This window comes from Peromyscus californicus, unplaced genomic scaffold, assembly GCF_007827085.1.
Source record: "Peromyscus californicus insignis strain IS unplaced genomic scaffold, ASM782708v3 Scaffold_2__1_contigs__length_46816999, whole genome shotgun sequence".
Classification (NCBI taxonomy): Eukaryota; Metazoa; Chordata; class Mammalia; order Rodentia; family Cricetidae; genus Peromyscus; species Peromyscus californicus.
In genome coordinates this window covers 46,137,967-46,259,862 of record NW_026294540.1, presented here as the reverse complement: position 1 = coordinate 46,259,862, position 121,896 = coordinate 46,137,967, and the positions used below count along the sequence as shown (strand labels likewise).

The 121,896-nt window shown below is 50.4% G+C and overlaps 8 protein-coding genes across 18 annotated transcripts; 3 read left to right on the top strand and 5 right to left on the bottom strand.

Moving 5' to 3' along the window:
- The first annotated feature begins 3,693 nt into the window (after positions 1 to 3,693).
- On the top strand, positions 3,694 to 20,756 carry Timm44 (translocase of inner mitochondrial membrane 44). 2 transcript variants are annotated; one of them, XM_052754690.1, is made up of 13 exons: positions 3,694 to 3,827; positions 5,384 to 5,479; positions 9,296 to 9,466; positions 11,211 to 11,291; positions 11,714 to 11,863; positions 11,951 to 12,090; positions 12,385 to 12,470; positions 13,078 to 13,170; positions 13,260 to 13,384; positions 14,647 to 14,697; positions 17,694 to 17,783; positions 19,826 to 19,936; positions 20,235 to 20,756. In XM_052754690.1, exons 1-13 carry the CDS (start codon positions 3,783 to 3,785, stop codon positions 20,352 to 20,354), a joined length of 1,359 nt encoding a protein of 452 aa, XP_052610650.1. In that variant the 5' UTR covers positions 3,694 to 3,782; the 3' UTR covers positions 20,355 to 20,756. The 2 variants fall into 2 exon arrangements, with proteins under 2 accessions (XP_052610650.1, XP_052610651.1); XM_052754691.1 differs by lacking the exon at positions 9,296 to 9,466.
- Positions 20,757 to 21,321: 565 nt separating this feature from the next.
- On the top strand, positions 21,322 to 22,874 carry Ctxn1 (cortexin 1). Its single transcript, XM_052754707.1, has 2 exons — positions 21,322 to 21,473; positions 21,876 to 22,874. The coding sequence occupies exon 2, from the start codon at positions 21,896 to 21,898 to the stop codon at positions 22,142 to 22,144; it is 249 nt and encodes an 82-aa protein (XP_052610667.1). The 5' UTR covers positions 21,322 to 21,473; positions 21,876 to 21,895; the 3' UTR covers positions 22,145 to 22,874.
- Positions 22,875 to 24,342: 1,468 nt separating this feature from the next.
- Positions 24,343 to 27,553, bottom strand: Snapc2 (small nuclear RNA activating complex polypeptide 2). The gene is made up of 5 exons (XM_052754692.1): positions 27,325 to 27,553; positions 26,151 to 26,261; positions 25,931 to 25,999; positions 25,163 to 25,535; positions 24,343 to 25,074 (listed from the first exon to the last, which is right to left on the bottom strand). The coding sequence occupies exons 1-5, from the start codon at positions 27,505 to 27,507 to the stop codon at positions 24,749 to 24,751; spliced, it is 1,062 nt and encodes a 353-aa protein (XP_052610652.1). The 5' UTR covers positions 27,508 to 27,553; the 3' UTR covers positions 24,343 to 24,748.
- Positions 27,554 to 28,611: 1,058 nt separating this feature from the next.
- Tgfbr3l (transforming growth factor beta receptor 3 like) lies at positions 28,612 to 32,231 on the bottom strand. Its single transcript, XM_052754708.1, is given in 5 exon segments — positions 28,612 to 29,576; positions 29,662 to 29,776; positions 30,271 to 30,405; positions 30,408 to 30,805; positions 31,923 to 32,231. Coding segments are annotated over 5 exon segments (1,311 nt in total). The 5' UTR covers positions 32,146 to 32,231; the 3' UTR covers positions 28,612 to 29,136.
- A 104-nt stretch (positions 32,232 to 32,335) lies between these two features.
- Map2k7 (mitogen-activated protein kinase kinase 7) lies at positions 32,336 to 41,626 on the bottom strand. Of its 4 annotated transcripts, XM_052754685.1 has the most exons (13): positions 41,399 to 41,626; positions 39,652 to 39,699; positions 36,768 to 36,909; positions 36,595 to 36,661; positions 36,365 to 36,478; positions 36,151 to 36,270; positions 35,911 to 36,018; positions 35,640 to 35,819; positions 35,471 to 35,551; positions 35,243 to 35,385; positions 34,683 to 34,728; positions 34,447 to 34,577; positions 32,336 to 32,587 (listed from the first exon to the last, which is right to left on the bottom strand). In XM_052754685.1, the coding sequence occupies exons 1-13, from the start codon at positions 41,520 to 41,522 to the stop codon at positions 32,479 to 32,481; spliced, it is 1,413 nt and encodes a 470-aa protein (XP_052610645.1). In that variant the 5' UTR covers positions 41,523 to 41,626; the 3' UTR covers positions 32,336 to 32,478. The 4 variants fall into 4 exon arrangements, with proteins under 4 accessions (XP_052610645.1, XP_052610646.1, XP_052610647.1 ...); XM_052754686.1 differs by lacking the exon at positions 39,652 to 39,699 and having other exon boundaries at positions 41,399 to 41,621; XM_052754687.1 differs by having other exon boundaries at positions 32,405 to 34,577; positions 41,399 to 41,621.
- A 3,138-nt stretch (positions 41,627 to 44,764) lies between these two features.
- Positions 44,765 to 49,757, bottom strand: Lrrc8e (leucine rich repeat containing 8 VRAC subunit E). Its single transcript, XM_052755498.1, has 2 exons — positions 49,620 to 49,757; positions 44,765 to 47,014 (listed from the first exon to the last, which is right to left on the bottom strand). The coding sequence occupies exons 1-2, from the start codon at positions 49,755 to 49,757 to the stop codon at positions 44,765 to 44,767; spliced, it is 2,388 nt and encodes a 795-aa protein (XP_052611458.1).
- A 14,783-nt stretch (positions 49,758 to 64,540) lies between these two features.
- Prr36 (proline rich 36) lies at positions 64,541 to 71,287 on the top strand. 2 transcript variants are annotated; one of them, XM_052754674.1, is made up of 7 exons: positions 64,541 to 64,806; positions 64,949 to 65,017; positions 65,356 to 65,633; positions 65,743 to 65,845; positions 66,504 to 66,616; positions 66,704 to 68,761; positions 69,789 to 71,287. In XM_052754674.1, the coding sequence occupies exons 3-7, from the start codon at positions 65,363 to 65,365 to the stop codon at positions 70,310 to 70,312; spliced, it is 3,069 nt and encodes a 1,022-aa protein (XP_052610634.1). In that variant the 5' UTR covers positions 64,541 to 64,806; positions 64,949 to 65,017; positions 65,356 to 65,362; the 3' UTR covers positions 70,313 to 71,287. The 2 variants fall into 2 exon arrangements, with proteins under 2 accessions (XP_052610634.1, XP_052610635.1); XM_052754675.1 differs by having other exon boundaries at positions 64,949 to 65,071.
- Evi5l (ecotropic viral integration site 5 like) lies at positions 70,172 to 113,681 on the bottom strand. Of its 6 annotated transcripts, none has more exons than XM_052754681.1 (20): positions 113,484 to 113,679; positions 96,654 to 96,838; positions 93,817 to 94,006; positions 92,626 to 92,850; positions 92,443 to 92,517; positions 91,713 to 91,838; positions 89,481 to 89,624; positions 89,189 to 89,278; positions 87,760 to 87,857; positions 87,610 to 87,670; positions 81,014 to 81,067; positions 79,886 to 79,918; positions 78,766 to 78,906; positions 77,678 to 77,806; positions 75,773 to 75,913; positions 75,492 to 75,647; positions 75,242 to 75,388; positions 75,049 to 75,144; positions 74,872 to 74,967; positions 70,172 to 70,283 (listed from the first exon to the last, which is right to left on the bottom strand). In XM_052754681.1, exons 2-20 carry the CDS (start codon positions 96,803 to 96,805, stop codon positions 70,236 to 70,238), a joined length of 2,202 nt encoding a protein of 733 aa, XP_052610641.1. In that variant the 5' UTR covers positions 96,806 to 96,838; positions 113,484 to 113,679; the 3' UTR covers positions 70,172 to 70,235. The 6 variants fall into 6 exon arrangements, with proteins under 6 accessions (XP_052610641.1, XP_052610639.1, XP_052610636.1 ...); XM_052754679.1 differs by lacking the exon at positions 70,172 to 70,283 and adding an exon at positions 72,942 to 74,694 and having other exon boundaries at positions 91,713 to 91,793; XM_052754676.1 differs by lacking the exon at positions 70,172 to 70,283 and adding an exon at positions 72,942 to 74,694 and having other exon boundaries at positions 113,484 to 113,678.
- Between the last annotated feature and the right edge of the window lie 8,215 nt (positions 113,682 to 121,896).

The following is a 121,896-nucleotide window of genomic DNA, read 5'->3' as shown; positions in this document are numbered from 1 at the left end:
TGATGATATGCACCATAGAAGGTCATGAGTCCTACACAGCTAGTTTATTAAAATAGAATACAAAGGAATGGGAGAGTCTTAACACTCACTGATTAGTTGCCCTGTTCATGTAACAAGTAGTTATAGCTTCACACAACACAAATTCTGGCTGCCAAGATGTCTCAGTGGGTAAAAGCACTTGCCACCAAGCATGACAACTTGAGTTGGAGTCCTAGATTCCACATGGTAGAAGAGAGTCAGCTCCACAAGGCTGTCCACTGATCTCCATGCAATTACAATGCAGCACTCAAAAGGCTAAGACAGTTTTTGAGTGGTCATTAAACTGTTCTTGCAGCTTTGAAATTCTACAGAGCCAATGTGGGCCTCACACCTGTAATTGCAATACTTGGGAGGCTGAGACAGAAGGATTAGCTTCAAGTTTAAGCCCAACCTGGAGTAATAACAAGTTCTCTGAGTCTCTAGCTTAACAATTAAAAATAGATAAATAAAATTTTAATGCCAGAAGGTAGTGTTTCCACGCCTTTAATCCCAGCACTCGGGAGGCAGAGGCAGGTAGATCTCTTGTGAGTTAAAGGCCAGCCTAGTCTACAGAGTGAGTTCCAGGACAGCCAGCGCTGTTACACAGAGAAACTGTCTCAAAAAACCAAAAACATAAATTTAAATAAAATAAAATTTTAAGGGATGGGGCCAGTGAAATGGCTCAAAGGACGAAAGGCACAAACAAGCCAAGCTTGACCACCTGGGTTGTCCTCTGACCTCGACAGGTGCACTGAGGAACGTGTACCTTTGACACATGGAGGTGAAGAAGGCTAAATAAATGTAATCAAAATTGTAAATAGGAGATAGGATTTGGGGATGGAGCTCAGTCAGTAGCATGTTCATAGGGCATACATGAAGTCCTGGATTCCGTTAGTCTTAGTGGTGTATACCTATAATCCCAATACTGAAAAGGTAGAGGCAGCAGGATCAAGTTAAAGGTCATCCTCAGTTATATGTTGAGTCCAAGGCCAATCTGGGCTATCTGAGACAGAGACAGAAACAAAAATAAATTGCGGGGGAAATGCTGGGCATGGTGGAGCATACCTTTAACCTCTGCACTAAGGAGTTTATAGACAGCCTGGTCTACAAAGTAAGTTCCAAGCCATTCAGGGCTAACTGCTACACCATAAGACATTGTTTATAAAACAAAAATGTTGATGAAAAAGGTATGCTACCCACCCACTCCTGTTTCCCCAGCTGTCATCATCATCCTCTAAAGGGTCTGTATTTACCTTCCCTCTTCCCAAGCTTTGCTGTTCTGATTAACATAACACCAGAGGAGAAGCCTTTCCCCTTACTTTCTCCTGGAAGTGGGATTCCTCAGAGACAAGTCTGTCTAGTCACAAAGGCAGGGAATGCATGTCTCTAGTGTCAACCTGCCCCTTTTTGTTTGCTTTTCAATAAAAGTAAGTTCACTAATTTAATAGAGCTGGCAAGATGCTTGGTGGGAAAAGATGCTGCCCATCAAGCATGACGATATTAGTTAGATCTGGGATGCACATGTTGGAAGAGACCCAACTCTCAGAAGCTGCCCTACACAACACACACACACACACACACACACACACACACACACACACACACACGAGAGAGAGAGAGAGAGACAGACAGACAGACAGACAGAAACAGACAGAGACAGAGACAGAGAATGGATAGATAGATAAATGTAAGAAAAAATGGGAAAAATATCATCAGGAGCTGGAGTGATAGCTTGGCTGCTCTTCCAAAGAACCCAAGGTGCATTCCAGCACCCACATTGAGGTTCACAATGGTATGTAACTTCAATTGCAGGAGATCGTTGTCCTTTTCTTGCCTCTACAGGCATTGTATGCATATGGTGCATATACATACAAGCAGGCAAAACACCTATACACATTAAATAAAAGGTTTTTTGTTTTGTTTTGTTTTAAGAATTCAATCTTTGCTAATTCACATTTAGGAATACTACACAACTGGGTGTGGTGGTGCAAGCCAGTAATACCAGCACTTGCCAGACTAAAGTATAAGGACAGTAAGTTGGAGAATTATGTGCCTGGGCTATATAAGAGCCTATCTGTGGTGAGGGGAAGGTATAGGTGCTTCTGTGAGACAGGTTAACCAATGAAACCGAATTATCATGTCCTACAAAACACTGCGTTTGTATGTATGTATTATGGCACTAAGAATGGGCCCAAGGCCTCTACTCTCCAGCCAATCCCTTGTGTAACCACGCTACTGCTGTGCTGTGTCCTCAACATGTTTTTTGTCTGTTTTGTTTTCAGATATGTCTCTTAGCTTCTTTAAGAAGAATAATCAGATACATAAGACTACTGCTGTCCCAAATGTTTAAAGCTTAGCATCTTAGGGACCGACCACCTTCTGGGGATATCATCTCATAGTAAGATAGCCACTGGTCCTGTCCCCAATTTTCTGCAGTGAAGGCTGCCTTCTTCAAAGGATGAAGTCCCATGAGACCATGTTTTATTACAGCTTCCATAGCTCATGTCTACAACCACAGATAGCACGGCCACTTTACAGTGTCTTTGCTTGATGGCAGTATTCTCAAAATCTAAAATAGCATGGAAGTATCAAAATAGCAAAGACCTGAGCTACTTTAGAGCAAGATGTGCCCATTTACATTGAACTGATGGAAGACTAGACCCCAGTTAGCCAGGTCTCAATTTTTCTTTCCTTTTCTGTGCCAGAACTAACAAGTATCTTCCTACATCATTTATAAAGAAGAGGTTTGAAGTTCTTTCTCTTAGAGCAACTTGCTTGCTGACATGTCTGGCACTGTCAGTGGTTAGTCATTGTCAAGTACAGCCAGAATTGTAGTTCACCCACCTACAAGCCTGCCTCTAACGTTGTTGTCTCAGCGTTGGAGATGTCATTCATTTGGTTGGCTGCTTGCCTAGCATGCACGAAGCACACCTTTAATCAGTAACACTTGGGAGGTGGAGGCAGGAGGATCAGAAGTTCAAGGTCATTTTCAACTACATATTGAGTTGGAGGCCAGCTTACCTGAGTCTCTCAAAACACACACGCAAAAAAAATAAGACTAGCCATTGAACTGGTTCTTGGGCAATCCGTGCTCAGACAGAATCCTCCCCTGAAGGTTTTGCCCTTTCTTAGTGGTTTTTTGTTGTTGTTGTTGTTGTTATTGTTAATGAATTTCTATGTGTATGAGTCTTTTACTTACTGTGCTACATGAGACCCTCAAAAAACAAACAACCCATCATAGAGATGTCTCTTGGGCTATCCCAACTCTGTACGGAATCTTTGACGTTTTGTAGTCTCCTTAATTTTATGTATGTAGGTAGGTGTTTTGCCGGCATATATGTCTATCTGCCACATGTCTGCCTGGTGCCCTTGGAGCCCCAGGAACTGGGGTTACAGGTGGTTGTGAGCCACCATGTGGGTGCTGAGAATTGAACCCAAATCCTGTCCTTTCGTAGTCGTACCCAACCACAGACGGTCTCACAAAAGTGCCTTCCTCCCTGAGCCTCTACCAGAGGCTTACCTAGCTTAAACTCGGCCCCCTCGCAGGCTGGACCACAGAGTTCGTGGGCAGGAGACTTGGACCTGTCCTAAGCACGTCCCTTTTCAGGCCCCACCTCATCTCCAAAGACCAATCAAAAGCTTCTTCCTTCTATATCCCCACCCCTCTTCCCGCATGATTTTCCCAGGCTGGTGCTTCTTTAGGCCGTCGCAGCTGATGACGCAATCGAGGCGCGACGCAGGAAGGTCACACGGGCTCTTCCAACATGGCGGCGGCAGCTCTGCGGGGCGGCTGGTGCCGCTGTCCGCGGGTGAGCAGACGCGTGGGGCTAGTAGGGCAGAATTTAGGGGTTTAGACACTCAGCTTTCGAGACCTCCTTCTCTTCAGTCCCTGATCTCTCTTGGCTTTCCCTGTGGGTTCCACGGCTGGGTTGGGGTTGGGTCATTGGGTCAGCCGATGCTTGGGCAGGGAGCAGGGAACGAGGCCTGAGGGCGGGAACCGATTTCCGACCCCTTCCCCGGCAACAAGCGGCAATGCGCTGACCTGCCCGGGAACTTGTCACCTCTTACTCTTCGGTGGATCTCATCCCACGTGCACGAAGAGTCCCTGGTGGTTGGGGAGGTGGTTCCCCGTGAAGAAAACATAGCCAGATGAAAGTTGTTTTCTTTAAAGTGTGTCAGTCACTGTTCGCGTTTGAATGTCCAATTCTCTGCGGAGAGTGTTTCCAAACGCTCAGCGTGTAATTCATGCCCTGGATAAGACTCTTGGCTTAGGTCAATGGCCTTTCATACACACTTACAATTTAGTTTTTTATACTGCTGTTGCTTGGCTCTGTTTCATTAGGGTAAGAAATCTGAAACTCAGAAAGGTTAAGCAACCTGCTCATAGCCCCATAGCTAGTCTAAAGCCCAAATCAGTATGATTCTATCGCTGACTGTTAAGAGGAAGGAAAATGTAAAACAAGTTATTTACACTCCCAAGAGCTCTACCTTCAGTAACTATAGGCATACTGGCACTTGTACACGTTTGGACCTTGAGAGCTTATTTGGAGGACCTACCTGGAGAGCACAGCAACGAGTATATGCTTGAGCAAAGAAAGGTCATCTGCTTTGACTAAGTGTGCAGTTTCAGGAAGAACACACATGGAGCTGTAAGTGAGGAAGGGGGGAAAAAGAGACTAGCTAGCACATCATATGAATGAACCCTGACAGATAGTGGGGTGACAAATGATAGAGCCCGATCTCCTTCACTTCTGCACCTGTATAAGTTTGAGGTGTTAGATCACACAGCTAGGAAGAAATGGAGAAGAGGAATCCATAAAATGAAAAGTGGTTCTGGTAGGTCATTTAGTTTTAGTGCACCCATGCTGGACTCAGCTGCACACAGCTACAAGTTCATCCTTTGGTAGAAGAAAGGGACTTTCTCATGATGTTACCTCGTTCTTTGCCCAGGTGGACTCTGCATTTAGAACCTTTGACCAGGACCTTACAAGTTTATTCCATAGTTTTCCCTGGGCCAAGAACTTATTGGTTTGTCTCTGAAAGTTCATGTCTGTAAGTTTTCGGAGATCAGCAAAAGTGAAGTGGGCTTAACTAAAGATTGTTGTACGCTACATTTATACTACTCTCGTTGTTTCCTGGTACCTATCTATCTATGTTCTCCCAAGTTTCAGAGGTGGGAATAGGTCCTGGAGGTGCAGATGCAACATATTCTCTTTCTGCCTAATTCCAATGGCTTCTCAGATTTTACAAAGGTTGCATATTAGCTAAAAGCAGGCATGAAGTCAAGGTCAGCAAATGACTCACAGGTGACCTTCAGAGTCACCCATTTTTCTGAATGAATCTTTCTCTTTTCTTAACCAATTAGAGGTGCCTAGGCAGCGGAGTACAATTTCTCTCCAGCCACAATCTACCCCATGGTTCAAGCTACCAGATAAGCCGGCCACGAGGAGAGCTGACACTGGTGAGTGACCCAGGATGCCAACAAGCAGACTGAACAGAGGTCTGGAAAAAGAAAATCATGCCAACACAGTCACTTCAGGAAGAGTTCTGTGTTCTGGGCCTTCAGAGGTACAAAGAGCAGTAGACCTTGTTTCTACGTGTCCTCGGATATGCTTGGTCAGCCTCCTATTTTATTTTTCCAGCAACAAGGCACTCTTACTTCATAGAGTAATACATCCAGTTAGCTCTGATGGCTAGAAAAAGCATCGTGTATCGACTTACCTTCTCCCTCTCTGTCTATTGGTTCCTTACCAAGCTTGGTTATTTTAAGTATTGGAAAAGAGTCACTCCATCATTCCTTGGGTCTCATTGTGTCCTGGTCACTACTTCTCTTAGTGTGTCATGACTGAGTGAGGCAGGTAGCCTCAAATATGCATGCTGGCAAGAGCCTCTCCTCAGCTTCTTCCGGATCCTGTCCTGCAGCTATTCTAGGTGTGGAACAGGTCCCAGTAACTACTTCCCCACTACTGTTCTCCCTTGGGGTTGACAAGAGCCAGGAAGGCAGGCGGCCTTTGACCCTGGGGCAAGCCTAACATGCATCAACCACACATGGCCACTCCTGTTGACTTTTTCTTCATTGTTCCTTAAACTGTTTCGTTTTAAAGATAGGAGTCATGTAGCTCAGGCTATCTTCTGTGTAACTGAGAATCGCCTTGAACTCCTTGATCCTCTTGCTTCCCTCTCCTAAGTGCTGCAGTTACAGGTCTGCACCACAGTGGCCTTGTTTTGTATCTTACTTTTGACAGACTTTATCTTTTAGAACAGTTTCAGCTTTACAGAAAAATGAAACAGGCTGGGAGTGTGGCTCAGTTGCTAGAATGCTTTCCTAACATGAACAGAGCCCTAGGTTCTGTCCCCAGCACAGCACACACTAGACATAGAGGTGCACAGTTGTCATCCCAGCACTCTGGAGGTAGAAGGACCAGGAGTTCATGGTCATCCTTAGCTACTTAGCAAGTTAGAGGCCAGTCTAGGCTACATGAGATCCTGTAAATAATAAATAGATTAGACCAGGCTTCATGGTACATGCTTTTAATCCTAGCACTCAGGAGGCAGAGGCAGTCAGATCTCTGTAAGTTACTCCACATAGAGAGTTCCAGCCTAGCCAGTGCTACATATGAGACTATCTCAACAACCCCCTACCCCCACAACAAACAAGCAAAATTGACTCATAAAATTTAACAAAAAGTACAGAGGGTTCTCCCTAGCCACTTTCTCCCCTTTCCTGCTCACAGGTCCTTGTTAGTCATGTTTCCCATTGTGGGTGACATTGTTACAATCGATGAACCAGAGTGAATATATTGTTAAAATCTGAAATCTGGTTACATCAGGTTCATTTCTGTGTTATGCATTTCTGTGAGGTTATAACAAGTAGATAAGGATTTGTCTCTCATTATAGAGAGAATCCAGAACAGTTTCACTAACCAGGCATGGTGGTGTACATCTGTAATCCCTAGCCCTTGAGAGGTGGAGCCAAGAACATCAGAAGTTCAGCTACATAACAAGTTCAAGACCAGCTCCCAGACCCTATCTCAGAACAAGCCCTCTGCATAAACAGTAAGAACAGGGGCTCGTGAGATGACTCAGTGGGTAAAAGCCTCAGGACTTGATTGAGTTCGGTCCCTGTAACCCCCTTACAAGTTTTCCTCTAATTTCCTCCACGCAGAAGCCTTGGTCTTTGTCATCAAACAGCGTCACTGTCCCAAATGATGCTCTGGGCTGTACTTGTTCGTTCTTCGATCCCTTAGACCCTTTGACAACCATTAGTATTTGTACTGTCTCCATAGTTTTGCCCTTTTCAGAATGTCATTCTGTTGACTCACAAGGTTTGTGGCCTCTTCATACAGCTATATATCAGGTGGTTAGTTGTACTTAACAATATTACCTCCAACCAGGGAATGCACTTACAGCCCAGGAAATACAGAAGAAACCATATTCACTGGCTCACTTAGACTAATGCTTAGCCAGGACTCCCTCCCTGCCCAGGGAATGGCACCATCCACTGTGGGCTGAGCCATCCTACCTTAATTATCAATCAAGGCACCCCCCTCCCCCAACAGGCCAATCTGATCCAGACAACCCCTTAGTTGAGATTCCTTTTTCTGGTTACAGTGACAAGTAACTGGTAGCATCTGACACAGTGTCGGTAGTTGCTACACTGTAATTTTAGGGACTAATTAAAGGAAAACAAATTTCTATGTGTTCAGGGTTTTTTGTTGTTTTGTTTTGTTTTTTTGTTTGGAGACAAGGTCTTACTATGTAGCCTTGGGTAGCCTGGAACTGGAACTTGTGATTTAGACCAAGCTGGCCTCAAACTCAAAGATCCAAGCCTGCTTTAACCTCAAAATCTTCCTACATCAGCCTCTGTTGTTGTGTTAAATTTATTTATTTATTTTTTTTACATTTGAAGAATAGTATGTGCCGTGGCATGTGTGTAGAGGTCAGAGGACAACTTAGGGGAATCTGTTCACACCTTCCACTGTGTAGGTCTCAGGAATAGAACTTAGGCATCAGTCTTTTTTTTTTTAAGATTTATTTATTTATTATGTATATAGAAGAGGGTGCCAGATCTCATTACAGATGATTGTGAGCCACCACGTGGGTCCTGGGAATTGAACTCAGGACCTCTGGAAGAGCAGTCGGTGCTCTTAACTTCTGAGCCATCTTTCCAGCCCTGCATCAGTCTTTGGAGTGCTAGGATTACAGGATGTGCAACTACACCTGGTGGCTCGGAAGCTTTGTTTGTTTTTAACTATACAATTGTATAAGCCCATTTTTGTGCAAGTGTGTAACTGATTTTTAGCATGGTCTTCCCCCCAATATCCTTCCTTTTCTTTCTTTTTTTTTTTTTTTAATTACGTATACAGTGTTCTGTCTGCATGTATGCCTGCAGGCCAGAAGAGGGCACCAGATCTCATCATGGATGGTTGTGAACCACCATGTAGTTGCTGGGAATTGAACTCAGGACCTCTGGAAGAGCAGCCAGTGCTCTTAACCGCTGAGCCATCTCCCCAGCCCATCCTTCCTTTTCTTGAGCCTCCCACTAGTCCCTTTTGTTCCTCAGCTTTGATTGTACTTCTGTATCATCTGTATACATACAACTTGATGTATCTATAAAATCTCACACCCACAACTGAGCAAGTGCACAAGTATTTGTCTGAGTGTAACTTAAATTCACTTAATATGATTATCTCCAATTTTCCAAAAGACCACATAACTTTATTTATTTATTTATTTATTTTTGGTTTTTTGAGACAGCGTTTCTCTGTGTAACTCTGGGTGTCCTGAAACTTACTTTGTAGACCAGGCTGGCCTTGAACTCAGAGATCCGCCTTCCTCTGCCTCCCAATGCTGAGATTAAAGGCATGCACCACCACACCCAACCATGACTTTATTCTTTATGTCTGGAAAAAAAAACAAAACCAAACTAAAAAAATCTCCATCTTCCTTGTGCATTTCCCTATTGTTGGACACCCAGTTTGGTTCCATATCTTACCTACTGTGACTAGTGTGGTAATGAACATTGGTATATGAGTGTTTATTTTTGACTTGTTGATAACATCAATAGATATGAACCTGTGGACATGTAGGGCTTACTGTGGCTTTTCATGGGTATTTCTGTAACTCAAATTTTGTTTAATGAAAGGAACATCTATTCACTGCTAAATACCGCTGTTACAGAAGGGAGGAAATCGGGCACCCAGTGGTAACAGATGTTACCGTGTGTGCCTTTCCAGCTTCTAAACTTTCCCTCTTTTCAATTTTACATTCTTTCTAGACCAAATCCTATTCTTCTGGGAACAGAAAAGGTTTTTTGTCAGGCTTGGTAGATAACATCAAGCAAGAATTAGCCAAAAACAAAGAGATGAAAGAAAGTATAAAAAAGTTCCGAGATGAGGCAAAGAAGTTAGAAGAGTCAGATGCCCTCCAGGAAGCCAGAAGAAAATACGTGAGTACCTCAGTCCTGTCTTTATTCCCTGGACCAGGACTGCTGGGGAAGGTGGCGATGTCACAACACTGATTCAAAGGTGCCAGGACAGGAACAGGCTGCCTAGGCTACCTGGCCTTGCAGAGTGGCACAGTGTGGCACTGTGATTAGCCAGTGCAGGAATGGTCATAGAGTTTGCCAAGCCTGTGTGTTAGCATGTTAAGAGATACTGGATCATATGTGGCACTGTAGATAGATAGCACAGCGTGGTCATAAAAGTTATCACTTTGGGGAGATATCCAGTACATGCCAGATTGACTTGTGCATCTTGTGACTCATGACAGCTTGGAGCTATAATGCTAATAAGAAGTGGGTCATAGCCGGGCGGTGGTGGCGCACGCCTTTAATCCCAGCACTCGGGAGGCAGAGCCAGGCGGATCTCTGTGAGTTCGAGGCCAGCCTGGTCTCCAAAGCGAGTTCCAGGAAAGGCGCAAAGCTACACAGAGAAACCCTGTCTCGAAAAACCAAAAAAAAAAAAAAAAAAAAAAAAAAAAAAGAAGTGGGTCATAGTGCTGGTGTGATCTACTGTTTGCTGCTATCTCTTCTTTTGTGTGTATGGTATGTGTTCATGTTGTATGTGTGCATGTGCACATTTATCCATGTGAAGGCCAGAGGACAGCGGCAGGTTGATTGGTAACTACCTTATCTTTTGAGATAGGGTCTTTCACTAAACCTGTAGCTCATTGATTTGGCTAGGCTAGCTGGCCAACATTGAGCATTAGGGATCCACCTGTCTCCGATGCCTGACACCATTCCTCCCCTCTCCAACACGGGACAAATGAGCACATGCCTGCCTCAGCTTTTTGATTTTTACATATGTTCTGGAGATGAAAGGTTTTCATGCTGTTTAGCAGGCACTGTATGCACTGAGCCACCTCTTAGCCTGGTTACTCCCTGATGTCTCTCTTTTTTTTTTTTTTTAAGATTTATTTATTTATTATGTATATAGTATTCTGTCTGCATATATACCTGCAGGCCAGAAGAGGGCACCAGATCTCATTACAGATGGTTGTGAGCCACCATGTGGTTGCTGGGATTGAACTCAGGACCTCTGGAAGAACAGTCAGTGCTCTTAACTGCTGAGCCATCTCTCCAGCCCCCCGATGTCTCTTGAACAGCCATCAAACTCTGGCCACTGGGCCTGGTCTTAGCATTTTTGTATCATGCAAGTGCTCTGTGGGGAGGCACAGTGCCCCTGTCTACCAATGAACAGCTGAGCCTCAGAGTGCCATGCCCATGGCCTGGGTCCCTCTGCATTCTGTTCTGTTGATCCCCACCAGTCCCCAGCAAGGCCTTTTCCTTCTGTGTATTCCCAAGCTATTTATTTGGATGACACTCCTGTGTGGCTTCAGCCTGGTGGAAGGTGGCCTTGTCCCATCAGTAAAGGGTGAGTTATCTGGGAACAGAGCAGTCCAGGGACCCAAGATTGAGCTATAGAAGTCAAATGGCATTTCTGAGTAGTGGTTGGCAGGAACATCTCTTTCCAGTCAGAGAAAGACCCAGGGCTTGGGGATTCCGTGCTCTGGAGGTGGCTGCCAGGTGGGTTGAGGCTGCTGTGCAATAAGAGCCCCTCGGGATGGGTGTGCATGGGGTTGGAGCCCTTCACAGAGTTTCAGCAGCCAGGAAAATGATCCTGGAGACCTTTGGTTGGATGATTAAGTTCACTGTTGGATCCAAATAAAAAGAGGCAATTCTTTGACCCTAGAAAACCATCGAGTCAGAAACTGTGCGTACGAGTGAAGCAATAAAGAAGAAGCTTGGGGAGTTGACAGGGACAGTGAAGGAGGTAAGGCCCAAGGCTGACCTGACAACTGGGGATAAGGGAGGGGCTTCAAGAGTTTAGGGCCCTGAATCCCACTGGCACTCACAAGATGTAAGTGTTTAAGTTAGCCTGGGACGAGAATAGAAGGTAAAGTGGGGATTTCTGTTCTTCAGGCTGAAAATAGAAGGGAGGGCACTCCAACCCAGGTGAGGGTCGGGGGAGGGGGTGTACAGGCCCCTCCTAGAGCGGCAGCATTCTGTACTGGCTTAGGCAGCCTCTTCTCACTTTGGCTAATTGTTTCCTTGGAATTCCTTGGCTAGGAAGTCCCATTCCATCCCTACTCATTCCAGGGAGAATCCTGACCTGCAGGGGTGAAATGCAGTATTACTCTCGAGACTGTGTTACAGACCTGTGCGACATCTTCCCCTCTGTCTCTGTCTCAGTAGAGTCTTGACGAGGTCAGTAAGAGTGACCTTGGCCGGAAGATCAAGGAGGGGGTAGAAGAAGCTGCCAGGACAGCCAAGCAGTCGGCAGAGTCAGTGTCCAAGGGTGGGGAGAAGCTGGGCAAGACGGCAGCCTTCAAAGCCATCTCGCAGGTGAGTGAGCCTGGCCCAGGCCAGGCATGGGCAGGGACCCCCTAGGCTGGTGGCCCTCAGTGACCATGGGCCTGCTCTCCCCTGCAGGGTGTAGAGTCCGTGAAGAAAGAGATTGATGAGAGCGTACTAGGACAGACGGGGCCCTACCGCCGGCCTGAGCGGCTCCGGAAAAGGACGGAGTTTGCTGGAGCAAAGTTCAAAGAAAGCAAAGTGTTCGAGGCTAATGAGTAGGTCCCAGACAGGTCCCTCAGTGGTCCTGTTTCCAGGGTCCTCTGGGAGGTGCCTGTCCAAGTCTGTTTCTCCTCTCGGGGTTCCTGACTCCCTCCAGAGAACTGGGGAATGGGAGAGGGGCGGGGCAGGAGGAGGAAGGAATGGTGGAGCTGAAGCTCCTGGGTGTGAAGCCATCCTCTGCCGCCCTTCCTTCCTCTACTGCCCGTCCTCTGCTGCCCTTCCAGTGGTCACAGGACCTTGCAGGGCCCGGGGCTCTGCAGTTCACTCTAGCCACCTGCCTTCTCCCCCAGGGAAGCGTTAGGGGTTGTGCTACACAAGGACTCCAAGTGGTACCAGCAGTGGAAGGACTTCAAAGACAACAATGTGGTGTTCAACCGTGAGTGCGGCCAGCCTGCTGGGGACTGGGCAGTACCGGGGTAGCAGATACTAGCCAGGCTCTACACAGAGCTCCGCTTTACAGAAGGAGAGATGGGTGGGATCACCTAAGGATGCACACCTCCTTAGGGCCCCCAGCCCATCTAGCTGTACATTCTGCCACTAAGACACTAGGTGATCACCCCTCAGAGAAGAGTGGGTGTCAGGAGCCCTGGGATTGACAGAGGTGGTGGGACTGGTCTTCACTTTTCAGCCAGGCACAAGATTTCTCCAGCAGCTGAGCAGGAGAGCCACTGGCTACATACCTTGGTTCCTTCCCCTGTGAGGACTACTAGAGGCCTGTGTTTCCTCTGTAGTGGAGGCAGCAGCCAGCAGGGGTGGCATCCCAAATTTTGCACAGCTCCTTTGGGGCTGTAGCTGAGTTTCTGCATTTTTGCAGGTAGGTGGATAGCTAATCCACATGCTAAGATGAGGAAGGTTGAGGCCCATAGTTGGCTTGCCTAGATCTGACCCATGTCAAGAAGGGGAGTCTTGCAGGGAGTTCCCAGAAACTGGAGTCAGGGCACATTACCAGGAAGGGCCTCCTAAGTCCTGTGCATCCTCCGTAGGCTTCTTTGAGATGAAGATGAAGTATGATGAGAGTGACAATGTTCTTATCCGGGCATCCCGGGCCTTAACCGACAAAGTCACTGACGTGCTGGGTGAGTGTGGCTTCAGGACCATCCTGTCTGCCGTGGCTGCAGCCAGGGGTGGAAGGTAGGCCCTAACCCGAGGGCTCATCTCCCTGCAGGTGGCCTTTTCTCCAAGACAGAAATGTCAGAGGTGCTCACGGAGATCCTGAGAGTGGACCCAACCTTTGACAAGGACCGCTTTCTTCGACAGTGTGAGAGTGACATCATCCCCAACATCCTAGAGGTGCGAGCCATGCTGCAGCTGTGGTGGGGCCCTGGCCCGCTGGACACTTCTCCCCATTTCGGGTGGTACCCTAGGACTGAGTCTAGATTACCTCAGGGGAACCGAGTTGCTCAGGCTGTTTTCTTAACAGATGCTTTGCTCCTAGGCTGCTTACCTGACTGCTGCTGCACCCTAGGTTATGTCTCTTAACTTTCCCCACCTACAGAGGTCTGCGCCCTACCTATGACAGGGCTCTCAAAAGCGGACACTAGCCCTCAATCTGTGCTCTGTACTGGCTCCAGTGATGGTCACTGTGGGGCAGAATAGCTCCAGGATGGGTTTCTCTCTGTCTTCGTGGTCTGACAGTCATGTCTCTTGTCCCTGAAGCTCTGCACTGTGCCTTCTGATACAGTTTTCCTGGAGCCATCTGGGGACAGCTCAAGGGCCCTGGCTTTTTGGGCATCAGGAAGAAGCAGACAGCCACTGCATTTGTGTTCAAACCCGGGGTGCCCTGGCCAGACCAGAGCTGAGGTCTGGAGCCACTATCTCTGACAGTCCTGACATTCATACTCAATTGCTCTTGCCTCTTTGGTTTGTAAGCCAGGAGATCATGCCTTGTTCAAGTCACAATGCATTGGCTGTCTGTCTTTACCTCTCGGAAGCACCCAGAATATGGCAGGATCTGGGGCAGCCCTACAGGAAAGCCCACCAACCCCAGGCCTTACTCTTCCCACTCACCTCCAGGTGCTTCATCCTGTCCTCTCTGCAACTTCTCAGCTCCTTTTCACTCTGGGCAGAACTGGGAGGAGGTGGGAAGGGAGCGAGCGAGCACCAAGAACAGCGTGCCCCAGCTGATTGTTGCTTTCTCTCTGGGCACCTCCCTCCCCTCCTCAGCAGAACCAGCCCTGGTTTCTGTGGCTATGTTGTCTGCTCCCCTCTGCAGCCTGCCTCATTTCTAGCTGCCCAGAGCCTGGTCCTCAGGGAGGTAGAGTTGGAAGACAGCTCCTCCACTGTGAAAGCTCCCTTGCTCTCCCTGCATTTCCTCATCCTGCACCCAGAAGACCAGAGCTGTGAACATTAATGCAGGGACTTGCCCCCTCCCATCCGGGACATCCACAGCTGCCTGCCACCTGACCCAGCCTCCCTCTCTTCCCCAGGCCTAAGCGAATGGACAGGAGTCCAGGGGTCTCCAGGAAAGGCTGCTGCCAGAGACTGTTCCCAAGCATTCTGCTGCAAAAGCCCACTCACCTTCTCATGCTTGTTTTTCCCTTTTCCCTATTTAGGCCATGATTTCTGGGGAGCTTGACATTCTCAAAGACTGGTGCTACGAAGCTGTGAGTACTGCTTTTCTCATTTTAGCCAAATGGTAAAGCAAATAAAAAAAAAAAAAAAAAAAAGTCAGAAGGGCTGGGGATGCCTCAGGCCAGACATTTTCCTAGCATGTATGTTGTCTTGGGTTCCATCCCCAGCACTGCAAAGACAAATAAGTAGTGTAGACGTCTGCTTGGGTGGCTCTGACCTATGGGAGAGAGGGTCTCGTGTCTGATATACTTGGTTCCCACAGAGCCCAACAGCCCATCCATCTCTCCTTTCTTCTGTGTGTGATGCACAGGTACCCACAGGTCAGGCACTGAGTCTTCAGCTGGAAGTTAGAAATGTCAGAAATGATCCCTTCTCTGTTTGGTGCCTAATGCAAAGCCTGATCCACAGCTGCCAGTCTCCTGGCTCCCCTTTCTCTACCTGAACCTTCTGACCCCTCATCATAAACTAATTTTAGTTATAGTCTGTTTTTTATGTGGTTGGTGCTGAGGCGTCATGAGTACATGAAGCAAGGTTCTACTATTGAACTGTATCTTCAGCTTTGTGAATTGATAGGGGGGTGTCATGTGGCATATGTATCTGTGTATGGTGTGTGGGTGTGTATGCATGTTTATGTGGTATGTGTGTGTGCATGTGCGTGCACACACACGCAGGCACATGCATCTGGAGGCTTAAAGATTGATGAAGGTTGATGACAATCATTCACCATCTTGTGTGGATGCAGAGTCTTCCCTGAGTGCAGAGCTTGCTGTTTCAGCTGGCCTGGCTAGGCAGCTTGTCCAGGGGTTCCCTGTTTCCGCCTCTTGGGCTCTGGACTTAGAAAGCCTCCACCCCGTCCATGTGTTATGTGGGTTCTGGGATCCAGACTCCACTCCTCAGGCTTGCACAGAAAGTGCGTTACCAGCGGAGCCATCTCCCCAGCACCCATAAACTAGTTTTGATTAAAGAGAATTGCAAAAATGATTTATGCCATGGATTGATGTGAGATTTCCAGTGTGGCCTGTTGTCTCTTTTCTGTCCTGGTTCAAGTGGCTATGACCAGGACCCCATGTAAGATGGCCTGGAATGTGCAGGGGGCCTCAAGTTCAGAAAGAGGATAGAAGAGGTCACTTGAATGTTTGAAGTTCCCCTGGCTCTCCTGAGCCCCACATGGTGCCCCTCGTGGTGATTGTGGGAGTTAACTGTGAATACTGAAGTATAATGTGTCCCAGCATGTCCTCCCTCTAATAAGATAATGTAACACAGATCAAAACAGAAGTATGGTTAGACTTCCCGCCCGAGGACGGACACCATGTCCTGATGATGCCCCAGCTGCTTCCCGGAGTCAGGGCTCAGAATCCCAGGGTCACTGTCAGAGCAGGCTGTGGGGAGGCCAGCATCTTTCCCAGGAGCACATGCCGTCTGCTCACTCCTGGCAGCCTCCCTGTCCCCATGGAACTCCTGTTTTCGTCTGGTCTGGTCAGGCCACCTCACCTCACCCTGCTGGCTTCTGGCTGTCTCTCCAGGCAGGGTTGTGGGGTTTTTGTTTTGTTTTGTTTCCTCCAGCTTCTTTGTGTAAAGCAATCTAGGGCCCTTTTTTTGGCTCATCCAATTCTGCACCCAGCTCACAAACAGCTTAGGAAAAGCAGAGATTTGTCAGGTTTTCTTTTGAAATACTCCCCTGCACTGTGACTAAGCCAGCGGGCATTTATGAGAGGAGCTGGAGTCAGTCCGAGTCCTCCTCCCCCTCCTTGTCTCCCTCCTCCTTTGGAACCACAAAGTTGTGGCTGATCCTCTACCCAAGAATGGCCTAGTACCCCCTAGAACACAGCTGAAATTCTAGTTGCTTCCAATGAGGTGTTTTTAAAATGTTGTCTTAAAGAAGTCCATGGTTCTGCAGGGGTGTAGCTCTGTTTTTATAGTGCTGGCCTAACATGCCGGAAGCCCTGGGTTTGACACTCCATACTGCATATACTGGGTGATGGAGACATATGCTTACCATCCCACTACTGGGATGTTCAGAGTCATCTTTTGCTACATAGAATTCAAGGCTATCTTGGGCTATATGAAACTCATCTCTATAGCAACAAACAGCAGAACCCCACCAGCTGGGGTTGGCACTGTTTTTTTTTGTGTGTGTGTGTGTGTGTGTGTGTGTGTGTGTGTGTGATGTACATGTGTGCTTGTGCCATGATGCATTTGTAGAGGTCATAGAACAATCTCAAGCGTTGATCCTCATCTTCCATCTTGTGTGGGACAGGGTCTCTTGTTCACCACTGTGTGTATACCAGGCTAGCTGTCCCAAGAGCTTCCAGAGACTTCTCCTGTCCCCACCTCCTATCTCACTGCAGGAATGCTGGGATTACAGACAAGTGCTGCTGTGCCCAGCTTTACTTGGGTTACAGAGATTTGAACTCACACTTGTGTAGCAAGCGCTTAGTCTACTGAGCCACTTGCCCAGCCCAGCACTGCCGCTTGTCCCCCTGCCCCCTTTAAGCCAGTGCCTACAAAGCCTTTTTCTACCCTTGTTGCCTCTAAGCTCAGTGAAACTGCTCTCTAGCATGTGGCCAAATGTCCCTGAGGCTCTTGGGGCAGTGGAGAGTGGCGCCTCGGATGTTCTATGAGAGAGGCCACCCAAGCAGAAAGTTCCAGAGCAGCCCACAGATTGGGACCAATCCTAGAAAAGACATCTGATTCCAGGCCAGGATTCTAGGGGAGGTGAATCTGGGAGCAGTAGAGATCAGCCAAGAGTCCACCCGCTTACCCTGGGAGTGTCCTTTGGATGATGCTGTGGAATTACCTACTACACTGATTGATACTGCTCCCACTTTGGAATATGGCTCTTTCCATAATGAGAAGCAAGTGTTCAGTTCTGGCCAGCGAAGAGTGGCATCTTTCTGGGCTTGGACTTCTTTGTTCTCTTGGCTTCTGCCCCTCCAACTTGTGGGGCCTGTGAACATGGCACCACCTTTGGGTGTGTTCCAGCCTCCATCAGGGACTGACCACATGGGCCTGTTGCCTCTCATTGCAGACCTACAGCCAGCTGGCCCACCCTATCCAGCAAGCCAAAGCTCTGGGCTTCCAGTTCCACTCCCGAATCCTGGACATCAGCAACGTGGACGTAAGTTACCCAAGGAAAGGGGTGGTCAGCATGAAGCCCCAGCTGACATAACCAATTAAATGAGGCCAAGCCTACTGGTTCCCACTACTCAAGGCAGGAAGCTCTTGAGTTCAAGGCCTGCTTGGGTTACAGAGTGAGTTCCAGGCTAATCTGGGTAATAATGACACTATTTCAAAAGAAAAAGTAAAAAGAGGCCTAGGATATAGCTCAGTGGTAAGAGTTCTGGCCTAGCATATGTAAGACCCTGGGGTTGAATTCCTAGTACAACAACAAACAAAAATGTATGGCCTGCCTCATGAAGCTTTTCATGTTTCTGTGGTTGGAGTACAAGTGATCCCCAGCTAAATGATGTGTCTTAAATTAGTTGATGTTTGGTTGGTTTGCAGGGGGTGGACTGAGGAGGCTAGGGACCGAGTCAAGGGCCTTGCCTATAGTAGGAAGTGCTCTGTCAATGAGCTATACTTTGGCCCTTTCTCTGTCTCTGTCTGTCTCTGTCTCTCTCTCAAGACAGGGTAGCACTCTGTAGCACTAGCTGGCTTGGAACTTATTATATAGACCAGGCTGACCTCAAACTCACACTCATTGCTTCTGCCTCCTAAGTGCTTGGATTAAAGGCCTGGGCCACCATGCTAGAGATTTTGTTTGTTTGTTTTCTTTTGTTTTTAACTTCTTGATGGTGCAAAAGTGATTATTGCATAGTAGTGAATTTGGTTGAAACCATATTTCAAATTTTACTCAAAATTCTGTCAGGTCTGAGAAGATGGCTCCATGGGTAAGAGCACTTGCTGTAAAAGCAAGAGATGTTGAGTTTAAAAAGCCAGGCTTGGCTATTCATGCTTATAACCCCAAACATTTATGTGGAAACAAGCAGGTCCTGGGAGATTGCTGGCCAGCCAGCCTGGCCGAGATGTTGAATGTAAGGTTCAGTAAGAGACCCCATCTCAAAAACAAGGTGGAAAGCAGTAGAGGAAGATCCTGTTACCCTCCTCTGGTCTTTATTTGTGTGCACATATTAGCACACATACTATTCACATACAAATGACAAATAAAAAGGAAAATTCCATGCAGTGAGCCAGACATGGTGGCACACACCATAATTCCAGCACTCTGGAAGTTGAGGCAGGAGGATCCCAAAAGTTCAAGGACAATCTGGGTTAAATAATTAAACCGTATTTAAAAAAAAAAAAAAAAAGAATCCCATATAACAGCTTTATTATAAAATAGGTTTGTTGGTTGGATGTGATAGTTCTAGCATTTGAAGGCCGAGGCAGTGGAATTCAGGGCCATTTAGTGAGTTCGAGACCAGCCTGTGTTACTTGAGTCATGTCAAAATCTAAATGGGCTTTGTATTAGATAATTTTGTTCATGTAAAGTCCAACTTACTTGCTAGGGTGCATATTACATCTGGTATTTTAGTGAGTTTTTGATATTTTCTGTTTGCGGGGGGGCGTGGGGGGGGCGGGGATTGTAGACAGGGTTTCTCTGTGCAGCTCTGGCTGTCCTGGAACTCACTCTGTAGACCAGGCTGGCCTTGAACTCACAGAGATCTGCCTACCTCTTCCTCTCCAGTGCTGGGATTAAAGGCGTGCACCACCATCAAGCCTAGTCAATGATATTTTCAAGTGGGTTTATCAGGATGCTCCTCATCCTACATCCAGGAGCACCTGTGCTGTTGGCCCCCTGGTGAGCGTTGCCAAGGCCTCGGTGCCCTTGAGCCCCACTGCAGTGGCGTTTCTGCCTCTGTAGCATGGCCTAACGGGCAGTTGAGCTTCAGTCACAGACTTCTTCCCTGGTGACAGCTGCAGGCAAAGCAGAGCCAACTTCTTGCCCTCCCTCACCCCCAGTCCAGGAACAGGGAAGTCCCACAGTGAAGGCCTGGTGTTGTCTGTGAGAAGGAACCCAAAGTGGCGGAGGGGTACCATGCTTTTATCAGGGCAAGGTGTCAGGCCTCTTTCCTACAGGGTGCAGCTTTGGGGCTTTTCATCTCCAGGGTAGTGGGAGGGTATGCTATTCTGAGGCCCGTGCTTCTATATTGCCTGCAGCTGGCCATGGGCAAGATGATGGAGCAGGGCCCTGTGCTGATCGTCACCTTTCAGGCTCAGTTGGTGATGGTGATCAAGAACCCCAAAGACGAGGTGGTTGAGGGTGACCCGGTGAGTGGGGATTGAGGGAATGGAGGTTTGGGACAGCTTCTCACACAGAAAGCCCTACGCATACCTGCCCAGCATAGACTCCGGCTTGGAGCCAGGAGGGTTCTGGAATTGAAGAGAAACAACTAGGAGTTGGGACCTTTTTGAAGTTAGAGGATCCACCATCTTGTCTGAGCAGTGACCAGAGCCAACAGCCCCAGGCACCCCTCCCTGGCCCCTCCCAAAGTCTTCCTTGCCTCCCTCAGAAGCCTCCCCTGTACACCCACCAAGCCTGGCCCCTCACTCTGCCGGGTCTCCACAGGACAAGGTGCTACGCATGATGTACGTGTGGGCACTCTGCAGAGATCAGGAAGAGCTCAACCCTTATGCTGCCTGGCGCCTCCTGGACATCTCAGCTTCCAGCACAGAACAGATACTCTGAGGGCAGCGATGGAGTCTAGGCAGCTGAGGAGCTAGACCATCGTGGGACAGAGTCTCCCTGAGGCAGCTTGGCACAAGACTATGTATAGCCCCTGCGGCAAGTTCTTCAGGGCAGCTGTGAAACCAGCTGGACAACAAACGGGATGGAGGTGCCTCGCAGGGTTGGGATGTTCCCCAGAATGCTACAGGGGGGGGGCTGGTAGTGTCAAGAGGCCCCAGCCCAGGAACTCCTGTGGGCGGTGGGGTAAGGCCTGGCCTGCTGTTCTAAGTAGTCCACTGGCATTGCCTGCCAGGCCACTCACTTTAGGTCCTTATTTTTTTTTTCTTTTTAATCAATGCTCTTACTTCCTGTACATAAGCCTAAGATCTGGACATAATAAAACACCAAAGCGCAGAAGAGCCATTTGAACAGTCTGAAGTGTACGTCTCTGCTGGGAAGGCTGGGACCGAGGGCTTGTCATAGAGAGACCTTCAAGGTCAGGGGAGGATTGTAGCCAGATAGGGTGCCGCCTTCTCAGTCCAGGACCCTGCCCTCTTCTGGGGAGAATAACCACCCTAGCTATCTGGGGTCTCTGTTGAATTGGGGGTTCCCTGAGACTGAGCAGCTTAAACACTAATAGCCGGTGCCTGGGGGCATCAGGATCCTCCTAAAACAGGGATTGGGATGAGGGGTCAGCCAGGAAGAATAGAGATACAGACACAAAGGTCAGAGTGAGGCTTCCGTGGTGGGAGTTAGCAACTACCCACGCCCTGGTGAGGTTCTAGGTGCTCTGGGAGTTGGAGCTGGGGCTGTCTCTGCAGGGACTAGTGGTGGGTAGGTCCAGTCTCCCGGTAGGCAGGCCGGGGCGGGGTCACAAGCCCAGGCACTGCTCCCAGCACAGCTTCCACCCTCGCGGCCCCGCCCCCGTCGCCATGGGAACAGCCGCGGCGGCCCGGCTGGCGCGCGTCTCCTTCCTCCTTCGGTCTCCACCGCTCCAGGGGCGGGTGGGGTGGGCTGAGCCGGGGCCGCCACAGCCTCCGCCACTACCGCCGCCACCCCAGGAAGACCAGAGCAGAGCGGCGCACGAGTCCCGGGAGAGAGAGGGGCTGCGGGGCGGCCGGTCCCCGTCTAGGACCAAGGGTGAGGGGGGCGCGCTGTGGCTGGGGAGGCGGCGACGGGTGGGGGAGGGGGTCTTGGGCCGCGGAGAACAAAGGGAGCGGGATGGGGACCAGTTTAAACCGTGCAGCTCGGGTCCCTGGCCCAGCGCGTTCGCACCTGTTGTGCGCGGGCTGGGCGGATCTGAGTAGCCCTGTCCTGGCTCTCAGGGACCCCACCTGCGAGCACTGCTAGAGTTGGGTACCCTCGTGGCTGTGGCGGCGGAGCACACAGGCTGGGCATGGGCGTAGCCCAGAGACGGCAGCACGGACAGGGACGATGTTGAGGATACTGCAAAGGGGCGACTCCAGAAGGGGTGGATGGAGGTGCGGGGAGGGCGTAGCCTCATCCCGGCGGACCCCGGGGTGGGCACCCCTCTCTCCGCAGGGCGCGCGGCGATGTGAGCTATGAGTGCGGCGTGGACACTGTCACCGGAGCCGCTGCCGCCATCGACGGGGCCCCCGGTGGGCGCGGGCCTGGACGTCGAGCAACGCACGGTGTTCGCCTTCGTGCTCTGCCTGCTCGTGGTGTTGGTCCTGTTGATGGTGCGCTGTGTGCGCATACTGCTAGACCCCTATAGCCGCATGCCCGCCTCGTCCTGGACCGACCACAAGGAGGCGCTCGAACGAGGGCAGTTCGACTACGCGTTGGTGTGAGGGGGCACGGGGTCCCGGGCCGGTCCTCCGATCCCGAGAGGGCCGGCCCGGTGGAGGAATGCCACAAGCCTGGACTGCACTCAGTATTGTACCCCAGATGCCCTAGCCCGAAGTTGAAGGCGCTCGGAGAAATCCAGTCCTTACCCCCTTAGCCGCCCATCTCCCTTCCTGGCCGGGCCAGAACCCCACCTGGTGCCTTTATCTGCCCTGTCCCCGTCTCCCTGCCCACTCATCCTCACTGCTGTTCCCTGAACTCTGTTTCCCTAGTGGGCGAATCATCCCGCACCAACTTCAACCCTCCCCAGCTACCAGGCATGAGTGTTACATCCTTTCCTGGGAGTGCGGACTCCTCTATCCCCGTCTTCTTTCCCCTACTGTGATCATCACCAATTTCAAGGCGCTTCTTGAGTTCTGGCCCTGGCAGGCAGGCTCTCTTCAGTTCACTGTGGACGCTGCCTACCTACAATGCATGGTACAGCCTGCCCCAGAGACAGACCCGAAACCCCACCACGGCTGCTGCTGTGTAGAGAATGTCTGCACTCTATGCAGGAGGAGTACACGCAGGCCTATCCCCTTCCCAGCCCCAGCCCCAGCCCCAGCCCAGGTTAGAGTGCCTTTCCTCTTCTCCATGTCCCCACAGCCTTCCCTTGCCTTTTCACTCCTCCCTGCTTCTGAACGATGGAGATGATAATAAAAGCTAATATTGAGCGCTTACTGCATGCCAAGCAGAGTGCTGAGTTAGCCAGTCCTGTTCTTAGCCCGTTTGCTTCTGGGAATTTGTGAGAAAGCCAAGCCCCTGTTAGGATCCCCATTCTCCAGGCCAGGGGACTGAAGTCCAAGCTGCTAGAACGACTTGCCACAGGCCGTTGATCTGAAATTAGAAGCCAGATCTGCTGTTTTAACTGCTGCCTAGTCCTGCAAATACCCAATTTCATACACAACCTTTCAGTAGCTTTGGAGTGGGGGGGAGGCTAACAGTCATCTCCATCCCCCTAGCTCATGGCATAGTTGAGACACCCCCACACATACACTCTTTCCCCCTTGACCCAGGGAGTCACTGAGGACTATGGGGAGCTAGGATGGGGTACCTCCAGCTATCCTGGAGGTTGTTTTCCAAAAACCAAACTGCTGAGCCCGATCCCTCCTGTCCCCACCATCCAGTGTGCCTCAGAACCTGTGGGTTTGGCTTTGTGGGCCTGTGACCATGGAGTGGGCTGGCTAGGCTCCATAGTCTGCCTGGGAGATGTGTTGTGAGCCTGAGGGAGCCGTGTGCAATGTGTGTGGGGAGAATCGAGCCTTTCTATAAAAGGAAAGCCAGGCGAAGGCACAGCTCAGGGAACAGAAATTTTACTCACTCTCAGACAACTCGTTAGGCTTGGGGGAGGGTGCTATCATGGCAGGGTACCTAGTTCCCCAAAAAGAGCCTAGCTCCTCAGGCATGTCCTGTACTTCATACTCACAAGGCAGTTGGAGCTTATGGTGGGAAGCCCAACAGCAAAAGGCAAGTGTGGGGTCTTGGGGTTCAACTACGACTCCACCACTGCCCCAGCTCTAACCCACACCATCCTAAACCCCCTCCAGTTCTGCCTCCCTCCTCCCTTCATTTCCAAGGGTGGTTGAGGCTCCAAGGCCACTTGAAGGGGCTTTCCCGTCTTCCTCCACCTCTCTGCTCGTCCCCCCAGAGGAATCCACCTCTTACCTCCCTGGAACCAGGGCTTTGTTCCATCTGGCTGCCACACTGCCAGCTTCAAACATCTGTAGATCTATCACTGCTTTGCTCTGAAACTTTGTCCCTACTGTCCCACATGAGACCAGCCAGCCCAGCTTTCCTTTTGACAAAGAGCCACCTCCACAGAGTCACCAAGGAGCTCTTTATGGCCACACTAAGGTCACTCTAGATGACAGCTTTTTAAAATTGTATGTTTGTATGCATGATGTGGATGGATATACGTGCTATAGCATGTGCGTTCAGACAACTTTCAGAAATTGTTTTCTTCACCTTTATATGAGGAATTAATCAAGGAATTAATTGATTGCCAGGCTGCACACCAAGCATTTCACCCTTGGAGCTATCTCACTACCCCAGGCACCAGCGTTTGCTGGGACAGCACCCTCTCCCCTGGCGTCTTGCTCCAGCTCCCAGACTGTGTCATTTCAGAACCCCTACTCCTATTTTTGTCATGAGGAACGGAGCACAGTTAGCTGCTTCAATTACTTTATTGAAAGTTACAGGACACCCCAGAAAAGAGTGGAGAGAACTGTACAGTGGTCAGTTGAGCTAGGAGAATCTAAATGCAAGCGCAGATTCAGGAGGGCATATGCTTGAAACAGATGATGCTGTTATGGTACTCACAGCAGAGAACAAGGCACAACTGGGCTAGGGAAGCCAGCCCTGTCTGTGTGTCCAGGAATTCTGCCTATGTGCAGAGTTCTATATCTCCATTCATTACAACTATACTTCCCTTTCTGAGGCAGCATCTGAAGACTTAGCCTGTGGCTGGACACCATGTCAGGGACTTCCACAATCATCCTCCTGGTCACCCAGTAAGTGGTGTTGGACTGAAGTTCCAGGCAGAAGTCAGCATATCTGGTCTTCTGTATTCCTCACCTCGCAGGGGTGGGCACCTGGCCCAATAGCTCCAGGGGTACCAGGAATGGGTTCAATGGGCAGATCCCAACTTCTTGCCAGGCCGGCCTCTGTTCTATGGGCTCAGAAGCTTGAGGACTGGCTTGGCCAGGCTCCTCGGGCCCCTTGCAGCCAGTCCCTCCATCTTCATTCCCAGGCCTGGGGCTCTTCCCACTAGGGAGGGAGGTCTGGGGGGCCATCAGTTGAGCATATGTTTTGTTCATATGTTCCACCAGGGCTGTGCAAGGCAGGTGGGACAGTTCCTCTGGAAGTGACATGAGCAGGTCAAGGACCACAGCTGACTCTGACAGAAGGAAAGGGAAGAATGAGAGGACAAGGTTTGACTCTGCACCCCAACTCCCACAACCCCTCTCCTCCCCAGCTCCTCTTACCAGCTGCTGAGAGCTCAGGGCCATGGCCATTTCTAGAGGAGAAGGACAGATACTTGTAGATCTTCTCAAAGTCCACAACGAAGTCTTTCTCTGTGGAGGGGCCAGCCAGGGATTTGGTTGGGGCATCAGACACAGTAACCACAGAGGCAAGGCCAGAGGTCTCAGGGTTGTGATCAGAAGCCTCAGGGACAGGCACAGAGGCCTCGGGAGTGGAGTCAGCAGTCACAGGGCCAGGCCCAGAAGCTTCAAGGACAGGATTCTTCTGCTCTCCTTGGGTACTCAAGAACAGCAGTGGCTTTCCACGGGCCTTTGTGGGCTTTGCTGGCCTGGAGTGCAGGAGGCTGATGGGTTCTGCAGCAGCAATGGTGAGCACCTGACAGAGAGGAAGGGGGCGTCTTTCATTTTCCATTGCCCCGCTGGGCCTAGAATAAGACCTCCACCTCCACCCACTCACCAAATCCTCCTTGCCATTCTGAAGGTGACCCACACAATAGATGCCCTTAGACACCATGGCTCAAGTGTCGATGCTCCACTGGAGTCACTGGTTTGGCACAGGAAAGGGCCAGGATCCAGAGCTACATTTTTCTTTTCTTTTTGGGTAGGGGCAGGAGAGGCCTGGAACTCACTGGCAAGTCTCTTCTCCTTCAAATTTGGAGATTATATACAACACCGTTGCCTGACTAAAACCAGGGGCTTTCTACCACTGGGCCATACCCACTCATGTCCTGTAATAAATACCCTTGACGTGCCAAGGGTCAGTGGCTGTACCTGGGAGAAAGCTGTAGTCAGGGCTTCCTCCAGTGGGCCTGTTAGTTTCTCAGCAAGATCCATCCATACCTGGGTGAAGCCAGTAGGTCCATGGTTAGTCTAGGGCACAGACCTCAGGAGTCTCCCAAGTTTTGTCCTTCCTTGGATTCCTCTGACCAGGTTATCCTTCCTCCTTCAGGAGCCAGCCTAGGGCAGCCCTCACCTTACCCTCCTGCCTCACCTCTATAGGGGCTGGGAGCTGTGCTTCTTGACGCCTTGGACCTCCTGGGTGCACCTTCCCAATGGCCTCACGAACCACTCGACCTTTGAGCTGCTGGATAAATCGGCAGATCTGGGAAGGAGGACAAGCCTTCTATGAGCTCAGAAATACAGACAAGACCAAAGTCTACTGCCTTGCTTGTTTAAGGGACTGCTACTGCTCCCTATCCCGGTGCCCAGTGTTGCACATTCCCGAAACTGCCGGGACTCAAGCCAAGGACCCAGTGTGTGACCAGCTCCCTAATGAAAATGTAAATGCCAAGCCTGTTCTTGCTCCTTCCAGGGGCTATAGCTTGCTCTTATAATGAGAACTAACCTATTCACTTCCACCCCACCCTATCTTCCTGGATCTCACTTCATACTAACTTTGGCTCTGTCCAACTCCATCTTTTTTGTTTGGTTGATTTATATAGCACTGGCAATTCTCTCTAAAGAGTGCTGGCTGTCCTGGAACTATGTAGACTGGGCTAGCCTTGAACTCAGATGTCTACCAGTGCTGGGATCCTGAGTACTGGGATTAAGGGCATAGATGCCTCCACTACCAACTCCACCCAGCCTCACTTCCATTCACCTCCACTCTGCTCAATCAGCCCTTTGATTTCTCCGGCCCACACTCCTCTCCACAGTCTTACCCATAGACTCACTCCATCCCACTGCTCTCGCCCCACTCCCAAGTGTACCCACTCACATACTACCTCCTCTTCATGCTCCACTTTTTTTTTTTTTTTTTTTTTCAAGACAGGGTTTCTCTGAGTAGCTTTGGCTGTCCTGGAACTAGCTCTGTAGACCAGGCTCGAACTCGGAGATGCGCGTGCCTCCGCCTCCGGAGTGCCGGGATTAAAGGCGTGCACCGCCACCACCGCCCAGCAGCTCCTTTAGGTCTCACTTACAATCTAGTAGCGTGCCATCTCGCCCCGCCCCTAAGCTCCCCCCGTCCCAGCCTCACCAAGGCCTCACCCTAAACTTCATTGTCGCCCCGCCCGAAACAGGCCCCTTAGGTACACCTTGGTCGGCTCCAAAGCTCCAACATAACCCCGCCCTAAGCTCCACCTTGGTCCACGCCACAGCGCTCCACCCACTCCGCCCGCTCCGGCTCGGCAAGGCCCGCAGCCCCGAGCCCCCAGCCCGGACGCCACCTCGGCTTCACTGCGGCCCTGCAGCTCCGCGGCCAGCTCCGCGGCGTCTGGCTCCGGCTGTCCCCGCCGAGCCTGAAGAAGTCTCAGTAGATTCCGCATCTCGCGGGGGCTCCAAGCCGTGGGGCCGGTAGCCTCACCCACGTAGCGGGCCGGGACCTTCCGCCGTCGCTGCGGCGGCTTCATGCCGGAGCTCTTACGGTCTCTTCCCTGGCGGGCGGGACTACGGAGGCTCTGAAGGTCTGAAAAAGCACTACGCGGACGACTTAGCAGATGGGGGCGTGGCTCTGGAGGAGTTGCTGAGACTGAGGCGGGCGGAGGATCCCCGAGTTTTATCTGCGTTTTATGTCACTCATGAGCTGGAGCCAAAACTTTAGACCCTATATTCCTGAGCCAACTCATGAAACCCGTACCGTGTGCTTTCCTTTTCGCAGAGAAGGGGGCAGCTGCCCTAAAAATCCTGGGCTTGTCATTTGTGAGACAGGGTCTCTCTATGTAGACCTGGTGGCCTGGATCTCGATATGTAGACCAGGCTGGCCTCAAACTCACGGAGATCCTCCCGAATGGTGGATTTGAAGGCATACGCCTCTACACCTGGCTCACTTGCTGTTCTTGTAGATGACACGATGCCCTCTTCTGATCTCCCCAAGCACCAGGCATGCTATGGTGTACATACATACATGCAGGCAAAACACTCACATAAATCTAAACAAACAAATAAACCCTGGCTTGCCAGAAGTGGTGGCTACTAGTCCCAGCATTTCGGGGACTGAGACAGAAAGACCATGAGTTCAAGGTTAGCCTGGGCTACATAGTGAAAGCCTAGCTTGAGAGAAAAACAGGTCTGGATTATGGGGGTAGACAGCCCTGGGGAGTTTGGCGAAGGTGGTTTAGTATTGCTGAGCCTCGGTTTCCTCACTGGTAAACTAAACCTGGAAGTTGTATTATTGCTTAAGTGCAGAGGAGGGGGGAGTTTTGGTAGGAAGGATTCAAGAGACCTGAAAGAAGGCAGGTCTGGGGATGGGTGAGCTGCGGTGTTGGAGTGGAGAAAGAAAGCAGGACTTAATTTAAACTTAAGCTGGCCAGGGTGGGTGTAATTTTCTGTTCCAGGCAAATGGCCCCTGACTCTCCCTGGGTATATGTGTTCATGGGGGTTGGAGTCGAGCCCCTCCAATCTGTCTTTCCCAGCCACGAATCTTCCAAGTTCTGGTTCCCAGGCACAGCATGGAGCTCCCTTTCCTGCGCTCCCCGCCACCCCGTGCTTGGGAGCTCATTAACTCCACTAGAAGCTAGCAGGCAGGTAAGAAATTTATTTTGAACCAGGTGAGTACGGATAAGGTGAGAGGGAGGAGAGATGTGCATGAGTCCTTCCAGAGGGTTCTGAATCCATGGCTGGATGCATCACAGGACCTCACTGAATTGTGCCATCTCTAGAGAGGATGTGGCAGAGACTCACCAGGTCACATTTTCCCAGCAGGCATTGGCTTCCTCCATCAATCTATGCACCTGTGTGAGACTAGGAACTATGTCTAAATCCCTAACATTTACCTGGTGCCTGTTCAAATCTTAAGAACCCCATTTCTTCACTGCTGGTGACCCCATCCCCCAAATTCCATTTCCAGCTTTACCTTTGACAAGTCACTTAACCTCATAAAAGTGCCTCATTTTTTTAAATCTCTAATGGACATTATAAAAGTAGCCGCCTGAAGGTTGTTCAAAAAATTAATAAACATACAAGCTACTTGGAGCCCAATGGGTAAACTCTATGAAGGATCCTTACCACCACCTCCTTCGCACCTTGTACTTACCTGCCTACTAGGGCCTCTGGATCTGGGGGCCGCCGGGTGAAGCTCTAGGAGGCTGGCCGGGGGCTGGAGGTGCTGAAAGAAGCAGCTGCCTAGAATAAGGGTTGCCTGTGCACTGCGCCAGGGTAAGCGCGACCTCTGGTGGGAGCTGCTGCAGAGGGCCAGATCCAAGAAAGTTCAGCATGATGGGGCACATAGAGGGAGGGGGGCTGACGTGGGGGAGGTATGGAGGATAGGCTTTCTGGACCTGTGGAAATAGGTATTGAGTTCTGGCGGGACAGAAGTCGGTACCTGAGTGTGCGCAGACGAGACCGAGCCCAGCGGCCAGCGCAGCACCCAGCACGAATGCGGCCAACACCAAGGCCACCACTGGTGCGGGCTCCAGGGCTGCAGCGGCTGGAGCGGGCGGCTCTGGACGCACGGCCCTGCCGGAAAGGCTCTTAGACGGCCCTATGGGGATGTGTGCGAGGCTGAGACCAGGCCCTGGACCTAGTTGTGTTTTCCACCCGAGTTCCAGGGCCGCTTGTGAGCTTACTAGGGGGTGGACGAGGTACTGTGACCACGATGGGCTGCGTCAGAGTGTGCAGGTGGGGGCTGTCGGTACCAAGGCTCTCACCTCTGCCCGCGCATGCCTCATCTTGAGGCAGACGCTGGGTTGGGAGGGAAGAAACCAGACATCAGGTTCCCCAGAGCTCCTAAAATGGACTTAAACTTCCAGCTTTCCACTAGAGCTAAGAGTTCACAGGACTCCTGGACCCAACCCCTAAACAGAGAAGTGGTTTCAGCCCTAGAACACCCAATATGCCAGCCTCTAGGTCCCAAGTGAGACACCCAAATCAGTTTGGACGTGTCACAGTTTTCTGCATCCAGTCTTCCAGCCCTAAAAGAACTTTAGATTCCCACCCAAGGATCCCAGAGCCTAATGCTCTGCATTTCCTGTCTCCTGGAGAGTCCTTGTGCAGGTAGATCCATGAGGGGTAGCTCTGCACCCAGTACCCATCCTAAGAGGAACCCAGACCATAAAGCACTCTGCTTCCCAGGCCTCTAAACCTGGTAGAGTTCTTCCCTCCGCTGCCAGAGACGCTTGTGGCTAGCTACAGAGACTCTTCCGAGGGTACTCGGATTACTGCTTCTACAAGCGCACCTGCGACAGCGATGGTGGGGTAAGAGGCGTCGGTGTCTGGTGGAGAGCTCAGTGGCGGTGGCTGCGACGGCAGCGGCTTATCTGGCAGTGCAGGAACTGCACTGAGGCGTTGAATACCGGGCGCAAGCGGAAGGGAAGCTGAAGCGTGTGGGGCGAGCAGCATCCGGATGTGGAGGTGGTGAGAAGTTGGCAGAGGCGTCAGCAGGGCAGCCCCCACGTAGAAGCACCAGAGCAGGCCCCAGGGCCGGGCGTGAGGAAGGTGTTACTGAGCAGCGATGCAGGGCCAGGTCCCATCTCGGTGAAGGACAGGCCAAGGCTGCCTGAGGAACCAAGGCGCCATCAAGGTCGACCGGTCCCCATTTATTCCCACCCACCCTTGGTGTTTCAGGCGCCCGCACCTGCACAAACACATGGCTGTCGGCCGGAACCTCCAGTGGCCCAGTGCGGTAAGGGAATGAATCTTCTGTGTCTGAAAAATCCAGACTGAAAAGGGGTCTGCGCAGCCAGGGGCCAGGCGCCCCAGGGAATGGGGGTGCTGGAATGGAGCACAGAGTAAGGAGGACGCATTTCTTCTAGGGGAAGGCCTCCACCTCCAGCCCTTGCCTCTCTTGGAAAAGGGACACATTACAGATGGTCTTTTTACCCTTGCTCAGCTGTGTGCCAAACTCTCTCCAAGTTAATACTATGCACGCCTAATGACATCACTGCCTAGTAGTAAGAACGCCTAATGACATCACTGCCTAGTAGTCAAAACCTGCACAAAGCCGTGCTCCCTTTTCTGACCTCTTTTACCACCTGCAGACTAGGGAAAGGGATTTGGGGATACACTCGGTTGACCAGTGTTGGTGGAGTTCAGCTGGGCAAGATCAAGACAGGTCTGCCCCATCTAGGTTGCTCTAAGTCTTTTTTTTTTTTTTTAAAGTTTTATTTATTAATTATGTATACAGTGCTCTGTCTGCGTGTATCACTGCAGGCCATAAGAGGGCACCAGATCTCATTATAGATGGTTGTGAGCCACCATGTGGTTGCTGGGAATTGAACTCAGGACCTTTGGAAGAGCAGCCAGTGTTCTTAACCTCTGAGCCATCTCCCCAGCCCTGCTCTAAGTCTTAGAGCAAGAGTCTTAGTCTTAAAGTCTAAGAGACCCATTATGACCTACTGGCCACTAAGGGGAGGTAGGGTGCTAACATCTGTTGTGGTCAAGAGGGCGCCCTCCCTAGAAGGCAGAGCCGTGGTCCAGACAGGCGACTGGAATGGGAATTTCTGTTCAACAGAGATCCAAGGCCCCAAATAAAGGACAGTGCCAACAGGTGATGGCGGATGACCTCTTATTTTGTGCTCATCCAGGCTTGCGCTTATGTGCACTCACTAAAACGTCTATACAGGCAATGACTCCTGCCAAGTGGCAGTTTAGCGGGGGGTTTTCTCAGAACGACTGGATCTGCACACCTGCTCCCATCCACAGTCCTTGCCATCACTAGGTTGTTGAGAACTTTGAGGAAACCGGCAGAGGGGCTAGCTTGGGGAAAAGCATGAGGATGGCAACCCGGCGCCCCCCAACACATCCAGGTGCAAAACTAAGTTGAGAAGGAAGAGCAGGGAAGTGGAACATGGTGCCCCCGCCCCCTGTGCCAGCTACCACAGCTACATACCAAGTGGTTCATTGAGCACAGTGGCAGTCCCAGGGAGGAGGGCCAGGAGCAGGAGTTTAGTGCCCACCATGGTGGCCTGTCCAGGTTGGAATGCTCCAGGCCAGCAGCAGGCACCTGGCTGGGCTGTACTTAGCCCTGTAGGTATGGGTAGGCAGCCCTGGCCTTGGTGAGTCTGCCACCCTGGGAAACAGGGAGCGGGGGTGGAGGATACAGGGGCTAACATCAGAGCCCATGCTCAAGGCCTGCATGGGTAAGGGCTTTCTTGATGTGCTGAAATTTCGAGAGGAAGGGGGCCCCTCACAAAGCAGCTTGATACCCCAAGTCACTCCAAACACCTCCTGCCCAGCTCTCCCACCCTCCCCCCAGCCCCTTCCCCGATCTCTATAAACTCTACCAGGCTTAGGACAACACACTCAGAAGAAAAGGAAGGGTTTTATTCTCAAGCGTCTAAGGATTTACAAACAAGGATATTTTGTTTTAAAAAGGGAGGGGGCAACACTGGCGGCCTGAGGAGGAGTCCACAGGCCAGAGGGTAGGACCAGGCCACTCCAGGTCCCTACCTGCCCGACACCCACTCTGCCTGGGCCAGAGGGATGGCTGGTGACAAAGGGAAGGACTTGGGAGACGTGGGGAAGTGAGAGACTCCCCCAGGCTCCCACTTAACACTGGAGGGGGTTGGACACAGACAGACAGACAGACAGACAGAGACACACACAGAAAATAAAGTTAAATAAAAATAAAACCATGCGGCCCAGTCTTGGGCCTGTGCTGGCCCAGGGACCAGCCAAGAGACCTAACTACCCATGAAGGCTGCCCATGCTGGTGGCTAGCCTCAGAATGGTAAGGTTGGGGGGGGGGGGCAGGCTTGTTATTCTACCCCTACTTCACTCTACCTCCCCAACATGAGGGGTAAGGAGAGAGGGTGCCCTGCCCCAGGCAGAGAAGATGACTTCGACTTCTATTGCGATTGAAACATGCGGCATTGTGTAATATGCTGATGAATGAAGTCAATAGGATAGTTAGGAGCCACAGTGTCGCCTAAGCCTACAGTGGCATCAGCTACATCCAGCAAGGTTTCTCAGCTTTGGTGCTGGGTTTTGTTTGTGGTTTTAAAGTATTTTTTTGTTTTGTTCTGTTATATTGTTCTCTTGACCACTTGATTTGCATGCATCACCAACAAAAAGGAAACATACCCCACCCTGTCCTGGCCATTGCAGGACAATGGGACAGACACCTGGCCCAGTCCAGGCCACAAGCTGGGTTGGAGCTAGCCAGCTCTAGGTGAGCTAAGGGACGCTCAGGGGCACAATGGGAGTAAGTCACTTCACATACCAGAACCCTGACCTCCCTTGCACTCAAGCCTGTCCATCTTGTCCCTGACACACATGCTCAGACCTCCACATCTACTCCCTTAACCCTCAATCCCTGCCTTCTTTGGAACCCCTCTTTGCACCTCGGCCTCACTCCTGTCGCTGACTCCCTCCAGTTCCCTCCCTGCTACCTGCTTCTCCACCGCACCCCTCACACACTTTTCCTAAAGGCCATCTGTGTGGCTGAGGCCCCTGGTCTCCCTCTGTACCACCTGAGCTCTTCTACTCAACCCCAAGCTGTAACCAGTCCCCAGTCCCACGTGAGGATCCCCTAATTGAGCCTGGTCTCTCTAGGCCAGAACTAACAAAGAGCAGCAAGCAGTCCAACCCCCCAAATGCCTGAGGGCAATGGAGAGGAGGGGGCCCACCACCAGCAGCTGAACATTACTTTGGTAAAAGTTTCTGAAGGTACCAACACACCCTATGAGGACAAGCCCCCCACCCCACCCCACCAAGTACAATAAAATACAATAAACTCCAAAAAGGACCCCCTGAGATCAAAGAGAGAGAGAGACAGACAGACACGGAGACAGCAACCCATTTGGCCGCAGTCACAATGCCCACAAAGCTATCCTGGGACAAGGACTTGAGGAGGCCTGGGTGGACCTGGGGCTTCCACTGAGGGGTAGGAGTGGCTGGACCCAGGCTTAGGCTAGGAGAGAGGCAGAGGCTGGGAGGGAGACAGGAAACCAGAAAGGGACAGAGGTAGAGAGGGAGGGAAGGGAGGGAGAGATGGAGAAGAGCAAGCATGTGAGAAGGTAGAGGGACAGACACCTGGGAGTTTGGGGGAAAGGGACAGGAGCTTTCTCTCTGCCCCGAGGGGCCACCCCAGCACAGAGGTTATGATTGAATAAATAGCGAGTCTGCTCATGGCCTGCTGTCTTCCGTTCACAGTGTCTGTCGGGGTGGGGTGGGGTTCGCGTAGCTGGCTGACCCCAGAGTGGGAAAAATTAGGGACCAGCATGCCCGTCTGTCCACAGCTGGTGGGTAGGGAGTCAGAGGTGGATGGGTACCCCCTACTTTCTGTCCTCAGCCCTTGGCAGCTGTCCAGGTCCCAGGTCCCCTGATGGGCAGCTGGATTGGCCAGGTGGGAAAGGGGGGCCTGTGGCCATGCCCCTGGGCCCCTGTGGGGCTGGCCGCTGCCATGAGGCTACCTGAAGAAGGGCAGGTGGTGTTGGCTCAGGACTCCACTAGTCCTTGGAGACTCGGTCTTTGCCATGACGTCCTTGAACCAGGACGCCACATCCACCTCGAGTGTCTCATAGTGCTTGATGAAGCTGTGTTCCTGTAGGCCCAAGAGTTAGCTTAGGATGAGGAGTCAGCCCTCCTGGTCCTTCAACCAAGGCCGGAAGGACTCACATGTGGCGGGAATTGGGGGCTAGGTACTCACAAGTAGCTTATTATACTTTGGTCTCTTCCTGTGATCTTTAGTAAGGCTGGATGAAGAGCAGGGAGAGAAGAGAAATGAGAGTCAAGGAGGTGGACCCGATTGTGGCTGGATGCGCTTCTGTGCTCAGGCCCTCCCCAGTGAAAAAGGGGTCTTCCACATCAGCCAGAAGCAGCTGCTCACAGCCAGGCTCCACCAGGCTGGGGACCCACAAAGTCTCCTGGCCCAGGGTAGCATGGTGAAGACCCAGCTGGGGAGCTGGAACCAGAATGTGAGGTTCACACAAGAGAAAGTTAAGACTCAAGTGTGGTCTTCCTGGATAACCTCCATGGCAAAGGCCCAGGTCACCACACCAGACACCCACAGGACCAGCTGTCCCCTTAGGGCAGGTCCAAACCCAGAAAGTGATTCCAAAGGCTCCAGCATTAGCTCCTATCTACAGCCTCAAGCCACAGGCCTACCTGGAGCTATGCCCACCTCATCCCTTCCCCCTCCCCAGCCCTCCCCAGCACATCCCAGAGTAGAGGAGTAGGAGAAAGGACAGGCAGAGTGGGAGTGCTCACCAGTCTTTGACGAATGACTGGAAGTCCCCTGAGAAGCCCATGTGACCAGGCAGGAGTGGGGGCTCTTCCTGTAGGACTTTGGTGAGGACCTCAAAGTCCGTCTTGCAGTTCTTGTAGGGAAACTGTCCCGTTGCCAGCTCCACCTGGGAGGGTGACAGGCATTGCTGGAGCAGCAGGTGAAGGATCCCTGCTCTCCCACCAAGCCTCAGAACAGAAGCCCCAACACACCAATGATATGCCCAGGCTCCACACATCGGCTCGGATGTCGTAGTCAGGCTTGGTGGGGTCTGGAGGGTCAATGCGCTCAGGCTGCAAGGAGGGAGAGGAAGAGGATATACCCTGAAGGCCGGGCCGGCCCACCCAGTCCCTGTGTCAGGTCCAGCAGGGCCCCACTCACAGCCATGTAGGCAGCACAGCCAGCACTCCGTGTTTTGGCCTTAGAGTCAACAAGGCGGCCACTGATGCCAAAGTCACAGAGCTTGATCTGCCCCCGCTCGTCGAGCAGGATGTTGGAGGGTTTGACATCACGATGGATGACACCATGCTTCTCCTTTAGATAGTACAGCGCTTTCACAATCTGTAGGACAGACAGGTTCAAGGACCTGTCACGGGAGGACAGAATCCAGGGCACCCACCTAGCCCACACAAGACCAGATTTAGCCACTCACCGCCACAGTCATCTTGCCCAAGATCCGCTCTGGAATGGGGCCCTGCATCCGTTTCTTCAGCTTCTCTGCACACGTGCCCATGAGCTCCATGGCAATGAAGACGTCTGTCTGTAGAGGGAGGGCGGCACGCAGGGCTTGGGGCAGCCATGCTTCCCTCCCCACCCTAACCACACTCTGGTACCTGGGGACGTGTGGGACCCTACGGGGCAGAAGTCCTGGCCCCGCATGCGGGGTGCTCACATTGGTGATGAAGGTGCCAAAGCACTGAACAATGTAGGGGCAGTCGTGGCTCTTGAGCACCACATCCAGGTCCATCAGGATGCGCTTGTTCTCCTCCTTGTTCCCCGAGCGCCGCATTTGCTGCAAGGAGGGACAGCCAGGAGGGGAGCTTCAAGTGCTGCGCAGGCTGCAAGGGCACAGGGGACATCCTGGAACTGGGGTGTGGAAGGCTCACCTTGACAGCAATGATGTGGCCTGTCTTCCGGAAGCGCATCTTCCACACCTGACCACAGGTACCGCTGCCCATCTCTCCCAGGTTCTCCAAGTCATTGATTTCTGCCTGATATCGCTGGGTGGAGAGCAAGGCAGCTGGAGGGTCCCCAGAGCCTCTGCTCCTGTCACCCACCACCTCTAGCCTGCCTGGGTCCTGTCACAGCCCCCAGGGTGCCTATAGGGAGGTAGTACCTGGCCCCCGATGGTCAGGTACCCTGTCTGCTTCATGATCTCCTGCAGCTTCTGGTCAATCTCGATGCTGAAGGACAAAACAGGAGCTGACCACAAGGGTCCCACTGACATCCCCCACCTCCCTAGGACCAGCACAAGGAGGGCCCTGTGCTAGCCCTGCTCCACCAGCTTACCTCTCCATACTGCGGGGTGTGAACAAGGTTGATGGGAGCCCCAGCATGTGGCGGGGCCGGGTGGGGGGTGTAGGGTGCTGTGGGGAGCTCTCCGAGGATGGTGAGCGGCTGCCCCCATCGTTGGCCAGTGGGAGCTGCAGGGCTGGCGGGTTAAAAACCAGGGGCATGAAAGGAGTTAGCATCTAGCTGGTGACAAAAGGTTTAGAGTTCTCATCTCCTCTCGTATCCCTTCGGCCATGCTGGCACAGCCCCCTGCTCTGCTGGCTGGGGCCTCCTTCCCCACCCCCTGGGGCATCTTCAGAATGCTGTCTCTGCCCCTCCAATCTGAAAGGAGATTGGATGGGTTGGTGGGAGAGGGGTGGCCCCAGAGACTGAGGGTTTGTCCTCAAGTGCATACTGCAGAGAAATGGTGTATGTGTGGGGACTCTCTGCCAGGAACTTCCCCCACCAGTGCCAGGAAGCAGGCCCAGGGCCACAGTGCTCACATGGGAACCACATGAGGACAGAATGCCCACCAGGGCTGGCTTGGAACCTGGTCTGGCCAATATTGCACTGTGGACGAACAAGAGCCAACAGCTATGGAACTCTGGTTTCAGGCTGTCTTGCCCCAGATTCCACTCCTAGGTCAGGGGGTCCACCTTCTGGCCAGCTGGCTCATCTGTGCATCTCCCAGCCAGGCCTGCAGAGCTGGGACCAAGGGAGCAGGAACAGAACCCCAGGCCAAGCCTGAGCTCTTGGGAAGAGGGTGATGGGGATCTAGGTGGCAAAGCTCTTTCCAGGGGCTGGCTGGGTTGGGCAGGGGGGAAGACGCTGGGCCAGGGAGGGGAGTTTGGTACTTCCCAATGGCCTGCATGCGGATGGCTCGGGCATGCTACAGGCAGGCGGCGGGCAGGCAGCAGGCACCCCAGGATGGGCGGGCGGTGTTAAGATGTGGGGGGACAGGAGAAAGACAGAAAAAGAGCCAAGACTTGGGACCCAGGTGCCCAGAGGTGTTGCAGAGGCAGCCAGAGAGGATATGGTTTCTTAGAGAGCTAGGGGGTCTCTGGCCTAGTGAAAGGGGCCGTGAGCTCCCTTTGGCTTCTAGAAGTATCTGCCTTCCATGAACTTCTCAATTGTCAGGGCCCTAGTTCCCTGGAAGGATTACTAGCTCAGCTCAGGGCATCAGCAATAAGCATCCTTCAAACATCACTTCCCAGGTGGCCTGGAGCCTGCCACTTCCTTTCTTTTTTCTTTGGTTTTTCGAGACAGGGTTTTTTCTCTGTGTAACAGCTCTGGCTATCCTGGAACTCCCTCTGTAGACCAGGCTGGTCTCGAACTCATAGAGAGGCTGGCTCTGCCTCTCGAGTGCTGCATTAAAAGTCTGCTACTTTCTAACACACTTCTCTACATCCTTAACTTTACTACTTCTTTTTCCCACAATCAACCTAATGGCTTTTGGTGACTTGGGCCCAGAGATTAATTAGCAGAGACCAATGGGCTTTAACTGCTGATATCCAGGTCCTTTTCTAGCCTTGGTGGTTAGGACCCCAGCTGCATCCAGACTCTCTAGGAACTGTCCACAGCTCACCTCCACGGGTACCTGTGATCCTTCTTAATCTGGTACCTCAGCTCTCTGGGGTGAGGACCATACCTCTACCCTCTCCACACCCTACCAGCCCCTTTACCAACACAGACCGAGAGCCCTCTTGAGTTGCCTCAGACCCATGGAAAAGGCTGCTGGTCCCACTCTCTGAAGCATGGATTTGATGGGGGCTAGAGTGGAAAGGGGAGAGAAACATACACAGGCCCGAGAACAGAGGCTAGAGGGGTTTTAGAGCCACATGGCAGGCCTGGAGAGTACAGTGAGTATAGGACAGTGAGGAAGGAAGAAGTGAGGATGAATGAGTGACAGAAAGTAAGACAGACCATGGGGACACGTGCCCACTATTCAGGCGACCAGCCCAACATGCATACGCTCATGTGCATGTATACAACATGTACACACATGCACACCAAAATCATGGAATACACATAAACGTGTGCGGCGTGCACGCGCACACACACACACACACAAACACACACACATACACACACTGGGAATAGGGCCAGCCCTCCATCCTTCTACACACACATCCATGTACACACACAAGCTGGGGACACACTACCACCAACACTCAGCTTTCTTCATCTCTGCCAACAGAGGTGCTCTTTCTCTTACATACAAGACGCTGCACACCTAGGAACCAGCATAGCTGAACTGCCTAGCACAGGGTCCTTATGTGTGCATGGTGGTGGTGGGGGGCATCTTGCTTTCCCCAACTTTCTGGGACACTTTGTTCAAATCCAGTATCCTCCATAGGCTTTCCTTGAGTGACCCTGTGCGGAGTCCCTCAGCCTACTAGACTATTCTACAGGATCAGGAACGTGCTTAGTTTCCACCGATGGACCCCTTATTGCAACCTCAGCCCCACAGGACAGGAGCTTGGTCTGTTTTATTTACTGCTACATTCCTGGTCCTAAGAGCAGACACAGTACACAAGTAATGCCACTCACTCACTCCACAGTTGAGATAGACTGAATAGGAAAAGTGCACCTGCCTCTACCCACCCTGTGTGCCCACCTAGCAGACCCCCACTTATCAGGGGGGCCCATTCATCCTCTGGGGATTCCAAACTAAGCCAAAGAGGACATGAGAAGGCTAGAGGACACAGAGAAAGTACAGTCAGGCTCACACTGCCATGTGAAGGGAGAGACCATGAGAATGAAGAGACAGAACACACACACACACACACACACACACACACACACACACAGCATGGGGTAGGGATGGATGGCATTCTGCAGCAGGGGCAGCGGTTAGGTCAATGTGCAGATATGCAAGCAGCAATGATAAAAAGGCTGGTACCTGCTCGCTGGGACGGGGCAGGAGCAGGGCTTAGAGTGATCACAATAACTGGATGGGGAAAGGAAGAAAAAAAAACACCACGATAAATCACAACAGAAATAACTGATTTGTCCAACAGAAAAGAAATCAAATCATAATGAAGAGGAGGGGAGGCGCAAGGCACCAAACTGCAGAGATGGGTAGAAACTGACAGAGATGGGAGGGTGGGAGGAAGGCATGGAGCTGACAGACACAGACACCTGCGGGGGGCTCCTTGGGGCCTGCCAGCCACCAGCCTTACCAGGTCTCACTCTGTTCTAGGGACAGACACCTCTTAGGGTACCTAGGACCCCATGCCCAACCCTGACTCATCCACACTGGGGCTGGGAAAGACGGCTCTGCACAGTCCAGCAGGGGCCCTCCAAGGCTTGGCCCAGCATCTGGTCCCAGACAGAATCCAATGAAAAGAATCCCCACCTCTGGGTATCTCCAGGCCCTGGAAGAAACTCCCCAGGAAGGAAAACTGGCAGACTCAGACCAGAAGAGGGAAGGATGGAGGGAACCCTGAAGAGGGATTCAGGGGGGGAAGATCAGGCTGTGAAGGTTAGGCCAGGTGACCAGGGAGTGGACAGAATTCTCAGCTATGGGAGACTACCTTTCCCCTTTTACCAGGGTGACCCACAGACAACTATAATAATATACTCCAAAGATTATATCACAGAGAGTATAAAGAAGGCATTCTGCTGGATAAAGAGGGATACAGAAAGGGTTGGCAAGGCACTGATCACAGGGTTGGTGAGGAGGGAGCAAAGTCAAATTTCTTCCGGCAGAGAGGACTTGGGGACGGGGTATGTGGGGTACAACAAGGACGCTAACTGTGGTCATGATGGTGACAAGTCGGGTCTGTGTACAGGAAGAAAGGGGAACGGCTGTTGGCACAGGACATGTCAGGGAGGCAGGCCCAGAGATGGGAGAGTCAGGAAGGAGGTGTGTGTCTGCTGGGTAGGACGAGATACATTCACACTGGCCACAGGTGTCTGTAGGACCAGCACTCACTTCAGCCCAGGAGACAAAAGCTGCCAGGCTGTGTCTCCAGAGGGTCAGACACACTAAGACAGCAACATTGAAGTGAGCTGGTCACAGAGGTATGAGGTGTCCCTGTACGAAGGAGGCAGTCAGCTGAGCCCAATAACAGGCCCTTCCAGGCTTAGGAGAAGGGGGCATCAGATATGACCAGAGAAATCAAATGGAAGACTCCTCTATTCAAAACAGGATTAGGTGTAAATGAGGGCTAAGTAACCTAAGTGGGCAGATGGGTATGCATGTGTGTGCTTTCTGCTAGGGGAGGGGACCTCTTGACAGTCACAGAAACGGCAGGAGTGGAACCGCTGGGTCAAAAGAGATACAAGTGTTTGCAGTGTTAAAGACTCGGCTGTGGTCTCAGCAGCTTCGGGTCTGACAGCCTGCCTGGTGCAGGTGACAAGGCACTGGGGTCGCACCACAGGGTGAGGGGACCCAGCCGCTAAGCTCCCATGTCCCACTGATGTGAACCCTAGGATCGCGGTACGTGCGGGGAGGAAGTCGTCCTGGAGACTGCCCACCCGACTCCCAGGTCACCGTGACCCTCTCTCTGCAAGCTGACAGCGGTAGGGAGTAGAGGGGAGGAGAGCGGGCGCCCCGGAAGCGGGGGCGGGATCTGCCTGGTGGGCGGGGCCTCCCACCGCGCGCCCCGCCCCGCCCGCCCCCTCCCCCACGCCGCCGTGCTTACTGGGCCTGGGCCGCTGGGGGCTGATATCCAGGTTGAGGTCGATCCTCCTCCGGGCCTCGCGGTTCTCCTGCTTCAGCTTGGCTTCCAGGCGGGACAGCTTTTGCTCCAGGGAGGACGCCGCCATCTTCCCCGCCGCCGCTGCCGCCGCTCGCCGCCAGGCCGCCCGTCAGTCCGGGGCAGACAAACACCGCACTGCGCCTGCGCCTCAATGACCCCGCCGAGCCGCCGTCCTGCCCTGCCCAGCCCAACCCAGCGCGTGCCTGCCTTGCCTCGAGTGGTTAGCGCCGCGCGTGCGCACTGTATCCCAGTCGGGCACTGACGCCACCTAGAGCTCCAGGCTGGCAGTGTGCATTGTCATCGCCCACCGCTACCCCGCGCAGTGCGCATGCGTGAATGTCCCCAGCTTTTCTGGAGAGAGGCGCGGTTCAAAAACCACGATTTTCTCTCTTTTTTTTATAAAGCGGAAGGCGGGCAAGACGGCACGCATTCATGCAGAAGGGGAGACCGGCCGCGCGCGCAGCTTTTACTGCGCATGCTCGCGGCTATTCCCGGACTCTTCTTCGCACCGTGCCTCGGTTAACTTCCTGTGAGCTCTTCCCAGCCCTGGTCCTCCCTGGCATCCGCGTCTTCACAGAACCTTCCTCACTCATCCTGACTGGTTCTTCATTAGGACCTGTTATGCTTAATTGTGGCCTGACCTCCCGCTCTCACGGTGAAGTCGCCTCCTCACCATAATTAGGCACCCGTGGGAATCCCTTTCCTTTTCAGCCAGTATAGAGTAGATTAAGGCCTGATAGGAGGAGAGGGAATCCAGAGTCTGCAATTCCTGAGCTCGGTGTCAGAATCAAGGGTAAGGCCAGACTTCCTGGCCGTGCCTACCTGGGACCTTAAGATGCCCAATCCCCATCTCTTCGCCCTGAGAATCCGGGCTCAGCTCCTGTCCAAGGTATCTGAAGACAGGCCCTGGGATTAGATGCCTCTGCTGAGGGTGCTCCTGGCCAAGCTTAAATAGTTAAATCGTTTAAAGGGTGCTAGGATAACGTCCCTATCAGTAAATCTGGGTCGCTAAGGAGCAGCTTGCATTGTACAGGGACATTGAGCAAGTGACCAAACCCAGGAAGTCAGGCTGTGCCACAAGTCTGAAAGCAACAGTTGGACACTTTGGATGGACCTTTAAAAGCTTACTGGACCTCCTCTGATGGTGACCTACGGGTGGAGCAGACACAAGCCTGGAGTTAAAAGGATAAAAGATGAGGGGAGGAAATTGGATTATTTGTTCTGGTTTGGATTTTCGAGACAAGGGTTCGCTGTGTAATCCTGGCCTTCCTGGAACTCGCTCTGTAGACCAGGCTAGCCTCGAACTCAAGAGATTTGCCTGCCTCTGCCTCGGAGAGTCCTGGGATTAAAGGCGTGCACCACCACTACCACCCGGCTCCCCACCCCCTTTGGTGTGTGGGGGGGGGTTGGATTCTTTTTGTTTGTTTGTTTGTTTTGTTTTGTTTTTTCGGGATAGGGTTTCTCTATGTAGCTTTGCGCCTTTCCTGGAACTCGCTTTGGAGACCAGGCTGGCCTCGAACTCACAGAGATCCGCCTGGCTCTGCCTCCCCAGTGCTGGGATTAAAGGCGTGCACCACCACCACCTGGTAGGGATTCTTTAGGGGGGAAAAAAAAACTAGGCAGAAAACTCCACCTAATTTCTCTTGATTAGATGAGATCTCTACCTCACCCTTTTTTTTTTTTAAGTACCTTGGATGTCTTTCCTGCCAGGACAGACAGCCTGATTTAATAGATAGGTGTTATCATTTGGTCCTAGATATAGAAAGCTTAGACAACCATACTGTGTACAAAGAGGTCAGAATTACAATTCTCATTTATTAAGCACCCACTGGGATATGCATCTCTGCACAGGAAACATTTAAAAAGAAAATCCCAGCATGTACTAAGGAAAAAGGTAGCCAGTCTTAAAAAACCCATGAATAGTACATTCACTGGCTGGTTATTTGTCAACTTGACACAAGCTAGAGTCATCAGAGAGGAAGGCGCCTCACCTGAGAAAAATGTCTCTATAATATCCAGCTGTAAGGCACTTAATTAGTGATTGATGGGGGAGGGCCCAGCCCACTGTGGGTGGTTCCCTCCCTTGGCTGGTGGTCCTGGGTTCTAAAGAAATCAGGCGGAGCAAGCCTCTGTTTGAGTTTCTGTCCTGACTTCCTTCAGTGATGAACAGTGCTGTGGAAGTGTAAGCTGAATAAACCCTTTCCTCACATCTTGCTTTTTGGTCATGGTTTTTTTTCATCACAGCAATGGAAACCCTGACTAAGACAGTAGTAGTCTAATGGGGATCTGTGACTGCCTAACTTTGTTTACAGAGTTTTTCATAAATATTAAATAAGCCTTTTCCTTAGGAAATGCAGTGCTTAGCTTCTTGGGATTCTCCAAGGCTCCAGAAGAGGAGCCCTGTATGTGGACATTCCGGTTTCCATTCTTAGTTGTTTTGGAGACAAGTTCTGCTATGTCTCCCAAGCTGGCTTCAACCTTTCAATCCTCCTCCCTCCACTTCCAGAGTATTATATAGGCATGTTCCACCACTCCTGGTTTATGAAATGCTTGGGATGGAACCCAGAGCTTCCGGTATGCTAAGCAAGCACTCTCCCAACTGAGTTACGGTCCCTGCCCAGTCTTTATGTCAACAGCTCCATTATTCGGTCTCAGGACCACCTGAATCAGAATTACTTGGCATACTTACTTAGTAGCAGGTTCCTGGCCCCCACCCAAAAATTGTGAGTCAGTATTTCAGGGGTGGGGTGTGGGATGTTTTATTTTCTTCCTGGCTCCTCGGCTGATTTTATTACATAGCTAAATGTGAGAATCATTGTTCTAAGTACCCATCTTTGTGGCAAAGGACTTATAAAATAAGGACTTGGCATTACAGTTGGGATAAGGAAGTTTGGAACTGATCCCTGTGTCCTCTCCTTAGGAGAGAACCCTAGATGTATGCTGATTTGTCATTGAGGAGGGTTGGAAATCCCACTGGGTTGTGTTCCCCCCACTCCTGTATAAGACACTAATTAAGCTGGAATGTTCAGAGGAGGACAAGCCAGCCAGCCAAAGACACAGGTATGGTTTTGGTCCAAGAATCTAAGACTGAGTTAATCCTTCCCTGTGGGTTACACCCCAAATCCACCAGCTCCTATTTCTCCCCCAGACAAACCAGTCCCAGGATCTTGTCTGAACTGCACAAAACTGACATGTCTGGCTCTCCTCTCTATCCTGCTGGGCCTGTTGGACATTTCCCTTGCAAGACAAAGCTGGGCAGAAGCAGCATCTGAAGGCCTCGTGTCTACCTGCCCCTTCCCCCACCAGGCTTCATTCCTCCTCCATCTTCTCCCGAACCTCTGCAGGCAGTCCCTCGTAAAGGGTGTCCTCCACCAGCAGCCCTGACTTCTTCAGCCCCTTGCAGTCACCGAGTTCTTCTGGCAGAGCCTCCAACCGGTTACCCTTGAGCTCCAGACGGCTAAGGGTTCGGAGGGTGGCCACACGAGGTGAAAGCTGAGTTAGGTGGTTGTAGCCCAAGAGCAATGTCCGCAGCTTCTGGCAGAAGAATAATTCATCAGGCAGGCTCTCTAGTGCATTGTAGGAGAGAGCTAGATGCTGGAGGCTCTGGAGGAGGCCCAACTCAGGTGGCAGGGAACGAAGCCCATTGTGGGACACGTCCAGCAGGCGGAGGCCAAAGCATTGGCCAAGCTGGGGAGGAAGAGTCTCGAGCTTGTTGTGACTGAGGTAGAGCTGCTCCAGGCCACGGAGCTTCCTCACGTGCTCAGGAACATAGGCTATCTGGTTGTGCCACAGCCTGAGAGTGACCAGCTTCCGACAGTGCTGGAAGCTGAGGATTTCCTCAATGGACCTAAGGTGGTTGTCCTTGAGGTCAAGTTCCTGCAGAGCCCCCAGGCTAAAGATTGCATGGGGGATACGTTCGAGCCCACAGGCCACCAGCTCCAGCTCCCGTAACACCGCCAGCTTCTTGAGGCTGTTGAGGGCAAGCAAGCGAGCCCCATCATTGTGCAGGCTGAGTCGCTGAAGGTGTCCAGCCACATCAGTCACGCTGGCTGGCACCTTCCCTGCATTGCTACGCAGAGACAGTACTTTGAGTTGCTTAAGCTCCCGGAGGCTCTCAAGGGTGGCAGCCCGAGCCATCTCTGGGGGAAAGAGTCCTTCCAGATGCAGTTCCTCCAAGCCTCGAAGCCCAAACACCCAGAGGGGCACCTCTCGGAGCTCTTCAAATTTGACATAGATCACCTTCAGGCGATCCCGCAGGAAGATCTGTGAAGAGAAGGGCAGCCTGGCTGGCGAGTGAAGCAAGCTGAGCTCCTGAAGGTTCACAAGCTGGGAAAGCCCTGGGGGAAAGGAGATGTCACAGATGGCTTCAAGTCTGAGCGCTTCCAGCTCACTGAGCTCAAAGACAGTGTCAGGCAGTCCAGGGAGCATGCAGAGGGCCAGCTCCAGCCGGCCACGCGTGTTGCGCTGCAGCTTCTGCCTCAGCTTCTCAGGTGTCCACTCGTGGTTGAGGTTGAGTTGCTTCAGGCGGCTTTCGCTGACTTCAGAGAGGAAGACGGCGAACCGTTTAGAATAGAGGGAGTCATACTGGTCAATGAGGTGGAGCATGAAGGCAAAGTCGTTCTTGACATCTGGGATGTCATTCATGCCTGTCTCCTCACGCACAGAACGGAAGGAGTACTCTTTGAGGGGCCTATGGAAGAGCCAGTAGAGCGTATACAGGCAGGTGATGCCATAAACACACACGAAGGAGATGTAGCAGAAGGCCAGCTTAGAGAAGAGGTGGGCCTTGGTGTGGTTGCAGCAGAAACTGGCGTACCCTGTGACCTCTGAGGTCTCCACCCTGCAGGCCACCAGAAAGCTTATCTTCTCCACATAGACCAGGTTGTAAACCAGGATGGCAAAAAACTTACACACTTTGAGCACTGTCTGCCGGATATACATAGAGTAGAGGATGTCACCCTCTTCCACATGCACACGGAACTTCTTGACCTTCTCAAACAGGGCCTTAGCTTGTTCACCCTCCTTCTTGTCCAGCAGGGTGACCACTGGAGGCTCAGTCACCACCTTTTCAGGTTCAACTAGCACCTTCTCCTTCTCACCTTCACCTGCCTTTCCCGATCCTGCCCCTGTTGCGGTTACTGTGGTCACCATGGCCCGTCCAGCAGCTGGGCCCTTGTGATTCTCTCCAGATACCTCAGACAAGGCCCGAGTGGTCCATGGGGAATCAAAACACTTGCCCAGGATGGAGATGAAGTGTTCAATCTTGGAGCTGGTGCCAGGGAATTTGAACCAAAAGCTGGTACAGACCATGAAGATGAGCGTATGAATGACCACCAGGTAGGGGAAGTACTTGGCATACCAGTGAAGGGCTGTCTCATAGCAGAGCTGGTTAATAAAGCTATACTGTTGGAGATCTAGGTTGTTTTTGAGGCCACTAAGCTCTCGGAGGCCCCCCATCTGCTCAGAGACCCCTTGAGGCAACAGCTGCTGGCAAGGAGCCTCTGATAAGTTCTCTCGGGGTTCATGGCTGGGCAGGCAGATGATCTTGTCCTGTGTCACCTGGGGATAGGCAAAGAGTGAGAGACAATGAAGGAACTGGGGAACTGTACAGAAGAGAACCAGGCTGAGGTGGGAGACCCTGATCCTCGACTGCTGTTAGCTGTTTAAATGTGGAAGAGCTGTTAAACTTCAGCATCTGTCTTCACATGAAAAGAATATGGGTGTGTGTGGGGGGGGATGTGGCTAAGTTGGTAGAGTGCCTGCCTAGCGTGCACCAGTTTTGATTCTCGCCAACGCATAAACTGGGCTTGGTGACACATACCTATAATCCTAGCACACAGGAGATGGGAGCAGGAGAATGAGCAGTTTAAGGTCATTCTTGGCTTCATAGTAAGTTCAAGGCCAGCCTAGGATATAAGACACTCTGTCTCAAAAGAAAAAAGAGTGTGAGGGTATATGTGTATTGAACTGTGGTCCCACAAAAAAGAAACTAAATCCCAATCCCTAATCCCTGTGACCTCATTTGGAAGTAGGGTCTTTGCACAGGTAATCATAGTGAGGCTATGATGAATCCTATAGGACTAGATCCTTCCAGAAAGGAGACATTTAGGGTGGAAATATACCTCAGTTGGTAGAGTGTTTGCCTAGCATGATGAAGCCCTAGAGTCCCACCCCAACACTGTATAAACTGAGTGTTATGTGCACATATGTAATACAGTCCTTGGGAAGTTGATGCAAGAGGATCGGGAGTTCATCTATCTATTTTTTTTTTTTTTAAGTTGTGAAGCCAGACATGGTGGTGCACATCTTTAATCCCAGCACTCAGAAGGCAGAAGCAGGTGAATCTCTGCGTTTGAGGCCAGCCTGGTCTAGAAGGTGAGTTACAGGACAGCCAGGACTACACAGAGAAACCCTGCCCCCCCCCAAAAAAAACAAATAAATTTAAAAAAATTTTAAAGTTCCATCAATAACAAAATTCCATCTATAAGAAAAGGAAGTTGGGCTGGTTATACTAGTCTATAGTCTTAGTTATTTGGGAAGCTGAGGCCTGGGCTACAGAGTGGGCGCAACTTCTAGACAACTTCAGTAGACACTGGTCAAAGAGAGGACGTGGGCAGGATTCAGCTTAGTGGTAGAGTTCTAGCCCAGAATCCCCCAGGGAGGGGCTGAGAGTTAGGTTCTGCAGTAGGAACCTTGTGTAGCATTGGAAGCCTTGATTCTATCCCTATTGCCACAAGAAAGAAAAAAGTGTGTCAGTGGGGGAAACACCCTAATGTTACTGTAGACTTTAGTAACACTGCTTGTGGGGATGGAGACAAGGAAAGTAAGGGTCAGAATTGGTCTGTGTGTGAGCTTTGGCAATGGCTCCCTCTTGTTTGACTTTCCTTTCTTTTCTTTTCTTTTTTTTTTTCAGAGCTGAGGACTGAACCCAGGGCCTTGCACTTGCTAGGCAAGCGCTCTACCACTGGGCTAAATCCCCAACCCCTTCTTTTATTTTATTAGTGATTTTTTTTTTTATTGAACCTAAATCCCAAGTCATGTTCTGTGCTAGGAATTCAGAAGTATACCACCACACCTGACCTTAATTTTAATTTTGAGAGATAGTCTTGCTAAGATGTCTAGGCTGGCCTCAAATTTGTCATCCTCCTGTCCCAGCCTACAGAGGAACTAGGGTTATAGGCACTCACCAAGATGCCCAGGCTCTCTCTCCCTCTTCTTGGGTGACTTAAAGGCTTCAGGACTTCAAGTACAAGGCCTACCCCTTTAGAGATCACTCTTTACTTGGAGGGTGCAGTTGAGGACACTTTCCCATCTCATCATCATAGCAGGACCTTACCCATCTGTATGGTGCAGTTAGGACACCCCAATCATAAGCGTTGCCATGGTAAAACCATGCTCCCTTATGGTCCTGCCCTTCACCTGGAGGGTGCAGCTCAGGACCCCAGTCAGAAGCACAGCCACAGTGAAGACTAGTGTCTTCATGGCAGAAGGGGCTAGAGAGTGGTTAAGAACACTTGAACCCAGAAAAAATAAATAAATAAAAAACAGCAGCTGGCAGTGGTGGTGGCACACGCCTTTAATCCCAGCACTCAGGAGGCAGAGCCAGGTGATCTCTGTGAGTTTGAGGTCAGCCTGGTCTACAGAGCTAGTTCCAGGATAGCCAGGACGACACAGAGAAACCCTGTCTCAAAAAAACCAAAACAACCCCCCTAAAAAAAAACCTCTCATCCATAACTCTAGTTCCAAGGAACGTAATATACACTCTTCTGACCTCCACAGGTACCAAGCATACATGTGGCACACGTATATACATGCAGGTAAACACTCATACACATAAAAGAAAATACGTTTTTTAAAAAAGACCCTCATGAGGAGCATTGCCAAGGTGTGGCGCCACTCCTTCACATCCTCACCACTCTCTGGCCTCACCCCTCACCTGGAAAGAGCAACCCAAGACCCCAGTCATTAGCATGGCCACGAATATGGCCAAAGTGAAACCCAGATCCTTCACACCCCTTCCCCTGTCTGCTCTGACTCTTGTCTAGAGAGCTCGGTACCACAGCGCAGCCCTGCCTCTTCACGTCTCACCCCTTGTCAAGAAGGCACTTCCTCAAAGTCTAATCCTAAGGGCTGCCAGCTGTGCCCTTTCTGTCTCACTCCTCACCTGAAGGGTGCACCCGAAGACCCCGATCATGAGCATGGCCACAGTAAGGTACTCAGCCAGCACATCCCACCAGGGCTTCAGCACCTTGAATGCAGGCTGCTGTTCTGTGAACTGCTTGAACTCCGCCACTGGGATCATCCTGCCTAGAGGAGTCGGGAGACAAGAGGGGTTGAGACATGGTGAGAGCAGGGTATGCCTGTTAGGAAAGCCCAGAGAGAGCAGACAGGCCAGTGCTCCCAATACACTCAGCCCTGCCAGAACTTTGAGAATCTATGAGCTATATGGCTCTCCTGGTAGCCTGGGGCTTGTTGCTTCCTTCAGAACTCACTCCTCCCCAGGCTCGTAGCTTTTCCTGCTCCCCAAAGCCCCCACTTATGCTGCTCTGCCTGCCCTCTCAGAACTCATGAGAGTAAAAACACAGGGCAGCTGCTCTCCAGCCTCCTCCTGGAGCCACCGCCTCTGAAGGACGAAGCCTATGACATTCATTCTGTATGCTTTTCTCTCTATCTGCCCTCTCACCTCCACCCTACCACCAGAGTGTCCCCGGGCTTAAGACTTCCGGGGTGTGCCCCCTGACAGGGGTGCTCTGGGCACCACCTCCAATCCCCAACCGGAAAAGCAGGCTGGGGAAAAGCAAGCTGGAGCGTGGCCGTGCTCTAGTTAAGGGCCTGGAGGGTTAGGGAGTGGCCAGGCTGAAGGCTACTGAGCCCTGGAGGCATGTGCCAAGACACCTGAGTGTTCAGATAGGGACTAGAGCCCAGAATCTGAGGTAGAAGGAAGAAACCTGGGCCCCGAGAGGGAGGAATGTGTTGGAATGTCTGAAGCATGAGGATTCCTAAACTGGAAAACTCTCAGGGTGACACCTATGGCTGGAGCCTGGCACAGGGCTGGGCTGCCAGGCTCCAGGGCTGCCAGCCCACTCTGTCTATCTCTGGTTTCCTTTTCTACTAAGGTATCATTATTGCAAAGGCCAGGCCTAAGTCACACGGGGGTGTAGGATGCAAGCTAGGACATCACTCTTCCAGGAAGTCAGCTACTTGCTCAGCGCAGAGGGCGAAGCGAGAAGTGAGGGTCTCTGGGCAGCCCACCCCCTGTTAGCATCCAAGCCTTTTGTGAGTGTGTGTGTGTGTGTGTGTGTGTATGTGTGTGCGTGCGTGCGTGTGCGTGTGTACGTACATGTGCCATGGTGTGGGTATGGCGGTCAGAGAAGAACTCCAAGAGTCCGTTCTCTCCTTCCATCATGTGGGTCTTTGGGTGGAACCCAGATCATCCCACTTGGTAACAAGTGCCTTCACCCTGAGCTATATTGCCAGCCTCGTCTATCCTTTATCTTAAACAAGTTCCTGGGAAGCTAGGTATGGTGGCCGGCACTGTAATCCTAGCACTCGGGAAGCTGTAACGTAAATGAGTTTGGGACCAGCATTTTCGTTACAGAGAGAGACCCTGTCTCAATGCAGCAAAACAAAAGCGGCAAGCAGACGGCCCGGTAGATAAAGTGCTTGTCACGCAGCCGTGAGGACATGAGTTTGATCCCAGCACCCACGTAAAAGCCAGAGTGGTGCATGGCTCACTGGTCAGCTAGCCTAGCCCAGTTGGCAAGCCTCAGGTTCAATTCAAACTCTGTCTCAAAAAAGATAGAGAGTGATGAGGGAAGACACATGACCGAAGGTGCCGCCCCCCACACAAACACTCATACACACGCACACGCACACTCGAGAGAGATGGGGGACAGAGAGAGAAAGAGAGAAAGAAACAAAATCAACAGCTTCCTAGGAGCCCTTTGTACTGATTACTTGTGGCTCTGGCCGAAAATGGGGTATCTGTGCCACCAGGCAACTGTTGTGACGCACCCACGCCTCCTTTTTCTGTCTGTCTCTCCCAGTGGTTTGTAGTGGGTGAAGTCAAGGGGGGGGGGGTTCAGAGCCTATTCACCAGGCTGAGACAGGTCACAGCCAGACCTCGTTACCACTCTGGGGTATTTATCTCCATATAGTAGGAGGGTCTGTAGGAAAGGGAGCAGGCACTAAGTCTTCCTATACAAGAGAGACAAGACAGGGCCCCCAGTTCATCCTGAATCAGATACATGCAAGAGCTGACCAGAGAACAAGATCCTTTATATGACAGTTGGTCGTGTATGCTCACCAAACACTCCCTTGTCCTAAGAAAAAAAGCTTTAAAGAAACAGTCTCAGGCTGGGGAGATGGCTTAGTTGATAGGCACTTGTCTGGCAAGTACAGTTCTCTGGATTCAGTCTCTAGCACCACATAACCAGGCATAATGGCACATGCCTGTAATCTCAGCACTTGGGGGTCTGAGGCAGGAGGATCAGAGTTCAAAGTTATCCTCAGCTACATAGGGCACTCAAGGCCAGCCTGGGCTACATGAAACCATGTTGCAAAAAGACATTTTTTTTGCCCCCTTAGCCTGGGGCTGTAGCTCAGTATTGAGTGTTTGCAAGAGAGTCTCCAGTACTGAAGGAAAAAAATTCCCAATTTCCATTATCTGATAGAAATGATGACCCAGAGGGGAGAGAGAGAAGGCTCAGCAGTTAAGAGCACACACTGCTCTTGTAGAGGACCAGAGTTCAATTCCCAGCATCTATACTGGGTGGCTCACAACCACTTGTAACTCCAGCTCTAGAGCCTCCAGTCACCCAACATCCTATTCTGGCCTCTTGGAATACTTAATGCACAACAATCTCTGCCATACACACAAGACAACACATAAATAAAAATAAAATCTTAAAAGAAAATGAACTCAGAGCATCTCACTGAGATCCAGGGGTGACATTTGAAGCAAGGGACAGTAATGCCCACATTGGGTTCCTGTCACCCAGGGCAGCCGTGGTAGATCCTTCTGAGGCTCTGCTCAAGGCATGCTGCACACGCAAAAGCAGGGACCAACTCCCGTCTCCACCTTCCAGGATCCATTTCACAACGGTACACGTTCCCCAGTGCTGCCAACCCACTCTCACAAGTCACAGGCCAGAAAACAGGAGCCCTCTGCTCAGCTCCCAGGAACAAGACATACACACAATGTAGACAGACAGACACACACACAATCAGAGGGAGACACAGGGATTATCATTGTCTGGCCCCATGACTCAAACTCAACCTTCCAGAACCTGCCATTAAATTCTAGCAGGCAGATACAAGGCTGGCCCCTTTCCCTGTGTCTGAACAGAGCTGGTGGGAGGGTTTAGAAGGAGGGACTCACAGAATTGAGGGATGTGTAGAGAAAAACAGCAAGGGGGTCTGTATGAAAGAATGCCTCTCACTGCTCTCAGTGCTAATTTGTTTGGTTTTTAAGGGTTTTTATTTTATATTGTGTATGCATATGTGCAGGTGTATGCATGTGGGTGCCCAGTGGTTGATGGTAGGTGTCTTCTACCGCTATCCAACTTATTTATTAGTGTGAGTGAGTGTGTGTGTGTGTGTGTGTGTGTGTGTGTGTACGTGTGTGTACGTGTGTGTACGTGTGTGTAGATCAAGCAACAACTTTGTGGCATCAGTTCTCTCCTGTCTTTATGTGGGCTCTGGATATCAAAGTCAGATGCTTGGGCTTGCTAAGCTATTTTACTGACCCTCATTTTTTTTTTTTTTTGACAAGGTTTCTCACTGAAATCTGGGGTTTGGCATTTAGCTGGACTGGCTAGTCATCCAGCCCTGGAATCCACTAAAGTTACCAATGTGTTCCACAGTGTCCTGCTTTTATGTGGGTACTGGAGATCCACACTCAGGTCCTCAGGCCTTCACAGCAAACACTTTACCCACTGAGCCACCCCTAGCCCTCCCTTTCCTCACTTTTTTTTTTTTTGAGACAAAGTCTTGCTGTGTAGCCCAGGCTAGCCTTGTGCTGGCTGTGTAGCACAAGATGAACCCAAAATTTCAATCCCCCTTCCTCAGCCTCCTAAGTGCTGGGATCACAGAAGTGTGATGTCCAGCCTAATGCTGAATTTTATCTCAATTTTGGAAACGTAAGTGTAGGGGCCTTTTTCTTGGAGGATGAACATAAGTCTTGGAAGATTTCACTGTTACAAGTATCATTTGAGCCTGTCAGGCCCTCTCCTCTTGGATGGCACCTGCTCTGTTCCATCCAATGAGAGCACCCCAATGGCTCAGCCAGTAAAGAGCTTGCTGCACACATTTGAGGACCGAAGTGATATTCCCAGCACCCATGTGGAGTGGACAGGGCAGGCTAGGTCCATAACCCAGCACAGTGGGGTGAAATAGGTGGATCCCTGAGAATCATTGGCCAGGTGGTCTAGCCAAAAACCAGGAGCTTCAGGTTTAGTGAGAAATGTCTCAGAAAATAAAGTGGAGAAACCATTGAGGAGGACATCCCAAGTCAATCTTTGATCTCTACCCACACCCACACCCAGAGGGGTGCCCCAGAAGGCCAGGCTTGGGAGGATCATACAAACTCCTCCCTGCATCCAGGCCCTGCTTCTGCTGCCGAAGTGGAAGGAGAGGATGCTCCCAACCCCGGGCAGCCGCTCCAGCTGCACACCATATGCTAAGGGACCAGGAAGGAACAGCAAAGAGTTCTTTAAGCCAGGAGCACAAACTCAGAACTAGGGATGTGGTTTTAGTTGGTAGAGTGCCGGCTCAGATCCTGGGTTCAATTCCCAGCACCACATAAAGCCTGGAATGGTGGCACACATGCCTGTATCCTTTAGGACAGAGGCAGGAGGACAGCTGCCTATCGAGCTTGTTAGAGTCAAGCCTGCATTATATAACCTTGTCTCAAACAAACAAACAAGGAAAACAGCAACAACAAAAACTCCAAACTCCAAACCCAAATAGCAGGGCTGCTGAGATGGCTCACTGGGTAAAGGCCCCTGCTGCCAAGCCAGAAGACCTGAGTTTATCTCAGGGGTCCATAAGGCGGAAGGAGAGAACCAACTGTAGCAACTGTCCTCTGATCTCTGTGACAGTGCCATGGCATGTGTGTATACACACATACATACAAAATAAATAAAAAGTAAACAATGTAAACACATAAAAACCCCAGAAAGTTCAAAGTTCAATTCCTATTCTTTTTACAAGGGAGTTACTGAGGTAAAAAAAAAAAGTCACCCCTAGTGGCAAGTCTTGTGGGGGGGCGGGGAGAAGCTATGGACTCCTAGGCTAGCACTTTCCCAAGCCTGTTTTGCTGGGACTTGGAAGGGGTTTTGGAATCTTGAAGTGTAAGAACTGTAGGGAGCAGGTTGGTGAGATTGGGTTCTGCACTTTTGAGGGCGCTCACTGAGACAAGCTTTCTATCTTTCTCAGCTACCTTCACTACCCCTGCTGGGACAGGCTGTGTAAATCAAGACTCCCCAAGTCGTTGCCTGCCTGTTGATCTCCCTTCCTTCGCTTGTCCCGGACTGCCTGGTTCCCAGGACGGGCTCCTGGGAGCCAGGCTGAGGGTTAGGGCACCCCTCTCCCATTCCCAGCCCCAGTTCCCAATGTGTGTGGGGGTTGCGCTCGCCCAGGCCACGGGGCCACCCACACCTGAGCAATCCTCCCCTGAGCCATTCCCTGGTTCCAGGTTGATCTCCACCCGTGGGACAAAAGCCCCCCAACCCCAGCTACTTACTCACCGCTCAGGGATGAAACTCTGGGGCCCAACTCGTAGATCCCAGGGAATGGATCGACTGGGACTCCCGCAGAGTTCCCGGGCGGGCCGGAGAGGGTGAGTCAGGGCGGGCTGGGCCAGGAGCCCAGGAGCCGCCCCGCCCCGCCCCCGGGATGGCTCGGCCCCGCCTTGCTAAAGTCGCTCCCAGGTCGACCCCACTCCACGCCACGCGATTGCGAGCAAGGCGAGAGATTCCCTAGAGAGAGGGTCTTTAGAAGTCTGCAGTAGAAGTCTGCAGCCCCACTAACTCCTGGCCGTGGGGGCAAACTGGTATTCTGCAGATGCACCATCTGGGCAGGTGTCGGAACGTGGTTCTGGGAAGCATTTCCTTCAACGCCTAAGCATCCCCACCTGGTGCCAAAACTCAGTCGAGGCCCAGGTACCACAGACTTCTAGCCAGGGAAGACCAAGAGCAGAGGACTATCCCTATTCCAGTGCTGGCCTGGCATCAGGAGCCGTTCCCAGCCACAGGAAGCCAACCCAGGGTGGGTACTAGCCTGATTGTCTCTGCTCAGGCTTGTGGCCCAGCATGAAGGTTGAAGGGCTGGGGTAGGGACAAACTCTTGCCTCAGCCTGGGGTGTGCCTGATGGTAGAGGTGGGTGTGCAGGGCCAGAGGAGTCAGGGAGGAGGGCTGGGGGCTGGGACTACTTCCTCCTCCCCCATCTCTCCTCCTCAAACTACTCCAGATAGGTGAGGATGACCTTGAGTTTCTGATCCTCCTGCCTCCAGCATCTGAGTCTCCACCACCTGAGAGGATTACAGGAGGGTTTGCAGGCTGAGGATTACAGGCCTGTGTTATCATAACACAGGTTTATGTAGTGCTGGGGATGGACTCTAGCTAGATGCTAGACACTCGCCAGATGAGCTAAATCTTCAGCTTCTGAGAGCTGTTTAAAAAGCAAAACAACCAATCAAACCAAACAAAAAACTCATCCTGCCTCATCACTACCACCACGACTACCTAGGTCTCACTACCAGCTAAGGGAGGCTTTGACTGTACTCTCAGTGTGAAAATGCCTTCTCAATGGGAAATCTCCCACTTAGACTAACAAGGAGAGTGAACATGCCCTCCACCCAACACACACACACACACACACACACACACACACACACACACACACACACAACTGCAGGAATGTGCACACACAGAAAAAAAGAATTTGGGAACTGGAGAGAGGGCACAGCAGTTAAGAGTGTGTACTGCTCTTGCAGAGGAAGTCCCAGCACCCATGTCTGGTGACTCACACCACCTGTAATTCTAGGGGACTTGACACCTTCCTCTGGCCTCTGTAAGTGCCTGCATTCATGTGCACATGCCCACCCACAGACACTCGTGCACATACATACTTAAAAATGAAAGAAGTCTTTTTAAGAAAAATCCAACCCTTGGGAGGAAGAGGCAGGTCCACATTGCTGTGGGGTAGCCACCACAGAAGATTACAGAAGCTGAAAAGCAAGGCTAGTACATTTAGAGACTTCCCAGAACTATGGACTTTGATGGATTAGGCATTTGTTTTCATTTTGGCTGGTGGTGCGGTCTATGTGTTGAGTTTTTTTGGCCTGAATGGTACATCCATCATGGAGTCAGTTGTGCTAGGTAGGGTCTGGGGACCTGTTACACACACAGAGTTCCAGGACAGCCAGGGCTGCATAGTGAGACCCATATTTTCCCCAGAACAGAGACTGAAAACCAATTGAATCCTTTAAGTCCAGAGTACTTGTTCAGGAAGCCCAACAACAAACCTTTCTGTGTTTAGCAGGCTTTCCCCCTTTCCCTCCTCCTCTCTTTCATTTCTTCCTGGCACTCAACATCAAACCTAAAGCCTTCCTTAAGCTATGCAAGTGTGCTACCACTGAGCTATGCCCTTCAATGTCCTGTTTTATTGACCTTTGTTTAAAACAGGGTGTCACCATACTGTAGCCTAGGATGGCCTCAAACTTGCCAAAAATTGTGTGTATGTGTGGTTTTTGAGACAGGATCTTTATTTCTATGTAACTCCTGCTGGTATTCTTCTGCCTTTGCCTCTCTGGTAATTGGATGGCAAGAATATGCTACTAAGCTTGTCCCTTCCCCTTTTTTGAGACAGGATTTCACTACATAGCTCTGGCTGGCCTGCAACTCTCCATGTGGACCAGGCTAGTCGTGGTGGGGATGGAATCCAGGCTACAAGCACAAACTGGCCTTGAATTCTCTGTGTTGCTAAGGATGAGCATAAACTCCTGATTCTTTTGCCCCCAACTCTCCAAGGCTGGAGTTACAGGTGTTTGTGACCCCCCCACCCAGTACATTTGGTGTTGGGATTAAACCCAAAGTTCATGCCAGGGAAGCACTCTACAGTTTAGCTACATCCCCTGCTCTGCCGTTTGATTTCTAAATAGACATTAGGCATACAAACAAGCCTGGAATGCTAGCATAGCCTGTAGTCCCAGTACTAAGGAGACTCAGATAAGAAGAGCATAAATTTGAGGCCAGCCTGGGCAATGAACTGAGACTCTCAAATACAAAACAATGCTGGGGAGGCAGCTCAGCTGACAGAGTACCTGCCACTCCAGCATGAAGACCTGGGTTGGGATCCTGAGCACCCATGCCCAGGGGGACAGACATAGGAGACTCCCTGGAGCTTGCTGGCCAGATACCCACCCTACCTAAGTGGGTGTGCTCCAGGTTCATGACAGAGTCTGACTAAAAATAAATAAATAAATAATAAGGTGGAGGAGGCTGGAGAAATGGCTTAGAAGTTAAAAGCACATACTGTTCTTACAGAGGCCCTGAGTTTAATTCTCACCACCCACACTAGACAGCTCATGACTTCCTGTTACTTCAGCACCAGAGAATCATGATATCCTCTTCTGGCCTTTTGCAGGTACTGCACTCCACCCAAACACAAACACAAAATTAAAAAAATGAACTAAGGGACTGGAGAGATAGCCCAGTGGTTAAGAGCACTGTCTACTCTTCCAAAGGATTAGAGTTCAATTCCTAGCACCCAAGTGGTGGCTCATGACTGTATGTAACTCCAGTCACAGGGGATCTGGTGCCCTCTTCTGGCCTCCATGGGCACTGCACACATGTGGTGCACATACATCAAACACCCAAACACATAAAAATAATGATAAAGAGCAATCAGGGATGACACATTGTTAACCTCTGACACACACATGCACATGCACACATGTGAACCCACCCATAACATACACAATAAAACAAAACAGCAGCAACAAAAACCCGAACACTTAGCTGGGCATCGCGGCACCTGCCTCTATCCCAGCACTAAGGAGACTTAGGTAGGTGGATCTGTATGAGTTTGAGGCCAATCTGGTGAGATCCTATTTAAAAGAATTCCAATAAAAAGCAAACAAAAATCAGAACACTTACTAGGATTTTTTATTTAAATAATCCTACAAAAACACATGAGCCAAAAAGGAACAAGTTAGTATAAAATATGTTCTGTAGAGATAATAAGTCAGGACAAAGCAGGAGCCAGTGAAAAAGGTTTTCTGAGTTCTTCATAGAGTTGGAAACATCTTAGAATGGTTGCCTCTCCTTGTCTCTCCCAGAGGTTCCCTGGAACCCCTGGTGCCCAGGGTGTGTGTGTGTGTGTGTGTGTGTGTGTGTGTGTGTGTGTGTGTGTGTAGTTCACAGGACAACCAGTGGGAGTCAGTTCTTTTCTTCTACTATGTGGGTCCTAGGGATCCAACCCAAGTTGTCAGACTTGGCATCAAGGACCTTTCCCCTCTGAGCCATCTTGACAGCCCTTCTGTTTGTTTGGTTTTTGAGATAAAGTTTGTGGTGATATTTTGTTTGTGCTTTCACAAATAAAGCTTTCCTGGAGATTAGAGTGCAGAGCTAGCCACTAGAGGCCAGGCAGTGGTGGCACACACCTTTAATCCCAGCACTTGGGAGGAGGAAACAGGAAGTGGTACGGCTGGGTGGAGACAGGAGCTCAGCCCTTTCAGGCTGAGGATTTGGTAGAGGTAAGAAGTCTCTCTAGTGGCTGGCTCCTTTACTGATCTTTCAGCTGACATCTGGCTCCAGGTTTTTATTATTAAGACCAATTAGAATTCATGCTGCAAGGGTTTCTCTGTGTAGCCTTGCCTGTTCTGGAACTCAGTTTGTAGACCAGGCTGGCCTTGAACTCACAGTGATCCACCTGCCTCTGCCTTTGAGTGCTAGGATTAAAGGCATGTGCCACCACTCCTGGCCTTTTATGACATTTTTATTTACTCATTTGGTATGTATGTGAGTGGCTGTACCTAAGGCACGGTGTGCTTGTGGAGATCAGAGGACAAACCTTCAGAAGTCAAGTCTCTCTTTCCACTGTGTGGGTCCCAGGGATCAAACTCAAGCCATTGGGTCATCAAGCTTTGCTAGCAGATGCCTTGACCAGCTGAGCCATTTTGCCAACTATAAAATCTTCAAGTATAAATAAGATCTTGCTGTGTTGCCTAGGATGTCTAAATGAAACTCCTGAGTTCAAGTGAACTTAACTTCTTGCTACCTCTTCCCAAGTGGCTGTTGTTACAGTTGCACCCTGACTTGCCTGGCTTCATCTCCTGGTTGGCAATGGTAGAGTATTTTTAAAATTTTATTGTTGTTGTTTAATCATTATTATGTGTGTGGGTGTTTTACCTACATATATGTCTGTGCACCACATGTATGCCTGGTCCTGTGGGGCCAGGATTGGATCTTTTGGACTTGGAGGTTTGGATGTTTGTGAGTTGCCATATGGGTGCTGGGAATTGAGCTGGGTACTCTGGAAGATCAATCAGTGCTCTTCACTGCTGAACCACCTCCCCAGCCCATGGAGAGTTAATTCCAGTTAAACACAGAGCAGATTTAATAAACCCTTGGAAGATCCCTTGGCCATGGACAGAATGTGGGAGGTCAGGCCTCAGGGCAGCTAGATGTAATACAGGAAGGGTGCTGTGTGTGAACCTGTCACCAAAGAGGCAGGGGAGTCAGAGGCTCACACAGATGACAGTCAGCAGGTCTGGGAGGTGGGAACATTCAGAACGACAGGATCAGGAGTCCAAAGAAAGGCATTCGGCTCTGAGGGTTTCCCCTTTTCTCTTTCTTCCATTTCTGTATCCTTGTATGAGCACAACTCTGTTTTGGCTTCTTTGTTTGCTTTCTGTAGGTGTACATGTTCATGGGCATGTGCATGTGGAGGCCAGAAGACAAGCTCGGATGTCACTGGGGGGTGCTTCTGCTCTGATATGGACCTGAGCCCTCAAGCACTTGCCGTAGTGTTCAGGTTCTTGCGTCCCCAGCAAAGATGCTGACCAAGGACACATGGTTAGAAATAGGGATAGAGACAGTTTATTGAGGAGAGAACACTCCTGAGGGTGGGAGCGGGCTAGTGAGCTGCGGGAAAGCCCCAACCTGGGAGTCTTGAACCACATAACTCTTTGTAGGGCTTTTACATGGCACCTGCTCCATCCATTTTAGGTAATTAAGATATTCCTTGAGCTGTCGGTGGGATGAAACCCAGATGACAAAGGGCTTTTTTCAGGTTAATCTCCTGTCACAGTCCACCTTTTGCTGAGGCAGGGTCTCTCATTACCTTGAGATTTTGCCAAGTAAGCTAAGCTAGCCAGCTAACAAACAAGCTTCCAGGGACCCACTTAGCTCCTCCCACCTGCTGTTGCTGGGGTACCTGCACTGGGCTTTTTGCTTGAGTTTTAAGGATGGAGCTCCTGTCCTTACATTAGTGAGGCAAATGCTTTTACCAAATGAGCCACTTCTGAAGCATGTGTTTGCTTAAAAACAACAACAAAACAACTTTTGTTACATTTATTTGCTTTTGCATGTGTGTACACACATGCCCCATGACACATGTATGGAGTTCAGAATGTGGGTCTTGGGTAACAAACTCAGACTTGGCTGCAAGCCTCTTTAACTACTGAGCTATCTCACTGGCCCATTGTTTAGGGTGTTGCTCTGTAGCCCAGACTGACCTGAAACTCACTCTGTATCCTAGGCTAGTTTCAAGTTAGTGGCAATCCATTAGCCTGCACAGCATGAAGAGTTAGAATTACAAGTACGCACTACCTCACCCAGCTGGTTACAACTGGGAATGGAGAAAGCTCAGCCCCTTGCTTCTAGCCACACCTTACTTAGGCAACCCTGTGAATGTCAGGAAGAGAGGAATTACTCACGTGTGTACCACGTGTTTGCCGTGTGTGTGTGTGTGTGTGTGTGTGTGTGTGTGTGTGTGTGTGTAAGCTGGAGTGACAGACCATAGGGAGCTAGTTCTGGGAGTGGCTCTGGATCATCAAGGCAGAAAGTACCACAGGTAGATGATACTCAGCCAACAGATGTGATCATGATTAGACACAGGGAAGGCAAGCTCATCAGAAGGCCACCCGAATAAGCTACCATCCCCTGAGAGATACTCAATCGAAGTTTGAAGAGGGGAGAGAGAAATGAGGAAGTCAACTAGTTAAGACCTGTGAGCCAAACCAACAAATGACACCTTCCTGAATGTTAAAATATTGATTTCAGGCCCGGGAGAAGGCTCATCAGGCAAGGGTGCTTGCTTGGCAAGCCTGGAGATCTGAGTTTGATCCCTGGAACCCACTCCACAAAGTTGGCCTCTGGTCTTGGCTTTCACTTGTGGTATGTGCTATCTGCTCCCCCCAATATATATTGGACTTAAGGGTTGAGACTATAGTTCAGCTGACCATGTTTGCTTAGCATGCATGAAGCTCTGGGTTTGATCCCTACCACCTCATAAACCAAGTGTGATGGTACACACTTCTCATCCAAGTACTGGGGAGATGGGTCTAAGAGGAGCATTGAAGGTCATTCTTGGCTTCAAATGGAGTCTGAGCCTGCCCTGGGCTACTTGAGACCCAGTCTCAAAAACAATCACTGCATAGAATTCTCAAGATACCCCCTACACCCTACACAGCATCCTGATTACCACCCTAGCCACCCCAGATGCACCAAGTACTTTTCATTATGTAATTACACCCTTATTTTAAAATGCTGCTTGCTTTTCTTTCTTTTCTTTTCCTATCCTCTTCCTCCTGCTTTTCTTGGTAGGCTGGACCCAAACATGTGATCCTCCTGTCTCAACCAACTGAGTTAAAAAATACTAACACTCTCTTCTCTCTCTCTCTCTCTCTCTCTCTCTCTCTCTCTCTCTCTCTCTCTCTCTGTGTGTGTGTGTGTGTGTGTGTGTGTGTGTGTGTGTGTGTACATGTATAAGTCAGAGGACAACTTGAAGGAGTTGTTCTTCTACCATGTGGGTCCTGGGGGATTGAGCTCAGGTTCTCAGGCTGGGCTACAAGAGTCCTTGTCTGCTGAGCCATCTCCCTAACCTTCTCTATTTTTACTACCCTTTAGTATTCTGCTTCTCTACCTAGAGCCATGGAAATTCAATGGAGGCCGTTCATGTCTGCTTTCCCTTAAGTTTTGTTATAAAAATGCCCCTCCCCCCATTTGTGTGTTTTTTGAGACACAGGTCTCTTTGGAACCACACTGGGTTCTAAAAAGGATTTTTTTTTTCACCCCAGGTGTGGTGGGCACAGCTTTAATCCCAGCACTTAGGAGGTAGAGACAGTGGATCTCTGTGAGCTTGAGGTGGCCAGCCTGGTCTACATATTGAGTTACAGGACAGCTAAGGCTACATCGTGAGACCTAGTTTAAAACAAAACCAACAACTCTGTTTTTGGTGTTACTGTTTGTTTTTTCTAGACATGGTCTTACTCTGGCTGTTCTAGAACTCACTATGTAGACCAGGCTAGACTTGAACTCACAGAGATCTGCCTGCCTCTACCTCCTGAGTCCTGGGATTAAAGGTGTGTGTCACTATGACTGGCTGTTATTCTTTTTTTGCAACAGGGTCTCATACAGCCGAGGGTGACTTCAAGTTATCTCTCACTATATTGCCAAAGAGGGTGTTGAACTCCTGATTTTCTTGTCTCCACCTTCCAAGTACTGGGATAGTAGCTGCATACCACCATGCCAAGTTTATGTGTTGCTGGGGATAGAACCAAAGGCTTGTTGCATGCTACAGAAGACCCTGCCAACTGAGCTATCTACCCAGCCCTCAAAATGCTCCCAGCTCTGGATCCAGCAGACACCATCCCAGTTGGTCTCTAGCCCTTCTTCTGGAACTTTCAGGGTGTTGTTCCAAGACTCATTTATTTTATCTAGCTATCACTGCCATGGCTCAGGAAGCCTTGCTAAGTAGCCCAGGCTGGTCTGGAACGCAGGATCCCCCTGCCTCTTTCTCTGGAGAACTGGCCATGCAGCCCACAATGCCCAGCTCAAAGAGCCCTTATACTTCAGAGAGCCCTTGGAGACCAGCGTTTTGGTTTAACATCCTCTATGGGTAAGATCTCCTGTAAGGTGCACCTGCCCCCATGGGGTCTGTGAATGACTTACTAAAGTGACACCTTTTAGTTGCTCAGCTGGGTTGAGACCCTCAGACAAAATGCTCTCAACTTCTGCACACACCTTTTTGGAGACCTTTCCTACCCTCGTAATCATGCTACTCCATGACCCACAAGCTCTGCCAGGAAACATCTGAGGCCTTGACTGCCTGTATGCCAGCTAAGTAGAGATGTGTCCTGCCCCACAAAAGGCAGAGTCACCACATGTTACCTATTTTGCTCCCTTTCTTTCTTCCCTCTGTTCTTCCTCTCTTCCCTCAAATCTGGGCTCGGCTGTGCATCCTCTAAGTCCAAGAGTTTGGGGCCTATGCGATAGCTCAGTGGATAAAGAATCTTGCTGCCACGCCTGATCACCTCAATTTCATCCCCAGTACCCACTAGCTGTAGGACTGAACTGAGTCCGACAGTTCTTCTTTGACTTCTAACAGCGTGCAGTGGCACGTGCACATGCACACACACACACACACACACACACACACACACACACACACTAAACAAACAAACAAACAAATACAATGTAATAAAAATTAACTCCCAGGGTTCGCATTCTCCAGCAACCGCCACCGACCTGCCGCAGGCAAGGGATTATCTAGGGTGTGAGAAAAGGCGGGGTTACAAGATAGGTGGACTAGCCCGGCCATCTAAGGGCTCTACAGTCATCAAGTTTAAGAAAGGGGGACTAGAGGACACAGAGTGGCTGGATTGGTTGGTGGGCCAGAGGCACGGGCCCGCCCTACTGGTTGCCAAGGCCCAGCCTATCCCTGTCCAGGAGAATGTTGGTCTCCAAGTGCTTGAGAAGGGGGTGTCTCCAAGTGCTTGTGAAGGAGCAGGTGCAAGAGCTTGAGTAGGGGATTGTGAGGGTCCTTAAGGAATTAGCCCCCCCCCCCCCCCGTGGTCCCAGGAAGGCAGCACGCGCACCTTCTTCGGAGGCGCGCCTCTTCTCTCAGCCCCCTCTGCGCGCTCCCGGCTGTGGATCGAGCACGAGCGCACGCATCCTGGGCTCTCCCCGCCCGCGACTGAGGGGCGGGGCCGCGGCCAGGCTCCCCAGGCACTGTCGCCTGCAGCCCCCTCCCCTTGCCTTCTCCACGCTCCCCGCCACCGCGGCTCAGGCCCAGCCCCACCCCAGGCGACCCTGCGTGGAGCGGCTCGTGGCCAGAGGCGTAGGTGAGTGTGCGATGTGAGCAGGTGGAGCGGGCGGATCGCTGGCCTAGGGGACCGGGCTGGGGGAGGGGTCGGGCCGGGAAGCAGCTCTTTGTCTCCCGGAGCCCGTTCGCGGGCAACGAGGCCACTCTTTTTCTCCCTGCAGGTGCCTGGGGAACCTGAGGGAGGACGCTAGTGAATCCCATTCGGTGTGCACTCGGAGGCCCCTGAATCTGTAAGCCCTGTTTGGGGGACTGGTCATTTGGGTCTCCGAGAGGCGAGGCTACGGGTAGGGGCATGGATGTTGTCTTGTAAGAGGGCAGCGGCACGGGTGGGTGGGGGACCCGAACAGGGCTTCTCAGCTTTGGGGGATGGAGGTGGCGGTGGGACTTGAGGACAACACCGAGCGGCCGGGTTGGTGAGCGGGTGTGGTGGTTGGAAGGAAAGCAAATTGAGGCTGAGGTTTAGGCACCCATGGGTGGCGATGCTGGAGGAAGCACGGGGAGGCTCCAGGATGGGTTATAGCGAGTGGTTCAGGACCTGGGATGTTGATCCTTCTGTCTTCTTCATCAGGTGCAATATGGACAAGAGGGATAGGGTCAAGGCAGGAGCCGCCCCGCGGATGTCAGCTTCACGACCCCCTGGCCTTCCGACCCCTAGGCCTCCTCCTGGATCCCCTCGACCTCCTCCCCCTGTAACCACCGCAGCCCTTCGAGTCCTGGAAGCAAACGGAGCTATTGGGCGAAGGCCCCTGGTAGAGCGAGCCGCGGGCGTCGGCAAAGCGACTCTTCCACAGACCGCTGTTCAAGGGGCACCAGCGCGCAGTGCGGGGGCAGGTCCTCGCAGCCCAGGTACTCGGCTGCATTTGTGATTTCCATCTTGACACCGCTCACCTTCCCTCTTCCTTCTCGGATACTCCTCTTTTTCAGAAATACCATTGATTTTGTCTTCTCCCCGAAGCCTCCAGGCCCCCAGCTTCTGTGAAAGGAGAGAGGGCCCCTATGAAGATCTCTGGCCAGGGTTCTATTTCTAGCCCCGGGCGGGCCAGCAGTGGGATCACCAGGTAACATGCTAATCCCCTAACTCCTTAATTCCCCAAGCAAGGTTTAGTTTAGCAATCTGGAACCTTTTGCTATTGCACAAGAATGGGCTGTGCTGGGAAGGCGGCTCACTGTGGTAAAGTGCTTGTTGCACCTGAGGACCTGAGTTTGAAACTCTAGCACCCATGTGAAAGCCTGTCTCGGTGATGTACCACTGTTACCTCAGCTCTGGACAGGAATGGGAGGTGGGGAGAGGTGGGTTCCTGGTCCTGGACGGAGGAAGTGCCAAGCTTCAGGTTCAGTGAGAGATCCTTTCCCCTAAAATGTCCGGTTGTGGTGGCACTCACTGTTAATACCAGCCCTCAGAAGCCAGAGGCATATGGATCTCTGCGAGTTTGAGGCCAGCCTGGTTTACATAGTAATAATAAATAAAACAGAATCCAAAATAAGGCAGGGAAATGATCCGGCTAGATGCCACTGTTTACCTCTGGCATCCACATGTGCATGCATGAGTGAGCACAACTGTACACACATGTGCACACTCAGGAACACTTGCAGATAATGGGTCAAATTGGACAAAAGCCATTATTGGTTGGGTCACAGAAAGGCAAGCAACTCCATTTCATAGGTGGGGAATGTGCAACTGGGAGTATCAACAACAGTTGGCATTCCTGTTCCCAGACCAGGCCCTGTTGTCCAGAAGGGACTTCAACCCCCGACTAAGGAACCTGTGGTCAGGAGTAAAGCACCAGAGGCACCCAAAAGGAATACTCTGAGCTCTGGAACACGAAAAGGTATGTGACCTGGAAACAAGCAGGTCTTTGAGGCCGGCCAGCCTCAAGGTACCCATGTTTCTTTTGGACTTTGATTTTTGTCTGCAGATTCTTTAGGGTCCACCTCAGGAACCTCCTCCCCTGCCATCACTCGTCGGTCCAGGGCCCCAGCTACAGAGGTGGGAATTCCTCGACCAGTTCCCAGTGCCCGGCAGCGTTCCCTGACCACCGAGGCACCCAGGAAACTTGCGAGCAGTGCTGCAGAACCCAGTGCCCCGGAGCTGAGCCCAGCCTTTAGGAGGCGCTCTGCCGCTGGTGGCAGCCTGCAGAAGCCGGCCTCCCGTTCCCTGAGCTCCAGCGGTACCCCTCAGCTCTCCCCAGCCCGCTCTGGGGTCTCTCCGCGTGTAACCCCCCGGGCTCCTGCGCACAACTCACAGCTCAAGTCAAAAGGGCAGCAAGCTCTGCGCCCACCCCAGACCACAGTCCCGAGGAAGGACAGAACCTCCGCACAGAGCCTGCTTTCTGGTTCATCTTCAGTCACGCCTGCTCCACCTGCAGCCAGCACACCTCAGGCATCCCCTGCTCAGGTCCCAGAGGATCCACTGAAGGCCACACTCCCTCCCTCTCCACCCGCCACCCCACCTCTACCTACTTCACTTCAACTCCAGGCACAACCCTCTTCACAGGCAACACCCCATTCACAGGCCATAAACCCACCATCACCTCCTCCACTTTCTCTGCAGAACCTCCCCTCTCCACCAGCCACGCCCCCTTTGCAAGCTCCACCCACAAGTCTGGGAACTGAAGAGGCCTCTGACTCATCCCCACCAATGACTGTAATCTCTCCATTGCTTTCACCCCTTGTACAGAGTATGCCCTGCAACCAGGCTTCTTCAGCTTCGCTCCCTCAGGAGACTCTCTTGGCCACGTCTTTCTCACCTACGCCTCTACCTCTAGCCACGCCTCCTCCACAAGTCCTTCCTTCTCCGCCCGTTTCTCCACAGACTCAGCCCACTCCCCTTGTCACACCATCTCTACCCACTCTGTCCACTATGCCCCCTTTCCCGGACAACTTTTCTGTGTCTCCGTCCCTTCTCCAGGCCACGCCCTCTAATCTAACCACGCCGCCTTTGCAAGACCCTCTGTTTCTGGCCATTTCTCCTCCAGTTTCTTCCTCTCCCTCCTCCTCACCACCTCTGTGTGTCCCGCCCTCTTCCGTGGGCACGCCTCCCCGGAGGCTCCCACCATCTCTGATTTTGCCCACTTTACAGGCCTCTCCGTTGACACCCTCACTGGCCTCATCGCCCCCGCAGGCCACGCCTCCTCCTTCGGCCGAGGACCCACTCTCGGCCCCACTCTCTTTGGGGTCACCTTCTCTGCAGGCCTCACCTCCTTTCCTGCCTTCACCCCCTGGGCAGGCACACTCTCTACCCTCGCCTCCTTTGCAGGTGCCTTCTCTTGCTACATATCCTTTGCCTGTTTCCTCGTCCCCGGCCTCACCCCCTCTGCCAGCTCTTCTCTCCCCTCCTGCCTCACCTCTTCTGGAGGGCCCTCTTTCTCCCTCACCCTCACCTCCGTCTCCCTTGGCAACTACGCCACCAGAAGCCCCGCCTTCACTAGATTCACCCACTCCTCTGACTTCACCCCCTCCGCAGGCCCCATCTTCTCTGGCCTTGCCCTCTCTGCAGGCTCCCTCCTCCCCACTGGCCACAGCTGCACCTCCCCTACAGGTCCCAATCTTGGCTTTGCCTCCTCTACAGACCCTTCCCTCTCCCCTGACCACGCCCCCTCCGCAGGCCTCTCCTGGCTTGACCTCGCCCCTTGTTCAGCCTCCTTCTCCTCCCGCCTCACCCCCACTGCAAGCCCCTCGTCGACCCCCGACCCCAGGCCCAGATGTCCCGATCTCAAGTCCACGGCTGACCCTGTCGCTGGCCCCTGCCCCGCCGCCGCCACCCTCGCGAAGCCCGTCCAGTACGCTGAGCGGCCCGGACCTGGCAGGCCACAGCAGCAGCGCCACGAGCACGCCAGAGGAGCTCCGTGGCTACGACAGCGGACCCGAGGGCTGTGCCACGGTCTCCCCGGCCGCGGACGCGGAGCTAGCGGCCTGCCACCCGGCCTCCTGGAGTCGAGGTCCTGCTCCACCGTTGGTAGTGCGCGGCGCTCCAGGTAAGGATTCTAGGCTCGGGGGCGGAGCTTCCCAAGGAGTCCTCAAGCCCCATATCTGTTTTTTTTTTTTTTAATTTAAAATTTATGTTTATTTTGTGTGTATATATGTGCATGCGCATGGAAGTATATTCTCTTTCTACCATGTGAGTTACGAGGATGGAACTGGAACTCAGGTCGTCATCTTGCAACCTCCTCTTAAAAAGAAAAACTATTTACACACTCGTGTGTGTGTATGTATGCTGCACGTGTGTGGCTCTGAGTTACAGGCGATTGTGAGCCACCCGAAATGCGTGCTTAGAACCGAACTCAGGTCCTTGCAAGAGCAGTTCTTGTTCTTTACATCTGAGCCTTCTCTCCAGCCCCACATCAGTAAAATCACGTTAATTTATTTATTTTTGTATGTGTTTGTATCTCTTTGTGGGTATGCACTCCTTTGGTGCACTTGTGGAAGTCAGCCAGCTTATAGAATTCAGTTCTCACCTTACTTGTGGGTTGAACTCAGGTATTTAGGCTTAGTGGCAAGTACCTTACCCACTGAACCATCTCTCCAGCCCTATTTATTTTTATTTTTCATTTTATTCTATGTGTACCAGTGCTTTACCTGAATGTATGTTTGTGCACCACGTATGTGGTGCCGTGGACACCAGAAGAGTTTGTCAGATACCTGAAACTTGACTTACAGACCACTGTGAGCAACCACGTGGGTGCGCAGGAATCGAACCTAGGTCTCCTGAAAGAGCAGCTAGTGTTCTTAACCACTGAACCATCTCTCCAGCCCCCTGCTGGTCCTTACATTTTTTTTTTCCACATCATGCATTATATTTATTCACTTGCTCAAATATTTGTGCGGGCTCATGTGTTACAGTGCTGACGCGGAGGTCAGACAACTTGTGGGAGTTGGTTTCCTCCTTCACTATTCCTCTTTCACTATGTAGGCTCAAGAAATCAAACGCCGGTTGTCAGGCTTGTTGGCAAGCGCTCTTACCGGTTGAGCCAATCTCGCCGGTCCCCACTTCTGCTCTTACAGGAGTTCCCCTGCCGTGGCCTCCGGCTGCCTGCCCGGGCTCCTCTGACGGCCTGTGCACCATCTACGAAGCTGAAGGACCGGAGTCGGTGGCCCCTACCCCTGGATCCCTGGATGCGGAACCAGAGCCTGAGCCGAGGCCGGGCTCTGGCGGTGGGAAGGCAACTGCTGCAGCAGGCTCAGGAGCGTCCTCGAGAAGCCCAAAGTCGGCTCGCCTCGGCGAGCTGCCGCTGGGGGCGCTACAGGCAAGCGTCGTGCAGCACCTGCTGAGCCGGACGCTGTTACTAGCCGCAGCTGAGGGTGCAGCTGCAGGCAGTGAAGGTGGTTCAGGAGGCGCAGGGGGTGGTGGTGTCCCGGGGGGATCCCGGGCTCCGCTCAGCGACGCCGAATTGGGCCGCTGGGCCGAATTGCTGTCTCCCTTGGACGAGTCACGTGCCAGCATCACTTCGGTCACCAGCTTCTCCCCGGACGACGTGGCCTCCCCACAGGGTGATTGGACTGTAGTGGAAGTGGAGACTTTTCATTGAGCCAGCCCCCAGCCCCACTCACCATATGAATACCGCTTTAGAATCCACCCCTCCGGTTACATTTTGTCTTAGTCTCTGCTCCCACTTCCCGAGACAACTGGATGGATTGGTTTTTTACCTTTGGGCCCAGGCTATGCTCCTATCCTTCCTTGGCTTAAGCTTGGAATGCATCCACACCTAGGCCTAGGCCTTCCACTTGAGCTCCTCTTTGGCCTAAGTCACAGCCCTTCTCTAAGGAGCCACACCACACAGAATGTTAAGTGGATGAATAGCCTCGCATACCAATAGCCTCGTGTGCAGTAAAACCTGAGATACTGGCGCCTGTGTGCCATGGTGATGGGAGCCGGGAAAGAGCCAGACAGGTAGCTGATCAGTCAGTTTGAAGGGCCAGGCTACACCACACTCCTGGGTATGCCTGAGTAAGTCGGAGTTCTGGCTGAACTGTGTGACTTTTCTACAGTAAGGGGGCTGGTGAGATAGTGCCTACAATGGTCTTGTGTTCTTTTGGGTCACACTTCTAATGAAAACGTTAGGCTCAGGAAGGCCTGAGTGGATGAGCTGGTCACCAAACCGGACAGCCACCAAAGCTCTTCTTACCCTGCATGTGGGGTAATTTGCACTCCTGGGTACCCCTTGCTACAGCCCCTTTGCCCTGTGTGCATCCCTTCTCTTTCGTGCTTGAGAGTTGGGCCTGGAGGATGAACTTGATTGGAGAGGAATGGTGAGTCCTTGACTTCATCTGTTACTTCTCCCTCTGTGATGGTTTAGCTTGCCTGGGCTGAGGTGGGAACCCCTACCCATTGTGGGTGGCACCGTTCCTTGGCTGGGACCCTGGACTGTGTAAGCAGAGAGCTGGGCAGCAGCACACACCCACTGCTCTGTGACCAGCTGCTTCGGGCTCTTGTTGCCTTGACTTCCCCACAGTGATAAACTGTGCCCTGAACTGTGAGCCAGAATAAATCCTTTCTCCCTTAAGCTGCTTTTGTCAAGGTACTTTATCACAGTTAAGGGAGATAAACTGAGACACTCTGCATCTTCTTTCACCAAGGAGGATATAGTGTTAAGGCAGTAACTTCCTCAGGCTTGCAGAAAGAACTTCCACAAATGTAGGGCCAAAGTGGCCTGACCTGGCTGTACCTTGTGGGGGAGGGGCGGTGCAGAAGGACCCAGGAGTTGGCACCATGCCATTCTACATATTGCATCACAGGGGCATCCTTGCCTTGTCTCTTACTCCAGACGATTTCTTGAATTCTCCTCAGTTACCATCTTTTAAGTCCACCAATCAGAATTGCTTTCCACCTCCCAGCCATCAATCAACCTGTCCCTGGAGCCCATAACCCCAGTCAAGGTTCTCTCTCTCTCTCCAAGTGCCCCTGCATGATATTTCCCCTTGCATGTTACTGTCCAAGGATCTTCTGCTTGGCACTCACAGTGTGGGAGCCAAAATGGCAGTGCCCTGTGTTGGGCCACCTTACTTCACAGACAACTAAGTTCTCTGTCCTCATCCTGAAGCAGCCACCTCCTAGCTTACAGTTCAAAGAGAGAAGGCTCCTGTCTCAGATGGACACTGCTACCTCTGTTGTTTAGGGCAAATGCTCTGGATTCTAGCACTGAGATTTGTGGCAAGCCAGAGATTAATTCTCTAGTTGAGCCCTGGAGGGAACCCCAGATATCCTGTTCCCAGATGTCAAGACAAGTCTAAGAGAAAAAAGCCTTCCCCCACAAGACAGGGTAGTTCTGGCTGGCCTGTAGTTCTGGAACTCGCTTTGTAGACCAGGCTGGCCTTTGAACTCAGATCTATCTGCCTCTGCCTTCTGAGTGCTAGGATTAAAGTCGCCGCCAGGCCCAGCAAAAAGCTGACTGACTCTTAACACTAGGCAGCTAGGACCTCAAGGCCAACTTCTATGTGGACCTTTCCCTCATTGCCAGGCCCCAGATCAGTGATTAGTGATCCCCTGGGAGCAGTAGGCACAGTGACAGATGAGCATCAGTGTTAGATCTGTGTGACTGGAATGAATGGGAACATTTGTAGGGGACTCACCTATTCTGACATGGAATCAATATTGTCTCCAGTTGCTCAGTGCCATCGGGCAGTAAATAGTTGTCTTAGTGTCCTTGGCTATACTGCCCCCACCCCGTGAGCAGGAGCTAACCCTGGGCACCCTTCTCCCAGACAGCCCTCCAACGCAATGTCCCCATTGCCTGACTCAGTTTGGCATTTGATGCACTGGCCTGGTTACTGGTCCTCAGTGGGGATTTCCCATTCGATAGGCTCTCTTCTCAGCCTTCTCCATAGGCCCCACACTGCCCTCAGCTCAAGCCAAACTCAGATCTTAACTGGAGCACTCACACTCACCATCTTCCTGGTCTCACCACACACCCAAGATCTGTTCCTTCTTCCAGGATATTCTGGCTCCTCCCCAGACAGTGACCCCTTCTCTCCCCATTAGTTCCCATGCATCTGGCCTTTGTGCTTTTGCCCTCAGGGAAACCCCTCACATTGCCTCCTCCAGGAAGCTGTTTTGATTTTTCTGCTCTGGTTGTCTATTTTGGCATTACATTAATGGCAGTTCACTCGTTAACCCCTCAGTACCCATTCCCATGACAGTAGAGACTCCACAGAGGCAAGTACAGGGCAGAACACTTCATTGGCCTCCTAGAGTCTCTGCTGAATGGATATCACTGGGCCCAGCTCTTCCCGAAGCTGGTTTGAACCCTCTCTCCAGCCCTGTGCCCGTTCTCACACCGACTAGCCACTGCATTCATCTTTGAACTTCCAGAACACAAGGATGGGGGTTCAGCACCTTCTTGCTGTGATTATCCCAGGCCTTTGGCTTGTTCCACTCAGGGTCCCTTTTGACTGTGTAAATACACTTTATTTTCCATCTTTCCTGCCTGGGAGACATGGAGTGTGAACAGGCAGTGTGCAAAATGGTGGTGGGCAGTGTGGAAGGGCACGTGAGAGGCACCTAAGAGGGCCTCCTCAGGGGTACCCTGCCCCAGCCCCCAGGCTTTTTAACACTTAAAGAGTGGGCCACCAGGAATGGAGACTGAGCTGGGGGCCCACCTAGGAAGCACCCAGGGATTGCTTGGGACACCACCCTACCTGAGGCTCTAGGAGCACTGAGAGGGGGTCAGTCCCCAGGGTCCCAAGATGCAGGGGTGAAGGATAAAGGAGCCTGGGGCATTGATGGACTTTGGCACCATTCTCAACTCTGACTGGGCAGAGACCACGGAAACACTTCAAGGAGAAAAGGGAGGTAACTCTGACTGGGAAACTCTGGCCAGAAGTGGGGCTAGGGACACAGGAACAAGCAGGCTGAGAACTCCTAAGGAAGGGGTTCTCTTCAACAGCCAGCCAACATGTGTGATATTAGTACTCTCCAGAGGAAGATGGGTGCTCTGGGGAAAAGGGTCTCTGCAGCTTCTGCAGCCCTAGAGAGTGGGGAGACACTGCCCAGGCCTGAGCTGGTTCTCACTGACCACTCACACCCCTGGTGACCCTGCACACAGGATGGGGGGGGACTTTGGTTTCTGCTGCAGGGGCCATGATACCTGCACCAGGCAGAAAAGCCCAGCCTGGCCATCTGACCCTGGTGGCAAGGGACTGGCTGATCAAAATCACTGTGTCCAGGGAGCCTGTCCTGGGGTGCTAATATGCAGTCCAAGTTGCCCCTCCTTCCTCGAACCCACTGCGGCTCCTGGGCCCCACCCAGCAGGGCCACCCTTGTCCCAACGGGAAGCTGACTGGGAGGAGGAAGCTTCCTGCTTAGCAAGTCCTGGGACCTCTGCACTTTCGGCCCTTGTTCATATTAGGAGAGCAACACCCTCCAGGTAACTGACCCAGGCACCCCCTGAACTCACGAGGGCCTGGACCATACGGACCAAAACAGGTAAACACTGCTACGTAGGACAGGCCTGCCAGAAGGCCCTGCGCTCTGTGCCGCCTCCTCCTCATGGCCCTTGGTTGGCAGGAGCCACAGAGGCACAGAATTTTTTAGTACTGCGGAGCAGCAAGGTCACTGACTGCTGCCCTCTCCTCCCGGCAAGCAGTGGTTGCGGCCTCCAGGCTCCCAGTGAGTGGGCCCCCAGCCTCAGTTGTCCAGGCCTTGGTTGCTATAAGACGTTGCCAGCTCGTCTGCGTCGCTGTCTGAGCTACCTTCACTGTCTTTGGCTGGCCTTTCCAGATGTCGGAAGAAGCGTGCGTCCCGGGGCGACAGAGGGTAGAGTGGGTCCTGCAGGGCTGCACCCACGCCCACACCCACGCCCAGCAGCTCTTCATCAGAAGATGGTAGAGAGTCCTCATCCAGGTGCCGTGTCAGGCTAAGCCCATCGAAAGCCAGCGGGTCCTCGAAGGTTGGTGGGCCTTTCAGCAGTCGCACCTGGGGTGCGCGGGGGTGGGGTGGGGTGGGGGGCACCCGCGCGTTGGAGATGTAGACTGATGTACCCACACAGAAGCCCGGCCATCAGGCGCCCTCCTCCCTTGCCCTCCTAGCTTCATTCTGAATCCGGGTCCCTGCACCAGAGTCTGGCCTGTCGCCAGCATCCCTTGTTCTCACCTCAGCCTTCAGCTCCTCGATCTGGTCCTTCAGCTCGCGGATGTACTGCGACGAATCTGAGTGGTTCAGCTGGCCCTGGATGCGACCCTCCTCCCTCTGACGGTAAGGCCGGAGTACTGGCAGTCAGAGCATGGCCAGCCCAGGGGGACCACCATCCTCCCAGCTCCTGCGGCTCACCTGGATCTCCAGCTCTGCGATGCGCTGCCTCATCTCCGCCACTGCGGCCATGCTGTCGGCCTCCCGAAGGCGCACCGCCATCACTTCCTCCTTGCTCTGAAATGGGTGGTGGGAGTGGAGGGTGGTACAGAGGTTGGGTTAAGGAGGTGGCTAGGTCCCAGGTGGGGTGGTGGGGTCCGGGCAGGGGCTGCACCTTGCACTCCGCCTCTGCCTGCTTGCGGCGGCTTTCGCTGAGTTGAGTCTGGAGTCCCTTGTTCTGTGCCGCTAGATACTGCAGCTTTTCCTGCAGAGCCGCACGTTCTGCCTCCACACGGTTCAGCAGGTTGCGGTGGATGTTGTCCTGGAAAGGAGGACCAGAGGGCACAGCAACAGGAGGGTGTGTGTCACGGTTTGGTCAAGGAGCCCGCTGTGGCGGTCACTGTCCCCGTGTAGGCGTGGCCTACCTGCGTCTCCAGTTCCACCACTCGCTGTCGCCATTCGCGGCCGTCGGCCAGGGCCTGGGCCTCGCGCAAACGCACAGTCATGAGCTCATCCTGCAGCTCGCCCAGGACCAGCTTCCGCGGGGACTCCTTCCAGCGGCCACCGCGGGAAAGATGGGCCTAAAAGGGGGGTGCGGGGTGGAAGGGTTCTAGAGCCAGCCTTGGTCTCCAATAAGCCCAAGAGTACGGCCCACCAGCTGTTCCAGGCACATCCTGCTGGGGGCACCCTCACCACCCGTCCTCACCTGCCAGGTGTCCGAGAGCTCCTGCAGCTGCAATTTCAGCTCTCGAGCAGAGGCTACAGCCTCGCCCTCCCGCACCTTGAGTGCCTTGAGCTCCTCTTGCAGCCTGGCTACATTGTTCTCATCTGGCAGCGAGCTGTTTCTCTGCAGGGAGTCAGGAAGTGAGGAACCCAGAAAGCTGCTGTAACTCCATGCCTGTGCTGTAGGACCCATGCATCGGGCCTTTTCCTGGATCTTCTGCGTGGGGCAACTGATTGATGGATGGGAGGACAGCACCCTAGACTACAGCATACCCATGGGAGCAGGGACTAGGTCCAGGGGAAGAGGACCCTCAAGTGTGACCCTAGCTAAGATCCATTATCTGCAAAATGGATGCAAAACCAGCATCTACTCTATCTCAAGTCTGTCCTTGGGAAACCCCCTTGAACTGTGAGGCCTCCTGTAAATATTACTGCCAATTACATAATGCACACTGGGGCAGCGAGGGTGAGTGCCGCTCTGCTCTCAACTCCAAGAATCAACCCTTTCAGGACCCAGGACCAGTACTAAGAACTGCATCAGCAGGGGTGGCAAGACAGGCAGCAGCACCCTGTGCTCTCCCCAGGTCTGGCCTCCAGAAACAGACAGGACTGGGACCAGCCTCTATTCTGTCCTGGTGTGGAAAGGGCCTGGTGATTGGGGTGTGGTGGTGCTCATGTTGTAACTTGGTAGGCCTGGTCCTTACTGACCCTTTATTAGGTCTAGGTTGGGCACTTTTCCCTCCTGTGTGGAGGTGTGTTGATGGTGCTGAGGCTTCTGGCCCTCACATAGTTGTAGCAGATGGTGGGGGAGGGTTTTTTCTCAACTTCAAGGACTTTGTGGCAGCTTCCAGGAGAGTTTTTGCTGTTGTTTTGGTTTGGGTTGGCTTTTTTTTTTTTTTTAAAGACATGATCTCAGGTAACTCAGGCTGAAATCTGACTTGCTATGCAGCCAAAGATGGTCTGGAATGGCTGATCTTCCTTCTTCCATCTCTCCAGAGCTAGGGTTACAGGTGTGCACCAGGGATGGAATCTGGGGCTTCATGTATGCTAGGTGAGCATTCTACCAACTGAGGTACCTCCTCAGCCTGAGTTATGTCAACTCATAAAGCAGCTGGGGAGGCACTCAGGAGGTCTGGTTGCCCACTTCCAGGGCTACAGGCAGGAAAGTGTGGCCCTTAGTGTGCCTTTGGAGAGTCTCTTCATGGGAGAGAAGAGGGAGTAGGCAGTCCTAATTAATGGGCCTGGGCCTTCCCCTGTCAGCCTTTCCTTCCCTGCATCCTGGAACCTCAGCTGCAGGGAGACATGCACAGTGCAGTGGGATGCCCAGGAACTTATGAAGCCTGCCGCACATCGTGATTTAAGAGTGAGACTTGGGGCAGGCTGTGCTGCTGTGTATATGAGCCCACACAGTTCAAGGGCATGGGAAGTTCTGGGGTGAGGTCTGTTTGGAGACTGTGGTGGTGTAGGGGACAATGCTGAGGTGACAATGGGCTATAAGGCAGCACAGAAAGGTCTCCTCTTCCACTCCTCCATGGGAACTGACATGAGGTAAGGCAATTGCCCTGCTGCTGCCTCTTCTTGTTCTCTCTCTCTCTCTCTCTCTCTCTCTCTCTCTCTCTCTCTCTCTCTCTCTCTCTCTGTGATAGGCAGATGTGTGTATGTGTGTATGCTTGACGAGGCCAGAGGATGATGTCAGGTGTCTGAACACTTTGCCTTATTCCCTTTAGATAGGATCTCTCACTGAACCTGGAGCTAGGCTAAAGACCAGCAAGCTAGAGATCCTCCCATTCTCTGCCACAGTGCTGGGATTATAGGTGTATGTGGCCATGTCTGGCTTCCGAAGCTCCTAAAACTCACTCAAGACCTTTGTCTCCTTTCCCAGTCATACCTTTTCCATGTCCAGAACCTTGTCCTGCATTTCTCGAAGGGCCCCCAGAGTCTCTGTCTCACGTAACCGTGACTGCTCCAACTCTGTCTCCAAGTGCGCCACAAAGTCCTCTGTGAGGCGAGGGTTTTCCTGGAGACAAAGACCAGCATTGGTCCCTGGTGGAGACTGCTGCACAGTGGACAGCTTCCAGGCTAGTGGGCCAGAGGGTCCCAGTTTTGGGGCATCCTGGGTTGAACCCATGCTCTGTTCATGGCACTTGGAGGCAATGGAACTGGCTTGGCTAATTTCCAGGGAAAACTGTACAGAATGAATGTTGGGAATGGGACTTTCCATGACTTCAAGATGCCTTCTGAGAGCCTCCAAGACTCAGTCGCAGGACTATGGGCTGGGGGTAGGGCATGTGCTCCTGCAGTATGGTGAGCTGTGAAATCATACACATGGGCGTGGTCAGGGACCAGGGGCAGGGTTAAGGCCTTTCTACCTTTCCCCCCTCAGTCCTCACTTTGAAACAGGGAAGGATAAGAGGGAAGAAAGTTCCCTTTGGGCCTTTGGGTAGAAACCAAGACCCTCTCTTTCTGCTCTGGTAGCCTGGCAGGGCATTTCTCTAGGGAACGACCCCAATCTGGCCTTGGCAGGCACCCCTTCCCCAGCCACATCCCCCTATTCCCTGACCTCTGTCCTGTTAGGAACTCTGATTCTTGGTGCCAGCATCACTTCCTGGGTCAAGATAGGCTTCAGGCCTTATGAGGTACCCCTCTTCTGGGCTACCTCTTTTTCAGTGCTCCCCTTGAGCCTGAGGACAATAGCTCTGGACCTCACCTACCTCTTCATATCATCATGGTAGGAACCCAGAGGTTCTTTGGTTTTCAAAGGAACCCTACCGTTCATTCTCAACATAAGACATCTTAGGATGTCCTGTGGAGTCTAGGGGTGGCTGGCTGTGAGGGCCAGCAAATCCACACTAGCCTCTGGATACCGCTACCCATCTCCTAGCTCTAGTCCCTGAGGGCCAGAAGGAAGGGGGGCACATAGGCTTGTGGGAGGTGCGGTCCTGCCAGCCAACCCCACCCCACCCCCACGCCTGGTACCTGCTGTTCCTGCAGCTGCCGGATGGTGCTCTGTGCCTTCTGAAGGTCCTCTGCAGTCGAGCTACACTGTTGTCTCACCACTGCCAACTCTCGTTTGATGACATAGTTCTCCTCAGCCTCCTGTGCCCGTGTCACCTGCCCCTGAGCACAGTGAGGACGGGGTGGGAAGGGGCCGTGACTATCTGCTTTGGTCCCAGGCCTGGCCTCTGGGAGGCTCAGAGAGGATGAGAGAGGGGTAGAGTGAGATAGGCATGGCCTTTAGTGCTCAGAGCCTGGGATGGGGTGCCCCACAGCAGGCCTCAGGATGGAGGGGTGGAGACAGGCAAGGACAGGCCACCTGAAGGATCCTGGGAGTACTGGACATTCTGGAGGTGCTGCCAGGTTTAAGTGACAAGTGCCCCCAATTCCCAAGCTGGGGCTCCTTCCCCCACTCTGGCTGTTTGCCTCTGTCCCAAATGAAGAGAAAGATTGTTATCCGGAGCCAAAGGCCTCTGAAAGGTGAAATACACCTCTCCCCAGAGGCCACTTCCTCCGCCCACATTCTCTCTCCCACCCAACTTGACACTCCCTGTCCCCCATTCCAGGCTCGGGCCACTGAGTGCTGTGTGGAAGCTTCCAGAGAAGCCATCCAAGAATGAAGCAGCAGCAGAAGCAGGCGAGTGAGAGATGGTGATGGGTGGCAGGCAGAAGCACAGGATCGGAAGGTTGTGTGTGTGCCTGCAATTATGCATGCATGCCTTTGGGTGAGCACATTCATGTGAGCTGAGCACAGCACATGTCAAGGCCTACAACCAAATGCTCTAAGGGTCCTGAGCCCTATTGGGGTGGCATCTATTGCCCCTTGGTGGAGGAAGCCTGCTGACTATGCTGAGTGTAAGTTTTCTCCTAATCTCACTCCCACAAACACCTCCCATCCTGGTGTTTGTCTCCAGCTCACATGCCCCCTCCCTGAAAGCACTGGTCTCCCTGGAAGCTGCTCCCTCCATGCAAGTTGCCAGGCCTGCCCCCTTGCCCCCAAAATGGCAGTGGCCAGGAAAGAGGTGGTTACTGGCTGTCTGTGCAGGGACCCAGGAAGGGTCTGAGATGGAGAGTGCAGAGGTATATGGAAAGGCTACAGTACCTGGATTAACCTATCAGCCAAGGCCGCGCTCTCCTACCAGGCGAAGGGGGTTCCCAGCAACAGGGGAAGGAGGCAGAGCAGAAGGCAGGGGACAGAAGAGGGGGAGAGACAGACAAGAACCACTTGTCACTAACGCAGTGGGCTACCTCTAGAAGCAGGGGACAGAGGAGTGAAGACCAGAGAACCAGCAGAAGAGGACCCCGAGAAAGACCAAAGCCAGAGCCAGCTCCGTCCTGGAGAGGGGTTCATATGAGTGGGGAGGTCAGGGTGCACTGGGCTGAGAAAACTCAGCAGCAGGAATGACTCTCCACTGTGTGAGGAGGAGGTCCCAGAGAGGGCTGGGGCAGGGTCTCTTCACTGTGTGAGGAGGAGGTCCCAGAGAGGGCTGGGGCAGGGAGTGCATTTTAATCTTGAGAGGAAACAAGAATTGAGGCTTTTGGTGTGGTAATAACATCCTCTCCATGACCTACTACCTCCTTGCAGTAGGTGAATAGTCAAATGAGGAGCACTGAGGAGTAGGAAGTGGGGCCCAGAGTCATGCTAAATCACCCAAACCACCATCCTTAACCTAGTGGGGTCCAAGGCCAAGTCCATGCCTCTCCACCTCAAGTTGTGAGGCTCCCTCCCCCCTCCCCCCACTTCCATTCTGTCTCCCTTTCTAGGGTGAGACTGACAAATTACAGGTTAGGGTTCCTTGTGGTCCACTGACAGAGCTTATCTTCCTACCCATGTAGTTTGTGACTGCCATCCACTGAGTTACATCCACAGATTACAATTCAGCTGCAACCCTGCGGCCTGAGTCGAGATGCAGAGAGAGAGAAGTCTTCCAAGAACCTCTAACAACGGCAGCCCAAATCTCAGTGGGGTTGGGGGCGTTTGAAGAAAAGGCCACCCACATACTTTGTTGAGACAGGGTCTCATGTAGCCGAGGCCAACTGGCCTTGAATTCTTGATTCTCCTGCTTCCACCTCCTGTGTGCTTAGACTGTAAGAGCACGGCCACTATGCCTGCCCCACCCAGGCTTAAATCAGCTGGTTCACAACGGAGCAATGGCCCTAGCCTTAAAGGCTGCTGGGTGTTTTGAGGCCTGAGACTTGGAACTTAGCAGCTGGTACCCACACTCCTCACCTTCTCTAGGGTCTCAATCCGTTGTTTGAGCAGTCGGTTCTCTGTTCGAAGCCTCTACAGAGGAAGAAGAAGAGCACTTCAGAGCATGCCTGAACACCTACAGGCACTTAATCCCCATTCACCAACCACAGAAGTCAAGGAAGGTCCTTAGGGACTTCATGTTCTGGGTCAGAAATTTCAGAAAATGAGGCATATTCCTATCTAGATGGCTCATTAAAAATACTGAGGACCTATAAGATGGCTCATTGGATAAAGGTGCTTGCTGCCAAGCTTGACAACCTGAGTTAGATGCCCAAGACTTACATGGTGGAAGGAGAGAACTGAGTCCCATGAGTTGTCCTCTGACCTTTCATATGCATGTTATTGCACACCCCACACATACATACCCAAAATAAAATAAAATTTAAAAGCTAAAACTGTTTTGGTGCTAGGAATGTGGCTCAGTTGGTAGAGTACTTTTGTAGCACACATGAAAGCCCTTGGTTCACAAAATCAGAGGCAGGAGGATCATAAGTTCAGGTTCATCCTTGGCTACATAGTGAATTGGAGGCCAGTCTGTTCTACATAAGATACTGTCCCAAAATGATGATGATGATGGTGGTGGTGATGATGATGATTTTGGTTTTTCAAGACTGTTTTTCTTTGTGTAGCCCTGGCTGTCCTGGAACTCGCTCTGTAGACTAGGCTGGCCTCAAACTCACAGAGATCTGCCTGCCTCTGCCTCCTGAGTTCAAATTGATTTTTAAAAAAATCCAAACTTTCAGTAGAAACAACCCAGAAAGCTTTCATGGTGTGATTCATTCTCTCTCTCTCTCTCTCTCTCTCTCTCTCTCTCTCTCTCTCTCTCTCTCTCTCTCTCTCTGTGTGTGTGTGTGTGTGTGTGTGTGTGTGTGTGTGTGTGTGTGTGAAAGGAGAAGTCAGCATCTACACTGAAGTCAGCATCTACACTGTCCTCAGAAGTCTGTAGTCTGTTTCTGCCTTGGCCTTTCAAGGGCAGAGGCCCCTGTGTTTGGGGAGAATCTGATGCCAGGCAGTCCTGACCACTTTCTGCCTTGGTCCCAGCAGCCCCTGAGTTAGACTCTCAGGAACAACCCCCCTCTCCTGTGTTGAACATGTAGGTGGCCTTGGCTTTAATCACTTCTTTTTGAGATAGGATCTCATATGTCCCAGGCTGGCTTAGAACTTGCTGTGTAGCTAAGGTTGCCTTTGACTCCTCAATGCTGTTGCTTCCACCTCCTGAGAACTGAGACGGTAGGTGTATACCATGATGCTGTGTATGTGGTGTGATGCCAGGGTGTGGACAGAACTCAGGGCCTTTTGGAGACATTGCCTTGGTTATTATTCTCCTGCCTCCTACAGTCTTGTTATATAGTAGAGTCAGCTTTGAATTCTAATCCTTCTACCTCCTGAGTAGGAGATTATAGAGGTGCATCATACCATGCTTGGTTCTGCCTGCTGTTCCATGATGAAGAATTTATGGTAAGTATCTGTGGTTTTAGGTTCCCTCGTGACCCTCTAGGAAGCTAATGTACGCAGATGTGTTATAGCTAGCCTCCTCAGCTCTTGGTTATAAAGAAATCATTTGTGTTATTAGGTGACTGAGAGTCCTACCTGGCTGTGAGGGTTGCTTTTAGTTGTCAACTTGACACAGCCTAGAATCACTTGGGAAGAGAATCTCAATGAAGGACTGTCTACATGGGTTGGCCTGTGGACATGTCTGTAGGGGATTTTCTTGATTGCCTTAATTGATGTGGGAGGAGCCAGCCCACTATAGGAGGCACCATTCCCCAGGCAGGGAATCCTGAACGGCATGACTGGAGAAACAGAGCTGACCATAAGCAAGCACATACTCAACATGCAAGCATCTCTTTGTTCCTGACTGGATGCCATGTGACCAGCTGTCTCAAGCTCTTTCTGCTGTGACTTCCCTGGTTGTAATGAACTGTAATCTGGAATTGTTAACTAAAATAAATAATTTCTTGTCTTAAGTTTAAAAAACTCTTTTTTGAGATTTTTATTTACTTTATGTGCATGGAATGACTACAGAGGCCAGAAGAGGGCATCAGATCTCTTGAGATGGAGATATAGACAGTTGTGAACACAGGTCCTCTTAACTGCTGAGCCATTTCTCCAGACTGCCTCAGTTTGTCAGAGTATTTTATCACAGCAGCAGAAATGAAACTAGAATATTTTCCATAGGTTGGTTACACAGAATATGTCCTGAATTGCTTCTGGTGACAGAAACTCCCAGAAAGCAACTGGAGCAAATCATGGGTCCGATGGTCACGGACTCACATTGTGTGTAAGGAAGCTGAGCCAGAGAGAAGTGGAGCCTCAGCTGAGCTTCCCGGCATGGCTGGATCTGTTTCAGAACAAGGAGAATTAGGTCTCCTGAGCCTGGCCTGTAACTCCTGAATTGCTCTGACCAATCTGAACTTAGCTGGTCATGCACCTAGCACCACCACCCACAGAGAAGCTTGGACAGGCCCAGCTGACAAGTCCTCTTTTTCTTGATTACCCAAAAGGGAAAAAAGGGAAGCAGAATGAATGAGGGGTATGTAGGACTATATACTGGTCACAGTTTACAAAAAATTGTGAATGGGGGCCTGGGGATGTAGCTTAGTTGGTAGAATGCTTGCCTAGCATGCTTCAAGCCCTGGTTTCAATCCCCAAGACCCTATAACCCGGGGTGTAATTGCACATGTCTCTAATCTCAGTATTCATGAGGTGGAGGCAAGAGGATCAGGAGTTCAAGGTCATCCTTGGCTACAAAGCAGGTTAAGGTCACATACGTGATCTCAAAAAAATTTTTTTCTAGCTGTAGATGATGACACACACCTTTAACTATAGTCCCAAGGCAAGAGGACTGCAGATTTGAGGACAGCTTGTACTATATACATAAAGACCTCATCACAACAAACTCATTGCTTCTCACATTCTTGTTTAAGGTTAAAAATGAAAAAACAAGCAATAAAAAATAAATAAATGAGGCTGGGCTTGCTGGCACATAGCTGTTATCCCAGGACTGGGGAGTCAAGTTCAAGACCAGCCAGGACTGCATAGGAAGACTCCATCTAAAACAAAACAAAACAAAAACAAACAAACAAAAAACCCCAAACCAAACAAAACAACCCCCCAACATCCTCAAATAAATAAAATTTTGTACTTAATTATTTACATCTATATGTTTATTTTGTGTGTGCACATGCGCATGATTGCCACGGCCCACTTGTGGAGAACTTGCAGAAGTCAGCTCTCTCCTCCCACCTGCTGGTCCTGGGGTCAAACTTAGGTCGTCAAGCTGTGGCAGTGCCTTCACCCACTGAGCCAACCTGCTGACCCTGAGAGTCTCTGCATTTTATGACACTTCAGCATCCCGAGGCCTCACTAGCTTGGGACAGATAATCCTTCCCAGAACTAGCTGACTGCTAGATGGCAGGTATGTTGTCTTTCCAATAAAAACCAACAAGTTCAGAAGCCAAGTCCTCAATGCCTCTTTTATCTGATGCTTACTAAATGGATACCACCCTTATTCTAATGGCCCAGTGCTGATATAAACACTAGGAGGAATCTCCTTGAAGCTGAGAAAATCACTTAAATTGCCTGCTCACATTGCCCACTCTCCCTGGTCCCGAGCCTGTCACACACACCTGCCCTGCTTTTATTCTTTCTTCCTGTAGAAAGCATGTTGAAGTTTCTGGTCCGTGCCTCCTCCATGTTCTCTGACTGACCTGTCCTGTTTTTTACTCTTGAAATGGAGTAACCAACTCTCTTTTCTTTTGTGTATACTTGTGTGTGCATATCTGTGTATGTGCAGGCATGTGTGTTTAGGCTCATGCTCTAGTGCACACATACATATGGAAGCCAGTGGTCAGTCTTTAAATTATTTATTTTAAAATTTTTACTTATTTACTTTAAAGTTATTTTATTTATTATTTATATTGTTTATATTTTGAGAAAAAATTCTCACTTTAAGCCCTAGCTGGCCTGGAACTCACAGAAATCGGCCTGCCTCTGCCTCTTAAGTGCTGGGATTAAAGGTGTGCACCACCATGCCTGGCTCCAGCCTGTTCAGTTCTTTTGTTGAGACAGGGTCTTGTGTAGCCCAGGTTGGCCCCTAATTTGTCGTAGAGCTGAGGAAGACTGTGTGCTCCTATCCTCTCAAGTCTGCTTCATTAGTTCTGGGATGACAGGACTGTGCTGCCAGGCCTGGGTTTGTTGGTTTATTTTGAGACAGGGTCTCACTATGTCATGGCTGGGCTGGAACTCATTATGTAGATATCTGCCACTATACCTGTTCCACTTTAGTTTTTGAAATACAGTTTCCCACTGAGGCTGAAGCTCATGGACTGAGCTAGGCTGTCTGGCTAATACATTCCATGGATCTTTCTGTTACCTCCCCTGGTCCCAAGTTACAAATGCATACCAAGGTTGCCTGGCTTTTACAGTTGGGTCCTGGGACATCTGAACTCAGGTCTTCACGCTTGAGAGACAAGCACTTTACAGAGGCATCTCCACAGCCTCACTTCTCCTCTTTTACTTGGAGTTTGCCGGTCTGGCTAAGCTGGCTTGCCAGCGGACCCAGCATCTATCTGCCTGTCTCTGTCTCCAGGGCTGGGATTAAGGCACACGACTGCTCCTGGCTGTTTTCTACGGGTTCTGGGACAGAACTCAGGTCCTCATGCTTGCACAGGGAGCACTTTACCCACGGAGCCGCCTCCTTTGCCCTGTTTTTTCTTTTCCTTTTGTTCTGTGCTGAGGACAGAGGCCAAGGCCTTGTGCATGCTGGGCAAATGCTCATCACTAAGCTACAGCCCCAGCCCCAATACACTCTTCTTTCAAAGGCAGTTGCCATCTTGCCTTACCAGATTCAAACAAGTAAGGGTGGTTTTGGTCTTGTTTTGTTTTGAAACAGGGTTTCTCTGTGGAGTCCTGGCTGGCCTGGGACTCACTCTGTAGACCAAGCTGACCCTGAACTCAGAAATTCTCCTGAGTGCTGGGATTAAAGGTGTGCATCACCACTGCCTGGCATCAAATCATGATGCTTTAAAGGCTGAAGGTGAAAGACCAAACTGCAGGACACTCGTGCCATATGTGAAGGTATCCACCTGACTTCCCAAGGCCTCTGGGGAAATCTCAGGGGAAATTTTCAGTCTGGCCTTGGGCCCAAGGGTCTGTGGCATTCTTATCTAAAGCTGGGTCCTCACAGTCACCAGATGAGAGCAGGCCCCTTGACTGCATACAGCAAGAACCACATTTTGATCTGGTACAACACATAAGCTGCCTTTCTTGTGAGATGACTCACAAGCCCAGGACAGAGACTTTCTGGAACCCTCAAGCAGGGCCAGGTGCTTCAGCCTGCAGGTGCAGGTGGTCTGGATCATCTAGGCTCTGCCCCTGACTTTCTACAGGAGGTGGGAACGATGACCACAAGGTTAATAGGAATAGGAACAGCACAGCAAAAAAAAAAAAAAAAAAAAAAAAAAAAAAAAAAAGTCCCATTTTTGCAGATGGGGACTCCAAGGCTCAGGTGAATTCACCTGCTAGGGTCATACAACTGTGTCCTTCATGGGACACTACTGCTAACTAACCACTTTGCCTCATCAGCTGGAGAGGACAGAACCAGGTCTGTGTGTGTGGGTGTGTCCCTGTCTGTCCTCTACACTGGGTGGCAGGGCCCTCATTCTTGGCCAGTGGGCTTTGGAGACCTGTAGCTAGTCAGTGGGTTGGAGTAGGTGAGCCTTCCTCTCTCCCCTCTTCTAAATCCTAGCCCTGGACTATATTTGGCAGGGCTCCATGGGGAGGTATTGGAGAACTCTAGGTGCTCAAGAGTGCTTTCATCTGGGAAGCCAGGTCCTTGTCACTTAAGACCAGGTCTCCTCTTTGTTTCAATCAGTGTTTGTTGGGCGAATACTAAAATCACATGAAGAGGGGTGAAGCAGAGGCCATCAAGAGGTGAGTTTGGGCTCAGAGGTTTTGTGCACTCAAAGAACTGATTCTAAAGGGCTGGCAGCCAGCCGCCAGCGCAACCAGGACCCTCACTGGGTGCCCATATCTAGCCTACATATCCTGCTTGCCCCAGCCTTTTTCCTCTTAGCCCCCAACTTTGAAGACTCCCAGGTCTTCTAAGCCTTCTGGGTGTTCTCCTGCCCACCAGGTACACTGCTGCTACCCTAGGCCCTTGGCACTGGACCCATGGACCTGTAGTGTCTTCCCAGGCGCGTCTGGCTTTCTCTTGTATGATTATATCCAGAGCACTCTGTGGAGTTCACACTATTTCAGTTATTTATTGACTGTCGCCCCATGACACGGGGGTTCGGGGACATGAAGGCAAGGAACTTTGGCTGTCTTGTTTACTGTTGGGTGGCCAGCTCTTGAGGATATGCCAATTGGGACAGGCGCTCCCACGCCGGGCTGGCAGGTGAAGGAAGGGTATTGTGAACGAGGGTCATCTGGAGCCTCAGGGTGTCTGCCCCGGCCAGTCCGTTCCACCCATGCACTGGATAGGACTGCCCTCTAGCGGCCAGCTCTAGAGTTGCGAGGGAAAGCCCCCAGGGCGCCCATCTTTGCCCCTCCCCCATGCCTCTGGAACTCACTTTGATCTCGATCTGCTCTTCCATCTCCTTACTCTTCATAGCGGCGTACTCCTTCTCCAGCCTGTGGGGACAGAGCACTCGGTCACCGTCCCCGCCTCCCCGGGGTTGGGGAGGGCTTCCCTCTCGGGATCTCCATTCCCGGGCACTGACCTCTTCATCTTTTTAGGGTTGTACTTGACCTGGTAAGCCTTGAGGACCAGCTTGTCCGGGCAGCTGTCAAACTGGTGGGGGATCACTCTCTGGAAGTACTGCGGGGATACAGGAGTCACTGTCATATGGGTCCTGACCATCAGGCTCTGCCTCAGCTGTCACTGTATTCTGCTACTGCCGAGGACTGGCTTCTCCTGTCTCAGCACCTAGGCTGTAGACTTTGGCTATTCAGCCAGCATTTGTAGTGCTAATGAATGACTGTGTGAGAAGGAACATCTGGGGAAGACCGGAAGGTCTGCCTTCCCAGGATGCCTTTGGGGGAAACTTGAGAAAATCAGGCCCAGGGTTGTGGGGTGGGGATCAGCTTGGCTAGCTGTCCAAGCCTGACCTGAGTGGTGTCCCTGGAGCCAACAGTAGGAAGAGAGCCCCAGAACCCAGAGTGGAAGGAGAGAATTGAATTGTGAGTCCTGTGATCTGACCATGGGCCATGAACCCTCCTCACTCTTTCTTCCTCTCCCCAACCCCACATTAACAACAATCATAAATAAAATTAAGTTAATGCAATCAGGCGAGAGGACCTTCTGAAGGCAGGGCTGGGATGAATGGGATCTGAGCATGAGGGAACCTTCCTCAGGAAGGGGGTAGACAAGCCCAGTGGACAACAGGTCCTGTTCCTCCGCCCAGCTGGTCCCCTCAGGCAGTCTTGGACAATGGATGCCCGTGTTCACTGACACAACTGTGGCTTTTGTGCATTCTTTCCTGAAGCACCAGCTGGAAGATGCTGGGAGGGGGTAGGGGCCTGTGTGATAGGGAAACCATGGTGAGGGGAAAGCTGGCTTCTGCTCTAGCATACTGTGCCAGGGGCAGGCCCAGGCAGGGAGGGGCTCCCTCACATGTCCCCCAGGCTGAGAGATGGGATGAAACCATATTGAAAGTCTCCCAGTTCAGCCAGGTTACTTTGTAGGCAAACTCTGGGGACTTGTAACAAGTGGGTGGGAAAGAGTGGATAGGACCTCCCCAAATCAGGTGAGTGTGCTGGCCTCCCTGTCTTCCCAGTGCTCATTTGCTGGCTCTGGGCTGTATCTGACAGAGCCTGTGGCTCCTCAGAGGATAGCAGAAAGGATCCCAGATGCTCAGGAATGACTTCCATTGGGAAGCCAGGCCCTCATAGCTTAGAATCTTGTACATCTCAGGTTAGCCTTGAACTTCTGATCCACCTGCCTCCACCTCCTGAGTGTTGGGATTGAAGCCATGTATCACTCTGCCTGTTTATGTAGTGCTAGAGATAGAACCCAGGGCTACATGCATGCCAGGCAATCACTCTACCAACTGGCCACATCTCTCTCTCCCCTCTCGTCATAAGGGAAGGTTTCCTGTGCCTGTCACCTCCAGCAGAGTCAGTCTCACCTTCCCAGCCATCCTGACTCACCTGGGACATGCCTTCCATGTCCAGTTGCATCAGCTCTGTCTGGTTCACTTGCAGCAGGGCGAGGCCAACTCGAAACACAATCTCCAATCCCTGCAAAAGCAACCATGGCCCCATGATCCCCTGTCCTCTCACTAGTGAGTCTCCCATCCTCACACCAAGAGGCTCAGACCCTCCTCACACCCTAGCCCTTCCTTTGTCCATGTGGTTGGTCATGATTCTTTCTTGGGGTGTGATGTGACTCCCCCCACATGCAGAGTGGAGTGGGGGCAGAGGTGCTCTGTGGGGCACTCACCTCATACATGAAGATGTCAAAGACCCGGGTGGCAACAGGCAGGGGGAAGGTGGTAAGGAAGAGTGTGAGGAACCAGGATGATGCATACATGGACGTGTGGAAGCTCTGTGATCGGAAGTGGGTGTTTAGGTCCGGAAGCTGCTCCTGTGTGGGGAGGGGGAGGCTGGTGGGCACGGAGAGGGAGGCATTGAGCCTCGGTGCCCCTCACCTCCAAGGAGCCGACCCACCCTGGGCAACCTAGGTCACCCTTAGGTCCTCTTTCAGCTACTGTGTCTGGGGAAAGCTGCGGCATACTGAAACTTAGAGTGACATGGGGACACAAGCAGGACTTGAGGAAATGCCTGTCAGTGTGTGATTGACTTCAACTTCAGGCTGCTAGATAGTAGCAAACCACCGGGAAACTGAGGCTGGAGAAGGTGTCAGAGCCCTGGGCTTCCTCCTTGAACCAGTATCTCTCTGTGCTATAGATTACACATCTGCTTGGCTGTGTAAATTTTAGGCCTGTGAAGGTCTTAGGCTTTTCAGCCTGGGGTTGCAATCACTTCTTAACTTTGAGAGGGGCAGATGCTGGGAGTCAAATTATTTTCTATTTGTGGGTATGTGTAGGAAGTGTGTATCTGTTCATATGTGTGTGCCTGTGTAAGGTTGTGTGTGTGTGTGTGTGTGTGTGTGTGTGTGTGTGTGTAGGCCAGAGGTTGATACTGCTACCATCTTTGAGACAGCATCTCACTATATGGCCCTGAATGTCCTGGAACTTGCTATGCAGATCAGGCTGGCTAATGAATACACAGGGGTCTGGCTGCCTCTGCTTCCCAAGAGCTGGGATTAAAGGCATGTATTACCACGTCCAGCTGTCTCTATCTATGTTTTGGCCTTTAATCTCAGCACTTGGGAGGCAGAGGCAGGCAGATCTCTGTGAGTTCAAGGCCAACCTGGTCTAAAAGCAAGTACCAGGACAGCCTACAGAGAAACTCTGTCTCAAAAAACCAAAACCAAAACCAAACAAAAAACCCCAAACAAACAAACAAAAAGAGGTGTGTACCACCATGCCCAGCCATGAAGTTTCTTTTCTTTTTGGGGGGGGTAGAGAAGGATATTGGGGATCAAACCTCGGACCTTACAAATGCTAAGCAAGCATGCTATCCCAGCTCTCTGCATTAACTTCCTGTTTGTACAACTATCAGCTCCTTATGGAGCTCTACCACCCTGTCCTCAGAGCCTTAAAGAGGGGCCTTCACTGATAACTCACTGACGGCACAGTTCTCTTGCAATGGGCTTCTTGAGCAGGCCAGTGTGTATAAGAGTATAAGAATGGTGTATGCATGCATGTGTATGCAGCATAAACACTTAGGTTCTGTCTGCCAGCCAGGAGTGAGCCCTGTGGGGTTGCTATTTATAAATGGAGACGTCTGCAGCTTCCCCGTAATCAGCAGAGGCAGACAGACAACACTTTTTCCTCCTTCCACCACACCCTTAGCACATGGAGCCAGCCCTCCTCCTCCCACTCTGCTTTATGGGCTCTGGAAGCCCCTTTAGGAGTCAAGGAGCCCTGTCCTAGTTAGCCTTGTCCCTTCCAGCATGCTCCAGGGTTGTGTTCTTTCATCTCTGGGGGACAGGACAGACAGAAGTCTCTTTATGGGCCTGCCTCTCCGTCTCTCTTTTCCTTCTGTCTTTTCCCATTTCCCCTCACTTCCTTTTCCTCCTCCACAGAACCAGAATTCTTACATAGCTAAGCAAGTCCTCTTACCACTGAACCATGTTCCAACCTCCCAGCTCTTAGATTTTGGGACAGAACCTCACTAAGTATCCTAGGGTGGCCTTGAACTTGTTATCCTCCTGTCTCATAAACCCAAGCACTAGAATCATGGGTATATACCACCTTGCCAGGCTCCAGGCACATTACCTCTGCCACCACTCCCCCTTGTCCTCTTTCTCTTTCAGACAAGGTCTCATGTAGCTCAGGGTGGCTGTGAGCTTCCTATGTAGTTAAGACTGACCATGAATTTCTGATCCTCTTGCCTCAACATCCTAAGTCCAGGGATGACAGATGTGCACAACATGCCCAGTTTATAAAGTGCTGGGGATAGAACCCAGGGCTTTATGTATGACAGACAAGTATTCTACCAACTGACACACATTTCCAGCTCCCAAGGGTAATTTCTCAGGCCTACATTTTCCAGTTTAGGGGTTTTCTGGAGATAGCTTCAGTGTGGCCATCCCAGGCCTGCTTACCTGTAGCATGTACTCAAACTGGTAGATGCAGAGTCCCAGCTCGGCCATACTGGGTTTGAAGAGCTCCCGCAGCCGGTACTCCTGCATCAGTCGCACGAACACACAGAAGGCCTCCTCCTCAGGCATCTGGAGGGACCAGCAGTGTGTGTGTATGTGTGTGTGTTGAGTGACAGAAGGATGGGAAGAACATGTTCAGACTCTGGACTGTGTCATGGTACACAGGGGCCTGTTTCTGTACCTGGCTACGGGGACCCATCCAATAAACCATAAATACGGTCAGTACTGTTTACTGCTGGCTGATGTTATTTGCTGAGGGCCACTGACAGAAAACAGTGGGGCTGTACCTAAACCTTGCTAGTGCCATAGTCTCATCTACCTGGTCGGGACATCCCCATTCACTCCTAGCTGTCTCCTTTCTCCCTGTCCTGTGCCTTCTGATTTCTCTGGAGGAGTCCCAAAGCCCCCATAAACACCCAAATCCTTGACCCATGGTTCTTCCCTGTTCGACTGTTCCTTAAGCCCTGTTCCTGTCCTGGATGGTACAGTACCAGGACCCAGGCAGTTTAAGAGCCTAGCCCCTCTGTATCCATCCACTGGAGGCTTAGCTTTGCCTTTGTCAGAGGTCACAGTGAGCTGGCTCCTGAGGAAGGCTCTGGCCCTAGGAAGTCCCTGGATGTAGGGAATGCTCTTGTGCCCATCTCTTGAGATGGACCCCAGGGTGGCCACTTACCTGCATGAGGAGTAAGCCTACAATGAAGGCACTGCCCTGGCAGTAGCCCACTTCCCGATCAACCAGGGAGTATGCCTGGAAGGGAAGGAGGCTGGGTGAACACAGTGTTCCCACCAGCCCCCACAGAGCTATCTCAAGTGGGGACTGCTGCTAAGGTGGCTAGAGCCAACACTGGGGCCTCACTTTCATAACGTTGAACAGGACTTCCTGGCCCAGGCTGTCCTGGCCTTTGAAGAACTCATGCTCTGGGTAGGTGCGGGCAATGTCCCTGCGGATCAGCTTCTCGCATGGTGAGGACATCTTGAGTAGCTCTGAGTACTGGTTCTTGACAGGCATATCTGTGGCACTGCACAGGAGCTGCCAAACGATGGCCCGGAAGTGATGTGGGATGCCCTTCCGGATCAGCTCCTGTTATGGGGAGGGGTGAGGTAGGGAGAGGGAGGCCAAGGCTGGGCTTTGCCCCATGCACTGCAGCTGTCCCAAGGCCAACCCAACCCATGCTTTTAGGATGGTACAAAGGACATCTGAGTCACTGTCCTTTAGCTAGTCATGGTACTTACTGAGGGCTCCTCCATTCAGTGACTCTTCTATCACTAAGCTACAAACCCAATTCTCATGCCTAGTTTCTGTTTGTATGCATATTCATGTATAAATGTGTGTGTGTGTGTGTGTGTGTGTGTGTGTGTGTGTGTGTGTGTGTGTGTGTGTGTAGGTAGTATATACTACAGCACACATGTGGAGGTCATGGAACAACTTGCATCTGCATTTGAAGGACTGATTCCTTCCTATCATGTGGGACCTGAGGATAAAACTCAGATTGTTAATCTTGTCAGCAAGTGCCTTTACCTGCTGAGCCATCCACAGTGTTTTTTGAGACAGGGTCTCTTACTTGGCTGGGACTCGCCCACTGGGCCAGGCTGACTGGCCAGAGAGCTCTAGGGATCTGCCTGTCTCTGCCTCCCTAGTGCTGGGATTACAAGCACGTGCCAGCATGCTCATCTTTTTACAGGTGCTGGAATAGACTTGAGGTCTTCAAGCTTATAGCAAGCACTTTAGAGACACAGCCCAGCCCCCACATTCTTTTAAAGCCATTGGTTCTTTGACACAAACTTTCACTATGTAGTCCACACAGGCCTTCAACTTGCAAGCCTCTTGCCTCAGTGTCCTGAGTGCAGGGGCCATAGGTATTCACCATCACACCAGAGAAGGAAGTAAGCAGACACAGGACCTCTCCGTCCTACCCCCTCTCTCCTGTCCCTGTGTCCCATCTGCACATCTCCACCCTTCTGCCTAAGCTGTGCTACCTGGCCCTGCCTGGTGGATAAAAGACCAGGCTGGCCAGACTCATGCTCATCCACATCTGCCTCAGGTCACCTTGAGCAGCTTCTCCTTCCTGCGCCGCCACTCTTCCCACTCGTTGGCAATGCGCCCCCAGAGAATCCATGTGTCCTCCTCCAGGTGGCTCAGGTTAGAGGAGGCTGAGGAGCTGGATACTAGTGAGGAGCCGCTGTTTCTCCGGGAGCCATTCATGGAGCGCATGGACTTGGAGTCGGCCTCCAGGAGCCTGGGCAGGAAGGATGGGAGGGAGGAAGCCAGAAAATTCCAGTGAATCCTGGACACAGGGTCCTCTGGAGTGCCTGACCTCTTAGACTAGATCCACATCACCTCCTTTTCTTTAAAAACTTTTATATGTGTGTGTGTGTGTGACGTGCCTGTAGGTGCATGTGGAGGCCAAAAAAGAGCATTGGATCTCCTGGAACTGGAGTGGCTGTGAGGATTCCCAATTGGGGTTCTCTGAGAGAGCAGCCAGTGCTCTTGACTGCTGAGCCATCTCTCCAGACCCCATGTTGCCTTTCTTGCTAAGTGACCTTGGCTATTGACCTAACCTCCCTGAGCCATGCCCTCATCTACTGGCCCTTGGGAAGTCATTTGTGTCCCTCTTCTGTCCCAAGCACTGGGCTGAGTGTGTGTTTCTTGACAGAAATCTCATGCTCAGACCAACTTTGCATAGCAGATTTAGGGATGGTCTACACTTTATAGAGGGGCTCAGAATGCAAGCTCTGGCTGAGGGCAGTCACAGAGTACCAAGGACACTGTGGGGTTGTATTAGCCATGTCTTTTTCTTCTTCCTTCCTTTCTTCATAGTATGTGTACATACATGGATGCTCACATGCATGTGGAGGCTGGAGGCCAACCTTGGATACTGTTCAGGAGTCCATACTATTTTTGAGACAGGGCCTCATGAACTTGCATCTCCCCAATTAGTTGAGGGTGGCTGGTCAGTGAGCCTTTGGGATCTGCCTTGTCCCTACCTCCCTGTTACTGGAATTGTAAGCACGTGTCAGCATTCAGCATGGCTACTTTTCTTTCTTTTTCTCTTTCTTTCTTTTTTTCTTTTTCAGAGTCTCACTGTATAGCCCTGGCTAGCCTGGAACTCCCTATGTAGACTAGGCTGGCCTCAAACTCATAGATATCCACCTGCCTCTGCCTCCTGAGTGCTGGGGTTAAATGCCTTGGTATAACTAGTTTTTAATGTGGATTCTGGGGATTATATTCAAGGACCTTATAAATAAAAACCATCTCTCCTCCTTACTTCCTTCCTTATTTTTTATTAAAAAATAATTCTTATATTTCTTCTTCTCCTTTTCCTTCTTATATTTTGGTTTTTCAAGACATGATTTCTCTGTGTAGCTTTAGCTGTCCTGGAACTCACTCTGTAGGTCAGCTGGCTTCAAATTCAGAAATCCACCTGCCTCTGCCTCCCAAGGGCTGGGATTAAAGGTGTGTGCCACAGTACCCAGAATAATTCATATTTTAAATATTTCATTTTGTTTGTATTCTAGGTGTTTTGCTTGCATGTATGTCTGAGCACCATTATGTGCTTGGTGCCCAAAGATCAGAAGAGGGAATCCATTTCCCTGGAACTGGAGTTACAAATAGCCGTGAGTCACCATGTAGATATTGGGAATTGAACCCAGGTCTTCTGAAAGAGCAACTAGCTAGGTTTTTAACCACTAAGCCATATATCCAGCCTCCTTTCCTCTATTATTTTTTGAAATGGGGATTGAATTTAGGGACCTGTGCATTCTAGGTGAGTGTCCTACCACTGACAGCTCTAGCCCTTTATTTTAAAACAGGATCTGGTTACAAGGCCCAGGCTGGCCTCAACCTCTTGGTTCTCCTGCTATAGCTCTCCATGTGCTGGGGTGCTAGGATCTTTAGGACACCTTTGACAGCTTTATAGATTCTGGATAGATGGAGGGACTGGGATGGTCCCTCCTAGGGCTAGGCAGTTATTAAAAACAGGAAAGGCCCACGTGCCTGTGAGTGAACTTTCATATGCAAATCAACCAATCCAGCACCCACACCCTAACCACTTCCTCCATCAAGCTTTTACACTCTGCTCACCATCCATCTGCTTATATCACCTCAGGGTTGAGTACCCAGCATATCCAGGTATAGACCTCTAGCCAGAGCTAACTGAAATGCTTCAAGTCAGTGAATCATGTGCTTGCCTGCCCTGCTTCACCCACTCCTGCCCATGGAAACCAACACAAAGGTTCTAGCCAGCATTGTTCCTCACACTCTAGTCTGCCTCCTGACTGACAGGTTGTTTCCTCTCCTTTTGGGAACTGTAAGTAATAAAGTACCTTTTTTTGTGGCCAGTGTCTCCTGATCTGCTGGATTCACTTTATTCCTGAGTAATGGTATGAGCCCAGGGTTGTGGCTCCCAGGGTTGTGGCTCAGTAGTAGAGCCCCTGCCTAGAATGCCTCAGTGAGGGGCTGTGGGCATGATTCTGTGGTATAGCATTCCCCTAGAACCCCCCAGTGAGGGTCTGGGAATACGGCTCAGTAGAGCTCTTGCCTAGAATCCCCCAGTGAGGGGATTCTACAAACAGACAGAAAACTCAAAGATTCCCCCTCCCCGAAACAAAACAAAACAAGACCTCTAAGACAGGGTCTGCTGGGAGCTTTAACCTCTTCCTTCAAAAATGGCTTTGTAAATGGCAGCCAGATTCATTTGACATTTTGAAATGTAGGTTTCCTCTTCTGGATGAGGGAACCAATTTATCCAGCTCAGATTGGAAGGATGAAAGAGAAACCCTTCTTTAAGCATCTTGTGGTAGCTGTAACTCTGTGTAGCCCAGGTCCAGCTTTGAGTGTGAAGGTTCCTGGGAACCCAGGAACCAACTTTTCTCCTCCCAACTCACCGGTTCTGCTCTTCAAGCTTGGCCAGCAGCTCTAGTTCATCTGGGCTGAGGTTCTCGGAGTCGGAGGTTGGGGAGCAGGTGGGTGCTGACAGCGCCTCCTGAGATGAGGAGTCGGGGCTCAGAGTGGGGCTCGCCATGGTGGGCAGGCTCATCAGCCAGGAGGGTAAGCCAGGTTACAGCTCTGTCTGAGGTTGGAGATATATGTAGTTAGCACTGGGTGGATGCCCACGTTGGACAGTTAGCTCTGGGCCAGCAGAGTCTGCCTGCTCACCCTGAGAACACTCCATCATCCCAGACTTCCTGCTTCTGGTCCACTCCCAGTTGTACCGTAGACTCAATGTGCTGCAACCTATCCAAGAGCCAAAGCTCAAATCCAGCAGCAGGGCCTGGGCCAGAGGCTTCCTGTCACTGGAGGTCCCAAGGATCCTATGTGAAACTTCAGGGGTACAGAAGCCTCTGTTCTGGTGACCTCTTCTGACTGTGTTCTGTACTCTGCAGTGGCTTGCCCTGGGAGCCTCATGGTGGCATCTGACTTGCCCTGTCTCATCAAGAAGAGTGTGCTGCTGGCTCAGACGAAGCAGTTACTCACCATTGTTAATTGTCTGGTGTTGTCAATGGCTGGAACAATAATGTCTCCTTGGCTGGGAAGCCAAGGCCACTTCAAAGTGCCAGGAACCAGTGCTCTAAGTGGATACAGAGTGGAGCTGAAGGTTCAGAGGGAGCATCCTGATCTCAGTCTCCACATGCCAGGGCTTCTTTCCTACTTTTCCTGGGGTCATCTGCTTAGCCTTCTGGGGGCTTTTGAGGATAATGCCTTTTTAAAAAAATTATTTCTGCCTGTCTGGTGATAAAAACCAAATGCTCAGGATTGGGAAACAGCTCAGTCTGTAAAGTGCTTGCCACATTAGCATGAGGACCTGAGTGAGTTAGATCCCCAAACCCATGTAAAAAATGCTGGTATGGCGGTGTGTGCTTTAATCTCAATGCTAGGGAGAGAGAAGCAGAAGGTTCTTGGGGTGCACTGACCAGCCAGCCTAGCTAAATTGGTGAATTTCAGACCATTGAGAGACCCTGTCTTTAAAAAAAAAAAAAAGGTGATGACCTGAGTGTTGGCTCAGTGCTCTTCCAGAGGATCAAGTTTGGTTCCCAGCACCCACATCAGGTGGTTTACAACTGCCTGTCACTCCAGCTCCAAGGGATGAAATTCTTCCTTCCGGTCTTGAAGGGCAAGCAAATACATGATATACACAGACACATACAAAATTAGAGATCAAAACAGAGATAAGCAGAGCGGACAGCTAAAGAACAACAGCTGCGGTGTCCTCGGCCTCCATATGCACACTCACATATGTGCAATTCTACACACATACAAAACAGCAGAAAAAGCTGTAGACTCATAGAAAGCCATTGTTTGAGACCTGACTCTCTGTCAATAACCTGTGTGATTTTAGGCTAGTCACTGAGCTTCTCTGGTCTGTAGAAACTAGGATCCATTAAGACCAGTCTCAAAGGGTGACTGTGAATCAAGCATGCGATGTATAGCATATGACATGTTTGTCTGTCAGTGTCGGCTGCTATTATATATCCTGGACCATGGCGGGAGGTCTTGCTGAGAGCTGGAGTTCCTAGGGTCTGCTATGGCATGAAGGAGATTGGAGGCAGAGTAGGCATTTCCCTGGTGGGGAGCATTTCTGGGTCAGAAAATGCATTGGAATGGTCTGAGGAATGGCTTAGTGGATAAAACACATATTAATGAAGGCATGCATTTGGATGCCTACAATCTACCTAAAGGTAACATGGTAGCACATACACTTTTGTAATCTTAGCCCTCCTACAGTGAGATGGGAGGTAGACACAAGAGAATCCCTAGAAACTTGTAGGCTAGCTAGCTTGGAGTACACAGTGGCCACCAACAGGAGACTCTGATATCCAAGGTTTTCCTTAAGACCTCCAAATGCACAACATGGTTACATGTGCACTTGTACTCACACACATGAACATGTACACACACACACACACACACACACACACACACACAAATACATGGAGAGATATAGATGACACACAGATTGAAAATAAAAATAAAAAAAGGAAAAGGCTCTAGGAGGGAAGGCAGAGGCTGGGGAACATGTTCCTCCTATCTAGCTCCTCTTGGTGAGGCCAGCCAGTATGCAAGGTCTGAGAACATGGAGAATCCCGGGGCTGTAGAGACAGGAAGAAATCTCTGCTCCAGTTTGATTACATAGCATGGTACCTTCATACCTGCCCACATCCTTCTGTGCTCTATCCCAGAAGTCTGCTTTGTGTTCCTGAACCCAACCTGACCCAGTTCTGACTCGGTCACAGAAAGGGCCTCACATGGTCCCTGCAGATGGGACATCTGATTCCTTAGGCAGTGGGGAACAGAGACAATATGAGAGAAGAACACTGCTCACCCATCTGCACTGAGCACCTCTCTATAGTTCCCAATCAACTCCAGGGATCCCAGACCAGCTGGATTTCACCCTGGTCATGAGCTTAGTTCTGGACCTCTCTCCACTGATGTTCTATTATGAGTGGGGCTTGGAGTCTCACAGCTCTCATTTCATCTTATGAGGATCTCAGAATTCTTCCTCCTCAGGAACCTGGCTCCCTACAGGACCAGGGATCCAGAGTCTATCTCCAGCCTCAAGTGCTCCCCAACTCTATTTGGGAGCAGAGCACTCTGGATTTTGGTTTTCATTTTTTCTTTTCTCTCTCTCTGTCTGTCTCTGTCTCTGTGTGTCTCTCTCTGTATATATTTGCATGTGGAGGCCTGAGGTTGATATCAGGAATCATCCTTGATCACGCTTCCATCTTATTCATTGAGGCAGGGTCTGTCAATCAAACCCAGAGCTCATGAGCTGGAAGTACAGGCAGACTACCACCACCGGGCATTTATATGGGTTCTGGCGATTGGAATACATTGCTAAAACTTGCATAGCAGGTATTTTAATCCCTCCCCAGTCCAGGATTATAGGTTTCTGTGAGTGCTGGGCTGGCTGGTGATCACCTGTCCTAAAGGTTTTCAAGCAGTTGTAAACTGCTGAACTAGGAGTTAATAATTTCTGAGGGAGAGACAGAAGGGGCTGCTACAGGACCTCCAGCAGTGTCAAAGTCTGTGGCTAGACAGGGTTGTTGCCACAAAGTGCTGAGGCAGAATGACCTTTCTAGGCAGGGCCAGTCTCAGAATTGGCAGAACATATAAGAGGCAGTAGAGGAGGTAGAGGCAGGATGAGGGGTCCAGAACTACTGCTGGATTTGGGGAGCACTGAGAGCTCAGGGCAAGAGCACCTATGAATAACCAGGTAGCCTGGGATACACAGTGTCTGAGAAGCAGAGAGGGCCCAGCCTCAGAGTGCGCTTCACCCTTGCACTTACAGGCAGCCAGGGCTACATACAGAGAAACTGTCTTAAGAAACCAAATGGGTGTGTGTGTGTGTGTGTGTGTGTGTGTGTGTGTGTGTGTGTGTGTGTGTGTATTCTGTGTATGAATGTTTACTGCTTGTATGTAAGTGTACCACATGTGTGCCTGGTGCCCATGAAGGCCAGAAGGTGGCACTGGATCTTCTTGAACTGGAGTTAAGGATGGCTGTGAGCCACCACATGGGTGCTGGGAATAGAACCTGATCCTCTGCAAGAGCAGTCAGTGTTCTTAACCATGGAGTCATCTCTCCAGCCCTACTCTCAGGTTTTAAACCAACTAATACAGGTGAAACGCTCATCTCTTGCTTTTTCTTTCTATCAGGGCTAGCCAAGATTGCCAGCTGGCCCTCAACAGCTCCATCATTCCCCAGATCCTGCACAATACTCAGTGGCCTTCACACTAAGGCAGGAGTCACCCTTGATCTTCCTAGTAAGAAACAATCACCCAAAATGTCTACGATAGATCCAGATAAATGCTTGGAATGGGAAGACAGGCAGAGTTTCTCAAAGTAAAGAGCTACAGTAGGATCCAACACTTTCCCCACTAGAGGTCTACCCAAGACAGCTGAAGTATCCACCCATACAAGGGTACATACGAGTGAGTGTTCATAGCAGCACTGCTCACAGTAGCTACAAAGTACAAATGATGTAAGTATCCATCAATAGATGAATGCTTCAGCAAAACATATACTAGAATATTACTAAGCCTTTTTATAAAGGAATGATATAACATGGGTGAACCTTAAAAACCTTATGTTCAGTGAGAGAAACCAGTTACAAGTTGTTGGTTTCCACTTACATGAAATATGCAGATTAGATGAATCTATAGTGTCAAGAAATGGATTAGTGCTTTCCAGGGCAGAGACAGAGAGGAAGTAGGATGACTGCCTAGAGGGTAAGGGGTGTCTAGAATTAGATAATGGTGATGGCTGTACAACACTGTGCATGTGATAAACTTTAGGTGGATGACTTTTATTACATGAATCACACCTCAATCAAAAAGATGAAGGATAAGTTAGGCTGCAAAGGAACTATGCACAGAAGATGGGGCAGCGCCTGGTGGTGCAGGCCTGTAATCACAGCTGTTCAGGAGCCTAGTATAGGGAGACCACAAGTTCAAGACCAGACTGGGTTGGAGAGTGAGATCAAGACAACGTAGTGAGACCCTGTCCCAAAAAATAAAATGAGTTGGGAAACCATGCATGATGGCCCATGCCTATCATCACAGCACCTGGGTGTCTGAGGCAGAGGATTACAAGTTCAAGATTGCTATTGGCTACACAATGAGTTCTAGGTCAGCCTGGGAAACATGATATTTTGTCTCAAAATTAAAAAAAATAATAAAAAAAGTAGGAACGTAGATCACTTGCCTAGCATGCATGAGGCCCTGTATGGGAAAAGAAAACAACAAAAAACCCAAAAGACAAAAAAACAAAGGGAGAGGGCTGGAACACCATGAGGAGTAGAACAATTCTGTAGTAACCAGAGCCTTGTCTTTTAGGGCCTGTGGGCTAGGGTGGGATTTTAGAAAGGGTCTTTTGGCCTGCTATGTGCAGTTGAATCTAACACATATTTCTTCCCCCTTCCCTCTCTATTCTTTGTTTTTTTGTTTAGAGACATCATCACCATGCCCAATTTCGTGTGGTGCTGCAGTCAGAGCCCAGGGCCTGGAGCATGCTGGATGAGCAATCTGCTACTTGAGCTGCAGCCCTGCTCCTGGCTGAGAATTCCCTTTTCTTCCCCAATTTAAACATTTAATTAATTAATTAGTGGTGTGTATGTGTGTGTGTCACAGCATGTATGTGGATGACCAAGGACCATTTGTGAGAGTCAGTTGTGTGCTCGCACCACGTGCATCCCTGGGATTGAACTCAGGCTGTCAGGTTTGCTGGTAAATGCCTTTACCTACGGAGCCATTTCTCCAGCTTTGAGCATTCTTTTTTCATTTTTTAGATTGATTTTATGAGTATGAGTGTTTGGCCTGGATGTATGTATGTGCACCTGCTGCCCTTGGATGTCAGAAGAGGATGTTTTACTCTCTGAAACTGGAGTTAAGGATAAACCAAAAAAAAAAAAAGATGGTTATAAACCATCAAGTGAGTGCTGGAAACCGAACTCTGAAAGAGCAACAAATGCTCTTAACCTCTGAACCATCCATCTCTTTAGCTCCACCTTAAGCATGCTTATTATGAAATCTGTCAACCTTGTTCTACCATCCTGAATTTTTTCCTCTGAAAATACTCCCCAACCCCAGTTCAATATACATATTCTTCCTATATATGTGTGTGCGCATGCACAGGATGGAGGGGCACATTCATATGCAATAGGATTCATGCAGAGGTTGATGTCAGGTATCTTCCTCAGTTGCTCACATTATAGATAGAGGCAGGAATTCTCACTTAGATCTGGAGTTCATCTACATTGCTAGCTTATCTAGACAGCTGGGATTACAGGTGGCCTAGAACACCCATCAGGCATTTAGGTGAGTACAAGGGATCTGACCTCTAGTCCTCACACTTACATATCACATGCCTTAACCACTGGGCTGTCTTCTCAGCCCCCAACACACATTCTCTGGCAATGGCTTTCTGTCCTTGCCTGCTCTATAAGTTTGTGAACGATGGGAGGACAAAGCAATATCTTTCTGCTCTAAGTCCTTAATTTACTATTAACATTTGGTAGGTACTCAGTAAACATCTGTTGAGTGAATGAAGACAAAAATTCCCATGTGGTTTAGTTAGGTGATCAGGGTCAGCAGCTACAGTAACCTCACAAGGATATCACATGCCCTTGACAGGAGGTGATGGGGAGGGGTGCTTCAATTTCGTGGTTTTTCTCCACTGAAGTCATTGTCTTACTCTACCATGAGACAAACACCAGCCAGGTCCTGATGAAGGGATACTGCATGAAATATCAACGAGGCCTCTTGTCTGTCAAGGTCATCAAAAACAAGGGCATTACTAGGAAATGCCATAGCCCATAGGAGCTGAAGGAGATGTGATAACTAAGGACAGAACATGGAAATTAGAGGTAGGTGGGGAGATGGATCAAAGGGTAAAGTATTTGCTGTGCAAGCATGAGGACCTGACTTTGAATCCCCAGAACCCTTGTAAAGCTGGACAAGTAGTGCCTGTCTGTAATCCTAGAAATCCAATGGCAACACAGGATATAGAGACATGAGAATCCACAGAAGCTCTTGGGTCCAGCTAGCATAATAGCAAGAGACCATGTTGTAGCAGAAATCTTAGATGGTCTTATTAATAAAATCAAACCTGAGGCCAGGTATTGGGGTGAACGCTGGAAGGTCAGAGAGACAGAACAAGCCACAGCTAACCTCACCTGGCCAACTTCTCTGCTGGTCTTGTTTCCTCAGACTAGATGCCTCTGAGTCCTCATATCCGAATGGCTCTCAGCTGAACTGCTGCTAGAAGCCTGAAAGCTTAACCAGCCAAATGCTTCTAGTTTCTGGTCCTCATGCCTTATATACCTTTCTGCTTTCTACCACCACTCCCTGGGATTAAAGGCTCGCATTCTGGAATTAAAGGCATGTGCCATCATGCCTGGCCGTTTCCAATGTGGCTTTGAACTCATAGAGATCCAGAGGGATTTCTATCTCTGGAGTGCTAGGATTAAAGGTGTGGGTGCCACCATTTTCTAGCCTTTGTATCTAGTGGCTGTTCTGTCTCTGACCCCAGATAAGTTTATTAGGGTGCACAATATTTTGGGGAACACAATACCACACCATGTCTCAAACAAGATGGAAGGTGTGGTCAGATGTTGGAGGCTGTCATTGACTTCCACATGCACAAAGTGATATGCACCTGCATGCCTGAACACATACATCATGCAGTCATACACATACATTGATCCAATAAACAAAAAAAGTGTATTAACAAATAAGGGTGTTGGGCTGGAGAGACTGCTCAGCAGTTAAGTGCTTTTGCTGCTCTTCCAGAGGACCTGAGTTAGGGTTCTAGTATCCAGGTCAGTCAGCTTTCAGCAGCCTGGACTCCAGCTCTATAGGAGCCGATGTCCTGCAAATATCCACATGCACATGCACACAAATTCAAACACAGACACTGAATAAAAAATAATAAAAATAAATCTTTAGGAACTGGAAGGATGGCTCAGTAGTTAATAACATGTATTGCTCTTGTAGAGGACATATGCTCACATACACATTTGCACACAAAATAAATAAATAAAAATGTAACAAGGCCATTCTTGGCCACATAATGAATTCAAATCCAGCCTGGGCTACAAGAGACCTTGTCTCAAAACAAAAACAAAAAAACAAAAAAACACCCCAAATTATAAAAATAAATTATACACACAATATGTGTGTGTGTGTGTGTGTGTGTGTGTGTGTGTGTGTGTGAATAAACTTTTATTTGTGGTGCTTGTGATCAAAGAGGATTTAATGCATGCTACACAAGTGATCTACTACTGAACTATATCCCCAGCCCCCCAAAGTTCTTTTCAAAAAAGATTGTGCACAAGGTTAGTTAGAAGAGCAAAGTACTACTATGCCATGTAAGCAGTGCCACGCTGAGTAGAGGGTCAGTGGTTGGTACCCCAATTCTGTCATAGAGGGTTTGAATTTTGTTTTCTCACTCTAGAGTCTTTGCCCTAAGCTTATCCATGATGCTTCCACCCTCTCTACATTTTTATTTTAAAAACAATATAAATATGGGCCAGGGATGTGGCTCAATTGGTAGTGTGCTTGCCTAGCATATATGAAGTCCTGGGATCGACTCCTAGCACCACATAAAACCAGGTGTGTGGGCTAGAAGGGTGGCTCAGTGGTTAAGAGTACTTGCTGCTTAACCATGAGGACCCGAGTTCAGATGCCGGCACCCAGTGTTGTAAGGGTCAGAGATAGGAAGATTGCTGGGATTTGCTAGTTGCTAAAATATGAGCTCCAGGTTCAGGGAGAGATCCTGCCTCAAAGGAATAAGGCAGAGAGTGATAGAAGAGAAGCCCCTGATGCCCTTCTCTGGTCTCTGTGAACACGTACAGGCATGTGCACTCGCACAAATATCCCTCCTCCACAAAGTCAGGCATGGTGGTGCATGCTTGTCACTTCAGCACTCAGAATGTACAGGCAGGAAGACAGGAGTTCAAGGCCAGTTTCAGCTACACTGGGAGTTTGAGGCTAACATGAGACCCTCTCTCCTGTCTCAAAACAACAACAACAAGAACAAAAACAAACCAAAAAAAATCCCCAAACAAAAACAAAGCTGGGCATAGTGGTGCATGCCTTTAATCCCAGCACTCAGGAGGCAGAGACAGGCAAATCTCTGAGTTTGAGGTCAGCCGGGTCTACAGAGTGAGTTTTAGAATGGCCAAAGCTACACAGAGAAACCATCTTGAGAAACAAAACAAAAAGACCCAGAGAGAAATGATATATGCAAAACACTGAGTGCAGCTAGCATTTGGTAAATCACAGTCACTGTTTTTCAGCACAGTGAGCCAGGGAGCCTATGCGGGCATCTTCTAGGGAGTACATGACATTACAAACAGGAATAAAGACCCCACATTTTTGGTTTTGTCTCATGTCTGATCCTCTCCCTCCCATGATCACTGGGAACATAGATTCAGTTCAGGATCCAAAGCTTTGAAAGGTGCCTGCTGACCCCAATTTTCCTACACTGGCTAGCAGAACATCACTGCTGTGGCTGTCCACAAGTCCTAGGGCAATGGTCTGGCTGGGTTCCAGGTTCTTTTGTTTGTCAAAAGGTAGGCCACATAGTCCCTGGGACAAGAACAGCATTGGGGATTGCTCTTTTCATCCCCATTTTCAGCTGTATTTATTTATTTATTTATTTATTTATTTATTTATTTATTTATTTATTTATTTATTTATTTACTATTTACTATTTATTTATTTATTTATTTATTTATTTATTTATTTATTTATAGATAGATAACATGTAGCCCACGCTGGTCTCAAACTTGATATATAGATAAGGATGACCTTGGACTCTAGATCCTCTAGATCCACTTATTGAATGCTGGGATGACAGATGTAGACCACAGTGCTGGTTAGTTTTAAATGTCAGCTTGCTGTAACCTAGAATCACTAGGGAAGAGTGTCTCAATTTTGGGAACTCTTTTTTTTTTTTTGAGACAGGGTTTATCTGTGTAGCCCTGGCTGTCCTGTAGTTCACTCTATAAATCAGGTGGCCTCGAACTTGCAGAGACCCACCTGCCTCTGTCTTCCAAAGGCCTGTGCCCTCTCCCCCCACCTGTGGGACTGTCTTGATTGTTAATTGATACAGCTCACTGTGGGTGACATCATTCCCTATGCTGGGCCCTGGAATATATGAGAGTGAGAAATCTTGCTAAGCAAAAGTCAAGCAAGTAGGAGCATGGGTACAGTCTTTACTCTTCGTTCTTTTTTTTGTTTTGTTTTGTTTTTTTTTGAGACAGAATTTCTCTGCGTAGCTTTTTGCGTCTTTTCTGGAACTCACTCTGTTGCCCAGGCTGGCCTCGAACTCACAGAGATCCGCCTGCCTCTGCCTCCCGAGTACTGGGATTAAAGGTGTACGCCACCACTGCCCAGCTACTCTTCCATTCTTGATAGTGACTAACCACCTAAGTTCCTGCTCGACTTCCTGATAGACTGTAATCTGGAATTGTAAGCTAAAATAAACCTTCCTCTCTTAAGTTATTTTTGGTCAGGGTATTTTTAAAAAATGCACTTTATTGCCAGATGGTGGTGGCACACACCTTTAATCTCAGTACTCGGGAGGCAGAGGCAGGAGAATCTCTGAGTTTGAGGCCAGCTTGGTCAACAGAGTGAGTACCAGGATGGCCAAGGCTACAAAGAGAAATCCTATTTTGAAACTCCCATCCTCCAATTATTTTTTAAAATTTATTTTGGATTTTGAGGACAGGGTTTCCTTGTATAGACCTGGCTGTCCTGGGACTAACTTGGTAGACAACCAGGCTAGCCTCAAACTCAGAGATCTTACCTGCCTTTGGCTCCCAAGTGCTGGGATAAAAGGCCTGTGCTACCATGTCCAATGAAATTCATTTTACTTTTAATTATGTGTACTCGTGTCTCTGTGTGGGTATATGTATGTGAATGCTGGTACCCCTGGAGGCCAGAAGAGGAGTCAGATCCCCAGAGCTGGAGTTACAAGCGTTGTTGCCCTTGGCCCGCCTGCCCCCCCCTGCCCCCCGCAAACATGGGTGCTGGGAACTGAACTTGGTTCCTATGCAGAACAGCAGGTACTCTTAACTGCAGAGCCATCTTTCAAACTTCTGACCATGATACTTTATCTCACCAAGAGAAATGAAAGTAGAAAAGCCACTAAGCCTGTTTTTTTTTTGTTTTTTGTTTTTTGTTTTGTTTTGTTTTGTTTTGTTTTGTTTTGTTCTGTTTTTATAATGCTGGGGATTGAATCCAGGGCTTTGTGCATGCCAAGCACTTTACCAATGGCACTACATGCCGTCAGTTTTAGTCATTTCTTCAAGATGTTCTGCAAGTTTCCACATTCTTGGAGTATGGAGAGTTATTCTAGATCTCTTGGCTTACAGTTGAGACCTTAGAGCCAGCAATATGAATTTAAATCCCTTTTATACTCCCTTTGTGATCCAGGGTACCATGCAATTTCAATCTGTAAACAGGGCTAATGATAGTACCTGAATCTCTCTCTCTCTCTCTCTCTCTCTCTCTCTCTCTCTCTCTCTCTCTCTCTCTCTCTCTCTCTCTCTCCTTTATTTTTCCCTTCCTTCCTCCCTCCTCTCCCCTCTGTATTATTGCCACTCCCACTTCTGTCCTGTGTTTAGGATCAACAGTGGCCTATATTTATTCCCTGCTGAATGGATAGTTCCTTGAGGGTAGGGCTGTCAAGGCCACTGTGGAGTCCCCAATGTCCAGTGCAAACTGCCCCTTATATGGTGATGCTCTTTAAGGACTAAACACTGCAAACCTATAATCACTGTTATTGGTAATAACAGCAGCAGTAGCAGCAACATACCTTCAGGTGAAAACCTGAAGGGTGGACTATTATGACCTTCAGATTCTCATCTGACCTAAAAAGAGTAAGTTTATGTTCTTCATGTATCTTTTTCTGCCACTGTAACAGGTTCATTTGGGAGCAACTTTCTTCATATTCTCTATTTTAATGTCCCTGAAAATGACAGAGGAAGAACATCAAAGTCCTTTCATAAGGGCTTCCTGTAGCAGGTGCACAGATGAAGATGCATTTCTTTGATATCTGTGCCGGCTTCCTGCGCTTGTCAAGCTGGGTGGTGGGCCCAGGTGAGGCATATTGGCTTTACCTTTAGCACCCACCCAAGGCAGACAGATCTGACCTCTTTCTGTTTCAGAAATGGCTGAGGGAGAGAAGCCCATTAGCTTGTAAAATCAAACACACTTTACTGAGAAATTGCTATATGAATCTTGATTCACCTGTGAAAAACACAGATACCCTCCTCTCATGGGACTTGCTCACAGACTACATGGGAGACAGATATCAAGGAAAGATTTCATGGGGGTTCTGGGAAGATGGCTCTATGGATAGAGTGTTTGCTGTACAAGTATAAGGACCACTGTTTGGACTCATAGAACCCAGGTCAAGCTGAGCAGGAGGGGCTGGAGAGATGGTTCAGTAGTTAAGAGCACTGGATTCTCTTGCAGAGGACCCAGGTTCAGTTCCCAGCACCCACCCTGAATCTCACAACTGTCTGTATCTCTAATTTCAGAGGATCTGGTGCCACTTTTTAGCTGTAGGCATTGCACATGATGCATAGACATACAAGTAGGCCAAACAGAGATATACATAAAAATTATTTAAAAAAAGCAGAGAAGGGATGGTAGCCATCTGTAATTCAAGCAATTGAAAGAAGACAGGTGATTCCTAAACAAGCTGGGTAGCTAGACTAGGCAAACTGTAGTGCTACAGTTTCAGCAAGAGACCTTGTCTTAGTAGATGAAAATGGAGAGCAATAGAAGAAGACACTTGGTGTCAATCTCTACCATCCACACAGACATGCATACAAGTGTGCCTTCACACACACTTGTGCAGCAGAACATACAAGTATACCATACATATAATATACACAGGCAAAACCTAACTATTCACTAACCCTACTTTATAGGTCCAGGGAGATAGTCAAGTACTTTCCATGCAAGCACGAGGACCTGAATTCGAACCCCAGCATCCATGTAAAAAGCCAGGCATGGTGGTGGATATTTGTAAGATCAGTGCTAGGTAAGCAGAGACCAGAGGGTCCCTGGGGCCCAGTGAGAGACCTATTTTTTCCTTCTCTTTTCCTTTTTTAAATTTAATATTACTACTACTACTACCACTGCTACTATTATTTTGGTTTTTTGAGACAGGGTTTCTCTGTGTAGCCATGGCTGTCCTGGAACTCCCTCTTGACCAGGCTGGCCTCAAACTTACAGATATCTGGCTGCTTCTGTCTCCTGAGTGCTGGGATTAAAGGCGTGCCAAGAGACTTATCTCAAAAAACAAGGTGGACAGTGTCTAGAGAGATGGCTCAATAGTTAAGAGCACTGGCTGCTTTTGCAGAGGACCAGGTTCAATTCCCAGTACCTACATGGTGGCTATAACTGCCTGTAATTCAGTTTTCCAGGGGATCTATCACTGTCTTCTGGACTCCATGGGCACCAGATATGCATGTGTGCCTGTGCACACGTGCAGGCAAAATACTATAAACATCAAATAAAAAACAAGCAAACAAACCAACAAAAGAAACCAAGGTGGACAGATACTGAGAAATGACCCCCAACATTGACCCCTGTACTCCACATGTACAGTCACACACATGTGCATTTACACATATGTAAAATAGCCACATACACCCACCATGCCACCTACAAACAAATGATTTCACAAGAACATTGATACATGCTGAGAACTGACAGTAAAGTGGAGGCAAATTGTGGCAAAAGGGCACTGAAATGTCCCTCTGAGGGATGGGAGTGGCAGGGGGAGCACGCTAGCTCTCAACAATCTTCTTCCTCCTATTGCTTGACTTGGGCTTTCCTGGAGTTGATATAGTTTGTACCTTCCCTAAATCTTCCCAATTCTGATCTCTTTTTGAACATGAGTGCCTGATGATGTATAACTGTCATGTGGATTACATTTGGTATATTTTGGCCTGAAGGGTGAAGCCTATCCATCCATGCTCGGAAGAAGTCACATATCCCTTGAAGGAACCATGCTGGCTCCCACCTCCTGGGACCCTGTCCAAGTACTTCTGGAACACCTTAACCTGCCATGCCTGTCTGGTGACTGCATCCATAAGTCACCCCTGCCACGCCTTCCTGGATGCCCTGGGGATGCACTGGTCCTTTCTCAGAGCTCTTACAGCAGCACAGTGTATGTAATTCTGTCTCCTGCATCCCTTCTGCAGCAGTAGGGTGTGATAGCAAAGACACACACTAGAATGCTGGCTCCTTCGGGTTGCTCAGGATTAATTGAGATGATATGCAAATGGTGCTTGGCACTGTGAATGCAAGGCATGAGCTCAATCAGTGTGTGCTTCTGGGTCCAACTCTTCCCCTCTCTCCAAGCTGGCTGTTCAGGCTTTAGATACAGGACACTTGACTCAATTCCCTGAGTACAGTGGGTCATCACCCATAAACACTGACATCACCCTCTACTGGAGGAAATTGAGACATGTTTCTGATCTACCAGTACCTATCAAAGCACAGACATAAAAGACAATGGATCCATATCCTCAAACTACAGCAAGGCTATGCTGGTTCCACTCAAAAGCTTGAAGCCTTCAGGCACTTTCTATAGAGTTCACATTCTATCCCAGGGAGCCTTTCTACCCCACTGTGCCCATCTGTGCAAAGTCCTCTGGGGAGTGGGAGGTCTTTCAGTTTCCCATGTGCTATGTGACCTTCAAGTCTTTTCATGGACCCCTGCTTTCAGCAAATGGACGTGACAAACGTCTATCCCATGTTCAGTGTTCTATGTGGGGCATGAGGATGGCTGGCCAATAGTTCCCCATGTCACCAGGCCTTCCAGGAGACCCCCTGCATGACTACAAGTTCCACAACAGACCATCTTTTTCTTTATTCTTTCAGCTCTGATTTAAGCTAGCTTCCTTCAAGACGGCTACAACCTTCAGATATGGCTACTATCCACTGAGGACAGGGATCATCAGGGCCAGTGATGCTGCCAACTTCAACTGCTGTGTGTGGAGTCTTTTCTGCTAAACCCCACTGTTCCCTTTTACACTGCTCCCAGGAAACACACAAGGCCACACCCTAACCTCACTGGCTCCCTTGTAGCACTGAATACTATTCTAAGAGCTTATGGCCCCATTTTCCAGATGGAGAAGTTGAGGCTCTGAGCCAAAAGGAGTTTTTCTTCCAAATCTGTCCAGAATTTGCTTGTAAATATTCTAAAAGGAAGCCTAGGCTTTTTCATCTGAGTCTTTCCAGGCATATTAAATGCTTGGTTGGGGCTGGTTTGTTCTGAATTCTCCTCAGACCCTGCAGTCCTACACACTACAGCCAGTGTTGTGATCTCTTCTTGCCTCTCTGTCTTGCCTCAGCTCTTGTGCCAGGGCCAAGCCACCTTCGATCTCTTCCAAACCACCCTCAGTTAATCGCAGGAACCCACAGGGAACCCACAGGTGGGACCCCAAGATGGGAGCGGTGGGGCAGAATGGGTGAGAAGAACCAATGCAATACAACCATGAGAGAGCCAGGGATGTGGGGAGTGTGGCTCAATGGCAGACAGGCTGGGGGTGGCACACTTGGGGGTGAGGTGAAGGTGTCATGCAGAGCACTCCTTCCTTTCACATTACCCCCATCCCTCTTCAGCACATTTTTTCCCTTTCTGAAAATATTCTTTAAACAAAGAGGTCTTTGTTTCTGGCAGGTCTGACCTGGTCCAAGCAGATCCCAAATGCTAGAAGAAAGCTGTTGTTTTGACCAAGCATATTGGTGGTGGGTGAAAGAACTCACAAGGGTTGTCAGGAACTGGCCTTGATGAGCACTCTGGAGGCCAGCAGATGTCATAGACGCAGGGATGCTGGTCCCACCAGTCTGGTCAGACTTTAGGACTGGGGCCAGGAGCAGCTGGAACATTTCACTCCCCATGGTGGGGGTGGAGGTGTGCCATAGATTTGGGAATGGGCCTTAGTTCCTTTTGAGACATTGGTGTAGGAGAGAACGCTGTCCTATTAAAAAGGGCAAGGCAGGGAGAGACAGGGCAAGGGGAAGAGATCTATGATTCCAGGTGAATTCCAGGCTCTGACACGCTCTGGAGGACCAGTCTGGACCAAGCTCAAAGAGAATGGGGTGGAAGGGACAGGCTAGCTGCTGGAGACAGAGCCATCACCTCACAATCTTCTGTCTTTTGTCTGAGTTAGGGGGCCTGTTGAGGGTGCTGGGTTGTGCGGTTCAAGGAGGTGTGTAGTTCTCAGCAGTCGTGTGTGTGTGTGTGTGTGTGTGTGTGTGTGTGTGTGTGTGTGTGTGTGTGTGTAGAGACAGAGGGAGGGAAGGAGAGCACTCATGTGTCTTGGTCTGTGTTGAGCTCCTAGGTTTCTGTATGTGTAGGGGTATCTAAGTGAACCCACTCTGTGGGTTTCTCAGGAAGATGGGTGGGGAGGGCGTGTCTATTAGGGATGGGATTCACCATTTATCTTTTGGGAAGTCCTTAGTGTTCATTTCTCCAGGAAGCTGGGATCTAGATGGGTCAAAGTCAGCAACAGTGTCTGGTCCTCTCAGAAGACCTAGAAGTGATTTATTTTTTATTTTTATTTTATTTTTTTAGTGGTGCCCTTGAACATGAGGGGTGCCAAGTGAGCAGGCTGAGCTGATGTCTGTGGATTCAGTTGAGAATCTTCCCATTTAAGAGGCGAGGCATGAGTTTCTGTTGGGTCACAAGGAAAGAGTACAGGGCTCTGAGCTTGGTCTCCTTGGAGAGGTGCAGGCCAGACGCAGAAGATAGGAACCCAAGAGAGGGGTTGAGAGAGACGTAAATGCAAGAGATGTGCAGATGGGAGGGGTCCTGGGACTGGGGTTGTGGACTGGAAGGGTATGCTAGTGTGTGTGGGGGGCTGCAGACCGGGGGGATGGGGAAACTCTGGACAGGCTCCTAGGGAGGGGTCCTGGGAAAGATGTACAGAGGTCCCGAGCCTGGGGGGGGGGGGCATCACGAGGAAGAGACATGAGGTCCTAGAAGCCCTGGAAGTGATCCTGGGGGGATCGGGAACGAGGGTGGGCGGAGGCCGGAGTTCCAGGGTCCAGGGCTGGGAATGCCGAGGCTCCAAGCGCGGGTTCGGGAGGCGAGGCGACCCCAGTCACGCTCCTGGCTCGGCTTCCCCGCGGGGCCCCGCAGCACTGACACCCCCCGGGAGAAGAGGCCCTGCCCGAGGCCGCCCTACCTGCGCGGAGAGCGCCGCCATCGCCGCGCCGAGCCTCGCCGTCCCTGCACTGCGTCGTCCGCTTCCCCCGCCCGTGGTCGCGACTGCTCGGGGGTCCCGCAAACCCCGCGGCCCGGCCCCTTTCACTCAGCCGCCCCCGGGGACCGCAGCCGTCACCGGCTCAGCCGCTGCCATTTCACCCGCTGACAGGAGCCGCTGCCCCGCCCCCCCGAGGCCCGGTCAACCAATTCACCGCCCCCTTAGGCCATTGGCTCCGCCCACTGCAAAAGAATGACAGGAGATCTGACCAATCCACAGCTAGTCCATGAGGCGGGCCCTGGCTACGGTTCTCTGAGGAGAGAAGCGAATGGGAATGAGAGAATCTGTGATAGACGCATGGTTTTGCTTATCAAAATAAGGAATGGTATTGATCGACACCTAAACTACCAATAATCATTGGTAAGAGGTGTGCCTCTGAGGGAAGGATGCGGCCTTGAGCAACCCTTAGCTGAGGCACTAAGTCCCACCCAGAGCCTGATTTCTACCCAATCACGAGAGGGGCTGAGCCGTCCATTATTATCTGCCCCTCAAACCTCGGGCCTGGCAACTGTTGAGATGGGAGGGGGTGTGCTATGAAGATTGACATCTAATCAGCCAATGAAACTGATGGAGGGCGGACTCTTATGGCATCTGACCAATGAAGTCATGAGACTGGGAATGAGTTTTGTGTCCTGGGCGGTGGGACTTGAGGCCAGGGTCTGAATGGAATAGAGGAGGGGCTAATGGAGGGGGCGTGTCCCAGCGCAAGTATAGGCGGGATCCGACTAGGGCCGGGCGTTAGAAGGGGAGTTACTGGAAAGCTTATCTTCAGAGCAGGGTCTGGCCGGTGGGCTGGGTGGTTAGGTCAGGTTCTGCCCCTGCTAGGTGAATCTGGCATCAAAACTCCGATTGCATCCTCCACCTGCTCCAACATTACCTCTTCAGGGGTGCGGGGAGGGGGGCGCGATGGGGCGGAGTGGGTAGGGAGTCAGGTTGGGAGCCGCTTACGTGAGAGCTGTTTGTAAACGCTTGAAGATTGAATGAATGGACCCATGATCGTTTTTGCCGCCGCCTCCTCCTCCTCCCGCTTCCGATTCCTTTTTTTTATTTTTTTTTATTTTGAGACAGAGTTTCCTGTAGACCAGGATGGTCTTGAACTTTTCTACGTAACAGAGGGTGACCTTGAACTCCCTATCTTCCCATCTCCACCTCCCTCTCCTTCACCACCATGACCAGACCCCAGATTCTTTTAGTAAGTGAGGACAAAGACCATGTATGCACCGTCATTGACAGCGGGCAAGACTTATTAAATGGATTAGTCTAGGATGTGGGGATGGGCCTTGGACAGGGTGAGGCAGGGAAGATGTGTCATAGAAGGAAAGGTGACGTCATAGGTTCATCGGGGTGGTCTGGGATTCCAATGCTGGGGAGACTGAGGCAGGAAGACTGCTGAGAGGTGTAGAACAGCCTGATTCACAAAATGAGTTCTGGAGCAGTCAAGGCTACAAAACAAATTCAGCATGGTAGCTAAGGCTAGGGAGACAGGAGGGAAGACAGAGGAGAGCCTATTCATAATAGGGAAGGTCAGGATTTCTTTTTGATCGTTGGAGTAAACAGTTGACATTCACGTGGTCTTAAAATTTTTTTTTTTTTAAATTTATTTTTGAGACAGGCTCTCACCACAGCCCAAGCTGGACTCCTACTCACTGTGCAGCCGAGGCTGACATCGAACTCAGGGCTTTCCTACCTCAGCTTCCAGAGTGCAGGGATTACTGCTATGTACCATGATGCCTGGCTCACACATACTCTCTCCCTCTTTTATCTATATTGCACCCATTAAAATTTTGAAGCTGTTAAGATATCTCCTAAACTATTACTAAAAACTTGGTGGTAAAAATAAATCTAATGTATTCCTCCTCCCCTGTACATTCCTGTATTCCCTTCCTCCATTAAAAGAAATTCTACAGCCCGTTTGTATACATCAAGATGAAATCAATCTCCTGCTGAGGATGTAGCTCAGCTGGTGAGGTGTCTACCTAGCATGCATGCAGGCCTAGATTGGATCCTCAGCACTTTCGTAAAAGAGATACGGTAGCAAACACCTGCAGTCCCCTAACACAGGGGAGGTGAAGGCAGAAAGACAGAAGTTCAAGGTCATCCTCAGCTACATAGTGACTCTGAGGCCAGCCTGGATTATCTGGAGCCATGTCTCAACAGGAAAGGGGCACCTGGACAGGTGGGTCAGGAGAGGACCTGAGTTCACTTCCTAGCACCCACATCTGCCCAGCACCCACATCTGGTGACTAACTGCCACCTGTAACTCTAGCTCTAGGGTATCCAATGCTTCTCTTGGCCTCAGTGCAGCAAATCTATTTTGAAAATAATTTAAATTTTCATTTTTATTTAATATTTATTAAATTTAAAAGATTTTTTAGTTCTGTTTATGTATATGTGTGTGTATGCCATCTGAAGAGGCCAGAAGAATTAATTAGGTCCTCTGGAGCTGGACGAGCTGCTATGAGCCGCCCTTCATGGATTCTGTGAACTAAACTTAGCCCTCTCAATTTTCATTTTTAGTTGATAGAAGTAATTTTGGGGATTCTGAAGATGTAATTCAACGTCAGAAAGCTTGCTAACATGTGTGAGACTAAAGCTTTCATCGCCAATACCACAAAAAGGTACGGTGTTTTTTTTTTTTTTTTGAGACAGGACCTTATTCATCTTGGGATGGTCATAAGCTCAGTAGCCAAGGATACCCTTGAACTTCTGATCCACCCACATCTACCTCCTAAGTGCTTTGATTATATGCAATGCCACCATGTCAAGTTTTATATGGTGTTGGGGTTTGAACCCGGGCTTCTTGCATTATACCAACTGAACCACATCCCCAACCCATTTAATTTTTATTTACTGTTTTGAGATGGGGTGTATGTTCGTTCCCCAGGTTGGTCTGGAATGCTGGGGCTCAGCCTTTGACACAGCTAGAGCTTTAGGCATGTGTTGGTGAGCTCTCCATGGGAATAGTCATTTTTATCAGGAACACTGTATTCTCCTATAGCCGATTGTTATGTCCACAGTGAGGCTTTCCCTAACCTCACTCACCCCAATAGGGAATTCACGACAGACCAAAGTAACAAGTCTACTCAAGTACAGCTTAGGGAACCAGTGAGTTTTTATTGGGTTACAGAAGCGGGGACGACTCAGAGGCAGCCGTGCAACACCCCAGTATGGGTGAAGACTCCAGAAAGCTGCAGCTGGGGAGCACTCCCCGACTTGCAGGTGGCAGGACATAGGACAAGTGGGTCAGAGCCTTTCCCTCTGTTTGTCAACAAGTGTTGCAGGACCCCTTGTGGGAGGAGCCCTGGTGAAGCTTGTTCAGTTCCAGCTTTCCCAGACTTGTGGCATTTCTTTCCTTCCTGAGTCTTGAGAGCCTCCTTCCTCGTTCCTGGAGAGAGGAAATTGCTATGTAGTAAAAGGATTGTTTCTACACTCTCAGGCCAGGTAACATCTACATATGATTCACTCACTGAGATTCCCCATGTTCTTTGTTGTTTTTTGGTTTTTTAATTTTTATTTTATGTGTATGAGTGTTCTGTCTGCATGTGTTCCATGTGCACACCTGATACAAAGGCCAGAACAAGGTTTTGGATTCCCTGGAACTGGGTGGACAGAAGTGAGCTGCTCTGTGGGTGCTGGGAAACAGATTTGGGTCCTCTGGAAAAGCAGCCAGTACTCTTAATAGCTGAGTGATTTTTTCCACCCCCTTGTTTGTTTTTATTTTTCTTTTGCGTTGTTTTTGAGACAGGGTCTCACTGTGTAGCCCTAGCTGGCCTGGATCTCACTATAGACCAGATAGGCTTCTAACTCACAGAGATCTGTCTGCCTCTGCTTTCTTAGTGCTGGGATTAAAGGCATGTGCCACCACAACTGGTGATCCCTATCTTTTAATCTTGGTGTTATACATAAAATATGCTTAATTCTCACTATTTTAAAAATATGGTATTTTAGTAATTCTTTGATTGTTTCATGCACACAAACAGCATATTTTGATTATATTAACTCCCCATTCTCCCAATTCCTCCCAGACCCACCTACTACTCACTGCCCTACCCCACCCATGCTAATTTCATGTACTCTTTCTTTCTTAATAATCTACCGAGTCCAATTTGTGTTGTCTATGTACTTGAAGGTATGGGAACATCCCTGGGCCATGGTTGACCAGCCAGGGGCCACACCTTTAGAGAAATCAGACTTTAAAATCCATCGACTCTCAATATCTTCAGCTAGGGATGGGGGCACCCGAGGCTCTCCCACCTCCTGTAATGTTGACTGGCTTGATCCTTTGCAGGCAAACACAGTTGCTGTGAGTTCATGAGTGCAGGAGTCTTGTCGTGTCCAGAAGACACTGCTATACTCTGGTTTTCCCTGACCTTTGGCTCTTACATCAATCCTGAGGTGGTCCCTGAGTTTGAGGAGGAGGAGGAGGAGGAGGAGGAGGAGGAGGAGGAGGAGGAGGAGGAGGAGGAGAGCCTAGTCCCATTATTCTGCTAAATGGACATAGTATCAGATGCCCTCTAAATTTTCATTTTTCTACTCATAGATTTAGTATAGCTCTCAGGTCTCACCAGAGAAGGTCCTTTGTACGCCAATGAAGAAACAATGGGTCAAAGTGCAAAGGATAAGTGTTTGTGGGGTGCTCGTCCATGAATGGGGCCCTTTGACTTTATGCTGACCATTTTCTAGTCCTGCTTTGTGACTTGAAACTTCTTCGTTAGCACGCACGCACTCCAGGAAACATTCCCAGAAACCACATCCCTGAATTGTTTCATGTTAGTGCTGCTTGTAAGCACCCTGCTTCTTTTTATTTCCTGTGTATTTTAGACATCTATTGGTGAGCCTGTGCACAGCATGTTCTGTGTGTGCACAGTGTGTGTGTGTGTGTGTGTGTGTGTGTGTGTGTGTGTAGGTCAGAGGACACATTTCAGGAATTTTCTGTTCTACCATGTGGATCCTGGGATTGAACTCAGGTCTTGGTCTCCAGACTTTACTCACCAAGCCATCGTGTTGGACCCTACTTTTAGTTAAAAAAAAATTTTTTTTTGGAGACAGTCTCACTGGTCTCCTGGTTGGCCTGGAACTCACTATGTAGACCAGGATGGTCTCAAACTCAAAAAAAAAAAAAATCTGCCTGCCAAAGCCTCTAGATGTGGGCAACCATGCCTCGATGCTTTTCTGTTTTCTGGCATATATTCATGTTCTAGGTTTCATAAGGACATTTCACTCCTGGTAGATAATCAACTTTGAGCACATCCTCTCACGCTTCCCCCTCCTCTTGTGGACCCATTGCCCTTCCTGTTAGTCCCCTTTGCTGCCCTGGCAGTTTCCCCTTTGCTTCCATGTTGTCTACACCGTGATGGTTGATCTTGGTGGTCACTGTGACTGGGCACTCTTGTGGGTTTTTTTCTTGATTAGATTGTTTGAAGTGGGAAGATTCACAGTAAATTGTCTGGACTTTGCTTAATTCACTTCCTACAATCACTTTAGGTTGCATCCTTTTCCCTATAAACAACACAGTTTTGTTCTTTTTTTATGAATAAAATTCCATTGTGTATTTATGCCACATTTTCTTTTGTATCCTCTGTTTGACACCTAGGTTGGTTCCATAACTTAGGTATTGTGAATTGTACCAGAGTAAACATTGATGTTAGGTGTTTCTGTGATATGTTAGTGTAGAGTCTATTGGGGAAAAATCCAGGAGTGGCACAGGTCATACGGTAGGTCAATTTTTTTTTTTTTAAACTTTGAGGAACCTCCATACTGATTTCCATGATCACCGGACTTGTTCATATCCCCACCATCTTATACAAGTACCCATTTTCTCCTATCCACATAGCATTTGTTATTTTTTCTCTTCTTTCTCTGTCTGTCTCTCTGCCCCGTCTCTGTGTCTGTGACTGTCTGTCTCCCCGCTCCCTACCCCCCCCCCCCCCCCCGCCGCCGCCGCCCCCAAGTATTTCACTATGTAGCCCTGGCTCATCTGGAACACACTGTGCAGATCAGGCTGGCCTTGAATTTACAGAGCTCTGCCTCTCTGCCCCCAGGTGCTGGGATTAAAGTTGTGCACCAACTGAATTGGCTGTTTTTCTTTCTTTTTCTTTCTTTCTTTCTTTCTTTCTTTCTTTCTTTCTTTTTCTTTCTTTCTTTCTTTCTTTCTTTCTTTCCTTCCTTCCTTCCTTCCTTCTTTCTTTCTTTCTTTCTTTCTTTCTTTCCTTTTTAAAAAGATTTAATTTTATTATGTGTATGTGAGTTTTGCATGCCTGTATGTTCTGTGCATACCTGGTGCCCATACAAACAGAAGAGAACATTGGGTCCTCTGGAAGTGGAGTTCAGGATAGGTTTGAGTTGCCACTTGAGTGTTGCGAACCAAATCCGAGTCTTCTGTAAGTGCTCTGAACCTCAGAACCACTCTCCAGCCCCTCCTTTTCTTTTCATTCTTCTTTCTCTTCCTCCTCCTCCTCTTCCTTCTCCTCCTCCTTTTCTTCCTTCTCCTCCTCCTCTTCTTCCTCCTCCTCCTCTTCCTCTTCCCCCGCCTCCTCTTCTTCTCTTCCTTCTTTTTTTATGTGTATGGTGTGAGGACACGTGCTTTCACATGTGCGAGTGTGGATGCTTTCATGTACGGAAGAGGACAGCCTCGCAGGCTGGCCCTTGCCTTCCACCTTTTGAAACAGAGTCTCTGTTGTTTGATGGTCTGTAAGTTTCTAGGGCTTCTTTTGTCTCTGCCTCCCATCTCCCCACAAGAGCACCGGGGTTACAGGCACACTTCTGCACTTGGCTTTCATATGAATTTGGGGGGGGGTTGAACTCAAATTCTTTACAGCAGCCACTCCAGTTCTTGGAATTTGTTTTCTTGATGATTGATAAAGTGAGCTAAAATCTTAATGCAGTTAATTTGGATTTTTCTGATAGGTGGTGAAGTTGAATATTTGTTATAGTTTTTAAGTATTTATATTAATTTTGTGTGTATGTGCGCATGAGCTATGTGTATGCAGTACTTTCAGGGGCCAGAAGAGGAAGGCAGATCCCCTGGAATGAGAGTTAAACAGTTATTAGCAGCAGAGTGGGTGATCGGAATCAAACCTTTGTCCACTACAAAAGGAGGAACCGTTTTTAGTTACTGAACCATCTCTCCACTCCCCATTTTTTATTGGACATTTGTATTTCTGTTTTTGAGAATTATCTGCTCATTTTATTAGTCCATTTAAAAATTGAATTTATTTGACAATCTTATACATGTATATAATGCATTCTGATTATTCTTGTTTAAACTCCTTGTTACCTGTCATCTCCCACCCCTACAGATCCCTTTCCCATGTTCATTGTTTTGTTTTGTTTGTTGAGTAGAGAATTTATTCAGGGCTTTCTGAGTGACCATGGGTATAGAGCTATCCATTGGCTCCTGGAGGGCTCACCACAGGTACACAACTGAAGCCAGTTCTCTCAGAATCCACCAGTAGCCCAAAGTTCAGCAAGGACAGGAAGGACCCTATCAGGCCCTCTTCCATTCAAGACTGACTGTTGATAAGCCCAGACTTGACATGACTGGCACAGACAGCCACAGCTGCTGTGACATCACGACTGCAAGGTCATTACCCTCACTGCCCTAGAGGTGAGAGTCTGTCATTATCCAGCCCTGGCTGGCCTGAAACTCATGGACAGCTTGACTGTGCCTCCCAAGTACTGGGATTAAAAGGTGTATACCACTAAAAGCCCATTTTTCTTGATTAGGCTGTTCAATTTCTTGTTATCTAGAGGCTTTTTTTATTTGTTTGTTTTGTTTTCTGTTTTTTCAAGACAGGGTTTCTCTGTATAGTGCTGGCTGTCCTGGAACTCGCTTTGTAGACCAGGCTGGCCGCAAACTCAGAGCTCTGCCTGCCTCTGCCTCTCAAGTGCTGGGATTAAAGGTGTATGACACCACTCCCTGACTCTAGTTTTTGAGTTCTTTATATGTTCTAGATCTTAATCCACTGTTAGATGTACAGTGAGTGTAGGGTAAAAAGGCCAGCCAAGGAAACACACCCTGACTCTGAAACCAGAGCCAAAAACACACACCCTGACCCTGGGACCAGAGACAATTCTCTGGCCCTGAAACTAGAGCCAAAAGGTTAAAAAGGGCCAGTGAAAGAAACACACGCTGACCCTGAAACCAGAACCAAAGAAACACACTATGTCCCTGACCAAAACTCAGTACAAAAACCAATTGATCCCTGAACATGAAACGAACCAATTTCTGAGCACAAAATTCAGCCAATCTCTGAGTTTGTCCAAGCTCAGGGATTGAAATCTGACCATTTCCCACACTGAAAATCTTCACCCTGGAAAAACCCAGCCTCTAAGA

Excerpts from the sequence above, each read along its gene's own strand:
- Prr36 (XM_052754674.1), top strand. The coding sequence starts at position 65,363 with ATGGACAAGAGGGATAGGGTCAAGGCAGGAGCCGCCCCGCGGATGTCA. Across the intron at positions 65,634-65,742 it reads GGCAGGTCCTCGCAGCCCAG|CCTCCAGGCCCCCAGCTTCT; the intron begins GTACTCGGCTGC and ends TTCTCCCCGAAG. Across the intron at positions 65,846-66,503 it reads GCCAGCAGTGGGATCACCAG|ACCAGGCCCTGTTGTCCAGA; the intron begins GTAACATGCTAA and ends TCCTGTTCCCAG.
- Timm44 (XM_052754690.1), top strand. The coding sequence starts at position 3,783 with ATGGCGGCGGCAGCTCTGCGGGGCGGCTGGTGCCGCTGTCCGCGG. Across the intron at positions 3,828-5,383 it reads GCTGGTGCCGCTGTCCGCGG|AGGTGCCTAGGCAGCGGAGT; the intron begins GTGAGCAGACGC and ends TTAACCAATTAG. Across the intron at positions 14,698-17,693 it reads AAGACTGGTGCTACGAAGCT|ACCTACAGCCAGCTGGCCCA; the intron begins GTGAGTACTGCT and ends CTCTCATTGCAG.
- Ctxn1 (XM_052754707.1), top strand. The coding sequence starts at position 21,896 with ATGAGTGCGGCGTGGACACTGTCACCGGAGCCGCTGCCGCCATCGACG.
- Lrrc8e (XM_052755498.1), bottom strand. The coding sequence starts at position 49,757 with ATGATCCCAGTGGCGGAGTTCAAGCAGTTCACAGAACAGCAGCCTGCA. Across the intron at positions 47,015-49,619 it reads TCTTCGGGTGCACCCTTCAG|GTGACACAGGACAAGATCAT; the intron begins GTGAGGAGTGAG and ends GCCTATCCCCAG.
- Evi5l (XM_052754676.1), bottom strand. The coding sequence starts at position 96,805 with ATGAGCCTGCCCACCATGGCGAGCCCCACTCTGAGCCCCGACTCCTCA. Across the intron at positions 91,839-92,442 it reads TAGGCTTACTCCTCATGCAG|ATGCCTGAGGAGGAGGCCTT; the intron begins GTAAGTGGCCAC and ends TGGTCCCTCCAG. Across the intron at positions 74,968-75,048 it reads TCGCAGAGCTGGAGATCCAG|AGGGAGGAGGGTCGCATCCA; the intron begins GTGAGCCGCAGG and ends CCTTACCGTCAG.
- Map2k7 (XM_052754685.1), bottom strand. The coding sequence starts at position 41,522 with ATGGCGGCGTCCTCCCTGGAGCAAAAGCTGTCCCGCCTGGAAGCCAAG. Across the intron at positions 36,662-36,767 it reads ACACCCCGCAGTATGGAGAG|CATCGAGATTGACCAGAAGC; the intron begins GTAAGCTGGTGG and ends TTTGTCCTTCAG. Across the intron at positions 35,386-35,470 it reads GGAGCCTGGGCATATCATTG|GTGGAGCTGGCAACGGGACA; the intron begins GTGTGTTGGGGC and ends TCACCCTCCCAG.
- Snapc2 (XM_052754692.1), bottom strand. The coding sequence starts at position 27,507 with ATGAAGCCGCCGCAGCGACGGCGGAAGGTCCCGGCCCGCTACGTGGGT. Across the intron at positions 25,536-25,930 it reads TGACTACAGCTTTCTCCCAG|GTGCTCACCATTGCTGCTGC; the intron begins GTACAGCCACTG and ends CCTCTCTGTCAG. Across the intron at positions 25,075-25,162 it reads CCCTGAGCTCTCAGCAGCTG|AGTCAGCTGTGGTCCTTGAC; the intron begins GTAAGAGGAGCT and ends TCCTTCTGTCAG.